Genomic DNA, 129,901 nt, shown 5'->3' with positions numbered 1-129,901 from the left:
GAGGAGCGCCTGATCGCGGCCGAGGCCCGCAAGAACGCGCCAGCTCGTGGTGCCCGCAAGGCCCGCAAGTGAGGAGGCGATTACACGCGTGCGTGTGTGCGTGTTTGTGACTCTGAAGCGACTTAGCGGGTGGACTGTGAGGGTTCGAGAAGAGGTGCTTGAGGTGTGTGAAGCGCTTCTCCCCTCTCGGCCCTCTCTGTGCTTTTGCTGTGCCTTTCCCCAAATCGCTTCACGTTATTTGCATGCATCCGCGTAGGCGCGTGCGTGTGTCTGTCTCTTGGCCGGTCTCCCTCTCCCTCCCTCTCTCTGTGAGTGGGTGTGCGTGTGTCGCACGGGACGGGCTCCGCTTTAGTGGTTCTCTCGTGTTCTACAGCTGTTTTCCTTTCTCAGTTTAGCTGTTTTCGTTCGTTATTTCCTCACGACCAACGCGCAAAAAGCGAAAGACGACATGAGTATATCGTCCACCCCCCCCCCTCACCGGCGAGGACAGCGGCGAAGGGATAATGACGATGAGGATGGACTCTTGCGTGCATGGGCCTGGCCCCCCTCCTCCTCTTCACGCCTCCACTGGCACAGTGCCCCGCTGCCTCCAGCATCAACTCCAGCACGCATCCCTGAACGCATGTGATGTTTGGTGTGCGTGTGCGTGTTTGAGCGTGGCGTTGGCTGTGACCAGGCAAACGAGAGGGAGGCGGCGGGCAGAGCGTAGGAGAATCGCGACACGGGCATTTTCCACTTAGACTCGTGGGCCGCGGTGTGGCTGGACCTGTGTGGAGAGGGGTCCACCTCCGCCTTCATCTTTCCTTTCTCGCCCGCGCCTCCTACACCGTCTCCATGTCTGTGTTTCACGCTGACCGAATTCTTTATCCCCCTCCCTCCCTCTCTCTCGTCTCTTGCTCGGGTGTTTTTGCGTGTATGGGTGTGCGAATTGGTGCAACCGCCGCGCTTATCCGCCGTCTCCGCCTCTTCCGCTGCGCACCACGCATTCCTCCCACCTCGAACCGCCCCACTCCCCACCCCTTCTTTCCACTCGGCGTACTCACCGCCGTCCTATTCAGTCATTTTCCTTCTTTTCTCGCCAGCTCACCGCGTTTTGTTCTCGCACAAGAAGTCCGCTTCCGTGTTCCCCCGCCTCTGCCCCCTCTCCGTCTTTCCCTCATTTCTGTAGCCCTCGCGTGTACCACGCGCCATCACGCCCCCTTCTCGTTTTGCGTCCCGAATCCCTCTTTCTCGTTGATAGCAGAAAGAGCGACGAAGAATTACGTGAGCGCACATACACACACACAGTCTCTTCGCATCTTCACTAAACCGCAGAGACGTGTGCATCAGCAGCCCTCCACACCCATCTCGCCCCTCCTCTCTCTCTCTTCCCGCAAAAGACGTGAAGGCTATATTGGAGATACCAGTGGGGAGAGCACGCATCGGAAAAGAGGTAGACGACGACCAAGCGATTCAAGCGCACATAATCCTAAGAGGCAATCCCCCCCCCCTCCCTCCCTCCCTCCCTCAAGGATACTACAGAAGTGGAAGTCCATCACGGACCAGTCTTGCTTTACGTCTTGTTGTTGTTGAAGCTCTACAAGAAAAACGGCTTTCCTCCTCGCCCTAGTACAGCAAGATGATCCTCAACTTCTCCTCCCTGGCGGAGCTGTACGTGTATGCCACGTGCGTGCTCCTCGGTGTTTCGATGCTCATGCCGCTGAATGCCCTCACATCGGCACCGGCGTACATGCTCGACTACTACAAGTACGCAACCCGAGACCCGAATGCGAAGCCGAACAGCCCCATTTTCTGGAATAACATTCTCACCTTCTACAACGTGGCGTCGGTGGTGACGCAGGCATTGGTCGGCCCAACGGTGCTGACCCCGTGGGCGCGCAAGCTCTCCCTCTCCTTTCGCTTCTTCATGGCCCTGACGCTCATGATGGTGGAGGTGTTCGTAATTCTGGTCATTCCCGCCGGGGGCGTGTCGCAGGTCGGCGCCATGGTCGCCTTCTTCATCGTGACCATCGCGGCTGGCGTGGGCAAGTCCTACCTGGAGGCGACGTGCTACGCGCTGGTGGGTACGATGCCGCCGAAGTTCATGTCCGCCATCATGTTCGGCTGCGGCTTCTCCGGTGTGATTTCCTCGACGCTGCAGTGCATCATCAAGGCGTCCATGGAGGACACGTACGACTCGGTGCTCCGCCAGGCGTACCTCTACTTCAGCCTCGCCCTCGGCTTCATGGGTGTTGCGCTCGCCATGGCGCTCTCGCTGCGCTTCAACTCCTATGCGCAGGAGCACGTCGGTGAGTTCCGTGCCATCAAGCGGGCCAATGACGCCGCAAAGGGCCTGGACGTCGAGGAGACCAACAAAGCCGCCCAGGAGGAGCTGAACGCCACCCTCAGCAGCAGCAACCAGCGTCAACCCTTTACCACCAATCCGGCGGCTAAGGGCAATGAGATCTACGGCGATCTCGTCGACGAGGAGGCTGATAAGGCGCGCCGCAAGGCCGAGGGGGCGGGTGGCTCTGACGAGCTGAGCGAGTGCGACGAGGTGCGGGTGGTGGGCCGCCAGGCTGGCGACACCTACAGCGACAGCAACGCTGACGACCGCAACCTGACCACCTCGGAGCAGCTGCAGCGCACGCGCGCGTGGCCTGTGGTGAAGTTCATTTGGCCTCTCATGGTTTCCTGCTTCTGCAACTTCTTTGTTTCGTTGCTCATCCTGCCGTCCCTCATGATCCCGGTCGACCGCGCGGACAGGTGGTTTGCAACCATCGCGATTCTGCTGTACAACTGCGGTGATGCGACCGGCCGCTGGCTATCCTCAGTGAAGTTCCTGTGGCCCTCGCACTTGGTGCTCTTCATTGGCGTCGGGTGCCGCTTCATCTTCATTCCGCTGACCTTCCTGTGCATCTTCAAGTACATCCCTGGCCACCCGGCCCCGTACGTGTTCTTTGCGCTGCTCGGCCTCACGAACGGCTTCTTCGGTGCGATTTCGATGGTGTTCGGCCCGATCGACGCACGCCTGCGCACGGAGGGCCAGCGCGTGATGGCCGGTCAGCTGATGGGTGTCGCGCTCCTCGCTGGTGCATCGCTGTCCGCCATGCTGGCGATGGCAATCGTGCCCTTCCTGCCCTAAGCACAATGCAAAATGAAACGCGGGCACGAGGCAGCGGCGGCAGCAGCAGCGGCAGGCTCGAGGTCAAGGGGGCGAGAGCATGTGTGTGTGTGTGTGTAAGCGACACAGGAAAAAAAAAGGTGACGACGACCACCGCACACACTGTCGTTCACTCTCTCAACCTCTCTGACTCCACCCGTCGGCTCCCACCGCGTCTTAGTTGCTTCGCCTTTTCTTCTTGCTGGTACACCTGCTCTGTATGTCTGTGTGTCTGTCTGTAGGTGTGTGTGTGCGTGTGTGTGTGTGTGTGTGTCTGTGTCTGTGTGTGCTCGTCGCCCTCGCAGAAGAAGTAATATGAGACGGAGAGTACAAGGAGCGAAGCCAAAACCAGAGGAAGCACCGAGGAGACGTGCAGACAAAGAAAGGATGCGTACGGTGCCACGCGCGAACACACGTACACACGAAAGAACACACACACATATATATATGTATATATATTCACTATTACATATATATCTGATATATATATATATAAACCCACAGCAACAGCGTTGATCGAATAACACACACACCCACACACACACACACACAGACACCTACAGACACGCACACACACACACACAAAAAGCCTCTTCCCTCTCTCTCCCCCCCCCCCCTCTCTCTTTTTTTTCTTCGTTGGTTCACGCTTTATATTGTCTTCCTCGTTAAGTTGACCTGTCTTCGTTGTTCGTTTCTCATGTGTTTGCCTGTGTGTTCTCGTTTCTTTCTCTCTTTTTTCGTTGTCTTTGTACTCCACCTCCCTCTACCCACCCTCCCCCTCCCTCCCTCTGCCCTTCGTTTTTTTTCTTTTGTGGGCCGTGTTCTCCTTTGTGCTACTTTATGCTTCTCCCCTCCCCCTCCCCCTCTTCCCGAGTGATGAACTCAGCAAGGCGCGTCTCTTTCTTCTTTTGTTGTTGTTTTTTGGTTGGGTTCTTCGTCGTGTTTGATCATGCACGCCATGGTTCTCTATTTGTTCCCGTGCTGCTTTTCGCCTGATCTGCTCCTCCTTCCCTCCCCACCCACATGCGCCCCCTCCCTCCTTGTTGTTTTCTTGTTGGCTTTTCAGGCTTCCATCATGTGGTCGCTTTTCTCCCTCGGACGTGTTTCGCTCCTCTCTGGACAACGAAACAAAACGAGGAGGAGACGTGCGTGTATGTGCTTGTGTGTGTGTGTTTGTTTGTTGTTTTGCGGAGGTGATGGGTGGCAGCGTCGCACGATACACACGACACACATACACACACAGAAACACGGAGCGACGGAGAACGACAGCCACACCAACAGCGAAGGGGCGCAAACCACACACACACACGCATATATATATATGTCTCCATCCACCCCCATCCGCTCATCCATCCATCCATCTCGACGCTGGTGGACAGTGACGGAACACGACGACTAAAGCGACAGAGCAAAACCAGAGCGGGCAAACAACAACAACAAAAAAAAGAAACGCAAGCCGTCAGCAAGGTGCGTGAGAGAAAAAAAAAGAGAGCGAGCTCGCTAACCCCTTACACACACTCGCCACCTCACCACATCTTACGAACCCCTCTCTTCCCCCCTCCTCCCTCCCACACACACACACACAACGACCTCTCCGCCTCGCAAGAAGGGGCCCGGTGATAGAGGAAGAAGAGGAAAAGTGAAGATCGAAGTGGATGCGGGTTGTGGTGGGGTCTAGAGAGAGAGAGAGACGTGGCGAAAATAAAAAATAAGAAAACAACTGGCAAAATAAAACGTGTGAAGCTCTTGCAAGTGGAAAAAGAGAATGCGTGAGGAGCTGTGTATGCCCTACTAATCCCCTCCCGAAAAGAAGACAATAATGTAAGAGGGGAAGATGAAGAGGTGGAAACAGCCGTCAGAGGACAGCTCCTCTCCCTCTCCGACTCACACACACACTTGCTGAAGACACGCGAAAGAACTCAGCGGAGATCATCCGTCTTCGAGTGTGTAGGGTTTGTCTCTTATTTTTGGAGTAAAAAAAGAAAGGAGTGGTAGTTTCTCCATATATAAAACAAAAAAAGCAACAGGAATGCAAACGAGTGAGGTCATCATCCTGCACCACATTGGGCGCGCGCACGTGCGTGCTTAGACTAATTTTTCACGGTTGAGCTCTTTTCGTTTTGCTTTCTGAACTTTCACACGCCTGCATTGGCTTTTCTTTTTGCGTGTCGATTGGTGTACTCGACTCATATTCGCCGATCGTCCTTCTTTTTTTTATGGGGGTGCGTGTGTGTGTGTGTTCGTATGCTTTCTCTTGCACTTCCCTTCTTTTCCCCAGTACCTTTCTCGTCTTCCACCACCACCACCACCCTCTTTCCTCCTCCTACCTACTGTCGACCCTCGATTTTCTTTTTTTCTGTCTTGATTTCGAGTTTGTGTGATACATGTTTCTTTTTTAAGTGTCCCCTGACTTTTAAGCACACCGTGTTGATTGTAATCGACTGTTTTTTATGCCTTGCTTTTTTTTTTCGCTGCCCTCATCTCCCCTCTATCATCACCTCTTCTCTCCCCCCACCCTTCCCTCCCAAGACAATCGAGGTTAACTTGTTCAAGGTAGCGTCAACGGAAGAGGAAGAGAGCAATAGCACACTCTTACACGATGCACGGTGACAGCAGCAGCAGCGCACGTACACACACGGACACAGCAAGAGTGGGATTAGCGGAATAAGGAAGGGAGACGAGAAGGCTCTGAGATGAAGAAAAACAACAGCAGACACTTTTTCTTCACCTCTTCTTGCTCACTCGCCCCTCCTCTCATCGCATCTCTCTCTCTGGTCTTACGGTTACTACTAATTGATCGTGCCTTCGTGAGTGCGTGTGCGCCTCAGTCTAACTGTGATCATCTCCCCTTCCCCCTCAGACACCCTGTTCTCCTTGGTTGCCGGTCTCTGAGTCTTTCTCTCCGTCTGCTCGCACACCTTAACATTCCCGGCCGCCATTAAGCGCTATTTTCACTTTTTGGTTTTCCCGCTTCACTCACTCGCTCACTCTTTTTACTTTCTTCACCGCTCGGCGTTTGCGTGTTGTTCTGATCTCCTGCTGTTCTTGTGCTTTTGCATCTCTCTCTCTCCGCCTTTCGTGTGTATATATACTTTCTTTTTTGAAGGTTTGTGTGTGTGTGTGTGGAAAATCCTCCCATCCATCACATACACACACACACACACACAAACCCCTCCCCCCCCTCTCCTACGCGCGTGTGTTTGTTTGTGTGTGCGTGCGTGCCCTTTTCGCTGACTTCCACCCAAGCATGCACGGTTGCACAAGCACACGACCTACACCCCGCGTACGTGTGGCCGGAGTGTCGCCCTTCTCCGGTCACCACCACCTCCTCCACCTGTCCTCTCTCCCTCTTTCTTTGCGTGCGTGTTTCTATTTTTTTTCCGCCTCTTTCGACTCCTCCTCCTCCCCCACGTTCTCCCTCCAACAACAAAGAAATTTACACCCATACACACACGCATGCACACACAAAAATCACACGCAAGCAGTCCCGCTCATTTTCTGCTTGTGCGTGTGCGCGTGTGCGTGTGCGTGTGTATCTTCTTTAGTTCTTCCGTGTGTTCTGTTTTGTGAGCTTCGACACATGGTGTGTATTTTTTTTAATTGTAATGTTTTGACTCTCATCTTGTTTCGTTGTATGTGTGCGTAGAAAGCGCTTCTTCGTGGTTTTTGTGGGCTGTGATTTCCTTTTTTTTTTCGTGTTTGCCGTTTTGTTCCCCGTTCGGTTGTCTCGCGCTCGCTCCTGCATAGAGACTCACACAGCCCACCCTCTTCCCTTCCCTGGTCCACTTGCGTCTCTCTTTCTCGCCTCTTCGTGATGTGTATGCATGCATCCATATCTGTGTATGTGTTTTGTTGTGGGCGTGTAGCTCTCTTATGTCCGGGCGATGAGAAAGAGGGGCAAGCGACGGCGATCTCTCCTCCTCTTTTTTCAGCCACCTCACGACTCACACCATGCTCACAACGCACGCGGAGACGACGGAGACGATGCTTGCATGAGGCTCGGAGACGAAACAACACAACAAAAAAACGACGAAAGTGGCCATGGTGTTTTTTTTTCGTTGCTGTTGTTGTGTGTGTAGAGGGGCGGCAGGCGAGGGTGGAGTGCCGGCAATGAACGAAACAAAAACAGAGAAAACAAAAAGGGCGGCAACGCCGACTTCCACACAACACACACACAGACACACGATATATATATATATATATGTGTGTGTGTTGTGTGGAAGTCTTAGCACAAGAAAACCACGCACGCCCATGATCAACAGAGGCTTGCTGGATAGACTGTAAAAAAAAAGAAAGCGCAAGGTTCGTGTGCGCGCGAGTTGAAAGTGTTGAAGTACTTGATATATATATATATATATGGATACATCTGTGATTCCTCCCATCATACTCAAGAAAAAGGCAACAAGGAGAACATGAGCAGCTATGGGATGTCAAACGCATCGCCAGAGCGGACGAAGGACCGTACAGAGGGGAGGAGTTGCAAGGGAAGTGCCGCATGATCTCCTCCTCGTATCACGCCTCTCCGCGCATGTCACCAGCAACGGCGTCATCGATGTGGTTTGTGGTGGCACGGCGCACCTGTCGCGCGCACACACACGCACGCTGCCCCCTTCCCCCTCTTCCTCTTCCTCTTCCTGTATCTCTGGGACCTCATCGCCTCAACGCTTTCTTTCTCGTCATCCTCCTGTGTTGTTGTCCTTTTCTTTTTTTTTTGCCGTTGCTGCTGTCGTCTGTGCGGCCATGCGCACGCGTGTGTCATGCGTCGTTGACGACGCAACGATACCAATACTCGATGCTTGGCAAGCATGAAAAGCAGAAAGGGCTCCGAGAGAAAGAGAAAGGCAGTCCTGCCTCGCTCTTGCGTCTGTCTCTCTCTTCCTTCGCACCGCCGACTTACCTGCGGCTCCTCCTCACCCCTTGTCGTGTTGATTCGCATCGCTGACGATGCTGCGCATAACCCCCAGCCGGTACGCCAGCAAGGTGACGGCCGGCAATGCCAAGAATCAGGCCGGGTCGCCGCGGCAGAAGGCGAAGATCTTCCACGTCATCCCTGGCACCCCCGTCACGCCGGTGGAGAAGCTGAAGGAGCAGCGCCGCCGCTTTGGCCAGGACCGGTACTCGCGGCAACCCGAGTACAGGCCAGGGCGCAACGTCCGCATGGACCCCAACACCTTCACTCTATATGCGACGACGAAGGGTGTCATGACCATCCGCACCTCGCGCATCAACCCTTCGTACAAGTGGCTCGACGTGGAGCCCGACATTCAGAAGGTGTACCGCAGTCGATGCATGCGCGCCGCCCTTCAGGCCCGCGGAAAGGCCTCCATGATGGTAGCGGGCAACGCGCACTACCGTGCTGAGCTGGATCATGTGACGGAGCCGCACTGGCGCGAGCGCGTGATGAGGGTGCCGAAGGCAACGGAGCGCTTCCAGGACCCCAACTGCTTTACTCGTGGACTGGTGCCCTTCCTGCGCCCGCTTAGCCGCTACTCGTACGAGTGAAGTGTCTCTGGCTCATTGACGCAGGGGCGCAGCATGTGCACGCGCACCGTCTGACGGTGACCAAGCCGATGGAGGCAAGGAAAGGCCATTGGCAAGATCCCCCAACTCAAAGGCTGCGCTGCTCACCCTCCTTCTCGGCTCTCTGCCGCCAACAACAAAAAAGGGGGCCCGCCTTCGCCTTCGCGCCTCCTTGGGTGTGTTTGCGTGAAGGGAGGAAGATGGTTGATGGCGAGATCACCGCCCCTCCTCGGCTACAATGAAGAGGAAGCAAAAACGTACGCGACATCAGACGTGCATATAAAAAAAAAGACGATGCAACAAAATAAAAGATGGCCAAGCCACCGAGCATCACCTCATCAGTCGTGCACACACAGGAACGTGAGCAACCCGTACGGTCCTCGTGCATTGGTAGCGGCAAGACGCTCTTTCTCTGGTGGTGGTGGTAGAGTGGGGAACCAGGCGAGGGAGGAAAGGAGGGGCGCCCGTTCCCGTGTCTCCACGGCTGCTTGGAAAATTGATGTGTGGACGCTCTTAACATGTGTATGTGCCGTGTGGGTGCGTGAGTGGATGTCGCTGCTTTCTCTTTTCCACTCCGTCCTCTCTTTCTCTCTCTGGCTGACTGCACTGCGGCGTGCACGACGGCGAAGGCACGAGCGACGCGCCATCGTCAGTCGCCTTCATAGCATGCATGCATGTGCAGCCACCTCCTCCCTGCTCTGCCTTTCCATCTGGTGCGGCGGACAATAAAATCATCAGCGCCTCCACGCACACACGCCTTCGCTTTTGTAACTTTCTGCAGACGATTGATTCCCCCATCCCTCTGATGGACGGGGAGACGCCTCCGTGTGCGGTGTTAGTGTCCAATGACCCCACTATCTCTGGGAAAGCCAGTCGGCCCCCTTGTCCATGCCCGTGCCGATCCACTTCTGGCAGTGACAGGGTCCAGTGCCTGCGACGCAAAGGAGGTCTGCACGATACATCGCTGCGCGTGGTGGCGGTGAGGCCCGTGGATGGCGTGGCGTCGGAGCAACCTGCGACCGTGAACACGTCTGTGCCATCCACATGATGGGCGAGATGTCATCACGACTCGAGCGTGTCCCATCCCCGGCCCTCATCGTGCCCACCGCTGGTGTGGGGAGGCCCGAGTGCCCCCCCCCCGATGGGGCGGGTGCATCGCGTGGCGGCCGGCACAATGGGAGCGGCTGTGAGGCGACCCGCTCAGGGGGCGGGTGGGCAGCGTTTGGGGCTGGGGCCGTGCTCCGATGACGGAGTCGGCGCACTGCTCTACCGGCGTGTGCTTCGGCTGCTGCTGCTGCTGCTGCTTCGCACCACGCAGTCGGGGGGTGGGGGGCTGTGACAGGGTCGGACGTAGAGGCCCGTGGAGTGTACTTTTATACGGCAGTGCAGTTTACGCGCGTCATACCTATACATATATATATATATATGCATACACGCACATGTGGCACATTCGGTTCGTGAAATGTACATTTTGTTGTTGTTTGGAACTTTCGCTGTGGAGCCGCAGCGGGCATTCATCATCTCGTAGAGCTCGCTTGTCCTCCCTCTCTCCGTCGCTCTCACCCCTTCGCTCGGAGCTGTCACTACAGAGCTGATCCTCTCAACATCCAGCCCCCAGGCATATCTCCCTTTCACCTCTGCCGTTGAAAAAGAGTACCGATTTCGTATCCACGGCGGCAGCGAGCTTATCTCGCACATCCCCCTCACCTCGCGGGATGACCTTCGATGTGGACGTTCCGCCCTCTTCAGCCTTATCTTCACGTCTCTCTCTCTTCGCTAAATACCTTCATGCCCGCAAACACGCCCAGCACTGCAGAGTTTAGGCTCGAAAAGCAGTCGGCAACGTCACTGCCACCACCACCACCACCACCACCACCACCCTACCCAAACACACGGCCACATCTGGAACAGCTCGCCAGAGCTTCTTCACTTCCTCATCCTTTCTTTCCCTCCTTTTTTTCTTACACTTACCCCTTTATACACCAGCTTCCCTACCTCCCTCTGGCACCTCCGCACCCTCCTTCCCGCGTCGCACCATTCCTTTCCCCTGTGTCTCGCCTTTCTCTCCAGCACCCGCACGTGCGTCGTTTGTTTCCCTCCTTGTCCCTCAAATCTTTTTTTCGTGCTTCGGAAAAGAAGCACCACCACCACCACCACCACCTCCCCCTTCCCTCTCTTTGAGCGGAGATGCCGGTTCGCCGCTACGGTGGGCGCTACAACAACTCCTCGCCCGGCGTGTCGAATGCACTGAGCCCGAGCACCACCGCCGGTCGGCCGCTATCGCCGTCGCCAGCAGCGGGCTCGAAGCTCGCGTCCACGCACCACGATCCTGTCCCACAGGAGGCCTACTACGTGAATGATGAAGCGGACGCTCGGCACCAGCAGCAGGCCCCCTTCCGGGAGCCAAGCGTCGAGGTTGAGGTGGAGATGATAGACGACGAGCCGCCGCATGGTTCGCAGAAGCCGTTGAGCGTGGCGCCCTACACCGCGAACGCCAGCAACAGCAGCGACAGGTCGAAACGCAACGCCATAACGGCGTCTGGATACACCTTTTACACCAATGAGCGCCAGAAAACTGTCTATGAGGCGTTGCGCTCGCTGCGGCCTTTGGCGGAGCTGCAAGAGCCGCGCCGCGTGAAAGAGTACGCGGAGACGTCGCTCAAGGACTCGCTCTACCGCATTATCGAGGCACACGACGTGATCATGGTGGCCGGCGCCTTTTTCGGCGACGAGGGCAAGGGCAAGACCGTGGATGCGGTGGCCCACCACCCGCTCTGCACGTGCATCGCGCGCGTAAACAGCGGCGAGAACGCCGGCCACACCGTCTACGACAAGGCCGGCCGCAAGTTCGTCTTCAACCTCGCACCGTCCGGTCTGCTGTTGCCTGGCAAGAGAAACTACATCGGACCCGAGTGCGTCATGGACCCCGTCAGCTTCATGGAGAAGGAGATTATTCAGCTGATCGACGCCGGTATCGACTACCGCGACCGCCTCTTCATCGGCAATGTATGCATTGTAACGCCGTACCACAAGCTTCTGGACCTGCTCGGCTCAGCGGCGAACTCGTCAACGCTGAAGGGCATGGCGCCCGTTCACGGCAGCAAAGTAATGAAGCGTGGCATCCGCCTGGACCACATCTTCAACGACGACGAGACGCTGCGCAAGCGGCTGGAGAAGGACATGGACACGTACCTTGGTCTGCTCAAGGTGAAGAACCTCTCGGACGCCGACGTAGTGCGCCTCTGCCGCGAAGAGAACAGCGACGGCGTTGTGCGCGTGCCTGACTACGTCATTGCGTTCGCGCAGGCGAAGGACAAGGTCGAGTTCCTCGTGAAGCTGTATCGCGACCGTGTGCGGCACAACCCGGACTTCCCCGCTCGCTGCGATGTCACCTACGAGCTGCATGCGGCGGTGCTGCGTGGCGAGAAAGTGTTACTCGAGGGCCCGCAGTCGTACTGGCTTAGCAACGCGCGCACAAAGTTCTGGGAGAGCACGACGTCGGCAGACACAACGGCGGCCGGGCTACTGGCGGCCTCCCAGCTGAACTTCCAGAAGTTCAAATCTGTCGTGCTGAACGTGCACAAGGCGCCGGGGTCCAGCCGGGTCGGCATTGGTGCCTGCCCCAGCAGCTTCGTCCCGCAGGACTACTTCAGTGCCCAGAACATCAAGACGCTGCGCGACTTGCCGTCGGAGACGTGTGCCAACTTCGAGGCTGTGCAGCGCACGCTCTTCCGCGACGGCTTCCCACACAGCAATGACAAGGCGAGGCACAACGGCATCATGGCCCCGGTAGAGTACTCGGACGAGACCGGCAAGTACAACATCGGCGTCGCCATGGCTATCGCTTCGGCACAGCACCACGGCGAATGCGGCGCCGTCACGAAGAAGCCGCGCGTGTGCGGCTTCTTCGACTGCGTCCTTCAGCACGAGGTGAACAGCATCCAAGGTCCGTACCTTACCATCTCCGCCCTCGACCGCGGAGACGAGTACGATAAGGTCGGCGTGACCATCGCCTACGTCTACTACAACCCAGAGGGCAAGCAGGTGGACGTGAATGGGCACGTGTACAAGAACGGCGACATCATCCGCGCCGGCGATCCGGTGCCGAGCGAGCCTGCTCTCTACCACTGCCATCCGATTGTAAAGTTGATCGACGGCTGGCGCGACAACCCGATCGCCGCGGCGAAGCGCCGCCGCAACGCACCGCTGCCGCGCGGCGTGTGCGAGCTTCTTTCCACCATCGAGTACTTCACCAACTGCAAGATCCTCTCGATCGGCAACGGGCCGAACGGAGACGACATCATCTACCTCCGGCAGTAACGCCGCTTGATTCTGTGTTGTTGCTCGGGCTCTGCAAAGGAGTTAGGGGCGTCGGCACGGATGGCGGAGACGTGGGAGCGTTCCCGGTAACAGCGGGGCGTAGCCAGCGGCAGCCTCGCAGAGGGGAGCGGCCACCCGGAAGCGAGAGAGACAGAGAGATTAGTACCCATCGAGGGCAGCCGCAAAAGACGACGGCCCCTGCGCTGGCACACCTCACGGCAGGTTCTCCAGCACAGACAGACACACACATGCCGACAAACAAGATGTTCAAGCTGTATACGTCCTTGTGCGTGAATGAGAAAGACTCCTCTGCAACGGGAGAAGCAGCAAAACTGCACTAGCGCCCACCATCCACCGCCACCACCATCGCTGCAGGTATCCCTCTTGCTGCGGTCCTCTCTACATGGCCCTCCTCCCCCTTCTTCCTCTCTCCTACGCACCTCTATTTCACGCGCACCTCTCTACCTGAATAAGGGAATGTGCGTGCGTGTGGGTGTGCGCGTGCTGCAGCAGCCTCTATCGTCTCCCTTGCCTCTTCCTCCCGTCTATGCGAAAGAGGCCGAGTCGTTGAGTACCGTTGTAGCCTCTACGCACGCACACTGGTCACTCCAGCTCTCATGTATATGTGTGTGTGTGTCTGGTGCGTCTGTGGGGGCTCGGAATGGGTAGAAGGGAGAAGAAGGGGGAGTGCTTGGAAGGCAGAGAAGGCCACCAGCAGAACAAAACCCTGAAGGGATGTGCGCCGACGGTTAAAGGTAACTGTGTGGGCTGAGAAACAAAAAAAAACGCAAGGATAGCGACGAGGTGGACGCTTCAGAAGCGTGGCAACGAGCAGGTTGGCGGGCGGGGGCTTGCTTATAAAAAGCAGCCGTAGCAGAAGGACAGGATAGCACTATCCCTCCCTCCCTCCCTCCCCCTTTCACTCTTTCCTCGCCTTTCAACACTACAGTGTCAGTGCGCGCTTCACTGCGAGCTGCAGCAGCCCGGGGAGGAGGGCGGTGGTGGTGGGCAGAGAATCAAGAGCGCGAGTAAGTGAGAGGAGGTGAGTGTAGAGGGAGGGGGGGAGGGGGCGGTGGCGGGTTGAGAATGCCACCGCCCCTTCGCAAAGTGAACTGGAAAACGAAAGGGGGTGGACGGCGAGAACAGATGTGTAGTGTGCGCCTTGGACGCGCTTGTGTGTGTGTGTTTGTGTATGTGTGTGTGTATGGGCCTGCAGCGTAGCAACCGCACTACCCCATTTCTTTTGGTGTTGTTCCTTCGTTGTTGTTTAGCTGCGGTGGATAACGTCGTTGTGCGCGAGCCGCTGCATGCTTCGTGTGTTCACTGTTACTTCTGGTGGTTTGTTCTCCATCTCTTGCGGTGCGTGTGTGTGCGTTTGTGTGTGTGTCTTCCTGCCCCCTCCCCCTCTCTTGGCCACCACGCGCCCTCTCTCCTGCTGCGAGCGCCGCAGCCACTCTTATATCGGCGCCTAGCGTCTCAAGTGAGATGTTCTCCAGTAGGATTGCCCGCTCGTGCTCCCAAGGCGGCGGAGTGTGAAGGCGAAGACAAGCGCACCCACGCAGAAAAAAAAACGTTAGGGGAGGAGGGAGTATGCCCGAGATAGCGGGGGAGAGAGAGGGAGGGAGCCTTAGCACTTCAATACGGCAGCCTTATGGTGTTTGCAAGTTTTGTAGCGGATGGGGGGAGGTCGCTGCTGCAGAAGGTGTGTGCTGGCCCCCGCTCCACTGTGGCAGCTCACTCCCTGCATACATGCATGCTTACACAAAAATGCCGCTCTGACTATCCCTCGCGTTGTTGTCTTGGGTCGGTGAGGATGCGCGATTGCTGCGTGGCGCCGCCCTTCTGCCGAGGCTGCTGAGGATGGAAGTTGCAGCGCTTCCGGTGATGCACGCACACACACACACACGCACACACACACAAACTTGCAGAGATGTTTGTGTGTGTGCGTGTAGGTTCGCGGCCTCCCTGCCCCTTAACCCCTTTCCTTACGTCCCCCGGGCATGTGCTCCGAAACGAAAAGAAGGGCGACGCACACAATTGAAAGAGATGAAATTGCCCACACGTGCACCAACGCGCGTGTGTGAGCACGTCTGCGTGTGGGCGCCCGCTCGCTCTCTGTTTCTCCTCGCTGTATGGAACGCCGCCGTCTCCCACGCACACGCCTTTTTTCTTTCTTAACTCCCTCGTCGTCGTCGTCCTCACTCAGCCGCCGCTGCCGCCGCCCCAGTGGCCCTGCCATGTACACTTAGCAAGCAAGCAGCGCACAAGATGCACAAAGGAAAGGAAGAGAAGAACGCATGATGCATGGAAAACAGAAACGCGCAGGCGTCCACACTGAAGTACTTGCAGAAAGCAGGGGGTGGAGCAGCGATTGAGATATGTCATCGGCTGCTCTTCCCTACACGCTCGCCCCCCCCCTCCCCTCCCTCTCCTACACGGGATGCGATGGCGTTGATGCTGTGCTGAGGAGGAGGGCGGCAGCGGCGACTTTATTGTACATCCGTGAATTCGGTGATGGGAAGAGGGCATGGCGGGAGCCGCCTTCGTCGCTTCCATATATCCAGCGCCTCTCTTCCTCTCTGAGCATGTCTGTAGCTGCGTGTGTGTGTGTGTCTATGGACGACGCCGACGTGTTAATGCCTGTCGGCGCACAAGTGAGTGCCCCGCCCCCAAATGGCTCGTGTAGCTTTTTCGTTGGTACACCCTCCTCCCATTCTTCGTCTCCACCTCGGCTACCCGCGTGCCCTCTGCGGCACCGCCGTAACACTAAGCAGAACCCCGTGGTGAAGCGCTCACCATCGTTATCATCCATCACCAAGCCCCGCCCCGCCCTCCTTGCTCTCAAGCCACCATGGCGGACTACGAGCCCGAGGACAACCTCGAACAGAACAGCACCTTGAGCAGTGAAAGCATCCAAGAGGATATAAGCAACTTGTTGCGCACAAAACTAGCGGGCGAACAGTGGAACCCCGCCAAGGTAGATGGCTGGGTAGAGGACATTGTGAACTCGATCCTGACGGAGCTCGCGGAGCTCAAGAAACCGTACAAGTACATTGTCACGTGCGTGTTCATGCAGCGCACCGGTGCCGCGCTTTCTGTCGGGTTCATTAGCCTCTGGGACAATACAAAGGACGGCATGGTGCACGTCCCCTTCGAGAACGACTCGTTTCACTGCTTGGTGACGGTGTACTTCTTGAAGAACGACTAGGCTGCGTCGGCGTCGGCGTTGCCGCCATGCAGCGGGGGGGAACACAGGAGAGGTGGCGGTAGTGCGGCAAAAGGTGTAAGGGTGAAGCAAGGTGGAATGAGTGAATAGAGGGAGGGAGGAGACTGGCAGGAGAGTGTTGGCGCACGGCGGGCGCGCATCCCGTGCGCGTTGAGCACGTATGCGACGCACTGTTCTCGTCGCTGCTTTTTTTCTTTTCCTACTCTCTTCCCCTCCAGCCGCCGCCACCGCCACCCTCGACCTCCTTACCGCTCCCTCTCCTCGCCGCTCGCTCGTGATGCCCTTCGTCCTTGGTGCCGCTGTCGGTGTACTTGTGCATATGCATGTGTGCGTGTGTTGTGCTGTGTCTGTATGCTGGCGTTGTCGTCGATGTAAACCAGAAGCTGCGAGAAAGGGAGGGGTGGGGTGTGGGAAGGCAGAGGGTCCCACATCAAAGAAGGAACGAAAACAACGCGCACCCCTTTCCCACTTCTCTCCTCCCCCTCTCCTCCGATGAGCTGTGCCATCCTTGTTTGGTACCCACGCAGCAAAAAGGGTGAGGGGGCGGTGTTTGGTGTGTTTAGGGGGAGAGGGGGTATTGATTGACTGCTCCTCGCGTGTCTTTGCGTGCCTGTGCGTCATGTATCTGAGAGTATCCCAGAAGTACGGGATGAGCCATAGAGCCAACACAATAAAGCGCCTCGCACGCCTTTTCGTCGCCTCACCTGCACCTTCTACAAGTTGAGCACCGCTTCATCCCATCCAACCTCCCCCCATCCCATTCTACGGTCTGTCACAATCCCTCCTCGCAAGTGCTGGCGAAGGTCTTTGCGGGTTCGTCTGTGGTGGTTTGAGCCGTGCTCAAGAGTCCGTCCGGTCCACGTCGGTATGGGTGTGCATGCACTGCTGCGCGGCGGCATCCTCTTGTCCATCGCGCTCCGCAGGCTGCGCCCGCTCGCTGTGTTAGGAAATCCTTCTCTTCCTTCCCCTCGCTCACGCGATCTGACCGCCCCCACTCCATCCCTCCCCTTTTTCGGGGGGATGGGCAGGCTTGCGTGCGCCCATTATACCGTTCCCCCGCCTTCCCCTCCCTCTCTCTCTCAAGCACACAGAGAGAGACACAGGAACAAGAGCCTGCGCTGCGTAGGCGCGTTGTGCCGGGAGCTCTTGCACAATTTTTGGGTTAGTCTCTTCGTGTGTGTGTGTGTGTGTGTGTGTGGTTTGGCTCACAGTTCCCACATGAATGCAGCGCACAGCAGTCGTGCAGTGCTGCTGTGGCGCTCATGTCGCTGAAGCTCGCCGTTCTCGCCTCCTTTGGTGCGCACAGCGGGCAGCGTTGGAGCACAGGCGTCGGCAGGCGGTGGAGTGGTCCTGTACGCCCTGCGCTAAAAATCTGTCTCGGTCAGTCCTGCCATGCCGACGGCATGGCACCAAGAATGTGACTAGCGGCGTATCGAATTGGGCCATGAACTTGAAGCTATCGATATCCGCGATCACCGCTTCGACTCGCCGCTATTCCTCTGGGCTGCACGATGGAGAGGGGTGGCGGCGTGGTAGCGGCGGCGGCAGTGGCCACGCTGACCGCATCCTCGGCGACGTGGCAGAGCGACTATCCGACAGGCAGGATGAGAGGGAAGCCGCAGAGGAAGACGACGCGGCGGCATGGGGCAGCGTAAAATTTCTTCCTTTCCAGGACGCGGGATGGGATGCGCCACCTTCGTCATCGAGCGCCTTCTCGGCCACGGCATCGCCTGACCCGCTGCCGCCGCAGTCGGACCCTACCGCAGTAAGCGAGCGCGCTGCTCTCGATCAGCGACGCCGGCTCTTCGCACAATGCACCGAACTGGCTGACGTCGTGCAAGAGGAGCTGCGCGCCGAGGTGGCGCGGGACATGAAGGACGGCGTGGCGGCCGTGCCACCGCTTGCGCCGAGTGGGTGGCGCGTTTTGCACACAACCGGCTCGAGCTACTTTACCATGTCGCGCCTGAAGAAGGGCTGCTACGTGGACAGCCGAGCCGTCGGCAGGAGGGCGAACGATAATGGCGACTCACCGCTGCCCGCGTCAGACATGGTACCGCGGTACCGCAGCGTACACGATCTCGTCACAGGCGGTGGACGTCCACCGCGCTCCGCCAAACGTGACGACGCCGCAGCGGAGAGGGAGATGTGGGTGTTGCGCCGGGGCCGCTACACGGCAGCGCAGGACGGACAAGCTGCGCCGCAGCGGAATAGCCCGGCGGGGGATGAGGGTGACTGTCGTCAGCACGGCGGCAGTCGCCGCAGAGATGCCGTGCGCTACGCCCGCTCCGACATGCACATCACCCTCTTCGCTCCGTTCCGCAGCCTCGATTTGACGCTGTACAACCCACGCGTCGGCATCTGCGAGTGGACGCGGTTCGACGTTTTGATCCGCAAAGAGCGACCGAAAGCCGCGGCGGCGGCGGCGGCGTCACGTTCGTCGCCGCTGCTGCCGACGACGCTGGAAGGACAGCAGGAGGTGTGGGACGAAGGACGCTGCATGTTTTTGCGCCTTGCGTATGTGAATGGCGAGCTGCGCGTGCGCTCATTGCAGTTTGTGTCGCACAAGCTGGCGCGTGCACTGGAGGAGCACGCCGTCTTCGGCAAAGGCGAGCCGCTCTATCTGGAGATGCTGCGCCGCCTGCCCATGGACGTTTCTTTCCACAAGCCATCGCAGCGGCGGGGCAGTAGCTCTTTGGAGAGGAAGGCCCAACCGTCCACGGTGAGTGCCGCCTCGCCAGTGAACGTCTTTGACGCCCCGGAGCCGACCCCGGCCACGCCAGCGGCCGCGGCTCCACGGACGGTGTCGTCCTTCAACTCAGCCCGCGTGCTGACCTCGCAGTTCGATCGCAGCGGCGAGTACGCACGGACGTTTGCCTACGCCGGCCCCTACATCACGGAGCTGTCCAAGGAACTGCGCGAGGCGCTGAGCGAGTACATCATGATGGACGTCGGCATCACCAACGAAGTGGCCGAGTACGTGTGTCAGATGCAGTTCTTTTTGGAGCAGGAGGAGTACGTTGGCTGGCTGGCGCAGTGGATGCAGCTTGCCGCAACGCTGAAGCAAACACTCTGACACGCGTGCAGCGCGATGAAAGAGAGCAAAGGACTCCGCGTGCCCCTGCCAGCAGCGTACAGCCACGATCGCCCATTTCTTATTCTGCGTATACGTCTCTGTGTGTGTGTGTGTGCGACGAAGCGTGCACACACACACACACACACACACGCTAAACCAGGTAACAAGACGAAGCGAAGAAACGGAGCAGAAAAAGACATGCCGCAGTTGCCGCTGACCAGGTGGGAGAGGGAGTGGAGGGGGCGAAACGACAAGAATGGCTGAGGAGAAGTGTTAACAAGCAGTGATCGAGTGTCTCCGATGGCGCTGGAAAGGGCACGAGAAAGCGAGTTCAGACCAGCGCCGGCGGAGGAGCTGCTGCGCCCATGCAACCGCCACCCCTTCCTTCCCTCTCCCTCTCCTCCCGCTGCTTCTCTTCGCTACACGCACGGGTGTCTGCGTGCGTGGATGCGCGTAGCATACACGATGCCTTAACGCTTTCCTCGCTTCTAGCTGTACTCCCCCTCCCCGTCGCCCACCACGCCCTGCCAACGCCACCGCCGCCACATGCACGCTCGACTAGATTTCCCCCTCTCTCGCTCGCTCTTCTTCAAGTGGACGCTTCTTCTCCCTCGACCGCAGAAGCAGACGTGCGCTTCTCTTCGTCATCCCGCTGGCCACGTCCCCCCCCCTCCATCCCACCCCCTCGCTCCCTCATCCCTCTTTCTTCCCTCCGCCCACACACGCGCACAGCGGCGCCACAATGCAGAAACTCTCCGAGACAGAGCAGAAGGAGCTGAAGGAGATTTTCGACCTCATCGACTCCGACCAATCCGGCGTCATCTCGCTCCAGGAGCTGCGCAAGCTCATGGCAGCTCTGCACCTGAAACCAACCGAACAGGAGCTAGAAGAGGTGTTTGAGGAAACTTGCAGCTTGCCATCCATCACGAAGGCGAGTGCCGGGTCCCCTTCGGCGTCGTCCTTGCCGCTCCCGCCCTCCTTCATCGCCGCTGCCGCACCCCATGACGGTAGCGTCGTGAACAACTCCCACAGCGACATCAATGCGTCCTCCGAAGCGACGGCCGCGGCAGCATCGGCGTGCATGGTGACTTTCCCGCAGTTTGCCACCATGATGGCACGCCGCGTGCAGTCCGAGTACACCGCCAAGCAGCTTCGCAACGCCTTCCAGCTCTTCGAGTCCCCTGACATGCCAGAAGGTTTCGTGTCAACTAGTGTCCTGGCCCACGCCCTGGCGACGTACGGGTCGAAGAAACTCGATAAGGAAGAGATCGATCGCCTCATGGCGGCCATCGACCCGAACAATACGGGCCGAGTGAACTACTACGAGTTCGTGGATACCGTGACGATGTGATGTTGACGGCCACGGTAGTGATGAAAACGATGTCAGCGGCATATGAGGTGCACGGGGAGGGGGGGCAGCCCTCCCCTCTACCTGTCCCCACTGTCCCTTTCTCTTTTCTTTGATTCCTCTCATGATGACTTCACTCTCCCGTCAGCCTTCACGTCTTCCTCGTGAGCTCGCTGACGTGCGCACGTGACGAAAGACGGCGGTGACGGCAGTTTTCCTTTTTCGCTCTTTGCCTCCCTATGGCGAGTGTCATGCGCGCAGGTGCACGGCACTTCGTCATGCGGTCACACGAGGATTGTCATACACAGGCGCTCACGGCGCCCTTACAGATGTACAGGTCGAGCTGCGCAGGGCCTTCCACGCGCGCGAGCGCGTCACCTCCTCCGCAGATGCTCTGGAACGCAATGAAGCGATCAAAAGGCAACACTTCTCAGCGACAAGGAAAGGAAAGACGACGCACATCGCCGGATGACGCTCCTATGTCTCTCTATCGCTCTTGGTCTGCAAGCGTACCGCGTGCGCACACACATGTGCGTGTGCCCAGTGTCCGTGAGCGCGGTTCGAGCCTGCGCTCTTGCTACACACCAACTCTGCCCCCCTCCCCCTCCCCCTCCCCTTCTCCTCCCCCCTCCACTGCCTTGTCCTAGGAGGGCTGTGCATCTGCGTCTGCGTTGCGAGGACACGGATCCGAGTGCGCGCACGTCAGGCAACATCCGCCGGGTCCTCCTCTCGAAGAGACAAAGAAAATGCCGCCTACCGATCCGCGGGAGTGGGCGAAGAAGGTGCGTGCCAAGACGCCGCAGCTGCTCGAGGTGGGCAAGCCGGTGCCAAAGGCCGTGCTTAGTTTTGGTGGCTGCGGCTTCCTCGTCACGTACGCACTCGGCGTCGCGCTGTACCTGCAGCAAGAGAAGAAGGAGCTCCTGGCCAACAGCTTCCTGCTGGGCGCGGGGTCAGGAGTGTTGCCGGCAGTGGCGCTGGCGTGCGGGCCGCGAGCCGTCAATCTCGAGCGTGTCCGTGACTTCATTGTGAACAACAGGTTCATTGTTACGGACGAGGAGAAGCGGATCGAGACTATGGCAGCCGGCATCAATCAGCTCCTTCCAAAGAACGCCGTCGACTTGGTGAAGGGCCGCCTCGCCTTGACGATCGGCTTTTCGAACAAGGACCCGGGATACATGGCACAGGCCAAGGAGAACGTCTATTTTGGTCACCACATTGCGGAGTGGACCGACTTCGATGACCTGGCACAGAACATCATCGCAGCGACCGCGCCAAACACGCAGAAGCCGTGTGTGTTTCGGGGCGCGGACAACGTACTGCGCGGCACAATGATGTCGCTCAGTAGCGAGCTCGACCAGTACTGCCGGCACGTTTACATCCACGGCTACGCTGGCTACCGCTACAACAAGAACCAAGCACGGCACAATATCATGTTTGGTCGCCACGGGTACGTTGGCAACACCCATTTTTCCTTTCCCAAGCAGGTGCTTATGGCCTTCGCTCCGCTGGTGGGCGGCGACGTGCGCAAGGATGAACTGCTCGAGGCGTACGACGTGGGCTACAACGATGCGCGTCGCTACGAGCGGTGGGAGGAGGACCCGTACTACTTCGCCAAGGCAGATCGGTCGCCAAGCGACGACTTTAACTTCCGCAATCTGCGCGCCAACCTCTTCGGAGGAAAGAGCGCGTCTGAGCGGTTTGAGCTGTGATGGGGCGGATGAGAAGCAATCAGCGGAGGGCATGCGATGGTGTTCGCGCAGGTAGGCAGCGGACGGCTGCAGACCTCTGCATGCGTGTGCGTGAAAAGGGGGCTAGCATGTGCTACTCCCCGCCTCTTTTCTCCTCTTTCTGGACTTCTGGGCATTGTTGGCTGATTATGGCTTCCTCTCTGTGTGTATGTGTGTGTGCCCGCCGTGCATGCTTTGCGGTACGTGCCACGTGGGAATAGCTTTTTTTTTCGGGGGTGTTTGCTTGCTTATCAGCCATCTTCAGGTTGGCTATCTGCGGAGAGACCCAAAGGAAAGAGGGAGGGCAAGAAAAGGCGCCACCTCGCTTACTTGCGTACTTAGCCCTGCGCCTCCGCGCACATGTCTGCGCTTCCCCGGCTTAGTCGCAGGCCCCTCCCCGTCTCTATCATTTCTCCCATCTTCGCTGCTGCCTTCATTCTCCTCCCCCTCTGGGTCTCTCTTTCTCTTTCCGTATCTGCATGCGCAAGCGTGCGCACATACCGCCAAGCAAGGACACCTCAGCCGCCCCGTGCTCTTTTCACCCTCCCCCCCCCCAATCCCCTCCTTCTGCTCGACAGGGAACTCATGTTGCGGTGCCTGTCCATTCCCGAGAGGTGCGCGACGGCAGCGACGACGCAGCCAGACTGCGGTGAAGGCTGGCCATGGGCAGTGAATGCAGACGTCCGCCGAGGGCCCTCTGCTCTGTTGTCTCATCTGCCTTGAACCCCACCACCTCCTCCCCTCCCCGTCTCCTTCCATTGGCTCGTCTATGCCATTGCGGTTCGCTCACGTTGCCACTCGAATTTCCTGCTTAGGCCTTCTCCGCACGGTTGTGGGTGTGTCGATGTCAATCCCACCTCATCCAAGCTCTGCCCGCGTCCCCGCCCAGGCAAGACAGGAAAGCTGTGGAAGGGTGGGTGTCCGGGCAGTCTCGTGCGCACCAAACCGAAAACGTATGCACACCGTACCGCCATACCACCACCTTGAGGCGTGCGGCTCAGTGTTCAGCGGCACGGTCGTGCACGCCTCTCCGTACTTTCGATCACCGGACCATGCGTGCGCGCCGCTGGTGGCACGGCCCTTCCTCGCTCCTCTACGCCTTAAGCCTCCTCTTGTCTCTCCCTCCCTCTCACGCTGGCGGAGGAAAGGAAGTGTTCACGACACACACACACACACACACACATCCCTGCATAATGCAACGGGGGGCCGACGTGCGCCCGATAAAACTGGCGAAGAAGGTGTTCAGCGCCAATACGGTGTGTTCAACAGCGGCGAGTCAGCTGTACGTGGCCCACGGTCTCCTTGGCAATTCGGGCAACTGGGCAACCGCCTCGCGCCACCTTGTCGAGCACTCTGCTCTCAAAGACAAGCTCCGGCGCGCGATCGCGGTGGACATGCGCAACCACGGCAGCAGTGCGCACAGTAGTGACCACACAAACGCGGCGCTTGCATCCGATCTCGAAGCGCTGGTGCTTCGCGAACAGCAGGAGCTGGGCCGCGCCTTTCGTGACCCAGCCTCGTGCACGACACGGAACGCGATCTTGATTGGGCACAGCATGGGCGGCTTGTCGGTGATGGGCGCGCTGTTGCGGCGCGCCAACGAAGATCGGCTGCTGACATCGTGGGCTGATCACTGCGACGACGCGGGCTCGGCGTCGTCATACGGGGCGTGGCCGGCGGAGTACCGTCGTCAGTGCATTGCTGGAATGCGTGCCGTGAACGAGGAGTTTGGCTTCGCTTCCTCGCAGCCCATCGCGGAAGTGCTCTTCAATAACCGTGGTGCGTCCTCCTCACCATCAACGGGCAACGGTAATGCTTCCCGCATCCCGCTGCTGGGCCGCGTTGCTGGTGCTGTCATTGTGGACGTGACGCCAACAATGCGGCTGGGTGAACAGCGCAGCTGCGCTGACAACGTCAAGGAGACGCTCGAGCGCATGACGCAGGTGCGGCTGGACGGGATTCACAGCTACAAGGACGCAACGGCGGAGCTGATCCGGGTCGGCATGGCTGACCAGGAAATGCGCGATTTTGTGGCAACGAACATCGTCCTTGATCCTAAAGACAAGTCGAAGTCGGCGCAGTGGAAGTGCAATCTGCCGGTCCTCGCCGGCGACTACGGCAGCTTCCAGCCATCCATCACTCGCTGGTTTACGTCGTCGGCAACGACGATGGGGCAAGCGCCCTCGGCTGCCGCGCCGCGGCTGTGCACGCTTCCTGTCATGTTCGTCTTTGGTGGTAAGTCGCCTTACAACGAGCCGGATCACCGCCAGCACATTTCGCGCTTCTTCTCCAACGCAACGCAGGTGGAGGTGCCCGGCGCCGGGCACTTTGTGCATTACGAGAAGCCGAAGGAGTTCACCGACGCCGTGGCGCCGTTCATCGCGTCCCTCATTTCACAGCCGTGAAGCGCAAGAGAGTCATCTTGGAGTTCTCGGGGTGGGGAGGTGAGAGCTGCCAAGACGGCGCTCGACACGTTCTGCCGCCCACCTCCGGCCCAACCTTTCTTCCCCCCCCCCTTCCGCTTCTCAAGATGCGCGCTTGAACGTGTGTGCGTGTGTGTGTGTGTATGCCAGTGCTCGTATTCGTGTTCGTGTCTTTACACGGCACTTCCCGTAGATGTCCGCCCTAGCAAGGTGCGGACACACACACACACACGTGTGAGCCTGTTGCACACGGAAAATGATACCGCACACGCAAATGTAGGTCAAAGGCCGAAGCGAAGAAACCCACAGCCGTGGTAACGGGATACACGTGGCACGCATGCAGAGGTACACACGCATACACAGACGATACGCACTCGTGCGGATGTGCCCGCATGTGTTTGCGTGCCCGTGTGTGCTCGCCGGTCTTACAGTGCCATCATTCCGAATCATCGGATTCTGCCTTATGTGGACTTGATGTCCTTTCATCTCGTCCCCCAGTCAGAGAGGGGTACAACGGAGGCTGTGCCGGTGTGTGCACCTTCTTCGTCGTTCGGCTGGTGCCCTGCCCTCTCCGTCTCCATCTCCCCTCCCCTCGTCCCTCACCCAACTTCCTCTGGGAACGCCCGCCTGCCCCGACCCCCTCCCTATCTTTATTGCATCCAATCACCTCATCGCTCCATCAATTATAGCAGCCATCCCCCGCCAACTTTCTCCCTCACACACACACACACACACACAGACACACAGACACAGGCACAGACACACACCGCGGGCAGCTCACACAGGGTCGAAGCACCCCAAGCACTCGCCTTGCAGTGCTTTAATGTTTTGCTAGCCGTTCTCGCAACCCCACCACCATCCTCTTCTTTCCGTTCTCTGCGGCTTTATCGATTCAGTGAGCGCGGCGGCCGTGACGCGAAGCGAGCCCCTCGCCCCTCGCCCCCCCCCCGCCCCACCCACCCACACCACTTCTCGCCCTGCTGCACCGGCGCATCTCTACAGCTCTGCCTCGCGCATATGCCTGCTGTGGCGCTTCCGGTGTTGCTTTGAACGCGTGTCGCACTCGCGCTGCAGATCTCGCGCTGCTCCCATACACACCCTCCACCACCTCCCTGCCCCCTCACACGCAGAGACACACGCCACTGTGACTACGCAATCATGGACAGCGAAACGGAGTCATCCAGCAAGCTGCAGAGACAGCTCGTGGAGCTCTTGCGCCCTTCGGGGCGTTGCACAACGCTGCGCGTCTCGCAAATCGCCTCTATCCTCGGCGTTGAGGGCGAGGAGCAGTATCAGCATCTTCTTGACCTGCTTGCGCGGAGTCGGTTTGCCCAGTACGACGCGGAGCAGCAGATCGTGCGGTCGCTGCTGGCGCCAAAGGACAACCTCGAAGACGATGATGAGGCAGCGCTGCTGGCGCTGAGTGACGTGGACGTAGTTGGCGGTGGCGTCCGCGGCGGTCGTGTTGGACCAACGCCACTTATTGCTGGGTACCGTCAGCATCGATCGAACAGCCGCCACAGCTACCGCGGCGGTGGTGGCAACGCCGTCGCGAGTGGCTATCGGTCGGACTCCGGCCTCGCTACCGCACACTGCAGCGTCGCTCTCTTGTCACGCCGCCGCGCGGGCGGAACGTGGACCAAGCCAGGCCAGCGCGGCCTGGAGGACGCGGCGAGCTACCCGGGTCCCGTCGGCCGTGTCGGCTACATCTGCGTCGCGGACGAGTTGCACCTGGGCAAGCTGGAGGCCTACTACCGTGCGCAGGGGTACTACACAAAGTTCGACTTCGATGTCCTGCACGTGCGCTTCGCGCAGCCATCCTTCGTGAACGTCGAGGCGAACGCAGGCGACAGAGCGAACGCGCCGGCCGGACAACGCGATCGCCAACGCTCGCGTCACGCACCGGCGGCGCAGCGCAGCGGCGATCTAGTCGTGCACGGCGAGGATACCGGCAGCATCCCGCCACCGCCCCCGCTTCTCGAACGGGGGGCCGTCGCAGCTGCCGCCCAGCGCTTCGGCGAGTCTACCTCCGCCTCCTCTCAGGGCTACGGTGCGTTGGGGAGCAACACGAGGAGTAAGGCAGCCGTAAACAGCACCCTCGCGCAGGTTGGTGAAGGAGGTGAAGCTGCCGCGGCGACGCCGAACTCGAGCAACAGCGTCATGCATTACTTTGACCTCTTCGTGTTCCCTTACGGCGCCGTTGTCTGGTGGGGCTTCGACCAGCGGTACTTCAAGATTGTGGAGAACGACTACATGCTGCCACACAGCGCGATCGGCCACTGCATGACCAACCGCTACACGACGCAGCTCGTGAACGAGAACTACCCGGTGTGGTGCACCTTCAACCTCGTCGCTCGCGACACGCTGGAGGTGGACGAAAACTTCAAAGCGCGCCTGCGTTTCGACCACTTCGTCATCCCGTACAGGCGCGGCGAGTTGGCGACGGGCAGCGTGCTGATGCTGTGCGCTTCGCACGCACTTGCGCAGTCTGCCAAGATCGACTACATCGAGCTGCAGGTACAGGAGCTGGCTGACAGCTGCTCACCGCTGCCGCGCGAGCTGCGGGAGAAGGGCGCCGTCAGCATCACGGAACGGCGTCTGCTGCAGCTGCGTGGTGAGGTTCTATCGTACCGACTCATGCTGAAGAGCGGCTCCGACTTGCTGGATGAGCCGGACTTCTTCTGGGAGAACTCGTATCTGAAGCCGGTCTTTCAAGCGACCAAAGAGGAGTACGAGATCAGCGAGCGGGTCGAGGCGCTGGACAACAAGCTGGATGCGGCGAACGAGATCTTGTCCATGCTGGCCGAGGACTTCTCGCAACGGCATGGCGCCCGACTGGAGTGGATTGTGATTTGGCTGGTCTTTGTGGAGGTTGTGATTGGCGTGCTGGAGCTGCTGGTCGACGTGCGGCCGTGGTTCCAGTCGCACGCGCGGTGAAGTACAGGCGAGGGGCGAGTGGTAGGGAAGGTCCTCGGCCGAGTTGGCGAGGCCGATATCGCAGTGGGTGTGCTTACCCACAACCGAGTCGACGGGTGTGGCTGCATGTGTGCAGATAGCCCACTAGGGCAACGTCTTATCAACGGCAGAAGCGAACGTGTTTTGTGCTAGCGCTTTCCTATTTTGTTCTTTCCTGCATTGTAGCTCTTTGTAGTGGTACCGTGGGGCGAGGGGCGCATGCCGGATTCCCGCTCCAACCGTATCGTGGGTTCTCACTGTTGGTTGATGGACGGAAGGGGCCCACTGTATCTGTCTGTGTGTTGCTGCTGCCGTTGCTGTATAGTATTCCTCGGTTCCGTTGTACAGCCGCCGCATCTGCACTGTCCTGCGTCCTGGCGGAGCTGTGTGACCGTGAGAGAGGCAGAGACGGGGGCAGAGATGGAAGGTATGAGGTGTGTGCTAGTGTGAGAGACCAGGGCGGCTGAGACGGGCAGCTCGTCTTCTAACTTCCTCGCGCTCCCTCCCCCTTTCCCACTCCTCCCTGCCTTGCTTTCGATCTCTCCCGCGTGCGTGTCTCCTAGTCAGCGTCGCCGGCTTCATCTGGGAAGTGGAGGAGCAGAAGCAATGCCAGTCGTCCTTGTCGGTGTGCTACAAAAAAAAAGCGAAAAGCCAGTCAAGCAGCACGCAGATGATTGGATGCTGCCGGTGGATGCGGGGTGAGCTGGTGCGGTGGATAAGCCGTGCAGACGCGCGTTCCACCGTGGTGAGGCGCGGCCGCGACGTGTGTGTTTGAGTGCCCTCCGCGAACAAGCACTGAAACACATCACACATCGCACCCCCCCCCCTCCCGTCGCGATCATGAGAAGCGTGATGAGGCAAAAGCACCTCATCTCTTCCCCATACCCATCCCTTGTTGTCTCTGTGGGTGCGGCTGCTGCCCTAAAGCCCTTGCATCGACACGAGGTACCGCTCTCAAGACGGTAGGAGTGAGTAACACGGCGTTGCGTACTTGCACACTCTCGCCCTTCCTCGACCTCATCCTTTTCTTTTGTTGTTGCTCTGCTCCTCACGCGCGTCTGCTCGTCGGCTTCGCGGCACCGGGCCTTCTACCTCCCAACGCCTTGTGCCCCCTCGTCCCCCTCCCAGTCCCTTTCCAACAATGATCATCCCCGTGCGCTGCTTCACGTGCGGCAATGTCATTGCCGACAAGTATCTTCTCTACCTTGACCTTGTCAGCCAAGGCGTCTCCGAGGAGGACGCGATGAACGTCTTCCACCTAGAGCGTTTCTGCTGCCGCCGCATGATGCTCACCCACGTGGACATGACGGACCTGCTCCTCAAATTCAATCCGGCCGACACGAACGTGCTGGGAACTGCCTCCGTAGCGGCGGCGGCCGGGGAGGACGACGGCGCTGTGGGCATGCCGTAGCAGAGACGACGCTCAGCCGCTCATCGCGTCCGTGGAGGAATGATCTGAATTCGTCCGTGGGCGGCCTGCGCGCTCACCATGATCTCAAGAATCGGCAAGTGTTCGTCAGTGTAGTGATCCTCTGTGCCTCTCCCTCTCTCGTGTTGTTGTGCCTACGTGTGTGTGTGTGTGTGTGCCGGTGTGTGTCGCTGCCGTGCGAAATCACGAAGTGAAAATGAATGGCGCCATCAAGCGATCGCAAGGACCGAAGACCAACGCTAAAAGAGGGGAGGGGTAGGGGGGCTGTGGTGCTCTTTAACTCCAGCGGCATGCATATACACCTATGCATGTGTATGTGTGTGTGTGTGTGTGTGTGCGTGTCACACAGAGAAGGAGACGGCCTCTGATGACCATTCGACGGTGGCCAGCTCGATGGACGCGCGAAAAAAAAAAGGAGCTCGAGGGTCGGTGTGGGCAGAGGAGGAGGGGTGATTGAGCACAAGCACACAGGCACAGAAACAGACAGGGCAAGGCGTGGGCAGTGACGGAGAAGTGAGCGGAGTCGATGCTTCTCCGACTAGCCAAAACCATCCCCCTCCCACACACACACGCACACCTGTGTCTGCTGTCGCCCCTCTCTTGTGCCGCCCCTTTCCTTTTCCCTCTCTCTCCCTCTGCTCTGTTTTGACCCCCCTCCCCCTCCCTCGCCGCCTCCCCGAGGGCACGCCATGAAGCATGAACTTGCAAGCATGCCCATCCACACACACACACACACACACACAGATCCCTTCCCTCTCTGCCTGCCCCTCTCTTGCTTGCATGCTCGGCTTAGTTGGGCACCCCTCCCCATTTCCCGCCTGATCATTGCTTGAGTATGCGCTCGTGGGTACACGGTCACACATACCGAAGTATCCGCGCAAAACGCTAAATTTTTCGTTTCTGGGAGAGGACTGTCCCTCCCTCTCCCTCTCTCTCGCTCTCGCTGCTCTGACGCTCCTCGGCCTTCTGTCATCGATCTGGGAAAAAAGGGTGTGCATCGCAGTGCACGTCTGAGTCGCCGAGTCGCCCCCCCCCCTTTTCCTTCCCAGACCACACCTGAGGAGTTGTGGCGAGACTCGCGACGACGGCCTTTCAAGTGTTGTCATTAAAAATGCCGAGGCCACCGGGCACGGTTGCTGCCGCGGCGGCGACGACGTCCATGTCCTCCACGCGCGCTCGCAAGGATCCGCTTCGCCGGATCGGCAATGGCAATGCTGTCGCCGGTGGTCTCGACATGACGCGCGTCGGCATCCTTAGCGACCGCGAACTTGCCTTTTTCCAACGTCTTGCCTACACCGGGTCGCAGGCGGCGGAACAGCAGCAGCGCGACACCCGGAAGCAGGAGGAAGACCGTCGCCGCGAGCTGTCCAAGACTCGCGCGGCCGGCTGGACCGACACGATCGAGGCACGCCATGATCAATTCGTCCAGGCACAGCAAGACGCCAAGGATGCCGCGGAGGCGCGTCAGAAGGTGCTCGACGAGCTCTACGCGAAGCAGCTCGAGGAGGAGCACAAAGCCGTCATTGCGCGCCAAGAGCTGGAACACCTCAAGGAAGACCCGCGCGGACGCCATCTGCGCTCGATGAACATGCTGCACGAAGCACTGAAGGCTCGCAAGGAGCAGGTGGCCTACAAGCAGATGCTCAAGCGCGAGGACGAGGCGCAGAACGCGAACGCTCAGCGCGAGTTGCAGCTGCAGCTGTGGGGCGACCAGGCCGAGGAGCTGCACAAGAAACTCAAAGCACGCCAGCGCAACGTCGAAGAGAAAAACGCCAACTTAGAAACTGTGCTCTACCAGATCGATCAACGAAGACAGGAGCGTGCGGTGCAGCAGCAGGACCGTAAGCACGTCGATCAAGAGGCCGCCGAGGAGCGTGCCGAGCAGCAGGAAGAAGAAGCGCAGCGTCGTGCTCGAGAGCTTGAGAACGGCGCCTACAATAAGGCGCACAGCCGTCCCGCGCTGACCAAGTCGGAGAAGCTGCAGACTCGTGTGGCCGAAAATGTCAAGGACGAGGCCGCGCTGCGGGCCGAGGAGGAGAAAGTCGACAGCATCAAGCGCTGGGTCATTGAACGCCAGCAGAAGAAGCTGGCGGCGTTCGAAGAGCGAAAGAAGGCAAGTCTGCAGCAGTACCTTGACCAGGCAAAGCAAGAGAACCTGCCGACGTATCGCACGCAGGATGTGTTTGAGAAGAGGGAGAGCTTCCTGCAGAAGCTCTACGACAGCGACGTGAAGCAGCAGGAGAAGCAGCACGAATATCGCCTCGAGATGGAGCAGCAGCGGCTAGAGATGGAGGAACAGAAGGCGGCGGAGGCGCGAGGTGATGTTGTCGGCAGCGGCGACGGCGCCGACGGGAGCAGCTCACGACGACACGCCGCTGCCACGACTGCCGCGGGCTTTCTCAACAAGGCCGAAGAGAAAGCGTACGCAGAGGAGATGCGTCGCTACCCGGAGCAGCTGAGGGCAAAGGAGGCCGAGGAGGCCGCCGCCCGTCGCGCCGAGGCGTTGCGAATTGAGCGCATTCAGAAACTGCAGGCCGCCGAGAAGCGCGAGAACGCGCGCCGCGCCGTCGAGGCTCGTCGTGAAGAGTTTCGGCAGCAGCAGGCCCAGCAGGAGGCGGACGACGCGCGGTATCGGGCCTACATCGACTCCGTGGTACCGGCAGACATGGACCCGATACTGTACCGCAAAGCCACTCAGCTGCATTGAAAGCTGTGCTTTAAGCGAGCGTGTATATGTGTGCGTGTCTCGATGCTCCTGACGGACTACGGCACGGAGGTGAACTGCGTGTCTGGCCTTTAGCGTCTTCAGCGTCCCTCCGTCTTCTCCACCCACACATGTGCGCGCGCTCTCGTTTTGCTTTCCCGTTTTTGTTGTTGTTCTTTGGAGGGGGTTAACGGAAGCTGCCGTCCATCACTCCTCCACCCCGTCAGATGCAGAGATGGAAGATGATGGTTTATGCATGTATGTGCATCAGGTGCATGCTTGCGTGTGTGTGTGTGTGTGTTGTGTGTCTCTCTTCCTTGGGGCCGTCCCACGTCTGTGACTCCGGCTGTGATAGAAGTAGCGCTCTGCTTTCGTTTCGTTGTCGGTTGTATTTCTGCTCCGCTGCCTTGAAGGCTCACATGTCGCGTACGAACTCACGTCGGTGCATGCGCTTCCCTCGTTGTATGCGCGCTGTCGTGTCTCTGACACGTGCACGTAGCAGCGCCCGTTGATGTAAACTAGAAGCACTTTTTTTTTCGTTTCTCCTTTCGCTCTCTTCGTCCTCTCTCTTCCTCAGTCCCTTGTTCTCTCCATCCACCCATCTATTCATTCACCCATCCTCCTCATACGCACACGGACGCCGCATGCTCGCCAAGCCTCAGCACCCAGGCACTCGCCTCCTCCGCATTCCCTCTGCTCATGCATGGACAGATGCCAAGGGTTTCGGGGCATTCGTTGTGCCCTTGCATGACTGTTGTGGACTGCTTTGGCACGGTGTGGAGGAGGCTACGCACGTGTAGCGCTGTGCACGCGTGTGTGTGTGTTTGTGTGTGTGTGCTGCTGCTGCTGCTGCTTGGCAGATGATTAGTGAGGAAAGGGGAGGGCGATGGAGTAGAGCGGTGTTTTAGTGGTGGTCAGGAGGAGGAGGGGGTGATGGTGCACACGCATGAGCAGACACACACACGCCGGCGGAGCAGGGTGCGGGGATTGGAGGTCGGCCTTCTCTCTCTATCGGTTTTTCTTCTTTCATGCAGCCTAGACAATCATCAACCGACACGCGTGCAAGCATTTCGTGGTAAAGAAAGCGCTGACAGCAGCGAAAAGGGGGGTCGTCGGCGATGCTGTGGGCGCTGGCCTCGTGTTCGTGTGCGTTGTGTTCCTGTGTGTCGGTCCTGCATACCGGAGGTCACCACCATGACCAGATGCACAACCAACTCACTGCATAGCATGGCCTTTTCAGCCCCCCCCCTTCCCTCCGTGTTGTAAAGCGCACTCGAGCACCGCCTCGCTGTCGTCGACGGTGTTTGCCGGTGTGCTCCTCCTCTACAGACCCCATCCGCCGTCGTCACCGCTCAATTCGCACCCCTTTGTCTCTACCCTTCTCCATCGCATGCGCCTTGGTTGCCTGCCTGCCCCAGTGCACGTGTTGTCTCCGTGCCTGCATATCTCACAGCCAGCCGATCTACCCACCCAACCACCCCTCCCCTTCCCCACCTCGCACCTCACCGTTTGCAGCAGGGCCTTCTCGTTCTCTCGCCGTCTCTCGCTCACACACACACACACGCACACGTGCGCACATCGTTGCCAGCGCTGAAGGCACAGCTGGAGAAGAACGCAGCCATGTCCACGGCACGTCGCGATGCGCTCGTGGCGATTGAGCAGGAGAAGCAAGCCTACTGGGCCGCGGAGAAGTTGCATGAGTTCGACGCCCCAGCGCCTGGGGAGGCGCGACCGGCGAAGTATCTGACCACGTTCCCCTTCCCGTACATGAACGGCAAGCTTCACCTCGGTCATGGCTTCTCGCTCACGAAGGCCGAGTTCGCCTCGCGCTTCCAGCGCATGATGGGCCGCCGTTCGCTCTGGCCCTTCGGCTTCCACGTCACCGGCACCCCGATCGCTGCGTGCGCGCAGAAAATCGCCAAGGAGATGCAGCAGTACGGCAACCCGCCGCAGTTCCCGGCGGAGCTGCTCGAGGACAAGCCCAAGGCGATGGTGGTCAAGGAGCCGACGGAGGCGCTAGGGCAGCACAAGAGCAAGCGAGGCAAGAGCGGGCCGGCGAAACCGCAGTGGCTCATCATGCAGAGCATGGGCATCCCCGACTCGGAGATCGCGAAGTTCGCCGACCCGCAGTACTGGCTGGACTACTTCCCGCCCATCGCGATGGAGGACTTGAAGAGTTTTGGCTGCCACATCGACTGGCGCCGCTCCTTCATGACGACGGAGCGTAGCCCATACTTTGACCGCTTCGTGCGGTGGCAGTTCAACATCCTGCGCCGCGAGAACCTGCTCAACTACGGCAAGCGTTACTGTGTGTACTCGCCGCGCGACGGCCAGCCGTGCGCCGATCACGATCGCGCCAGCGGTGAGGGTGTGCTGCCGCAGGAGTACGCATTGGTGAAGCTCATCGTCCAGAACCCACTCGCGCAGCCGTGCTTCGCCGAGCACAAGGACATTATCGGCGACCGCAACGTCGTGCTGCCCGGCGCCACACTCCGTCCTGAGACGGTCATCGGTCAGACGAACTGCTGGGTCAGCAACAAGCTCAACTACAAGGGGTACTACGTGCGCAACGCGAAGGGAGAAGACGAAGTCTACATCATGACGGCCCGCGCCGCGCGCAATATAGCGTACCAGAACTTCTACGTAAACGGCCAGGTCGGCACCGATCCGGAGCCGCTCTTCGAGGTGGAGGGAGCAAGCATGGTCGGCATACCGCTTTCGGCCCCGCTGGCGCCTTACACGACAATCTACACGCTGCCTATGGCCACCATCACGGAGGCGAAGGGTACCGGCGTCGTCATGTCTGTGCCGTCCGACTCGCCGGACGACTACATCAACTTTACCCAGCTGCTGAACAAGCCGGAATACCGCGTGAAGCTCGGCATCAAAGACGAGTGGGTAGTGCCGTTCGCGATGATTCCGATCATAGACATTCCCGAGCTGGGCACCGAGGGCGCCAAGTTCATGTGCGAGAAGCTCAAGATCAACGGCCCGAACGCGACGGAGCTGCTAGAGGAGGCGAAGAAAGTGTGCTACCAGCAGGGCTTCTACCACGGCACCATGATCAGTGGCCCCTACGCCGGCGTCAAGGTGAGCGAGGCCAAGGTGAAGACGCATCGTGACATGGAGGCGGCGGACCAGTGCATCCGCTACTACGAGCCGGTGCGCCAGGTGATCAGCCGCAGCGGTGACGAGTGCGTCGTCGCGCTGTGCGACCAGTGGTACCTCGAGTATGGCAAGGACGATTGGAAGAAGCTGGTGCAGGACCACATCAAGAAGATGGACATGTTCTTCCCCGGTGTGCGCAACGGCTTCGAGGAGACGCTGAACTGGCTGGCAGACTGGCCGTGCAGCCGCACCTTCGGTCTCGGCACCTACCTGCCGTGCGACGCGTCTCACACGATGATCATTGACAGCCTGTCGGACTCCACCATCTACATGGCCTACTACACGATCGACCGCTTCTTCAACGTCGGCGCCGACGGTTCGACCGACCTGTGCGGCAAGGCGGACAACCCGTACGGTCTGGCGCCAGAGATGTTCACGGACGAGGTGTTCGAGTACATCTACCACGGCGTCGGCGACGCGGCCACCGTCGCGGGTGCGGTGAGGATGCCGGTCGAGTCGCTGAAGCTGATGCGCAACGAGTTCGAGTACTGGTACCCTGTCGACCTGCGCTGCTCGGGCAAGGACCTCATCCAGAACCACCTGACGATGTTCCTCTACAACCACGCCGCCATCTGGCCGACGGACGAGAGCAAGTGGCCGCGGGCAATCTTCTGCAACGGCCACATCCAGGTCGATAACGAAAAGATGGCCAAATCGAGGGGGAACTTTATCTCCTTGCGTGAGGCGATGGACATGTACGGCGCTGACGCCACGCGTCTTACCTGCGCCGATGCCGGTGACAGCATGGACGACGCCAACTTCGTGCGCGAGACGGCGGCTGGGTTTGTGCTGAAGATGACGACGCTGCTGGAGCAGGCGAAGGAGACGGTTGAGCGCACCGACCTGCGCAGCGGCGGCTACAACGAGTTCGACAAGATCTTCAATAACACAATGAACACGATCATCACCCGCACCGAGGGCTTCTACCACCGCATGCAGTTCCGCATGGTGCTCAACACAGCCTTCCACGAGCTGTCCAACGAGTACAGTCAGTATAAGATGTACTGCGACGACCTCAACGTACACGCGCAGCTCGGCCGCCGCTACTACGAGGTGGTGGCGCTGATGATGATGCCACTGGCGCCACACACGATGGAGCATCTGTGGCAGAACATCCTCCAGCACGAGGGCTCTGTCGTCACGCAGCCGTTCCCGAAGCCGACGGCGAAGCTGGACTACTCGCTGATCGTCGCAAGCCGGGTCATGACGATCGCTCTCAAGGAGATTCGGTCGCAGGTGATCAAGAACGCGAAGAAGCGCGGTCCGGTCGAGGAGGTCATCGTATACACGCGTCGCGAGTACACGGACTGGCAGCGGCAGGCACTCGAGATACTGCACGAGCTCTACGAGGCGAACGGCAACACGTTCCCGGAGGATATGGCGAAGCAAGTTGTCGCCCGCGACACCAAGATCATGAGCAAGGCCCTGATGGCCTTCATGTCCTTCGTCAAAGGCAACGTAGAGAAGTACGGGGAGCAGGCCATGTCGACGCAGCCCGTCATCGACGATGCCGTGATGTTGTCGAACGTCACGCACAACCTCAGCCGCCTCGCCGGCGTACCGGTGGTGCGCATCCTATCCGCCGAAGACGAGACTTACAAGGAGCACGACGCGGCACGCCGCAAGTGCCTGCCTGGTGAGCCGTCCGTTGCCTTGCCGCCAGTAGTGAAGCGCGAGTAGAACGAAACCACGTTGGGGTGTCTACCCTCTTCCAAGCGCAACGCCAAGCAAACAAGGCGCGAGCGGAAGAGAGGCGGGACGAGGAGGGAGGGCACATGTGTGCAGAGCCAAGGTCTTATGCGCGTGTCTTGTGCGCGTTTTCTCTCTGAACAGAAACGGATGAAGTCCTCTCTCTCTCTCTTGGCTTTGTGACGTCGGCATTGCGCACGCGTCCACGCCGCGTTGTTCGTTTTTTTTTTTTCGTGTCTCTGTTGCCTGACGGATGGGTGGCTCTCCGTCATCTCTGTGTGTGGCTGTGTGTCTGTGTGTGTGTGCTTCTCTGTCTGTGGTGGTGGTCTCGTCACCCTCTCACGCAGCCAACCAACCAACGCCTCTGTTCTTCCTCCTTTGTGATATTCCACCCTAAGGCTTATGCTCTCCTCTCTTTCCTCTCTCTTGTTAAAAAGCGGTGAGCCTAATCATCAGCCGAGCTCTCTTTTGTGTGAACCGTACTCCGTACGCTCACGGCATCTCTTGTTTTCTTTGGGCTGGACGCCGTGTAAGGCTCCCGTTGCTCTTCCAGTGTGCCTGTTGTGCATATTCTTTCAATCGGGTGAGCGGTGCTCGGCTTTGGTCGCGGCCGATGATGCGCTTCGACCGTTATGGTCGAGTGGGCCCACGTCTTGCCGCCTCGTCATGGCTCCTCCTCCGCCTCCTCCTCCGTGAGGAGGGCAAGCGCAGAGACGACGAGCACGCAAGGTCACGCGGATGTGCACATGCGTTCGCACTCAAGCGGCACAGCGCCCCCACACAAGAAGCAACGAACTGCCTTTCGCTAACTTTCTTTTTACATGATCCCTCACCCCGTTCTCCTTGTTTCGCTCATGGCTGGCTCTCTCTCTGTATGCTTGTCCCGTTCGTGTCGTCGGCGTGAGTATTTTATGTGTGTGTATGTGGCTACGCGATATCCCTTTCTTTCTCCATTTCGGCAGCCCATACCCTCCTCCCTTTCGAGCGAACGTGAGTCTGAGCACCCTCTGTCTCGTTGTGTGGTATGGACTTGATTGCATGTGTGTGTGTGTGTGCGCTTGTGCGGGTGTGGGTGCGTAAATGTCGATCTCCGTGTGTAGGTGTGAGCACGTTGGTTGGGTCGTTGTTGTTGTCACCGTCGTCGTGTGAAGCACTTCTTTCTTCTGTGATGCTCTTCTCTCTCTCATGTGTACGCACGTGTGCGTGTGTGTGTGTTGTCCCCGCTCTCCCAAGCGTCCTGGGTGGGCGCCGGTGCGCGTCATGGGCGTGAAGGCAGTTTGCCGTTTCAGGTGGCACCAGAAGAAGGTGAGGGACAGCGGAAGGCTAGCGCGTAACGGTGCTCTTGCAGAGAAGCAAACACAGGAAGAAGAAGCATGTATGGCAAGCGTTCTGCGCTCGCGGAGGTGGTGGTGGCGGGGGGGAGAGATGGCACGTGTATGCGCGCGTGCGTGCGCTTTTCGTTATGGCGTGTCGCCGTATCGAGCAAGCACACGTGGAGATGAGCATAACATGTGACCGAAAGAGTCAAGCGACCTCTGTGCGGTGTGCACACGTACAGGGGTGGCGTGTGCGCAGCCTCAAACTCTCCCACCATTCGCACAAGGGAGCCGCTGGGAAATGACAGGGTGAATTAGCGACGGATCTTGACGCTTCGCTGCAGTCGCCACGGACGTATGCATATACTCCCTGTATCGAGCCGCGTTTCTGCTAGCGGCACTGCGAGCGCAACACCGGCCCCCTACCAACTCTCTCTGCCCCTCTTTTCATCTCTGGTTGTGTCCGCCCGCTACTGAGCAACCTACTCTCTCCTACCACGTCCGTCACCTCAGCGCAGACAAGCGTACACGCGTACGCCTACAGCAGTGCGCCTTAGGTTGCGCACTGTGGTCATAGTCTGCGGATGCTCTCTCCACATATCTCAGCCTCTACCCTCCCCCCCCCTCTCTCCCTCCTCTTTCTCTCCTTCTTTCTCATCGCTACGCCACATCTACATGCAGATACACAGAGGCGCCTAGACAGATACACACACGTATATATATATATTGGCGCTGCTCCCCTCTCCGTACCACACCCCATCCCCAGTGCGCGCACACCCACACGCCATCTCAGATCACGACGCGTTTCTGGCCAGAGAGGGAACCATGGGGCAGAACATGCCAAAGCCGCCTGGCGCCGGCAAACCAGAGAAGTGGGAACCTCCTGTGGCGCCGGAGATCGGCAAGCGCAAGAAGAAGCGTGGCCCCGACGCGGCCACGCGTATTCCGAAGGTCTACCCGAACCGCGCCTGCCTCCTCCGAAAGTACCGCCTTGAGCGCTGCAAGGACTACCTCCTCCTAGAGGAGGAGTTCCTGCGCACGATCAACGCCCAGCGCGACGCGCAGTCGAACCTGGAGGAGGGTGCGATGGGCCACTACGAGGCGGAGCTGAAGCGCGTCGAGGACATCCGTGGCACCCCACTGGAGGTGGCGACGCTCGAGGAGGCAGTGGACGACTCGCACGCGATCGTCTCCATCTCTGGTACCGAGTACTACGTGCCCCTCATGTCGTTCGTAGATAAGGAGCAGTTAGAGCTGGGATGCAGCGTGCTGCTGCATGACCGGCAGCACAGCATCGTTGGCGTGCTCAAGGACGACGTCGACCCGCTGGTGAGTGTCATGAAGGTGGACAAGGCGCCGGAGGACACGTACGCGGACATTGGTGGCCTGGAGCAGCAGATCCAGGAGATCAAGGAGGCGGTCGAGTTTCCACTCTCCCACCCAGAGCTGTACGACGAGATAGGCATCAAGCCACCTAAGGGTGTCATTCTCTACGGTGTCCCCGGCACCGGCAAGACGCTGCTGGCCAAAGCCGTCGCGAACCGCACGAGCGCCACGTTCCTGCGGGTGGTGGGGTCGGAGCTGATTCAGAAGTACTCCGGCGAGGGCCCCAAGCTCGTGCGTGAGCTCTTCCGGGTTGCGGAAGAGCACTCGCCAGCGATCGTTTTCATTGACGAAATCGACGCCATCGGCACGAAGCGCTACGACACGGACAGCAGCGGCACCAAAGAGGTGCAGCGTACGATGCTGGAGCTGCTCACGCAATTGGACGGCTTCGATAGCAGCAACGACGTGAAGGTGATCATGGCAACGAACCGCATCGACACCCTCGACCCGGCCCTCATCCGCCCTGGCCGTATCGATCGCAAGATTGAGTTCCCCTTCCCAGACGAGAAGACGAAGCGCCGCATCTTCGAAATCCATACAAGCCGCATGTCACTCGCCGAAGACGTCGACATCTCCGAGTTTATCCACGCGAAGGATGAGATGAGCGGCGCGGATGTGAAGGCAATCTGCACAGAGGCCGGGCTGCTGGCCCTGCGTGAGCGCCGCATGAAGGTGTGCCAAGCCGACTTTATCAAGGGCAAGGAAAATGTGCAGTACCGCAAGGACAAGTCGACGTTTTCGCGCTTTTACTTGTAAAGGCCCCATCACAGGAGGGGGGCGCGCACGAAGTAAGGGTGGAGTGGGAGGATGGAAGTACGAGACACCACTGGGCGGCGCTGCTGGCTGTTTGTTCTCGTGTGCATCTTCTCTGTGCCTACCTTCTTCGTCCTCCTCGTACACGCACACACACACACACACACACCTTCCCTCGGTCTCTTCCACCGATCCTCGAGCGGGCGCACTGGAGATGCGCATGTCTGTGCTTAGGCGCGAGAATCAGTGCGACAGTGTGTGCGTGTGACAACGTTTCGCCCTCGCTTCTTTTTTTTTCTATTGTTGTTTCGAACCTGTGCTGCCTCTGATGTGTCCGTGAAGGCGTGCTCGGCATGTCCCCTCTCTCTCTCGCTCGCTCTGTGCACTCCGTTGTATGTGCCTTCGCCTTCTTCGTTTTATGGATGTATGCGCGTGTGTTTTGTGGGTCTGCCGCTGTTGGTGCCTCGTGGCTTGCTCGTGTGCGGTTCCGTCTTTGCGCGCGATGATTGATTTGATCGGTGGCCTGGCCAGCAAAACCATCATCGCCGTGGGTCATTACGGTGCGGGTGCCACGAAGCGTGTGCCCGCTGTCCGGAAAGTCGCACGCCCATACGCACCCCCGTGCTCTCGCGACGGTGATGTGGAACAGCCGAGAGAGGGCGCGCACAAGTGGCCAATGCGAGCACGAGTGAGAGAAGGAACGAGAAGGGTGAAAAGATGAAAAGAAAAAAAAACGAAAATGGCGGCGATGCGCAGGTGTGCGCCCGTGCTCGCGGGAGAGGTGGCGGTCGGCGGAGTGGCCGCGCATGGCGCACTCCACAGAGGTCACAAACACGTTCGCAGCCGACGCCGTGCGGCACCCACCCACCCACCCCACCCCCTCTTCCTCCGACACCGATACGCGGACGGTGCTCATTGTCTCTCACCAATGACGAAAGAAGGGCCGGGCGCGCGCAAGAAAGGAGAGTGGCGAGACGGTTGTGGAACCGAACGCTCGAAATGTGCGTACACGCACGCATGCGCACTGAAGCTGTAAGCGCTCCCCGGGGCGAGACACCCATCGTAATGCGTTACACGAGCGCCATCCTGCTCCTCCTCCTTCTAATTCTGCTCTCCTCCTCTCCCGATGGGCGCACATGCTTTTTTTTTCACGCATGCGCACGCGCATCAGTCATGCATAAAGCGAAAAGCGCTCATTCTACTTTTCCGCACTCGCTTGTGCTCTTGGTGCCGTGTGTAACGTCTTCCTTACACGCTCTCTTTTCCTTGTTCCCGTATCTGCGCGTACCGGACCAGAGCAGAAAGGCGCTTGCCGCTTGCCCCTTTGCCGCTCCTGTTCTCGCGCATCCTTGCGTTCTGTCGCATCTCTCCATCACAGAAACGGCAAGGGGCGTGCTGGTGTGCGAGCGTCGCCATATACAGAGAGAAGACCGAAGTCGCTGCCCCCACGCAGCAGCAGAGCGCGGAGCTACGGAGGGAGGTGCACGCAAAAACAGCAACGAGCACTTACTTGTACAAGGGCAGCAAAATCAAAATAGATTCGCATCGCGATCGCGCCAGCCTGGGCGTATCTGTGTGGGTCTCTCTCTCTCTCTGCTTTCCCGACTCTCGCACGCGATAGTGTCGCACACTCACCGAGGCGGAGAGAGTGGGGTTCGGGGGAGACAACACAGAACGACCTCTCCCCCTACTGTTGACGCGCTAGTTTTCCATTCCGACTGCGTGGTAAGCTAAAGGCGAGCCCACGACAACAGCCTCCTCGATCCTCCACCTCCTTTTCAGCTTTTCGTGCCCGTCATCTTCCTTTGTTGCTGTGGTTGTGGTTGTTGTGCAACCACATCACTGCTTCAGCGCCTCTTCGCCATCATCGTCACTGAGGGCAGCGCACGCTTTCTCCCCGCACCCTTTCAAGAGGAGTAGTACTCTGCCCCCACCGCCACCGCCGCCACGAGCCCTCTTCTTGTGCCTATCCCTGTGCCTCTCTGCATCGGAACCTGCAACCTTCTTTATCCTGCTAATCTATCATTCACGTTCACGTTCTCTCTCCCCCTCTTCTTTCATACTTATTTTGTACCGGATCTCTTCGTTTTTTGTTGCTGTGGCTGCTGTTCCCGTCATCTTCGTCTCGCTCGCACTCTCTCTATTCCTTCCCTCCCTCCTCCCCCTCCAGCATCTCTTGTGGTTTCGTCGGCCTTTTCCTTTTCTGAGCAGTGAGAGACGGCGCGTGTGCGCCTATTCACGTTTTTTTTTCACGCACACGCACATACATAGCATTTTGTCTTTTTCCTGTACCTAAACAAGTGTGCGTGTGTGCGTGTGCGCCACCCCCTTGCTCCCCTGTTGCTCTTTTGCCTTGGGCCTCCCTCCCCTCACCGACGACTCTCCTCTCTTGTGTTGTCTTCTTTTTCGTGTTCGACTTGGCGTGGCTGTCGTACCTTTTACACGTCTACCTTCTCGCTCGCTGGTGAATTAGCATGCTGCTGTTGCGTGGGTCGTGCGGTGCTCCTCGTCAACTCGCTGTTTCGTCCCCCCCCCTGCCGCCGCCGTCGCCGCCCCCACCACCCTCCACACTCCGGTTGTTGCGTTTTTCGTTCTTCGACGGTTTTCTGCGTTGTGTCTTCGTCTCCGTGTGTCGTGCGTCTGTGCGTGGGTGAGTGACGCCTTACCTTGCCGTGCCTGTGGCGGGCTCGTCCTTTGCGCCATCGGCCGAGAGCCGCCCCAGAAAGACGGCGAAGGCGTAAGTCGACAAGGGCGAGGAGCGTACACGTTAAAGAAAGAGGAGGTGTGAAGGACGGAGTTCTCGAAGCGCGACGCACAAGGGAGAGCGGCGGGACAACGGTCATTGTGTTTGGCGGCATTTCGCGGCTGGCCGGTGTGGACCTCTTCGCCTTTTCTTCGCTCTTGCCGGCAAGAGCGAAGAGGGAGAGAGGGTGAGGTGGGGCGACCCGCACGCAACAGACGAAGGAAATTGAGTCGATGCCCCTCCCCTCCCCCCCCCCTGCAACACCCTCCTGCTAGCCGACCTGTTTTCTGCACACGTGTCTCTGTCTGTCTGTGTGTGTGTCTTCACGTCTCTGCTGTGCATCTCTCCCTCCTCCATCACCTCGGCCCGTGCTCGTACTCGCTTTTCGTTTTGCGGCTGCGCAGGCAGACGGTGGCATCGCGTGCCGCCTCAGGTGAGCCTCACCTACCTCTGTTTTGTTGTTGCTTTTTGGGGAGGTGCATGGGTTATTGCTCCCTCCTCCTCATCCTCCTCTTCGTCGGGTATTCCAGCCGGTGTCGTACCCCACCCCTCCCTCTCTCCCGTCCGCTGCTCTGTCTCCGTCGCTGAGCTTCTCAGCCGAAAAGCGGAACAAACCTGCGTTGCAGCCAACAGGCGACGAGCCCCCCCCCCCACAACAGCCCGAAGGAACCTCACGCAGAGCCGTGCTCACACACGCGCACACATCTTTTTATACATACGCACACCTACACCTAGACGTGGACATTGTACCGACTCCTTACTCGCATATTCTCGTCGCTCGTGTGTGTGTGTATCTTGTCCACCTGCACCCTCCAACGTTGTCTGTTTCTCCTCCTTCATTTCTGTCTCTTCGTGTGGTGGTGACGAGTGGCTGCCGTTGTATGACGCACTTGTCTCCACTCTGCTGCCCCGCCCATCTTTTTCTACCGTCACCTCTTCCGTCTCCGTCCGCGTGTGTGCTGCGTGGCCTTTTCGGGGGGGGGGGAATATATATCTGTGTGTGTGTGTGTGTATCCCTGCGAGGGGCGCCTTTCACGAGTTCGGCGGCCTCGTGTCGTTGTTGAGCTCTTGGTCGCGGCTGTCATTGCTGCCACGCGCGGAACGAAGCCGACGAAGACGAAGAGGAGGAGGAAGGGAGGGGAGGGGGAGAAGTGAAGCGAAATGGGCAATGCACAGGCACGCGGCGTAGGCGGTGGTGGTCTACGCAACAGCAAGGAGCCGATCTTACCCGCATCAACTTCAGTGAACCCGCTGTGCTACCCCTCAAACCTCGTCAATCGCACGAGTGCCCTGCCACTGCCGTCTAGCCGGCAGCCACGGGCGCCGGAAACCTCTTCCATGCTATCACTGAGCACCTTCGGAGCACCTGAACGAGTAGAGAGGCCGCAACAGCAACCCTCCTCGCTATTTGTGGACGGTAAAGCCCGAGGAGGCCGCGGACGCGATGAGGACAAGTCAAGCCGCAGGGTGTTGGTCGCCGTGGAGGAGGCAAGCAACGCCCCTCGCCGGCTCTCCATTTCTCCAAGCCCCAACGCGTTGGCGCCGTCGCAGTCGGTCAGTGGCACCATCGCCTCGCAAAGCCCATCTGCGGCCGTGAAGCCGCGGCGAATGACCAGCAAGGCACGTGACATTCTTCGCGGCATCTTCTTCCCTCGCCAAGGGGAGCTGGAGTGTGTGCTCTCCGGCTTCCTCACCCGAGAGGATTACGCCCTTATGCGGCGCTTCTGGGCACCTTTTCTGACGACGGAGCTGAGGGATAAGTGGTACATCGACGCGGTGATGCTCTCCGTGCTCGGCAGGGATCGTTGGCGGTCGTGGGGTCAGCCAAAGGAGGCCGCTCGTGTCTCCTTCAGCCGGGAAGAGGTGCTGCAGTTGAACCAGAAGCGACGGGAGTGCTACGATCGGCTGCGCGAGCGCCTCACGGAGCTGAGCGGCGCCTTGATGGCGAAGGGCGACCACCGTGGAAGGAAGAGAAATCGGGAGACGCTGATGGAGGGCAACCATTGCCACGAAGTCGCCGTGGCTGGAGTCTCTGCAGTCGAGTCGGATGGCATCTCTTGCAGCGGCAAGGACGGCAACCACAGAAGCGCCGACGCCCATTTGCTTGGCCGCGCCAGCACTTCTCAGCCTGATCGGCTTTGCGTCCCCGACGCGACAACGACGGTGCAGCGCCAGGAGCCGCTGAGCGTGTTGCTCATGCGCCTGCAGACAACCGTGTCCACCAGCTTCGACTGCTTCGACCTCATCGCCGCGCGAGTCCCTGCCGCCATCGTCTCCTCGCTGCCGAGTCAGTATTTCTCGAGCTCCACTCCAGTCGTGTACGAGCAGGTGGCGTACCAGGAGAAGAAGATAGGCGACCTCGACGCGCTCTCCTTCTTCTTTACCATCGAGTCGCGGCGACAGCTTCTCAATGGGCGCGTGCCGGCCGACATGAACCGCAACGCAACATCAAACATGAACGGTCACAACAACGTTGACCCTGGCGACCTCGTCCTCTTTACTCGCGAGGACAAGGAGGGCCCGATCCAGACCACACAACAGCTCTACTCAGCCGTCCGCCACGCCGGGCTGGTCGTTACGACAGCGTGCTCGTCAATGGTGCTGACAGTACTTTTCCACATCGCCGATGTGCTGTGCAAGCGGCAGGCGTTCCGTGACAACAAGGCAAAGGCGGCGCAGCTCGGTATCACACTCGAGCGGCTGATTGGCCGCAAGGCTGCCCCTGTGCACACGTACGCGGATAAGGCAGTGGAGAAGCTTGAGGCGCTCAAGCGCGACGTCGTCACGGGCGAGATGTCGCTGACGGTGCTGGCGAACGAGTTGGTATCGCGCTTCCGTAGCGAGAACCGTGCCAAGATGGAAAAGCTGCGGGACTGCTACCCCGATCTCTTCGCTTACCTGGAGATGGCCGCGACGCCGGAGGAGCGAGATGACTTTGATGTGACGCGGTTGCTGAGCGGGATAGCGCTGAAGCTGATGTTCCTGACCGGCGGTGGCCAGCGCAGCATCGTCGCAGATGACCGCCGTGTGCCGGCTGGAGGAAACCGGATCACAGACGACGTGGCGCTCAGCACCATGCTCGAGGTGCCGATTCTCAACCTCATCTGCTGGATTGGGTGCATGATGGGCATGCCGATCATGTCGAGCCACGGCCTCCTCGCCCCGCAGCACCAAAGCAAGCCGCCGCTCACCCTCATGGAGATGGACGAGTGCTGCGGGGCGATGCGCGTGCTGTTCCAGGCCGTCGGCGCCCTGCCTTGCGGTAACGCTTGCCCGCAGAATATCAAGGAGTGGTTTCCGCTCTTCCCCTTCTACGCGGTGAACTCGGAGGGCAAGCGCGTCCTCCTCTACCTTTACACCGCCCAGGTCACCGCCATCCAACGAGTGCCGCTGACGCTGCAGAAAGACATGATGCTCCTCTCCTTCGCGACGGCGTTTACGAGAGTCATGGGCCGAGGCATGGCGGACATCTCCAACTACTTTTTCGAGCCGAACTTCACTGTTGGCCACTCCCCCTGCAACGCAGACAGCAACAACGGCATGGCCAGCGCGGATGCGACGCAGCGGTCGGCGAGCCCAAGTGAACCGATGTTGCCGTCGATGAGCGGCAGTGGTGCCTCGTGGTCAAAGAGCACGGCCTTTGAGCGTAGGACGTCCCCCAGTGTCTCCCCATCACTGACCACAGCAGACGGCAAGGCTCGCAGAGATGAGTGCCGCAGCTCCTCGGCCTCCTCCGACGCGTCCTCCGCGTGTAGCACGTTGATGGAGGAGAACCTCAACATCGACGTGTACACTTGCATGAATCCGCAGATGCAGCTGTACGTGCGCTGCAGCAACGAGGCCACGACGCGCCGACACGGCGTGACGGAGCTGACGCCTTTCGTGAGCACCACCTTCTACTGTTCGACTCGCGACATTGAGGCTGACCGGCTCGATATCGCGCCGGCGCTCTGCCACGCTGTGCCGAAGCTGCTGCCTAGTGAGGGCTTCTTGACGCTTCGCTGGACATCTGGCGAGCCGTTGGTAACCTTCTGCGCCGGCGACCTCGTCTCCGTCATGGCAGAGCGCGTGGCCACGTCGGCGGCGGACGGCGGTGATGCGACAAGAGTGTCTAGCTCGTCGCAGCAGCAGTCGCGCACCTCCAGTGCACCCGACTTCACCGGCGCCACCCCCCGCGTGCCCGACGGCAATGATGCGTTGGACGCGCTGATGAGTGGAAAGGAAGGTGCGATTGGGACCGCGGACGACAACAGCGGCAACGCGGCAGCTGCGAGGGCGCGGACGCACCTGGCCACCATTGATGAGCCCGAGAAGCACAGCAGTGACACGGTCTCATCTCTCCACAGCCACGCGGGCTCCTACAGCACCGCCTTGGAGGACGACTCCATGGCCATGTCCAGCAGCGGCTGCCCCGTGCTGGAGACGGCGCACGTGTACCAAGGCGTCATGCACGACGTCCTCGACCTGCATGAAAAGGTTAGCCGCCGCATTGGTGTGCAGTGGAAAGTGCTCGAGGTGCTGCCGTGCAGCCCACTCGCTAGGCGATCGTGTCGCATGAGCGGGAGCAACTCGCTGAGCGCGGTGGCGGCGGCCGGGAATCAGGACGAGAGTGACAGGCACAACGCGTACTACAGAGAGGTGGTCCTGCATGTCACGGCGCTGGACATGCCGTTCGCAGTTCCGCTGCGCATCTTGACCATCGGCCACGAACGCGCCTCCATGAGCGCCTTCACCTTCGTCGACCCGAGCGATGATACGGTGTGCTGGTCGAATCCGAACCTGATCGCCTCCATCTTGAATAGCGACCGGAGCCAGGACGGCGGCAAGAGCAGCCGCCCTGCACTCGCAGACGTCATGGCGGCGGCGGCGAATGAGCTCACGCTTCCGGCAGCAGCGGCAGCGGCAGTCAGGGGCAGCCATCCTGTTCCGAGTGGGCTGCTCTGCGACACGGAGGAGGCGCTGCACAGTATTTACTACTCGATCGGCGTTCTCCTCGGTAACGCCATCACGAACGGCGTGCACTTCACGGCTCCGATCGCGCCGTTGGCATTCCTACTGATGAAGAAGGCGATAATGAGCGGTGACTACTCCTTCAAGAACTTCATGTGGCTGGAGCCGGCGGATGGCAACCTTCTAAGCCCGACGCTGCTGCTGAACTCCGCCTACGAAATTCTGAACATGACGGATCACCAGTACGTGGCCTTCCTACACATGCGCGGCCTGGGCAACCCTGACTCGCACATCTTCCCGGTCGTTCACAGTCTTGCCGACGAAATTAGTGAGGGCAAGGCATCGCTGCTGCAGCAGCAGTCGAACTCTCAGGCATCGTCGTCGAAGCAGCAGCACCGTCGGCAAGGCTCGCAATATGTCAAGCTCCGTTTGCATCAGCGATCGTGCGACGCAACGAACGCCTCGATTCCGCTGGACCGCTCGCTGAACACACCCAGAACGCCGGTGAGCGTACTCGGGTACTTGGAGTCGATCCAAGCCTACAACCGCACGGGAAGCGCATTCCACCGCAGCAGCTGCGACATGAGCAACGATAGCGGTGGCGGTGGCAGCTTTATGCCCTCCTTCTTGCTTGGCGCGCACGTGCCTGTTCAGGACGCAATACAAGAGTATCGTGAGCAGCAGCAGAGACAGCAGACAACGGCGATAAAGAGCAGTGCCCCTCCGCTGGTGCTGAATAGCCGAAGCGACGACCAGCTGCACGCGCGTCTGCCCTCGCGCCGCGAGTACATCGCGCTTTACCTCGCGAACGACCTTGCCTGGAGCTCCGTGCGCCGTGACGGCCACAGGGCGAAGAACAAGGAGTTGTGGGTGAGCATGGCTCGCGGATTCATGACCTCCTCCCTGGCGAAGAGTCCGCTCATGACGCACTGCTGCTCACGTGTGATACGCGAGGTGTTGTGCGTGCCACGCAAAGCAAGTTAGCGTCTTCCCTCTTTTCTGCCACCGCCACCCTCCAGCACCGCTGAGTACTCTGCGTGCACACAGACGCGCGCGCGCACACACACACACACACAGGCGCTCTGGCGCACGCAGGCACGCCACCTTCTTCGTTTCTTTTTTGTTGTTGTTCATTGACATCGCTCTATTCGCCTTGATGACGTTGAGGAGTGAGGGGAGGGCACGCCCCTCCTTGCGGTCGTATCACAGGGCCCACTGCTGGTGTGGGGAGGCCTGAGTGCCACCCAGAAGAGGGGCGTGCGCCGCGTGGCGGCCGGCAAAATGGGTGCGGCTGTGAGGTCACCTGCTCTACCGGCGTGTGTGTCTGCTGCTGCTTCGCACCACGCGGATGGAGGGAGTGGGCTCGACTTGACGCCCAGGTAGTGCTGTATGACGTAGAAATGGACATGGTCGGTATCCAACATCTTCGCTCTTCCTCCCTCCCCCCCTCCTACCTCCCTCGCTCTCTTTCCGTGCAAGCGCAACGCAGCGCTCACTCCTGCATTCTCTTTCGTTGGTGCTTCACTCAGTATTCCGCTGCACAGCACACGAACATGGGCCAAGGGCAGGTGCACCGAGTGTCGGCTATCCAGCCGGACGCGCGTCGCGAATGCCCGATATCGACGGCGAAGACCATGACCGCAGCAGCCGCAGCGCCAGCAACGGCCGTCACACCGACCAAACCGCTGCAGTCCAGTGCTACGGCCGACGCGCCCGCCGCAGCGCCTCTATCGCGTCCGTATAGTCTAGCGTCCAAAGCTGGCAACCCGCAAGATGAAAACGGCTACGCCATAGACGGAGTGTGCACAGCGACGAAGCCATTGCCCTCGGCACTCAGAACACCGCACAAGCCGGATGCCGACCGCTACACTGGCGGATCGACAGGGACCCCCCAGAGAGACAGCGTGCATCATCACGGCAGCGGCAGCGCCAGTGTCGCCATCAGTTACCCAGATCACATGGATAGTAGCCGCTTGCTCGTCCCCCTCGCCCTCAATCCCTCTGATATCGACAAGGTCTCTGGCGCCGACTCCACGGGCGCGCGACACGTCTATGGCTCCACCACTGCCGTATCCACCGCTCAGGCGAACAAGCGCCGCGAGTCGGAGTTCTGCGAAGCCGCCAGCGTCGCGGGAGCGGAAGAGGTCTTGAATGCGCCAGTTGGCGAGCTGGAATGCATGGCATCGGGCTTTCTCTCCATAAGTGACTACATATTTGTCGCTGAGTCGCTCAAGACGGTGTCGGCGAGGATGTTGGAGGAGGTGGGCGTCAACAACAGGGGCGCCATGAGCGGCGGTGCCAACGCTCCTCTGCGCCAGATTGTGGTCGACCACCACCCCGATGCAGCGACGGCGTTGACCGCGTCATGGGTGGCGATGCGCGACGCACTGGTGGCTCGCAAACGCGGCAGCGTCCTCGACCACACAAGCGTTGTGAAGAGCCGCGATGGCGGTGCCACCATCGTCAGAGGCGCCACGGGCATCAGCGGCTTTGCGTCCTCGACAACAACAGCGGCGCCTCAACGAGATGACCACGGCGATGCGGAGCGCGCCGCGAACTACTCGAAGATGAAGAGCTTGGATGACGCAGAGACGACAGATGCCTGCGACGAGACCGCGCCGCACCTGTTCAATACCGAAAAGGCGGACTGGAGCGGCGACGACGACAGCAGAGGCAGTGTGAAGACGCGGATGGGCGTCGTCTCCGTTTCCGGGGCGTCGTTGGCGACACACACAGCGGCAGGGCGCGACGACGGCCTCGGTAGCGAGAGCGAAGAGACGACGGAGATGAACAAAACAGTGGCGGAGACGGCCAAGGGCGCTGCGGCGCCGACGACGCCGCTCACATCGCGGCCAATGGACACCGTAGCTCCAATGGCAAACCTGAACGGCGTGTTCAGCGTCACGGGGCACGTGCCAGACCGTGTCCCCTTCCCGCACCTCCCGTCGCAGCCGCTGGCGGAGCTTACCAGGGTACCAGCGCCACCGCCGCGGCCACTCTCCATGTCGGATCTCACCGCCATCGCCGAGCAGGACGACGTGGTGGACTTTTACCTGCAGTCTTTGGCGAAGCGTGTGCGGGGAATTGAGAGCAAGCTGCGGGTGATGAATCCGTCCTCGGTGTTGCGGTTCTTCTTGACCTCTGCGCTTTCCGATGCAGACTCCTCTGGCATGTCGGCTCTGTTGCCCGCCACGACGTCAGTGCCGGTGCGTCTACCTGGCTGCGTAGACGACAGCTCTGCCGCGGACCCGCAAAGCAGTGGTACGTGGATTTCGAAGAAGGAGATCGTGTTGCCAGCCATGAACAAGGAGGAAGCGCAGGCGGCGCAGACCCGTGAAGACGCGCTGGCTGCCATGGGCGGTGACCTTGTCAGGCTGTTCAGCGACACGAAGGACATCACACTTCGCTACATGCTCATCTTCGCCGAGAGCATGCCGCTCGGCATCAACTCGCGACTGAATCACGACTACCTCTTACCCACTGCCGCCATCCCGGAGAACTACGTTGGATGCGGCGTTCACGCGCGCCGCAAGAAGGACTTCTTTGTCTCTATGACGGAGCGCGTCGCGCTGCTGAGTGGGCACCACAGCTTTAGAACGCCCGAGACACTGTTGCTGGGGATCAGCCAGCTGTCCAACCTCGCGTCGCAGATGATGTCGTCGTTTGCGCTTGGTGCCGTTCTTGGCTGTGTATCGCGCTGGCGTGAGCTGCATAAGTCAGGCCATACCGCCTCGGACGAGGTGGTGGAGACGATGGAGCGGTTCGCGACGGCGTACTGCACCGGCTACAAAATCCTCATGAACGACGCGTTCCCCACTATGCGGAAGCAGTACCCAAACCTGTTCATTGTCAGCTCCTTCGCCGTGAAGGAGGAGACCAGTGGAGGGGCGCCACCGATGCTGACGGTCGCGATGTCGATACTCATGAAGCTTCTCTTCCTCTTCGCTGGCGGACGCGAGAGCATCCGCGCCGATGACCGACGCATGATGGCGGATGCCCTACGGGAAGAACAGCAGCGGCGGGCGGAGCGGCGCACGCCGACAGCTGCACCACACCCCTCGCCTGTCTCGAGTATCAGCGTCGCTGCAGTGCCGCCGGTAGCGGCTGCTACCGCCCGTCTCTCGGAGTCGGCAGCCACTACGAATGCGTGGCGCGAGCGAGCCGGCAGTGCGCCACGCAACGCAGCGTCCCTGCCCGTTCCCGTCGCAGTAGATGCGACGGGCGACTTTAGCCTCGTGTGCAGCGAGGGCAAGGCAGGAGACGCATGCAAGCTCGGCGATGATGTGGCCCTTGCCGTTGCTCTGCAGGTGCCTTCTGCCACCCTCATCGTGGACATGGGTGCGCTGCTAATGAGCGGCCCGCTGGCGGCGCACAGGTCGACAGCGGCCTTGGTGCGCACAGCGCGGGCGGTGAGTTGCACGTGGCGGGTTCTGTTTCAGGCCGCAGGCCTTCTGCCCTTTGGCCGTGCCTGTCCAGTGGAGATGGCGAAGTGGCTGCCGCTTTTTCCTCTATACACCCTCAGCACAGGTGCGAAGCACGTGATGCTTTCGGTGCATGCCAGGGCGGCCGGACAGACGCCGCTCAATTTCGGGCCGGTGCTGCGAGAGGACGCCCTGCAGTCTGCGGTTGACTTCATCCAAGATTCGGCGCGTGCGCAGGACGAGAAGAAGCTGTCCGTGTTGGTGCTGGGCACGACGACCAGCGAATGGAGCTTGCACCTGTCACCAACGGCGATCGAGTCGTCGCCGGCGAGCCGCAAAGGTGGTATGAGCTGGCCAAGCACACTTACGCTAGGCAGCCCCGTCGTGCCAGTGATTGCCGCCGCAGAGAAGCCCGTCGCACCGATGTCAGCGCAGCGCTCCTACCATCTCCATCCCTCCTTCACGGCGGCGCCGGCACACTCTTGGAGCAGCACTTTAAATGAAGACTCTTTCCACGCGAAGCCGACAGTGCGAGCCACGCCAGGCATAGCCACGGAGCAGCGGCAGGACTTCTACGAGCTGTGCGCACGCCAGTCCGCGGCGCCGTTCTTGCCAGGTGTAAACATCACGAATCAGGTGCACGCCTTCCCGCTGCCCGGCGGCGTGGCGATGCTGCGGGTGGAGAAGCTTGCAGACCGCTCCCCGGCCACGGTGCAGCGTTTGAAGACGTACCATGACCGGCTAGCGCTGATCATGTCATGGCGGCGTGTGTCGCTGAGCCACTCGCACAGCTGCACGCCAGCGACAGATGAGGTGGCGGCAGCGACGGCAACGGGGCAGACAGGCGATGCCTGCATCACCACCACAGTGGTAGAAGCGCCGGTGCACGAGGGCGATGAGCTCACGATTCGCTGGGGCAACCCGCCAAAGGGCCGAGCAGCCGCGACGGCGATGAGTGTGCAGGCCAGCTTCTGCAACCCGAGCGGCTTCATGAACCGGCGATCGTCCACGGCGGTGCAGAGTATCGCAGTGAGCGAGGCAGCGCAGACAGCATCAGCGGCAGCCGTGCTCAGCGCGCAGGAATCAGTGGACTCAAACGAGTCCCACGCACGCGCGCACAGCGGCCACTACCCCACGCTGGCAGCCGCGATACGGCATAAAAGGAAGTCTCTGCTTTTCTTTGCGACTGCGTTTTCGAGCGCGGCCCCTCCGCCCCCTCCACGCTCCCAGAAGACTTCTCGCGCCGTGTCTCTGGAGACGGTTGTCGCCGCCGCTCCTGCTGTCGAACCGACGGAGGAGAGCTTGCCTGACGTGCACGTCCCTGCGATGCAGCGCCGCCGCATTTGCCTAATCCTGGCAACAGCGAACCCCAGGGAGTTTCTCGTCGTGTTGGACACGCCAAACAGCATTGCGCCCTGTGAGGCTGCGTCGCTCCGCACGCCGAGTGTCGTGGGTGTCCTCCACCACCGCCGGCACTGCGCGCCGTTCACGCGCGAGGTGAGCCGTGAGTGCGTATGGACGAACCCGGAGTTCGCTCAGAGCGCTAGCGCCGGCGTTCCCGCCCCCGGCGCGCCGCCGCTTTCTTGGGCGCCCGCCGGGCTGTCCGTGATCACGCCAGCCATGGCGCTGCAGGTGCCCGTGTTGCTGGGCTGGCTGCTCGGGCAGTCCGCTGGAAATGAGGCAATATTCACCCTTCCTCTGCCGCCATTGGCCTTCCGCATCTTGGGCCTTGCGGTGCAGCTGGAGCTGCCCATCGACGCCGTGCAACTCACCACTGCTGATATGTCCCTGCTGTACCCCGACTGGACGAACACGACGCTGCGCGAGCAGCTGCTGCAAGGGCTGCGAGAGCTACACTCCCGCCAAGAAACTCAGCGGGAGGAGCAGGCGGCTGCCACCTTGGCTAGCGGCGCGGAGGACAAGCGAACCGTCGGACGCGGTATCCTCGATGACCTGTGCATCTCCGGCAGCCCCGCCGTTGCGCTGCGCCAGCACCAGCGCAAGAAGGAGCTGATCGATGTCAGCCTCTCCATAATGTGGAATATCCAACGTGACGGCACGGTGGCCGGGCACGCTTTCTGGGCCGCCGTGCTGCAAGGCATGCGTCAGACACCGCTGCTCGACACCCCGCTCTTCGCCCAGTGTAGCTCTCGCACCGTGCGCGAGGTGCTGTGCGGCTCTTACGACCACCTGGACGAAGACTTCACCTTCAGGAGGTCCTTTATGCTGCTCGTGGAGGACGACGCAACGGGTGAGGGCAGCAGCGCCGCTGGAGGGGCGGCAACGCAGCTCCGCGGCGACCGTCATTTTGCGCGCAAGTCGGTTCTGCGCGTCCTTGACGAACTCCCCCTCAAGGAGAAGCGTTTACTTCTGCGCTTCATTACGGGCCACAGCCTGCGCACGCGTCGCTCGCAGATGGACACGCTGCGTCTGGTCTTGCAGTCTGGATTCGCCAGGGCACCACCGCGATGCGGTAAGGCGAAACCGCCTGTGTGTATGCCGTCTGGGTCGGGCGGGACCCAGCCAGAAGGCGTGGCGATGGTGGGCGGCGGCGTTGTCAGCGCAGAGACGGCGTCGCTCGCGGGTGCTGATGAAGACCACTCACACACCACGGCCTCGTCGTACCTCACAGCATCTGCGGAGGCGGTCGCACGCGCATGTGTCGACGCGACGTTGCAGCTGCTGCCGGTGGCCCACCCGAGCGAGAAGACACTGGTCTTCCCAAACTACTTCGAAGCACTAATTATGGGGTCCTATCGCAAGCGAGTCCTCGGCGCTGACCTGCCCGCCTTCAATCACGCCTCCGGCACCGCCACGACGTCGGAGCTGCAGTTCCCCATGAGGGCTAGCTGGGGCGCCGCAGCAGCAGCGGCGGGAGGGCACACCGTCTCATGTGGAGCAAACTCTGCCGAGAGCTGCGTGAGTGTGCCGGCGTCCGTGAATGGGAGCGTCGCCGCCCCATTCTTCGATAGCGCGGACGTGCAGCTCGCCTGGACACAACTAACGGTGACGCAGCAAGAGACGCTGCGCCGGCGCTACCGGGAGCTGCTGCGGCACCGCTTGCGTGCCGCCCTCTACGTCTACTTGCTCTCTAACGCCGATACGGTGGAAGAGGCGTGGGAGCTAGGTCTCCAGATGGGTTTCACCTCTCGTGCAGTGCGTAGCGGCGTGGCATCAACGACGGCGGCTGAGCCCGGCGGGTGTGCAAGTCGAGAATACAATGACGACGTCGGCGGTGGCATCGCGCTCGCCGGTGGCACCTTCATGCGCTGCGATGACGGGACAGTCGTGTTTGTCGAGCGCGAGACGGACGAGAACGACGACGGCGTCGCCGGCGACGTCCACGGCTTTGGTGTTGAGGACGACCTCGATGACGATCTGTTGGAGGCCGATGGCATGGTGCTAGCGGCCGCGAGCAAGGAAATGACTCTCGACGCGGCGGCGCATGCCGCCTCGGAGGAGCGGGGTGGTGGCGGTACCGACACGGCGACGCCGGGTAACACAGACCACGCCGGGCAGCAGAAGCGGCCGTTACTCCCCTCGGACCAGCTCACGAGCAGCGTCGGCACATTGCATGGCGATCTGTGTGGCGACTCGACGAGGGGGGACAGCCTGAATGGCTACTGCATTGCCGCCACCTTCCGCTTTCCTGAGGACTCTGAAGAAGATGCTGGCGAGATGCAGACAGCCGCCGCTGGTGTGGAAGTTGTCTCTGGCTGCGAAGACGGTAGCATAAACCCCGAAGCGACATCATCGTCGGCGACAGTGACGCTGCACAACCACGACGCGAGGGCAGACGTGGCGAGAGAGTTGGCCAGAGACGGCACGCAAGCCTCCCATCCTGCGCCGCCCGCATCGTCGGGTGCATCAGCCGAGGCCGCCAAGTGCCCCATGAGTGACGACCAAAGTTTAGTACCCATGGCAGTGGCGCCGCCGCGCCACCCCTCGCTGTTGAAAGTCAGCATGATCACCCCTCTATGGAAGGCGCAGATGACCGCCGCGGTGGCGTCAGCGCGCAGCTCATCGACGGCGTTCACAGGCGCAGCCGTGAAGGCGGCAGGGGCGAAGACTGCGGTGCAGGCAGCGACAAACGGAGGCTCACGCGATGCCTCCATGAAGGCTACATCCACCCCTGATGTTGCTGTCACCGCGCATGGCGTTGCTGGGCTGAGCAGGGAGTCGAAGGACGCGCATCTGCGCTCCGAGATCGACTCATGCATCCGCGAGCTCTTCTCCGATGACGCGCCATAGCTGTAAAAGCGCCTTGCCAAGGCTGAGACGGCTGCATCGTACGTAATTCCGCCTTCGCCCCCCCCCCCTTACTCTCCCTTCCCCTGGTGTGTCATTGTGGCTTCTGTCTTTTTCGGATGGAGCTGCAGTTTTCCGCGGTACGCACACGTGCAATCCACTAGCTTAGGCTCGCGGCGTCTTGCGTTTGCGTGCGTCGCCCGATCCACCAGCTGTCGCCCTTTCGTTCTGGCATATCTTGCTTGTCCGTCTTTGTCGATGCTGTACGACGCACACATATACGTGTGTGCTGCTGTAATGGCGTCTGTGTCTCTATGTATGCGTCGGAATAATGCATGCACACCCGCGTGTAGGTACATATAGAGTGGGAGATGCAGTTGCTCGCATGTATATCTTATGTATATGTGTATGTATATATATGTATAAACATATATGTATATGGAATGACGCCTGTCAGCCTATGTCTATTTATATGCATATATGTCTAATTTGTTGCTGTTGCTATGTACATATATATATATATATATATGGGGGGGGGGGGCGTTTGCGAAGAGGCGCCGCTCGTGCTGCGGCTCCTGTTTGTGTGCTGAAAAGGTCATTTTCTTCTCTCTTCTGTTGTTCTTCTTTCTTATTCATTCATGTCTTCTTCGCCGAGCCTCTTCTTGTCGTTTCTCCCTTCCCCTTCCCCTCTCATACACACAGGTGAAAGCGACGAAAAAATACACACACTGCCGGTCTGCCCATCTGTCTGTGTGTTTCTGTGTGTACCTCCCATCTCTTGCACGCGCAAAAACGTGTCTTGATTGTCTTCTTTTTGGTGTGGGCCTCTGTTCTCTTGGGCTCTCTTCTCCTTGCCAACTCCCTCCTTTTCCCTGCCCCTCTCCTTCCTCACGAAACACGCACGCACACGTATACGCGAATCTCTCACGGGGATCAGAAGAAAGCCATCACTAAAACGTATGCGCATCTCTTGTACGATACATTCCTTTTCGGTTGGTGCCGTGTTCCTATACGTTGTGTAACGTTTGTCATCGGTCAAACTAAAAGAAAAAGGAAGGAGTGGGGCGCAGGCGCAGACGGAAGACCACGTTGGACGTGGCCTCCTACTCTTTCCGCCCTCCTCCTGATTCTCTCTCCCTTTGATAGACCCCACACGGGCACATGCCCGCCTTGTCTCGTGCTTCGGTATCCCCCCCCCCCTCTCCCTCCCTCGCTCCCCCTCCCCAGCCATCTCGTCTCTGTTTCGCTCGTTGTTATCGCGTATCATGCATCTACCTCTTCCCTCCCCTCTGTGAATCCGCCACGTGTAGGGCGGGTGGGCGCGAAGAAAAAAGAAGGGAAACCAAAATACGCATCCGCGGACAGGCTGCTTCTCCGCCCAAGGTCGTGCCGTCTATAATAAATTCGTGTTCATCTTAAGCTGCACTGGCGCGCGTTGTCGTTGCTCGTGCGCTCTCCTCTCCTTCCCCCTCATCCCTTTTAGAAGGGAGCGTCTCGCTCTGCGGAGTCCTTCGCCCCTTCTCTGCCCAGCTGCTTTCTAAGCGTAGTTGATCAAATCCTTCGGAAAACTCCATAAAAGGTAGCGCGGGCAGTCATGTGCCTCCTTTCCTCCCCCTCCCTCTCCCTTCCTACTCCGGGGTCGTTGTTTGACCGCATTGATGAAGAGAGAGGGAGTAAGGGACCTGTTGAAGAGAAGGGGGAAGCTGAGGCGTTGGGGGAGGGCTGGAAGGCTGCACATCGGCGAGGGAGTGTTGAAACTCCTGGATAATGGCTTCAATCCCCCTTGGGGGGTGGCGTCGTCTGCGTTTTCCTATATAGTTATATATATATATATATATGTTCTCCCACATGCATGTGTCGGGTGCGTATGTCGCATCATGCCTGCCTCCTCCCTTTTACCGATGTGTGTGTGTGTGCATGTAATGTGTGCACCTGGCCATGTATCTTCTTTACGCGTGCCTGGAACTGTAACAGGAGGGGCGCCGTGCGCCCTTATCCTTCTCGTCTTTCCTTTCGTCATCGTTGATCGCTCTGTCTTCCTCACCCTACTACCTCGCACGATCCTCCTCCTTAGGGCACAGAGAGGTTGTCGCTCTCCGCGCTCGCTCTTCTGCTGCGCATCTTCTCTGCTCCGCCTCCCCTGTGCCGGTAGTGAAAGGCACCTTTGATTCGCGGATGTTTGGTGTGCTGGGGGGGGGGGGGTGTTTCTCTGCGTTTGTTGTGGATGGCACACCTCCCGCGCCTTCCGGGACTTCACACTCGACGGTAGCGGCCACTGACTTGGCCAGTAACATGTAAACCAAGAAAAGGAAGAAACGGACGGTGCTCTGCCATGTATGGACCGCAACCGACGACGGCCACGAGAGATAGAGATTCTCGTGGCTTCTGGCGAACTGAGAGTGCGTATGCATGTGCGTGTGTGTGTGTGTGTGTGTCATCACCAAACATGAATCATACACACGCACTGCAACTCTTGATGCGCATCACCGTGCCGCCGCGTTGTTCCCACCACCACACACCCCCCACAAACACCCGCTTCTCTCCCCGCCTACCCTTTTAGAAAACGCTATTTTTTTTTCTTCAGATTCCTTCTCATCAAGTCCATCGCCCCTCACACCACACACCACCACCACCGCCACCACCTCTCCATCGGCGCACTCATCGTTAGTATTATCGTCGCGGCCACCAAAGCCGGCTCTTTGTTTGTCCGTTTTCTCTTCCTTAGTGAATTCTTTTGGATCGCCTGTGCGTTCTCGCCCACTTTTATGTTCTCTCTGACTCTCTGTGGCGCTCTCCCACACCGCCACGGAGTCCTCCCCCTCCCCCCTCCTCTCTCTGCCATATTACTTTAAAGAGAAAATGGTCGGCGTTCTCGTCATCATCGCCTTCAGCATGGCGGCCTTCTTTGCGTTCATGTTTACGCGCACGACGAAGGTGGCCATGGACCCGACGATGTTCAAGCATTTTAAGCTGATCAAGCGCACAGAGGTGACCCATGACACCTTCATCTTCCGCTTCGCCCTCGAGAACGAGACGCAGACGCTCGGCCTGCCGATTGGGCAGCACATTGTGCTCCGCGCCGACTGCACGACGGCTGGCAAGACGGAGACAGTCACGCACTCCTACACTCCCATCTCCAGTGACGACGAGAAGGGCTACGTGGACTTCATGATCAAGGTGTACTTCGCCGGCGTGCACCCCAGCTTCCCGCATGGCGGCCGGCTGTCGCAGTACATGTATCACATGAAGCTCGGCGAAAAGATAGAAATGCGTGGGCCGCAGGGCAAGTTCATCTACCTGGGCAACGGCACCTCGCGCATCCACAAACCGGGCAAGGGCATCGTCACGGAGAAAGTGGACGCCTATGCGGCCATCGCCGGCGGCACTGGCATCACCCCGATTCTGCAGATCATCCACGCCATTAAGAAGAACAAGGAGGACCCTACAAAGGTGTTCCTTGTGTATGGCAACCAGACGGAGCGTGACATCCTGCTGCGCAAGGAGCTGGACGAGGCGGCCGCCAACGACAGCCGCTTTCACGTATGGTACACCATCGACCGCGAGGCCACGCCAGAGTGGAAATACGATATTGGCTACGTCCGCGAGGAGATGTTCCGCAAGCACCTGCCCGTGCCCGACATGCTCGGCAGCGACAGCGTGCCGCAGAACGCCGGGATCAAGAAGGTCATGGCGCTCATGTGCGGCCCACCACCGATGGTCCAGATGGCGATCAAGCCGAACCTGGAGCGCATCGGCTACACCGCCGATAACATCTTCAACTTCTAACGGCTCATGGTACCAACAGGAAGAAGGGCGCTTCAGCTGCCAGCAGCGTCGCTGCTCCCCCCTTTCTTCGTGTTGGCGGGTACGAGGGCGCACAAGCACGTGCGAATGCGAATGCGAATGGAAGCAGGCAACTGGTGACTCACGGCATACGCGTGTGAGCGACACGCACACAAGCACACACACACACACTGCAGCCCTGCCCATGCCGATCCACTTCTGGCAGTGACAGGGTCCAGTGCCTGCGACGCAAAGGAGGTCTGCACGATACATCGCTGCGCGTGGTGGCGGTGAGGCCCGTGGATGGCGTGGCGTCGGAGCAACCTGCGACCGTGAACACGTCTGTGCCATCCACATGATGGGCGAGATGTCATCACGACTCGAGCGTGTCCCACCCCCGGCCCTCATCGTGCCCACCGCTGGTGTGGGGAGGCCCGAGTGCCCCCCCCCCCGATGGGGCGGGTGCACCGCGTGGCGGCCGGCACAATGGGAACGGCTGTGAGGCGACCCGCTCAGGGGGCGGGTGGGCAGCGTTTGGGGCTGGGGCCGTGCTCCGATGACGGAGTCGGCGCACTGCTCTACCGGCGTGTGCTTCGGCTGCTGCTGCTGCTGCTGCTTCGCACCACGCAGTCGGGGGGTGGGGGGCTTTTATGAGGGCAGAGCGGAGGGTAAGGGGTGTGGTGTATCCGGAGAACCGGACGCGCTGTGAAGGAAAGGGCCCGGCGGTTTTAGACTTCTGGTTCGTGCATGTGGTCTTAAGTGTGCCTTGTCGTGTTGCACGCATCTCCCTGATCACGCTTGCGGATCTCCCGGTCTATCCTTGGGCGCCCCCCCCTTCATTCCGTCTGTCCGGCTCGTCGTCGTCGCCTGGTCAGCTGTGCGTGACTCCTCTCCCGTCTCCGTCGCTCTCTGTCGCTCGCTCGCCCTCTTGCTATTAGTTGGAGCGGGGCCCTTTTTTTTTCTCTGCCCCGCTGTCTTTGAAGCACCTCTGTAGGCGTGGTGGTGGATGCGGGTGTGTGTCGTGTGGTGGCGGTGGCGGTGGCGGTGATGACGTCGAAACGCCTTGCCGCCTCCAAGTGCTGCCCGATTTCATGTCGCAGATGAACCCTCGCGCACCGGGAACTTTCTTTTCGTGTTGTTGCATGTGTGTGTGTGTGTGTGCGTCTTCAGTGACGATGCAGATGAGGAGAATGTTTGGCGTTCACCGCGCCACCGCGTTTGCACGTGACGGTGTCAGCATGCTCGTGGCTGTTGGCCCCGTGAGAGTACGAGGCGAGAAAAGGAGGCGGCAGGAGCGGGCCCCTGATGCATATCTGACTTTCATCCACGCACGCTCCGCCCTCGCGGCCTGCCCCTTCCATGGAGACAGGGGGCTCGGAGGCAGATGAGGAAGACGGGAGGCACACACAAATGTGAAGGAGAAATCGATAAAGCTCATAAAAAACAACGAACACGTGCGAGAGCGCCACATTACCGACAGAGGAGAGAGAGAGGGGGGCAGCGTGCATCCAGAGCAGTGGTGATCATCTGGGAGCCTCAAGCCCAATGGCCAGCAACACTCCGCCTCCCCCCTTCCCCTCCCTCTACCTACACACAACTCGCACTCGCTCTCCCGCGAATTGCATGACGAAGCGCGCATGCACGATGGAAGGAGGAAAGGGCGGCTGTGAAGACAGTGCGGTTGGTGCTCGCTCCGCGGAACCACGCCCCCCCCTTGCTTCCACTCTCCCCCCCCCCCGCTCCACCCGCTTCTCCCGGCAAACCCTTGGCTGACCGCGCCTTTGACGCGCTTAACCGAAATCCAGTCTCCCTTCGTTTTCCGCGAGTTTCTCGGTCTCCGTCTCAGACCCATAGGAGTCGTCTTCTCTCTCTTTGGGCCAACGGCATCGTACACACACACACACACGCTACCGCCACCATCACCACCACCTCTTCCTCTCGAAAGGCCTTAGCGAATGGCGTCTGCAGTGGACAGCAAAACCGCCAGCTCTTACCCGCTCGGCGGCACGGTAAGTAAGGCACTGCTGATCGTCACGCCCGCCTTCGCTCGCAGGCAAGACTTTGTGCAGTACCTCAGGTATAAGCTCTACGATGCCGGCTTCATCGTTGTGCGTGAAGAGCTGCGCCTGTTGAACTGCGAAATGGCAGAGAAGATGGCGATTGAGCTGGACCGGTCGCTTGTGCCACCGGCTGTGGTGCCTCCTGCACAGGCGGTGGCTGATGGTGCGCCGACGTCAACCGGCTTTCCCACGTCACTGCTGCCGGCGGCGCATGACCTGGTAGGCACGGCATATGTTTTTGTCCTGGCTCGCACAAAGTGCCATGAGCTGCTGCAGTCCTTCATCGAGACACAGCTGTTCGGCGAGGACGCCGATGCGCTGGACGCGTTCCTGGGGGAGCATCATGTGCAGGGTCGCAAGCTGCCCCTCTGGACGTCGCTGACGGCGAACGGAGCAAAGAAGTCCGTTGCACTGCTGTTCCCTCGCATGCTGGCCGAGGATGTGCCGACGTCGGCCGTGTCGCGGGAGTACGTGCAGGCAAATCTGAAGCAGGCGCTGGTGCCCACCTTGGCGGCTCTGGCCAAGCAGAAGCCGGAGAACCCGCTGCGGTGGCTGGCGATGCAGCTGCTCACGAACAACACGCAGGCCCCGCCGATGATTTTGAACCCTTCCTAGCCTGCGAGGTGTGTCTCTAGGTGCGATGCAGGCCCATGTCTTGTCCTCCGACTCTGTCTATCAGCCGCAGTGGCAGCGGGGCCCCACATACGTGACGCCCTCCCTGCGTCTTGCTCACGTTCCCTTTCTTTATGTAAATCAGAAGCGCCCATCACACGCGCACCGAACACACAAACGCCCCGCAGCTCCGCGAACGCAACAGAAGGACACTGACGCCTTCCCCGCATGGAATCACACGTGTAGCTTGGCCCAGCTACACCGCCAGCGTTGCTTGCCCCCCCCCAACGACAGCGAAACGAAGAAGCGCCGGGATCCATGCCAACGCGCCACCGCTGGCCGATAACGCTGCCTCCCACTCGTGGGCACGGGGGGAGATGGCGTGTTTGTTCATGTTCTCCCTTTTTCGGCGCTTGCGCGCAGCAATGCGCGTCGGCATTCGGCGAGTGCTGTGGACAACACGCATCTCCACGCAGCTCTGCGCCTCCCACACACCCGCTCACCGCACTTGCGCTTGAGTGAGAGGGCTGCACATGGATGCCCTCGCTCTCTCTCTCTATATATATATATCGTGTACTGTCTCTCTCCCTCTCCTGCTTCCATCTTCTCGTCCTTTCCGATCTAGACTCACTGCTGCACCCGCTGGTGTCTTTCAATGCAGCAGCCGCTCGCTCGTTGTTTCTTGCTCTTCGCCAGCTGTCTTGCTGCTCTTCATCTCTTGCGCGTTTCTTTCCACCGTCGACGGTGCTGCGCACTGCCATGATGACGTCGCCTCCCAGCGCACGGCCGTGCAACTTCGAAGACATTGACATCTGTCTCTTCAAGCTACTCTACAGCCCACCGCTGTCCCTCGCGGCCCTCGTGCGCGCCGGACTGTTCACCGAAGACGATGACTTGCGCAGCAGCAAGCGGTCGGTCACCATGCCCCTGCTCCTTGTCGCCTCTCCCCCGGCCTCAGGCGCTGCAGGCGGTGCCGCGCTGGTGTCGCCGGCCGCCGTGATATCTGCCTTAGCTCGTTGCAACGGTGCCTCTTGGAACAAGGAGAACGATGGTGCGAGAGTTGCGCAACCACAGCGGCCACCAGCCCGCCCCCTGTCCGCGAACGCCTCCCCCGCACTCGTGACGCCGTCACCTGCGCCAGCGGCTTTCCCAAACGTTGCAGCCTCCCCGATCACGACGGCTGCAACGACCGCTGTTCCATGCATGTCCTCCGAGGCACTGCGGCAGCGCCGGTGCTGGATTTGCCACCGCCTCCTCGTCGTCGCACTCTGTCGCCCCAGCTGACCCGGAGCTCGATAAGTGGGCCTGCAGCCTGTATTCGCTCTTGGGTTGTTATCGTCAGCATGAGCGGCACTGCCCGCATCCATCTCTCGATGGCTACCGACGCCACCACCATCTCCGTCACCACCGCTGCGAGACCGACAGCGTCATCGAAGAGTCTTCGTCATCTCCACGAAAATCATCGGCCGCCTCCTCATAGGACCGTCGTGGCTGGCCAAACCACCGTGTGCTGGCGTGTGGCAAGGACTCTGTCGAGCTACACTTCGTACAGCAGCTGCACAGCGGCCGGCCTCTACCACGACATGCTCCTCATGCGCAGACAGCGCAGCCGCAGCAACAAGAAGGCGGGGAGGTGCGGAGCATGAGTGGCAGGGGCGAGGCAACCAAGCGCACACCGCTGACTGTGGAACAGAAGGCGGCGCCACACTCCGGTTAATTCTCCCAGACTCTAGCTACGAGCCGAGCCTCACAGGCGGGCATTGTGCGCACCGGCCCGCCGATGTCCCTGCGAAAACCACCTCGCTTGATTGCAGGAGCGAACTTCCAAGTGAGACCAAAGAGACCGCACAGGTGGCGGCCATGACGGCGACGGCGACCGCAGGCCGCGCAGCAGCAGAATGTTTTGAGCATCCTGCTGCCACTGCCCCACACGCCGCCACCACTGCAGCAAGAACAGCTACCCTGTAACACCCGTCACGACGCGGCTCGCGCGTTGCAGTGCAACCGTCCTCGCTGCCTCTCCCTCTCGGTGCCGATCCTGTCCATAGCGTGTCGTACACCTCCGCCTTACTTCTCTCTCGCGTGCACTCACGTCTGTCTCTGCTTCCGTTGCTCCTCGTGTTGGTGTGTGCTCTCGCCCCCGAACGCATGGATGTGAGCCTTGCGCACTGGGCGCGCCCACACAGCCCCGCAGGCGCGCAAACCCGTGTGCGGTTCACAGGCACACCTTCGAGCCTTCTCAGTCTCCATTCCTCCCTCCCTCCCCCCGGCTCTCTCATCTGACCTCCTTCTTTTTCCATCCGCCAGCGGAAGAAGGCGCGGCCTGTGGCGTTTACTCGTGGCCATAGCATCGGCCTGCTCAGCACAGCCCTCCACGCACGAGCGCGCGCACGGAGGCGCGCGGGCCTAAACGCGACTACGCTGCGTAGCCACTGCACCGCCACTCCCTCACCCTCACCCTCTCCCAGCGACCAAGGTGGTGGTGTGTTAACACTGGCTGGCAGAGAGGGCGCGGGTGTGAGGTCACAAGCACGCTCCGATTGAGGTAGTGGTGATGGAGGCGGTGGTTGCCCTGCGGCTGCTCACCATCCATATTCTCGCCGCACTCTTACTGGTGCTGCCGTCGTTCCCTCTCGCGGAAGGGCCGTGGCCGCTGAGTGTGCAGGCTGCACACCGTTCCACAGATGCGCACGCCGAAGGGCCGAGCATACATCCCCGCAAGTACTACCTTGGTAAGTATGGCGCACACTGCATCAGAAACTTGACGGAGTTCGTCGCGTCCGAGGACGCTGCAGAGCGCCTCGCCTGCTTCTCTGGACGTGGCGTTCGCGTGGCGTTACTCGAGACCGGTTTGTGTGCCGGCATCGCTGAGCGCAGCCGTAACTCCGTTACCTGTACGAGTGTCGTGCCTGGCGTGGCGTGCGAAGATGCCGGCTGCGCTCACGGGACGCGCAGTGTGAGCGTGCTGGCAGGACAGCTCTCTGTGTCGGCACCGCTGCCTAGAGAACCACTGGAGGAGACTGCGTGGCGCAACAGAGAAACACACCTCGCCTTGGCTGATCAGTACATCGGGCTCGCCCCTGACTCCACGGTGCGCGTGTTGCGTATCTTCGACAGACAAGGGCGCACAAACCGACGCCACCTCGCCCGCGCCCTCGACCTGCTGCTGCGTGAGGCGGAGGACGGCGAGGCAGGTCGCCTGCACAGTGCGTGGAACACATCCAGTGCGCACATCCGCCGCCGCGACGAGACCGTGGATGTGATTAGCCTGTCCTATGGCAGCAAAGACTACCACAGTAGCCCGCAGGTGCAGGACAGGTTGTACCGGCTGATGCATGAGCACGGCGTCATCGTCGTAGCGGCCGCCGGCAACGACGGGGCGCGCTTCGGCAGCGTGCGAAGCCCAGCGGACATGCCCGGCGTGTTGGCCGTCGGTGCCCTGAGGATGGAATGGCACGGCAGGTCGGCACAGACAACGCAGGCGTCACGCACTCTCGGCGACTTGGCGAGCTCCCTTGCCGCCGGTGGCGGTCACAAGTCTGTTGCGCATTTCTCTGGGCGTGGCCCTACCACATGGGAGCTGCCCTTCGGTGCAGGACGTGCAAAACCGGATCTCGTCGCTCTCGGCCAACACGTGTGGGCTGTCCAAGGTGTTTCGGCGGCGGCGTTCTCCGCTGCGGCTCCACGGGCACGTAGTGCTTCACCTGCGCTGCAGCTGCGCTCCGCGTCTGGGACGAGTATTGCCGCCCCTATCGTGGCCGGAGTGGTGGCGCTCTGTCTCGAGGCGGCATGGTCATCTACGTCCGCTGTAGCATTAGCACAGAACATGACCGGAGGTGGTTCTTTCCTTGACGTGCGTCAGAATCGACTTGCCCGTGTTTCCGATTCGCTGCGGGTGCGTGAGGTGATCTTGCGGACGGCCGTTCCTCTGGGAGAAGCCGCCGCATCACTGCCGCCATGGCCTCACTCCGCACCCACCACGCCTTTACACAGCGACTCCTCCTCGACGGCGTCAGAGGCGCATCCTCGCCGAGTGCTGGCTGGTGTGCCACTGCTAAAGCTTTATGCCGGCTACCTTCGCCTGTCGCGAGTCAGCATTCTCTCGCAAGGAGCGGGCGAGGTGCAGCCGCTCCGCGCGCTGCACGCCATCGTCGCGAAGGCAGCTGCGTCCTCGGCCATCGATGCACCGGAGGCGTTGCGCAACTGCGCCTCTTTCGCCATACCAACATGCGTGCGCATCGGCTATAGGATTCCACGTTGCAGCAACAGCAGCAGCAGCAGCAGCAGCAGCAGCGGGGACATGAGCACCCCGCAGAGCTGTCAGCCTCCTCATGATCCTGACGGGAAGGCACACGGCGACTCGCCGTTGCCGGGTAGATCCGGCATGTCCCTGGACGCACCGCCCGCCGCGTACTGGTGGCCCTTCTCCGACCAAGCAGTCTACCCCGGCGCCACACCCGTGCTGCTGAACATTTCTCTCCACCTCTGCCCCCCTTCTTCGCCCGCTGCCGCAGATCAGGGCACGCGTGACGCTGCCGCTGCAGCAAGTGGCAAAGGTGCACGTCGAGGGTCAACGACGCATATCCACGTCACGCATGTAATCACCAAGGTAAGCGGGCACGTGCGTGCGCGTGAAGGTCATCCATCACGGAACAGCAGTCACCAGTGTGACGCCTGTCCTCTCCTCTTTGAGGGTGCGAAGAGCCGCCACCGTGCGGGCTCGACAAGCCCGACGCGGCTTCTGAACTTGACGGCACGGAGCGCCTCTCCGCGCGCATCATGCAGTGACGGAGAGGTGGCTGGGGAGGGGGCCACGGTAATGGGGCCGCGACACACACAAACAGCCGTGTGTTCATCTGTGAAGCGGTGGAGCACGCAGCAACGGTGGATACACCACCTTCTACGCGTGGCGACCGAGCTCACGGTGGTGGCGAGCAGATCGCAGACGCGCGCTAACGTGGTAGAGCAGCTGTCGCCGCCACCGACATCTTTCAGCCTCTCCGTCGCCGTCTCCTCCCCCGCGTCCGCGCACACGCATCTTTGCTACGACGTCGCGCGCGAGACAGTGGCGGTGTGGCGGAAGAAGGGCAAGAGCTCGCCGGCCAGCGAGAAGGACGCCGCGGCTGGTCGGCGCTCGGCCGACGGTGACGATGGCCACGACAAGCAGCATTCAAGGGACGGTGCGCAGGTGCCAGCAGACCACGACCGCTGCGTTCCGCTTTTTCATCTGTTTCGCGCGCTGAGCGTGGAAGGCGCGCTGCATATCTTCACTGGCAGCTCCTCCTCGCAGCCCGCGCTGACAGTGCCGTTCGCTGTTCGCGTCGTGGAGCCGCCGCCCCGGGTGCAGCGGGTGCTGATCGACACAAGTCTCGATTGTTTCAACCCTACGACGGCCACCTCGAATTTGTTCATCGCCGGCGACGACCCACACGAGTCGGACGCTGGCGGCGCAGGCGCGGCACTGCGGCGCGGACGGCAGCGTCAGCGTCACGAGCGCGCCTACGCCGAGGCGAGTGGTGGCGATCACCCATTCACAAACCTCGCTCTGCTATACCTCTACCTGCGCCACACACTTGGAATGGCAGTGGAGACGTTCCCGCTACTGCACATGAGCACGATAGCCACCTCGATCGCAGCTAGCCATAGCCCACCGCTCTGGCCCCCTGCAGAGCGCACCTCCAACGTCTCCCGCACTGCGCAGAGGGCACCCGCAGGCACTCTGGCACACATCGGCACGCTGATCATCGTCGACCCGGAGCGGCCGCTGACACGCGGTATGCGGCGTCTCCTAACGCGTGCGGTGCTCGGCGGCGGCGCGGATCGCTCAGCGGACGGCCTCAACGTTCTTCTGGTGACGGACTGGTACAGCGCCGATCTGGCGGCGCAGCTGCACTGGGCGCGCGACGAAAGCCTATACGATGCAGAGCGCTTCTCCCACATCAACGGCACCGACGCGACGGACGAGGTGGCCGGTGCCGATGGCGACAGGGATGCTGTGCGCGACTTGCGGGCGCTTAGGCAATCGGAAAATGGCTCTACCCGCGGCCTCGCCGGCTCCAGTCACGTGCCGTCGTGGAACCGTTGGCTGTCAGAGGTGACGGTCGCGTCGGGCAGTGCGGCCAACAGCAGCGACTGCGATGGCGCAGCCCCTCTGGGCAGCGAGGGGCTTCTAGACGGAACATCTGAGTTGCCATTTGAGCTGAGCGAGAGCATCGTGATAGACGGCGCTGTGTTGGTCGACGCTGCCGCCCCGAGGAGGAGGAGCGAGCCTGAGGGCAACGCATTCGCCTCGCACGGCGGCACCGTCACCTCGGCAAAGGTGGTCGCTCTCCGCTCTCTTGGGCAGCTGTGCGCCGCCGGCGTGCTGCGATGGCGTCTCCCCGCGCAGGCAGCAGTGCAGCGACAGGCAGGGAGAGCTACCGCGGTCGGAGCTTCTAAAGGGGTACGTGAGCCCAACGTTTACCCAAGTGGTAACGGCACCTGCAGCACCGGCGACGCATCGAACACCTCAGCTATGCCTTCAACGCAAGAGGGTGAGGCTGTCATATGCAATGTCATGCCAAGCTGGGCGCAGCAGCAGCGGCGCCTCGTAAAGCGCACCGTCGTCAGCACAAGAGACGGCTCGGCGCCGGCGGCTGTGGTTGAAGACGGCTGGGAAGATGTGCCTGTCGCAAACGGGGACGGACGTCTCGTCCGCATCGGCGGACTGGAGGCGGCCGAGGTCAGCACAATGGCACCAGCAGCAACGGGCGCAAGCGACGCCACGCAGAGTCTCACGCACGGTGTGCTGGGCTTTCTCACGCTTCCCCCATCCTCCACACTCGTTTCCACCGTGTCCGCCAACCGCTTCCGGCCTGGGCGCATAGCGATCTTCACGGACTCGGACTGCCTGTCGGCCTCGGACCACCACGCACAAGCCGCCCTGGATGAGTTGGAAGCTCTTCTCTACCCACCTTCCGCTTCGCCATCGTTACCCGTGACGACCTGCGCGACGTGGGACTGCTTTTCACGCACTCCCGACGGGCAACGGCTGCTCCAAGCAGAGTCGGCGCAGAGCTCCGTGTGCGTCGAAGTGGTGAAGGAGCTGCTGCTGTGGCTGCACACGGGAAACCTGCACCGCTGGCGGGACTCTGCCCAGCTCCAGTGTGAGGCGCGTACGTGGGCACGAGCACGGCATCGGAGCACGGCGGACACCACCCCTGGTGCAGGCAGCGTGCTCGAGCCCAAAGCAGGGGAGGATAGCGTTGAAGGTGATCGCGAAACAGCGAACTTCGACGAGCTGCTCGGAACGGCGCCAGAGCGTGCGCACGTCGGCGAGGTGGTGTGGCGGTTATGGGCTTCTTTGGTGGAAAGCACAGAGCGCGATGCAGCGTCGTTCCTTGTCGATGGTCCGAAAGAAGGGACCCGCTTTCAAGGCGACTACGCAGCACATCAGGAGAGCGCCGCGGCTAACGTGATGCGCGCCTTGATGGTGAAGTACCATGGAGACTGGCGTGCACATCTGCTGGACCATAATGTGTCACCGCCAAGCACCGGCGCCGCCGGCGACTCATACTCACAATCTCTACGCCCCGCGCGTGGCCGGCGGAGCGGCATTGCGACCGTGCAGCAGCCAGAGCAGCATATCTCCTTGATAGAGAGCCTGCTGCCGTTGTGCGGCATGCTCAACGCCCTGCGGTGGCTGCAGCATCCGATGGTGCTTGGTCAGCTCATGGTTAGTGCAGCTGTCGTGATGAGCGTGTGGTTGTGCCGTGCAGGGGGTGGTCGTTGGAGAGGCCAACGCGCGTGACTGCCCTCTGTCGAGTTCGTCAACTGTGGCGTGTTCGCTCTTGAAGATGCTTGTTGAGAGGATGCACACATGCGGCAGGAAGAAGTGGGAAAAAGGCGATGAGCTGATCAAGGGCGTCGGCGTCGGAGCGTCACGGTGGTGCGGCGCCTCCTCCCTTCCTTTGTGCGTTTTCTCGATCTCGCCACCTCTGACCGGATGCAAGCGAGGGGAAGAGCCGGCGCGTGTGTGCTGTCGTGAGCGCGACTGGAGTATGTCTGCGACTGGGTCTCGTGTGGGCTGCGCTTCGGGCCATGGCCATCGGCCCCAGTGCTCTCGCGCCCCCGCCACCAGGTCAGCGGCTCGAACAGCAAAGCAGAAGAAAAGGATCGTCCGGCAGTAGTCATGGCACGCACCCACGCACAGGCCCACGCGGTTGCAGAAGGAAGTTGCCCCACGCTTACGCGTGCCACCACACGCATCACCCCCACCACGTGCGCGTGTGCGTACGTGCGCATGGTTCGTGGAGCAAGGCCCGTGGCCGCATGATCTGCGTCTGCTCCTGTTGCTGTTGCGGTGGTTTTTCTCCGATGTGTAGTCGGGGTGTGGCCCGCCACGGCAACACCGCCCTGCCCCCCCCCCTCCTCTTCTCCGTCACCTCTTGCCTATACGTGCAGAGGAGGGCTCTCACTGTCTCATGCTCTGTCCCTCTCTCGCTCTCTGCTTCCGCCCTTACAACCCAACCACCAAACACCCCTCACCACCCCTCCTGCTGCATCGGGGGGCGGACGGGCACCTCTTCCTGCTCGCACTCGAGAGCAACGATTGAGTGTTTTCTACCCGCGCTCAAACCTGCCCGCGCCCCCCCCCCATCCTCACACTCTTACCGACGGCTGTCAGCTCTCCACCCTCGAGCGGGGCACCGATGAAGTCGACTCGCACTACCGCAAAGGTGCGTTCTGCGTGTCTTCCGTATAGTACCACGATTCGCAGCAGCCGCCAGACAAGCTCGCTGCTGTCACGAGTCGCCCACAGCGTTGGTGCAGTGGTGGCGAAGGTGAATCGTCTGCGACAGCCGCCGTCGCGCGAGGCGCACAGTCCATCAGGACTTGCTGAGGGTCTACTGTCATCCTCCTCCTCAGCCAAGCCGCCGGTGCTTGCGTCGGGCGCCATCCTGCGCGACCTCGCCTTCTTCACGCAGGCGTCGGAGGTGAGCTTCTTTTGTACCGGCCCCTTGCTTTGTGCGCAGGTGTTCGGTGTGGCCCCGGGGGACGTCTTCGAGGTGGGCGGCGGCCGTGCCGTCACGTCTAGCAGCGACGTTGACGCAGAGGCCGGCAGCCGCATTGCGGGGGAGGCGATCGTTGTGGTGGGCACGCGCAGCGGCAGGTTGTGGGTGTGGGCGTACGGCGATGAGGCGGCGCGAGTACTGCGTGTCCCTTCGAGCACCACCCCTGCCATATTATCGAGTGCGGCAGAGGTGCGAGCCGCCCTTGTGGAGCACTACCAGCTGCGCCAACTCGCCCACCCGTCGCATCGGCAATGCAGCGCTGGCGGCGGGAAGGCAAGGGAACAGGATGCCGAAGCGGAGCTCGTTCGGACCGTGCGCGAGGCCTTTCAGAGTCTCTGCACCCGCGCACACGAGGAGGTGCAGCGGTTGTACACGCCAGATCAGCTGGCATTCTTGCAGCGCGCTCCCGACTTGTACGCGGCCGTCACGAAGCGTGTTGATTGGGTGGCCAGCTCCTCGGATGCCGTATCACTCGCGGTAGGAGTAAACTCAGAGCCGCAGCGTCAGCAGCCGGATCACCCTCCAGAGATGTCATCTTCGGTTCTCCCGCGTTCAATCTACTCAGACATCGCCCGCCACGCACAGCACGCCACCGCGGTGGTTCTGCTTGCACCGCGCGTATCGCTGGTGACTGGGGCTGTCGGTTGGGTTGGCGAAGGGGACGTGGTGCTGGCCGAATCGCTCGGCGGCCAAGGGGGTTGTTCTGAGGCGTCTCTGTCCGTCTCGGTGGTGATCTGAGCTTTCAAAGGGCACAAGCAGCGGTGCACTTCTGTTTGAGAAGGTGACGCACGTCGGCGGCAAGTGGAGGTGAGCGAAGCAACACAACGTGCAGCTGCAGCACAGCGAGTAGTTGATGGAGCTGCTCAGCGCCAGGACACGACGCGCGAGAGGGGCCTCCGACCCCTCTCGCTCGCTGCGCGTATGTGTGTGTGTCTGCTCTCACATCTGTGTCCCCCCCCCTGCACGCGTGTGCAGAGGTGAAGAGAGCATCAGCGAGAAGCGTTTTTGCAAGACCTGTGCTGCCGAAGAGGGGAGGCATGCCCTTCACAGGCGTCAGCACCATTGCAGCGACGGCAGACAGACATCGGCGGGAGCCGTCGTCAGCGCACACAGGCACAGGAACTTAAGGAAAGGCGGATAATAAGAACGCCACCGCAGCTTCCATCGTGACGCTGAAGCGAGGGGCCTATCTATGGGCGACGCACGACTGCCTTGGGATGTGTTGCCTAGCGCACAGCTTGGCACGAACGTCTTGCATTTCCGATGTACGTAGGTGGTGCGCTCGTCTTTGCTCGAGGGGCCCCTACCCCCATCCACCCTCGCACTCAAGTGTGTGTGTGTGTGTGTGCCTACTCACGCAGAGGCACACGATGTTCAGCCTTTCCGCACTCACCTCTCTCTCTTGCCTCCCCCCCCTCCTTTCTTCTCCTCGCCCTCCTCTCTCGTGTAAAGTCGTTGCGGTACGCAGTACGCGCACGGCCGCACATAATCTGTCACAGCAGCCGAAAACAAAGACAAGTGTTCTCGCTGCAGCTCCCTTGCGGTAATTCGTCATCCTTACTGAAGTGTCTGCGTGGTAAGCGCCCAGGCAGCTCTCTGAGCGTGCCTACTCGTCGAGTCGCACGCATTCGCCTGTTTTTTTTTTCGTTGGTTCGAATTCGTTTTTTTGTGGCTCCTCCGCTGGTTACCTTCGCCTCCCCCTCTCCCCTCACCCTCCTCTGTTAGCCATGTATTATGACAGCCGGCTGCGCCATGCCGCCCTGCTCGTCCTCTTCGGGCTGCTGCTAATCATCGCCGCCCTGTACGACAACGTCTTCGATGACTTCGAGAACTCGCACGCCGCTGAGCTGCAGGAGATGCGTGCGGAGGCGCACGGCGTCGGGACGCTCCTGTTTGCGTCTCGTGCGCCGCACTGGCGAGCCGCGCCGCTAGCACTCAACCGGCTCGAAATCCCGTACGTGGCGGACATTTTCGTCTCCGAGTACATCAACCGCACCGTATCACCACGCCTCAGTGACGTGCGTGATGTCCGTACCCTGACGTCGAAGGACTTGTTTGAGCAGGTGCAGCTGTGGCGCAGACCGGGCAGACGCGCCGAGCAAATCTCGAAATTCGTCGACTCGTTGACGGAGAACGAGAGGGTGGCTGCGCGTGCGGAGGCGGTGCGCCAACGTCAGCACAAGTCGAAGACGCGGCGCTCTGCCGAGTCGCTGCTCAGCCTCTTGGCCGGTGGTGGTAGAGGGCATAGCCACGACGACGACGACGCCGCGGATTCTGGAGCGGCCGATGACGTGGTGAAGGTGCGCTACCCAAGCAGCCTTGTTCTTCATTATCACGGCTCGTCAGACTTGTTCTCTCTCACCTCCAACAACGTCCAGCTGGTGCCGTACCCGTTGGTCCCTCCGCCAGTCACGACGCGGCTCAGTGAGGCGGCGCCGCCGCCGCACGCAGACGTGATTGGCAAGAAGGAGTTCACTGGCGAGGATGCCGACGAGAGGACAGCAGCGGCAGCAGCCAACGACACGGACACTGATTCCACCATCACAATCACTATTCCAAAAGGCAAGGTGCGCTACGCAGTGCCCCGTCGTACGGCCCCGCACACGCCGACACACGGCTGGGATCACTTCTACATTGCCCTGAACCTGTGGAAGAACGAGGAGGTGCTGCCTGACCTTACGGAGGCACTGATCGCCTTTCTGGAGGAAGAGGTGAAGCCCTTCTTTGATCTCGCCACCTCTGTCGTGGTCTCCATCTACTCGAACATATCGCCCGATAGGACGGCCGAGCTCATCACGACACTGCTGATCCCGCGGCTGCACGCTGCCGGTGTGCGGACCGTCTACGCAACAACGGAAGGCGCGTGTCTCGGCTACGTGGAGCGTCAGTCCTTCCACGAGCGTATCGAGTGGATGGCGTGCATCCGGAACAAGGCGCTCGAGCCGCTCTATGAGAAGGGCATGAGCCTGTTCGAAAGTTCGCAGCAGCAGCAGCAGCAGGCCCAGGACAGCGCCGACGGTCTTGTCGTGCTCTTTTTCAATGATGTCATCTTCCGTCCGCAGGACATCACGGCGCTGCTGGAGAGTCGTGCTGAGGCACAGATCGCGGCGAGCACGCGACCACACGGCTGGGTGTCCTCCGTCACAAAGACAAACCATGAGCCTGCAGATGCTGGCGTCAAGGACGACGACGGTGATTCGCGGAAGCATCCAGTGGGCACAGCGTCGACGCCTCCGTCTGGTTCCACGTCAGCAGCGACCGGCACAACCTTCGACATGGCATGTGGTATGGACTTTTACGCAACCTTCTATGACACATGGGTCACGCGCGATCGTCTTGGCAAGCCCTTCGGGGCGCAGATGCCCTATTCCGACGACCACTCCACCCAAGAGGCATTCTACCGCATCTTCAAGCACGAGCGCACCGGTGACCATGCACCGGAGGCGTCAGCCATCCCGGTCAAGTGCTGCTGGAACGGCGTCGCTGCCATCCGCGGCCGCTTCTTCCTCGCCCCGACCCCACCGCATCGCCTCGGCTTTCCCGTGCGGGACGCAGCGGAGACGACAGCGCGGACCCCGTCGGCGGCATCGTCTGCTCCGGCCGCCACCGGAGGCGCACGCAGCGAGGCTGCTGCGCACCACCCTGATGTGCTGCAGCGTCCCTCGGGTGCGGTCTACGACCGCATCGGCGACGTGCACGACCTGCTCAACACAACAACGCTGGTGCACTACTACACACGGGTCCTCGCCCGCCGTCTGCAATCGGTGTGTGTGTCGTGGAGCTTGATGCGCCGCGAGATAGCTAGGCTGGCAGACATTCCGTTCTACAAGCCAGAGACGTGCGACAGCAGCAGTAGCTTCGAGAGTCTCCTGCATACCGTGGACTACGAGATGCGCCGATCCTCGGCAGTCGGCGCGGACTGGGTGCAGCTGCGGCTACGGCTTGAGAGCCGCACGCTCCTCCTCAGCACCGCGCCGGACCTGATGCGCCTCGAGGAATCAGTCGTCAAGGCAGAGAACGAAGGCGAGGTGGAGCCTGCCGTGCCGGTGGCGCTGCGCGTGGAGGAAGACAGTGTCTACTACCGTGTGCGGCACCCGTCAGTGCGGTTTCGCCATGCTTTCACACCCTCCTACGGCGCCACCGTCGCTGGCCACGCGCTGGTGCGTGATGAAGTCTGTCTCGCTTCGGAGTGTCTCCTGATCTGCCAAGACGTAATGCACGCTGCCCTCCTGCAGGACAGGCGAGCGCCGATCATCCTGCTCAACCCCCACGTGCGCGTTGCGTACAACCTCGAGGACTTCAACCGCGTCACGAAGCAGACGTGGTTCTTCGAGCACCCGCACGTATACTGGGTTTGGACGCTGGCGCGGCGAATGCAGCTGTGGTGGCCGCCCTCGCCGTCGTCCAGTGTACAGGACAAGGGTGCCGGTGCAGGCGGGTCGCGCGAGCTCGGCAACGCCACGTCGGCGATGGACGACTGGCTGAGCACCGCCTCAGTTGCTGCCGGGTCAGGGACGGTCATGCGCGGTACTCAGAAGCTCAGCGTGCAGGACGGGGCTGGCCGTGTCATAGCCACTGGCCTCATCGACATCCCCACGCTGACCCGAATGGACTGCCAGGGGTCCGCGGAGGGCTCTATTCGGGTAGCGATGGGCGCCTTCTTCCCTGTTGTGCGACTGGGCCAGTTCCTGCTCGCTGCGCTGCTGCTGCGGTGGTTGTGCTGGCAAGTGCATGTGGATGTGCTGCTTGCGGCGCTGTCAGACGGAGGCGGCGCGGCATGGACCTACTCGGTGGAGGCGCAGTGGTGGCGCGCTCTCTACTGCGCCGTGTGGTACTCATCGCTTGCGCAGCGGCTGAGGTGGCTCTCAGGTGGCGTTGCTGAAGGTGAGCGCGACGCCGGCGACGTTGTCTCTGGCGAATGGGAAGGGGAGAGAACCGTAAGTGGCTGCGGCTATGGTCGCGCAAGGCATCCGGTCACTTCCTCGTCATCGGCCCTTCTACAGCAGCTGCATCGACTGCAGTCACACCGCTTCGTGAAGAACTCCCACGCGCGCTCGTGCGTCGGCGCCGCGTGGCGAGCCGCGTTCTTTGTCGCGCAGACGCTGGTGTGGCTGCTCAGCTCGCTGTGTTGCGTCCGGTTCTGGTTTGGCTGGTGCCGAGCACCGCCGGCCCTTACCATCCCGACTGGGTGTTCGGGCTCCAAGGCGCGTCAACTGTGGCCGCACAGAAGCAGCGCTTCGCCCGCCAAGTCCCACTATCCACGGGAGCCGTCGCGTGCAGTGGTGTCCGCAGATGCCCTCCGGGTCGGTCCTGCTGTCGCAGGAGAGATGGCTGGCTGCACGGCCACCCGTCGCAGTGAGGGAACGGCACGCCCCACCTCCTGCACGTTGTTCATCCCGCGCAGCTGGACAGCGAGCGGCGGCGGTGGTAATGACACGGAGGTGCAGCGGCAACACCACGGCGTGTCACAGGCGGCCACGAACGTCGCGAGCGCTACCCCGGCAGGCGCCATAGAAAGCCCCATGAACTCGGTGCATCGGCAGTACGAACTCACGCATGGAAGCGCCACCGCCTCGAACCACCAGATGCGGTCGCGCAACTCCAACTATGGTGGTCGGTCGTGGCTGCAGTTCGGCGTCATTCCTTGAGCGCATCCTTGCCGCACTTGCCGCGCACCCCAATCGGCCTGTCGACCATACCGACGGCAGTGCAACCGCGATGGCGACTATGTCATGAGTCACAAGTTTATAGTGTATTCCGCTGAGGCAGTTCCTCGGCGACGATGATAATGAGGGGAGAGCACAGTAGAAGTTCTGCCGCGTGGCTGAAGAGGGAGAGTGAGGTATGGAGGGGGGAGGCGTAGTACGCTGCCATCCACACCACGACGGCGCCTCCCCTCGCTCTCCCTGCGCAGACATGCACACTTCTCTTCGCTGCTGGCCTCTGTTATTTCTTCGCTTCATCTCTGCCTTTCCTGCTAAGGGGAGAAGTGTGTGCGCGGTCGCTCAACACGGTAGACGTGTCGCAAGCAGGCGCACGCACGAGACGGAAAGGTACACAAACACATTACCCATGCAAACAAGATGCACGCGCACACAGTTGCGTTATGGCCACCGTGATAGTGCGAAGGTAGTTGTGCGCCTGATAGGGAAAGAGGGGAAGGGGCTTCCCCTGACCTTATGATAGCGCCTCCTTGGTGGTTGCCTGCAGGGAGCCACCGCCCTCACATTGAAAATGTGTGGGTGTGTCATGTAAGCAATACTGGGGGGGGGGGACTATTCGCGACTCTCAGTCGTCGCACGCAAGCTCGCAAGCGCACGTGCGCGCTACCGCCTCACCGCTAGCAACTCTCTCTCCCGCGCTGTCCTCTTACCTTCAGCTGCTTCTCTCTCTGCACAAGCTCGAGTCTCTCTTCACTAACGTTCTGCACGCCGTGTCGCCTTCCTTGCCCTCGAAGGGGGCACACCGTGTCTTTGGCCCTCCTCCCCATCTGCTCACTGGCTGGAAAAGCACGTGCTACCCGCTCCTGCTTCCATCGAAGAAGCGCCGGGGCACACACCTGCGTGCGTGTCTTTCGCTTAGCGAGAGGGAGGAGGCGTGCGTGCGCACGCGCACCGTGACACGCACGGACGCGCATACGGCGCGCATCACGAGTGCTGGTGCGTAGCGCAACAGAAATCGCCGAGAAGAGAAGGGGAGGGAGGGGGCGCTGTCGCGACTTTCTTCGCGCCATCCCCTCCGCCATTTCTCTGAGAGCCATGCGCTACCGGCAATGCCAGCACCACTTCACCGACAGGGATCAGCAGGCCAAGGCGCTCATCAACTGCAATGACGTGCTGAGCACGAGTGAGCAGGAGGAGGTCATCGCCTACTTTGCCCGCTCCCTGCGGGGCAGTGCGCAGCTATTAAAGGTTGTTGTCTGCCTCCAGGCGATGCTGGCGTTGGTGTACACGCTCCTCCTGCTGAGCGGCTCCTTGCTGATCGACGTGTCCGTCGATATGGCAGCGGCCGCGAGTCTCGTACAGCTAGCCCAGCAACACAAGCAAGGCTCACCGGAGCCAGCGACAGCTGCGCTGGAGTTGACAGCACCGTCACAAACTCTTGTCGAAGCGCTGGCGGCGCTGGACGCGGAGCAGCGTGCCGCACAGCGCAAGTACGTGCATGAGTACATGAACCGCCGCACGGCCGCCGGGGTCAACGTGCGATCCGGCGGAGCGGTGACACTCCTCTCCGCCTTGGTGGTGCTCTACAGCATTGCGCTGCTGTTGTGGGCGGGGTACAGCTGCTACGTGGCGTGTCGCCGACTTACTGTAAACGTCGAGGACCTCACACGGACGGAGCCCCGGGACCTGCATAGGCGCCGCCCCGAGGAGGGCCCTTCAGCCGAAGCGCCGGCCGCGAAGCCGCGGGGCGCCCTCCGCCACCTGCGCCGGCGTGTCAAGACGGATCCGGCGGTTGCCCTGTACGCCGCAGCAGCCTTTGCCAGCCTTGGCTCGCTGTTCTGGGTGGCCGCCTTGGTGCATCGCCAGCGCACCACACAGAGAGCCTACGCGGATCTTGGGCTGCAGCCGCCGTCGGTGCTATCGCTGCAGAGCATCACCAACGCGGCGCTCGAGTACGTGCTGGCCGTGTGGCAGCCACTCTTCCACCTTGGTATTGGGCTGCTGGTGCGCTCGATGCTCGACACCCGAGACAACTTGGTGGCCCTGTCGAAGCTCAAGTACCGTTTCGAAAAGGTATGAGACGGCGCTGCAATGTGGAGGAGATGGAAGCAGGGGGAGAGTGTAAAGAGAATGGGAAGTAGGGAAGGCGAGGGAGGAGGGGGGCGACTACGGCGGGGCGGCAAGAGGAAGCGATGGAAGCTGTGACATGGAGGATGCGCGACAACGTGTACGTGCGTCGAATGTTTGTCCCTCACACGCCGCAGTCCCAGGCTGCTACTCTGTACCACCCCCACATTCCCACGCCCTCTCACGCTCTGCTGACCGTTCTCCCTGCGTGTGCGCGTGCGTCTGTCCGTCTGTACGCGCGTGCGCAGGCTCCTCTCCATCACCTCTCTGGTCGGCTGTCTGTCTGCCTGCCTGCCCCGCTCGTTATCGTTGCTGCTGCTCCTGACGCATCTGCGCTCACCATCGGGTGCCAGAACACCTCTGCGCGTGTCTGCACCTGGGGCTGGGTCTCTGTGTGTCTGCGTAGGCTGCGGTTTACGGGGATATACACGTACATACATATTTATCGTCTTTGCTGTTGTCGTCGTCACATGCCCGACCCGCGCATCCTGCTCCTCCTCCCGCTGCTGCCAGAAGCCCACCCACACATGCCCCGCACCCGATCGTCGCCGCCCTCCGCGTGCATGTTGCTTGGACTCTTCTGCACTCCCCGCTCTCTATCCCTTCCTCCTGCGTTGCCGTGTGGTGCCCCCACCGGAAATCCCACACGCGCAACCTCACACATGCACGCACGCGCACGCACACCAGCACGTCTTAGTGCACACATCAAGCAGATTTGTAGGAGCTAATCGTCTCCTTCCTTTGCCCCCTTACCTCCGCTCATCTGTCGCCAACGCCGTCCCTCCTCCCTCGTCTTGCACGCCCACGTCTGCAATGAAAAGCAGCGCCTCAACGAAGCCGGGCGGCACGCCTTCGACGTCTCGCACCGCACATCCTGCAAGGGCCAACACCAGCGGCAACGCGGGCACTAGCGGGAAGCGGCCCCAGGGGCCCCGCACACCCGTGCACGCGAAGGGCAAGACCGAAAGAAGAGGCGCGGCGGCCCAGGCCAAGGAGTCCGAAAAGGTCACGCACACGGTCATTATCACAAACGTTGAGAACGATTTTGGCAAGTTGCACAGAGCCTGCCTGCCCTACTACTGCAGCCTGCGCAGCGACTACGAGGAAACGCTGGATGTGGAGCGGCTTGTTCACGAGGGCGGGCCGCAGTCGCGGCGCCTGATCGGCGCGGTGCGTGGCTGCAGCTACGCTGTCCGCTGCCGCACCGAGACCCGCTCCGCGGAGATCAGCCTCTACGGGCCGGCCAACGCCGACTTCGCACCCATGAAGCTAACCAAAACCTCTCGGCGGCCGTCAACGCCGGCGGCAGACTCCAAGTCAACGGCGGCGCCGACGGCCTCCTCGTCAGCGAAGCTGGCAGAAAAAGACACGACTGCGCCAGCCGAGGACGTCTCGGAGGCGACGGCGTTGGCCAACGTTGGCGCAGTCGAGCAGCTGGCCCTGCGGCTGCGCCGGCAGCACTACTTCGAGGAGCACCTGCCCGTGAGCGTGCACTTGCCTGGGCGACAAGCAGACGAAGTGCTGCTGCGCATCGATAAAGGTTCTGCGCCTGGCGGCGCGGGCGGCACCGATGTCACTGGTGTTAAGAGCGAGGAGGCTAATGGGGTCGCAGAAGACGCCGACGCGGACAGGCGAGGCAGCGCCGCCACTCCAGCGACGGCGCCTGCTTCCCGTAAGAAGCGGCAGCGCGTCGACGAAGAGGACCGCAACGCCGGCGCCCCGTCTCTGCAGCGAGTCAAGACGGAGGCGCCAGATGGCGACGAGGAGGGCATGGAAGAGGATGGCGCCACGGCACACGAGCGTGGTAAGACGACGGAGGACGGCGTTGATCAAGAAGCCGACAACGGTGGCAGGCGTTCCAGGCGGCTGACAAAGTCGAAGTCGGCCACGATCATCAAGCAGTTCCCGCGCCGCCAGAAGGACTTTGTGACGGCGGTGGCGGCGCTCTCGTCCCGGGTACCGCTGCAGCGCGTGCGCGGTCGTCTGCGCGACCTTCCCGGCTTCCTGTCCTGCTGGTCTCTCTATGAGCGGCACCTCCGCGTTGTTTTCCTCGACGCCGAGTCGCTCTTCAAGGCGAAGCAACTGCTGGACCAGTTCGAGTTGGAGCCTGGTCTGCGTGTGTCGCTCATCTTCTCCGACCCGCTCTCCCGCACTAACGCCGAGTATGTGCGCACGCAGGAGAACGAGAGCGTGAACGAGTAACATACGAGTCAGCAGCGTTGCCTCCTCATCGACTCGCATGTGGTTTGGTGCACCCTGAGCGTGCGTACGTGTGAGGGTGGGAAGGTCTGCCTTCTGGTATGTTGATGTGTGTACGGCATGGATGATTCGACCCGGTTAACTCAATAACGGCGTATGGGTCGAGTGTGCGTGCGTGCGTGTGCTGCATTCTCGCATCCTCTTTCTGTTCATGGCACGTTGCGTGCCGGAGTGGTGTCGACCACTGTGTACTTCGCAGTAGTAGCAGCCGTTGCGCGCTGCGGAAGACGTGCGCACATCCTCGATCGGTACCCACATAAGACCCAACGCTGCAGCGAAAACGAAACGAAAAAAAAAAGAAACGCTGTATAAGCAGCGCACTTGCACGCACATCTGCACTTTTGGGGTGATGGTGGTGGCGGTTAGCGGTGATGCGTGTGTGTGTGTGTGCAAGAGAGGCCTCGTTGTGCAACAAGTAACGGCGTCAGCGCCTTCCAGGACACACACACGCAAGCAGATGCCTTTTCACAGAATCCTCGCTGCTGCTGCTGCTGCTGCCCTTGAGATCTTTCTCTTCGCAACCCCCCCCCCTTTCGTGACGGCACCCCGTCACTGTTTGGCCGACCGTATCCGCCCAACCTCACCTCTGCTCACATGGCCCGCGATCTTCGCTTCCAAGTATTACCATCACACCTGAGGCACAGCGTGCGCGCACGCGCACACACACGCATATATATATATATACATACGTGTACATCTCTCATTGCCTTGCGCCCTCTGCGCCTTTCTCGGTGTTTGTGAGGGGGGCGCGCGTTCCTCCGCATCATGGCCCGTCGTGATCGCGTGCCGCGCCACAAGTCGCACACGCACAAGCGCAACAAGAACGCCAAGCTGTCGCCGTTCCAGCGAGAGCAGAAGCGGGCGAAGATGGCAAATCAGGTGCCGACGGCGCAGACGATGGGCAGCCTCGACAGTATTCCGCACAGTCAGCGCCACATCTTCGAATATCTGCAGGAGAAGCGCTCCCGGCAACAGGCAAGGCGCGCCGCGCTGGAGAAGGAGCGGCAGACGCACAACGCGGAAGTGCGCCCCAGCGCCGCAAGCAGCGGCAGCGGGGGAAAGTCGAAGGAGACACACGCGGCGGCAGAGGATGGAACAGCAAGGACTGCTGCGGCGACGGCCGTCACGACACCCGCCGCATCGATGCCAAGGAAGCCAAAGAAGCAAGCGGAGTTCGCCTCTCTGAATGAGGAGCTCAGCGCCTCCGTCGGCGCAGTCCTGCAGCCACCGAGCAGTCGCCATGGTCGATCGACCGCCGCCACGGGCAAGGACAGCGTCAGCGATGGACCGCGCTCTGTCGAAGAGATCATCGCCCGGAAGAAGGAGCGGAAGCACAAGCGTAAGCAGGAGGCGCGCCGGGCCCGCGTCGCGGCGCAGCTGCAGGCAATCGAAGAGGAGCTAGACAAGTACGCCAAGACCGCCAACGGCGTCGGTAAACGGGGCCGCAAGAAGGGCAAAGGTGGTGACGGTGAGGAAGCGGAGACTGCCGATGATGTACGCGAGCGCGTGAACCTCGCCTTCGAGCGCAAGCTGCGGAGCATGAAGAGGGAAGAGGAAGAGAACGCGTCTCAACGCAAGGCGGCGGAGGTCGCCACTGCCGAGACACGCCGCTACAATGGCAATGGTGAGGCACGCAAGCGTCGCCGTGAAACATCATCTGGCGCAGGCGGGCACGCGAACGGCCACGCTGACCGCGGCGATGGCGAAGGCTCCGAAGAGACGGCGCCGCAGCGGCAGCGCAAGCGCATCTCTTTCAACCCCAACGTCGAGGACCGGGCAGCAGAGGCGGACCCGAGCCGCGTCGAAAAACGCGGCGCGGAGCGGAGGCCGCAGGACTTTTACGAGCTGGTCGATGTTGTGCGCTACGGTGAGCGGGTGGAGGCCCCACCTGTGTTCGACGTTGTGCCGAACCGCAACGCTGCCGTGTCGCGACTCGCAAGTGCGCTGGAGCGTGAGGAAGACCGTCGCGTCCACGGCGGTGTTGACGCCGCCGAGCGGCACCGCCTCCTCGCTGGTGGAGGCCGGCTGGCGCAGCAGAAACGCCTTGCTCGGCTTGGACTTGCGCCTGCCATCACGCACACGACACATGCGGACGGCACGGCGGCGCGCATGAGCAAGGAAAAGGAGTTCGAAGCACTGCGTGACCGCGTGATGGCGACGTACCAGCGCAATCGGCGAAAGGAAGTAGCGGAGCGCAAAGGCGTCGACATGAAGCACGAGTTTCCGCTCTTCGCTTAGCCCTGTCAGATGCGCCTCGCCACCTCTCTCTCTCTCGTGTGTATGTGTGCGCAGCGCACGGACGGCGCTGAAGGCCGTGATAGGAGGGCACGATGGTGCCCTCGTTGCCTTGTACACTACGATTAACCGTCTTTAAGGTTGAGTTCTAAGCAGTGGCTGCTTGTGCGCGCTTGTGTGTGTTCGTAAGTGTCGAGTTGCACTTGTATGGTGGGGTCGTGCTGCTCGACTAAAATCCTCTCGTTCTCTACAGACGCGCACTCACATGCGACTTTTGCGCAGCGCCAGTGCCCATTCGCGCCGCTGTCGGTGTTGTCCCCGAGGACGAACCTCCCTCGTGTCATCGACAGCAGTGACCAGCCATGCAGGACAGACAGAGGTGGCCAGCAGGATGCCGTGCAACCCTTGGATCCTTCAGCAGCTGAAGGGGTGGGCTGCTGTCGCATTTCCCCGCCCCTCGCGATCTCTGGTGCTCTCTTGCGCGCCCCGCGAAAGCGAAGTCCCAACCCCTGGCGAGAGATGCCACGCCGTTGGCGGCGCGCTGAAGTTCCCTGGGTGCGGTGCGTGTACCTCTGTGCGCACGAATGTGAGGCTGCTGCGGCTGCGGTTGTCCGCAAAACGCGTCCACGAGTTTGTGCGTCTCGCCGCCTTCACAGGCGCGAATCCAAGTGCCCGAACCCACGCGTGCGCATCGGCCGCGGAGCGACGTCTATATCAGGTCAGCCTGCCTTTCCTTTGATTTTGTTGCTTTTCCTTCTCTGTCTTTCCTCAGCGCCGCTCTCGCGAGGGCATCTCCATCGCGGCACACCGACCACAAGGCACGCAGCCCCCCCCCTCCCATCGCTCGCTCTGCGCCACGCCACGCCACCACCACCCTCATCCACCTTTGGGGGCGTCCTTCAAATATGCAGCAGCAGTGGCACGACATCCTCCTCCACAATGACGTCGGCGATGCAGCCTTTCACAAGGGGGCGCCACTATTGCTGGAGGCGCTGCAGATCATCGGCGACGTGCAGTCCGTCTCCGCGGCGGCACGGCTGGGGCTGCACTTGCGCGACGCAGAACACAGCAGCGCGGTGGGTCAGCTCGTCTCCACCTTCACTGACAAGCACATGTACCGAGAGCACGTCGCGCATGCGACGGCAGCAGCGCCGCTCTTGAAAGCGCTGGTAGACTTCTTCCAGGGCTGCACCCCCGCCTCCGAAGCAGCAGCAGCTGTGGCGCCATCTTTAGTCGCCGTTGCAGAGCTGGACGGCTTGCTCGTCCCTTCGGCTGTCTGGAGCGCCCTATCCCGGGCGGTGGCCGCGCCGCCGCAACTGCAGCCGCTCTCCTCCCCGCCAGCCGAGGCCGCTACCTCTCCGTCCCCGGGCGACGCCGCCATCCCGCTAGCGAGGGAGCTTCGCTCGCATCCGCTGTTCAGCTACAAAGCCTTCCTCGGCCGCCTCGACCGTCTCAGTGGCCTCATCAGCAGCGGTGAAGTCTTCAGCGCATGCGAGCCGCGAATTAAGGTGCTGCAGAGCCGCTTCAGCCTCTACCGCGCCTACAACGGCGGTCGCGAGGATGAGTACCACCCCACCTTTGGCGGCGGCGACATCAAGCGCGCGCCCAAGTGCGACCTGCGCCGCGTCGAGACATGTGTGAGCGCCGCATCGGTGGTTAAGTTCATCGAAGAGCTGCGCCGGGATCGGCCAAGCTACCCGCTGTACACCGAGGACACCATCGGCGAGGCGCACGCGAAAGGGACGACACCTGGCGACAGTGACAGCAGCAGTGCGTCGGACACAGTGTCGCGCATCTCCGTCGAGGAGGCGGTGCGGCGCTTCTTTGGCAGTGGCGTGGCCGTGTCGGAGCGAGTGCTGACAGAGGAGGGACTCTGCCTGCGCCCGAGCTACGCCGCTGACTCAGAGGACCGATGGCTTAGCCTGCAGCAGCTCGCAGACTCGGGTGATAATCCCCGTGCTGCTCATGCCAGTCGGCTTCTCCGGCCCCTGCTGAGCACTTCTGGCGGCGCCGATGGAGAGGGCGAGCTGCTGGCGCTTCTCCTGCGGCCAATCCTCACGCGCGTCCTCACCTCCGGCACCTGTTACGACCGACTGGAGCTGGAGCTGACCGTGTCCGGCAAGGATGTGGAGGAGCTACCACGGCTGGCACGGTGGTGCGCGATGAGTGGGCTGCTGGAGTCGTGCCCGGGCCTGTTCTTCCGATTTCATGTGGTGCAAGATGCCTACAGCGCCGGCACGGAGGGAGCGCTGCAGCAACGGCGGCACCATCAGCAGCATTCCACGGTAGCAGAGGGCCACAGTCCTTCATCCGCATCCTCCTCTCGCGCGTCGCGGTCGCTCTTCTTTGGGGATGTCCTGCACAACATCTTCAGCCCCATCTGGGAGGCCTACCTCGCCGCTGCTGGTGCTGCTGCTGGAACAGTAGGCAGCGGCGCAGACGCTCCTCCACCCTCTACGGAGCGCCGCGTGGCAGAGATGCAGTCACTGTTGCGCCGGACAACGGGCTTCTCGGTAAGTCTCACCAACGCCGCCGCGGTGCAGGAGATGCCGCCGACTAGCAGGCCAAGCTGTCAGTTCCCGCTGCCGGGCAGCAACAGCAGCGGCTCAGAGCACGCCGCGGCTGCCACATCGCTAGCCCCGCCGGACGCTTTCTTTGTGTATCACGTCTGGCGCAATGTGCAGCTCGTGAACGCCTTTTTGTTCGCCTCCGGTGAGCAGGAAAAGCCGACAACCGCCGCCGCCGCCGCCCCGCGCGGGGCGGCGGCGAGGCCGGCTTGGAACACCCGACCCGCCTTCACGTTCACTCTCCACGGCGGCGCCAGCAGCCGCACACTCTTTGGCGAGAGTGTTCTCGGTCTCCTGCTCGCCGACGCGGTTGTGAACCCGTCCACGGCGTTCGAGTGGAGCCCTCTCACATACCTGTTCATGCTCTCCCAGCGTCACATCATTCTCACCCCATCACGCAACCGCTGCAGCAGCGCCGCGGTCAGGCACACGCTCAACACAACGGCCGTTCCGCTTGCGGTGCAGGCCGGCTTGCACGTCAGCGTCGCCACGCTCGACCCCCTCTTCTACGACACAACGAACGACGCGCTGGGCGAGGAGCTGAAGGAGCTGGCAAAGCAGCGCGGGTTGGCAAACGCCGATGTAACGGAGATGTGCCTGCGCTCCCTCGAGGCGAGCAGCGGGTGCTTTACGCGGGTAGAGCAGCGGCATCTCTTCGGGTACGCCTGGCCGCACGCACAGGCGCGGTACAGCCAGTTCTCTGCCACCCAAGTGAGCCCCCTGCGACTGCACCACCGCGCCTGTGCGCTGGAGCACGAGCTCGACGTGCTCTTTGCCGCGGTGCGTGAGGGCGGCAGCAACAGCGGCGGCGGCGCGACGACGACAGCACGGCTGCGGGCGGTGTGTAGCAGGAGTGATGAAGCGCATCTCCGTGCCGTTCTATTTCTGCCGTCTGCCGCCGACGATGGCAGCGACCCTTCCGTCACCGTGTACCGCCGCGCCGCCAGCGCCAGCACCCGTGCGCTGGAGCTCGAGCACGACCCGGCTCTCCTTGTGCGCCTGCCCGGCTACCAGGCGCATGAGGCCTTCATGCAGTACCCACGCATCCTTATCTCTGGACCTGACCGGGTGGGGCCCAGCGCAGCAGCGAAGCGCTTGATGATGGCCATGGCAACGCGAGAGGCCTACCAACAGTTCGTCATCCGCCCTGAGTATGTGCAACGCGTGCAGGCGGCAAGCTCCTACGGCCCCGACAAGAAGAAGGACAGCCAGAGCAACTCACCGGAGGCGTTGGTGCTGAAGTGGCGCGACGGTGTGCTGAACGTCGAAGAGAGGCAGCCAAAGCAGCACAACAGCCACGTCGGCAGTGTGTCTGCGTCGTCTCCGTCAGCGTTGCCGACGTGGGCGCAGTTCCAGAAGGACACACGCATGTTGCGCCGCCTCGCCAGTGCCGACCCCACCGTCGCCAAGTACGCCAGTAAACGCCTTGACATGCTCGAGTCCAAGTACAGGCTGCACGCGGCGCTGACGAACGATGACGAGGAAGACTACACGATCACAACGGCGGCAGCAACCGCGGCTGAGAACGCGGAGGGGGACAGCGCCGAGGCACGCGCGCGGGCTGCCGCCACGTCACGCCGTTGTGTGGTGCAGCCGGCGTGCGGTGACGCGCACAACTGCGTCAAGGTGGACGTGCACTGCCACATGGCGAGCGGCATGACGGCGAAGTCGCTGCTGCAGTTTATGCAGCGCAAAATCCGCGACCACCCGGACGACGTCGTCGGCGTGGATTCCAAGACTGGTGCCCCGATCACTCTCGTGGAGTTCTTCGATGAGGTTCTGGGGGAGCAGCTGAAGCCGAAACCGTCGGCAGTCGTTCAGGGGGACAACAACACCGCCGTGTGCCGCGTCGCACAGGGCTTTGCCGCGGAAGGTGACGAGGTTGTGGCGGCGGCCAGCGCGAAGGCGGCGCGGGTGGCGCACCTGCTTGCCGAAATGCCCGTTGCCGCGCTGCAGGTGCACGCCGGCAAGGCCACGTTCCATCGCTTCGACCGCTTCAATCACCGCTTCAGTCCGATGGGCATGACCTCCCTGCGCTCCCTGTTTCTCAAAACGGAGAACTTCATGCAAGGGCGCTACTTCGCCGAGCTCATTCGTGGCGCCTTCAAGCAGAACGAGCTGGAAGGCGGCACCTTCACCGAGAACCGGCTGTCCATCTACGGCCGGCACAAGGGCGAGTGGGACCTGCTGTCGCGCTGGTTCGTGCTTCACGGCATGTCGCATCGCACGAACAGCTGGATGATTCAGGTACCGCGTCTGTTCCACCTGTACCAGCGCAGTGGCCAGCTCCGCAGCTTCCAGGAGATGCTCACCAACATATTCGAGCCGCTGTGGCACGCGTCGCTGCACCCTGACAAGTACCCGTACCTGCACTTCTTCCTCACTCACGTCTCCGGCTTTGACAGCGTCGATAACGAGAGCGATCGGGAGCCGGACCAGACGATCGACATCCCTCCGGAGCAGTGGACGAGCGCCGAGAACCCGCCCTTCGCGTACTACATGTTTTACATGTGGATCAACATCACGACATTGAATCTCTACCGCGCCGCGCGCGGGTTCAACACGTTCCAGTTCCGCCCCCACGCTGGCGAGAGCGGCGACCCGGACCACATGGCGGACGTGTTCCTGCTGGCGGACGGCATCGGTCACGGCATCAACCTCGACAAGCGGCCAGTGATGCAATACCTCTACTACCTGACGCAGATCCCGCTCGCCATCACGCCCATGTCGAACAACACGCTTTTCTGCCGGTACAAGGACCACCCGCTGCCCAACTTCCTGTATCGCGGCCTGAATGTGGCCATCGGCACCGACTGCCCCCTCATCTTTCACCGCACGGAGCAGCCGCTGCTCGAGGAGTACGGCACCGCGGAGGCGCTGTGGAACCTGTCGGCTGCAGACATTTGCGAGCTCGCCGCGAACAGCGTGCGCACCTCGGGCTTCCCGGCCTCGCGCAAGAGGGAGTGGCTTGGGCCACTCTACTACCTGCGCAGCGTGGCGGGCAACGACGTGGCGCGGTCGCACGTGCCGCAGACGCGGTGCGCCTTCCGCTACGAGGCGTATATGGAGGAGGTGACCTATCTGCAGAACCGCGCCGCGCGCGAGATGTCGTGCCGCGCGATGCGCACACCACTGGAGGAGGAGGTGGACATCATGGACGCCGTCGGCATCTCCCGCGGCGAGCTGCTGGAGCGGCGCTGCAATGGGGCCAAGATTGAGGAGAAGCAACGCTGTCGACCGTTGCTGCCTGCAAGCGTGGATGAACGTCCAGCACGCGTCGCTAAGACTCATGACGCCTCCCACTTATAAGTCGGCCTATTCAATTCCTGTTGGGCGGGTGCAGAGTGGCACTCTGCCTCTTGCGTATGTGCTTGGCCGTTCTCAGTGCTTGCTCGTGGCGGATAGGCGCAATGGTGTGCCTCTGTGAGTCCGCAACTGTCGTTGCTTGCCCCACCAGCGCACGCAGGCACGCCACCTTCTTCGTTTCTTTTTTGTTGTTGTTCATTGACATCGCTCTATTCGCCTTGATGACGTTGAGGAGTGAGGGGAGGGCACGCCCCTCCTTGCGGTCGTATCACAGGGCCCACTGCTGGTGTGGGGAGGCCTGAGTGCCACCCAGAAGAGGGGCGTGCGCCGCGTGGCGGCCGGCAAAATGGGTGCGGCTGTGAGGTCACCTGCTCTACCGGCGTGTGTGTCTGCTGCTGCTTCGCACCACGCGGATGGAGGGAGTGGGCTCGACTTGACGCCCAGGTAGTGCTGTATGACGTAGAAATGGACATGGCCGGTATCCAACATCTTCGCTCTTCCTCCCTCCCTCCCTCGCTATCTTTCCGGCACGTTGTGCGAAGGTGTGTTTCGCATGTGTGTCTCACATACGTCGACGCGCACGCCAACTCCTGAATCGAAGGCAGCAAGCAGCCGCAACAACAACAGCGAGCGAACGAGCCCCCCTTCCCCCTCCAAATACGTATATAACGAGAGGGCGAGCCACCGCGTCTGCACCGGCGCCGTTGTTTGCTGCCCCCCCCCCCCCCCCCACCCCTCTCGTCTGCGCGTATTACTCGCGAGTCTGCCTCAGCGACAATCATCAACCACATCGCCCCCCCTCCCCACCGCTTCCTCCCCAAGACGCCGGCATACACATCGAGACACAGGCACAGCAGAGGGCGCGGGGCTAGAGAGCATACCGCGTAGTCGCGTTTCGTTCTCCTCCTCCTTCGTTTCGTAACATGCTCCGGCGTCTCACTTGCATGGCGGCGTCCATGGGACGTGCGGCGGCCTCTCTCTCGGTGTCCCCTGTCGTGGCGCAGATGCCAAGCGCGATGTGGGCGCCCAGCAAAGCCTCGACCTCCGCGGTTGCCTCGCTCCTGCCTCCATGCTGTCAGCCGATGTATCAGCAGCGTCGCTGCTACGCGTCCCGTAGTGGGGAGGAAAAGGGCAGTGCTGGCAAGGGCAAGCAAGCTGCGGCGGCAGCAGTGTCCACGACACCCCGCACGGCGACCGCCAAGGCGGTACGATATTTCGCAGCCAACGAAAATAATGCCGGCGCCGCCACCCGTGCGCAAGGCAGCGTGGAGCAGCAAGAGCAGCTCTCCGCGGCAGCGGCGAACGGCGGCGGTGCTGCCACCTCTGGCATCCGCACCATTGGTATCAAGCTCACCGAGGACGACGAGCTGGTGCGCGCCTTCAACAATTTCTCCAAGAGCGTCAACGGCTGCACCCAGGAGGAGTTTCTCATCGGTGCGAAGCAGGCCTACTACAGCCTCGCCGTCGTCATCAGCTCCTTTCTCGAGCACGTGCAGCCGCTGGCAGGGAGGACCGAGTCGACCAAGATGATTGCCGCCGCGCATGAGGCGGCGAAGCTGCTAGACAAGGAGTTTAAGCCCGAGAGTCGCTGCGACGCGGCGGCGGCATTGCTGGCGTCGAAAGCGGAGGCGGACGGCAAGGACGACTCCTCTTCCTCTACCAAGACGAAGCTGCAGGACTCGCTCGTTCGTAGCGTTGTCTCTACGATCGTCTCCCTCATCCCTGTCTCGCGGCACTTGGCGGAGTCCATCTTCAAGATTTGGCTTCTGCATAAAGACAAGCAGGTGAACCTGAGCAGCATCGCCTCGCCGGCGGACTACGTGCTGGACTCGAAGCTGGTCATCTTCGCCCGCTTGGGCAAGGCACGCATGTACTTTAACTCCGACAATATCGGCGCCGAGGTGGACGTGACCTTCAACAATGACTACCTGCGAAAGCTGGACCCTGCAAACGTGGCCGGCAGTGGTGCTGCAGGGAGTGCGCAGAAGGCGGACGCGGCCGGCAAGGTGGACGAGGATGACTTTGACACCGGCATGATTCAGGTGCACACCGACACGGACGCCAACGCGCACCGCACCACGGCAGAGGAGCACACATTCGTCGTGAACAAAGCCACGCGCACGCTTACGCCGACCGGCTCCACGGCTGCCAGCACCGCAGCCGCGGCAGCGGCAGCGTCTGCGAACCAGGCAAGGCACAGTGGAGGGAATTCGGCCTCTGCTGGTGCCGGCGGGGCATCAACTGCGGATAGCGCGAAGTCGCCCGGCACCGCGTCACGCATTCAAGTCACTTGCGTGAAGCCCAAAGGCTTTTCGAAGAGTGCAAGCACGGCAACGGTCGCTGAGACAGCGGTGCCTGACGAGGTCACCGCGAAGACGGCAGCGCCCAAAGAAAGCTCGGAGGAGGAGGAGGAGGCGCACTCTGTGTACATCAAGGTGAACGGCAATATGCTGCCGCCGATTCCTGCCTCGGCCCATGCCTGCGCACTGCTCACCGTGGACGTTGTCGTGCCACCGGAGCGGTTCGCCTACAACTTTGAGTGGTTCTACAAGCGCATCGTCGGCTACGAGAACGAGTACGAGCGCATCGCGGCGGCGCGCGTGTTCGCGTCGAACAGCCCGAAGCCGCTGGCGAGCTTTCTCGACTTCTTTATGCGCATGGTGACAGGGAAGCCGGTGGAGTTCATGTTTTCCAAGGCGATTGGGCGTATGATCGGCATCCCGGATGACGTCTCGCAGACCCCGCCGGCGACGCGCAAGCTCATGTGCATGTACATGGACCAATCGCACAAGTGGGTGCTGGCCGATCTCGTCACGCTTGCCCCGGTTATGGAGACGAAGCTGCCCAAGGCGTAAGCGCAGTGTACCACCCCCCTCCCCGCCGCCGCCTTCCGCTGGAAGGAGCGGGTGGGTTGCGAATGCCGGCGGCGATGGATGAAGATAAAAGCTAGTGTGTGTACGGGGGCGGGCGGAGGGGAAGGGAAGGGATGACGGGCGGATGACGTTGCAGCGTACGATGCTCCTGCATATCCCCTCCCCGGTGTTTCTGCCTGTATGTCTGGCTTGTCCAGAAGCCTTCGTCTGCTCCCGTTGGCAGCACTGTGTATGGGCTGTGGCGATGTAGCGGCGGTAAGGCTGGCTGTCCTTGGACATCTTGTGAGCGACTCTGTCTTGTGATTATGGGGTGGATCTGACTCTTTGGCGAGACGGTTTCCTCTTACGGAGGTGGCGGGCGGCCCCCTCCCCCTCATTCTGTTTCCTCCGCGTCGTGAGGATTTACATCAATACGGCAGTGTGCGTGTGTGCGCGCGCTTGATTTTGTTGTGCTCCAGCAACGTGCCGCTGCGCTTTCCTCTCGCTCGCTCGCTTTCGTGTGGTTGTCTGCGTAATGCATGTCATGCGTCTCTCGGGTATGTGTGTGTGTGTGTGTGTCTGTGTGTGTCTGTGGTTGTGGGCAGATGCACAACTGCATCGCGTTGCAGAATGGGGCCGCCGCCACCACCCAACACACTCTCTCCTCCTTCAAGCTTATAAGGAAGCCCGCACGGTAAAAAGAATGCACAGCAAACTACATATATACGAAAGCTTCGCGAGGCCACATACACACACAGGCACCGTGTGTGTATGTGTGTGTGTGGCTGTGGCTTGTGCATGTGGTCATGATAACTGTTGACGCTTCCACGTCGGTTGCCGAAGTATTCATGTGGGCGCGGCGGCGGGGGCGGTGGAGGGGGGGGTTAAGGGAGGACAGCCGGAGGCAGATGCAAGGGCGCCGGTCACTCAGCGCTCTCTTGCCCTCTTCCTTTGCGTGGCCTTGAGCAGCTCGGATGGCAGACACACGCGTGATACGAGAAGCAGGATGGCAAGCGCTGGTCCTGATGAAGCAACGTCTGTGAAAGCTGTCCTCTTGAGAGCCTCCCCACCCCCTCTTCCTCTGGCGCCTCCGGGCGCCCTCAACAGTGGTAAGTATGTGCACCTCTTAACCTCGTCACCACGGCCACGGTCCACCTCACCCTCCACAAGCACCCGCACACATCTACACCTACACAGCAGGCGCAAGATCGTCTGCCTTCCATAGCGGAGGGAGCAACGCGCCGAGACCCACGGCGCTGTAGAGTCGAGGGCGTAAAAGCAGGGGTAGGGTGGAGGGGGTGCAGCGGCACACGCACGCGCACACGATGCGTCACTTGCAACCACTCTCGAGCACGGCAGCGCCGGCGCCGGGCTCGAGTTTAGCGCACATGAAGGCGCAGCAGCTCGCCCGCGAGGAGGAAGAGAAGCTGCGCGCTCGACGAGTCAAGGGCGTCATCGTGCTCGTCGAGCAGTTCCTGCTGGAGCAGGGGTACCAACAAACTCTGCAGGCGCTCCAGCAGGAAAGCCGCATCTCCCTCACTCAGTTCAGCGCCGCTGACAACATCGACTTGCTGTCTGTTGTCCAGGATTACGAGGAGTACTACGCCTTCAAATGCCAGCGCGCGCCGAAGCTGTACCGCGTCCGCGGCGGCAGCAGCGATGACGCCGACGGCGTTGGCGGCGTCGGCTCTGAAAGCGGAGAGCGGATGCTCTCACGGACGCGCAAAGGCGCGCCTGCTCCTCGTGCCGCGACCTCGTCGTCATCGCCAGCCTCGTTGTCCTCTGTAGGAAAGCCGCCGCCGCACCTGCGGCCAACGAACCTCGCGCGCGCGCTCAGCCATGTGCAGGCGAACGGCGACAGCGGCTCAGCGAACGGCGACAAGCTCGCCGCGGCGCCCAACGGGGGCACCAGCGCGCTTGGGTTGTCTCTCCAGGGCGAGTCCGCTGCCGCCCACAACTCCGGGCGCGAAGGCGAGAAGGGTCGAAGAGGCATTGGCAGGGATGCTGAGGGCTCCGATGATGCTGCAGAGGACCCCCTCGGGCCCTTGATGAGCCGCCGCATACTGAAGCCGCTGCCGCCGTTTCCGACGAACGAGTTGAACGAGCTGGCCGCCACGATCCTGCGCGAGATTCTCGACGTCAACCCATCCGTGCGTTGGCGCGACATTGCCGACTTGGAAAGCGCCAAGCACCTCCTGCAAGAGGCCGTGGTGATGCCGGTCAAGTACCCGGAGCTGTTCCAGGGCATCCTGCGCCCGTGGAAAGGGATTCTTCTCTTTGGCCCGCCCGGCACCGGCAAGACGCTCCTCGCCAAGGCCGTCGCGACGGAGTGCCGCACGACCTTCTTCAACATAGCCGCCTCCTCCGTCGTGTCCAAGTGGCGCGGTGACTCGGAGAAGCTCGTCCGCATGCTCTTCGACCTCGCCGTCCACTACGCGCCAAGCACTATCTTTATCGATGAGATCGACTCCTTGATGTCCGCAAGGTCGAGCGACGGCGAGCACGAGGGGTCACGCCGCATGAAGACGGAGCTGCTGACACAGATGGATGGCCTCTCCAAGCGGCGTGGCGGCGAGGTGGTGTTTGTGCTAGCGGCGAGCAACGTGCCATGGGACCTCGACACGGCGATGCTGCGCCGGCTGGAGAAGCGCATCCTCGTTTCGCTTCCGACGCGCGACGCTCGCGTTCTCATGTTCCGCCGCCTGCTGCCCAACTCCTTCGCATCCGACGCGGACTATGAGGCGTGCGCCGCGCTAACGGAGGGCATGTCCGGTGCTGACATCGACGTCGTCTGCCGTGAGGCCATGATGCGGCCGGTGCGGAAGCTCATTTCTCAGCTTGAGGCTGCAGGCAACGACCGCAACGCGCACGTGCGGCTTCCGAGCGAGCCGCTGAAGCCGCCAGCCGCGACGCTCGAGGATGTGCAAGCGAGTGTTGCGTGCACCCGCAGCAGTGTCCGGGCAGCAGACCTCGACAAGTACGATGTGTGGACGCGCGAGCACGGCTCCGGGCTATCCACTTAAGGCCACGAGGCGAATATATATATATATATATGTTCGAAAAGGAAGTAAGGATTTTGTAGAGAGACGGTATCGAAGCTGCCTCGTCGGACGCGCACAGCCGCGCAGATCTGCATGCACCTCCCGCCCGCCCCTCCCGCCAAGGTCGACCTCCTCCCGTCTCTCTCTCCCGCCTCTGTCCTTCGTCCTTGCCAGCACCGCGTACGATAATGTATAGTTGCTGGAAGTGCTGCGGCTGCATACCAGCACGGCATGTGTGTGCGTGTGCGTGTTCCACCTTGTGCCGATGATCGCATCGGTTGGTGCGCCGCTTGGTGATGTACTTCGATCCCCTCCCCCCTCCACACACACGCACACCAAGGGTCGTCAATGACGCCGGCATGACCGCTATCAGCGTTCCTCTCTCTCACGCCCACCATCCGCGTCACCGGTATCGAAGCGCATACACACATGTACATGTAGACATACGTCACAGCCAGGCAAGCTCGCGTGCGTCGCTCTCTCTCGCCATCTCTCATTGAAACAGCATCGCCGGCCTTCCTGTTGCTGTAGATAAGACACACGCGCGCCTCGGCCGGTGTAACGACGACGATGCGTATGACATGCAACTGTCTCTCTCTCCGTATCCTCACCATCATCTCCTCGCACCTCCTCTCTGTCTTTCTCTGTCACATACGCGCGCGCACACACACACATCAGAGCGATCACGGCTCCCCCGGAATCGCTCCCGCGACGTCAACGCTCAGCGCTACAGCTGTGGTGCGTCCCGAACGCCTCAACTACCCTTCCTTCGGCACAGGCACAAGTGGTGCGCAGCGCCTTTTCTACCTCTTCCATGGACTATAACGTGTCAACTGCGGCGGTCGTGCTCGACTGCGGCTCCTTCCATTCCCGCGCCGGCTTTGGCGGCGAGAAGGGGCCGCGTCTTGACGTACCGACGCTCGTCGGCTACCCACGCCACCGCAGTATCGCCATGGCAGCTGGAATGAATGAACAGGAGGTGGGCGAGGAGGCGCTGCTGAAGCAGGGTATCCTGGATGTGCATCACCCGATCCGCAACGGCTTCATCAACGATTGGAGCGATGTGGAGAAGCTGTGGAGTCATCTATTCTTCAACGAGCTGCGCGTGTCGCCGGAGACGCACTGCTTCCTGCTGACGCAGCCCGTCAACGCCCCTGCCGCTCAGCGTGAGCGAACGCTGGAGATCATGATGGAGACCTTCCACGCGCACTCGCTCTACCTCGGCACCTCCCAGGTGCTGAGTCTGTACAGCTACGGGCTCACTACGGGACTCGTGGTGGACAGTGGCAAGGACGTCACACACGCCGTCCCCATCCACGAAGGCTATGCGCTAGTGCGGCACGTCACGCAGAGCCCCGTCGCCGGTGCGGCACTCACCCGGTACCTGGGCGGACTGCTTCGCGAGCAGGGCTACGCTCTCGGCACGGCGACCGAGCAGGAGCTGCTGAACAGCGCCAAGGAGGATTTGTGCTACGTGCAGCCCAGCGCGCACGCGCAGCGCGGGGCGGTCGGCGACATCTACACCCCCGCATCCGGGACCTCGGCAAGGGTATCTCCGGCTGCCGCGAGCGCGACCAGCCGCAGAAGCACGCAACTCACCGGAGGAATCAAGGGCAGCGCCGACAGCGCGAGCTCAGCCACCGCAACCACGGCCGTGACAGCAAAGGAGTCTTTCATCGGATCCGCTGCAGAGAAACACCTCGACGTGGACCGCGGGCTCACATCCACGGCCGCGATGGGTGCCACCGAAGACTTCTTGCTCCCCGACGGGCAGCGCATCCCGCTCACGGCGGAGCGCTACGACACGGCCGAGGTGCTCTTCAACTACTCCCTGCTTGCCCTGATGGACAGCAACGGCGAGGATAGCAGCACCTACGAGCCCCGCTGCAAGGTGCGCACCGACATGGGCGACCTGTTCCGCCCATCTTTTGAGAAGGGGATCAGCTGGCTGCCGTTCGCGGCCGTCAACAACTGCGAGGCGGCGCTGCGGCCGCAGCTCTACGCCAACATGGTGCTGGCCGGCGGCTCCACCTCCTTCCCTGGGCTCAAGGCCCGCCTCGAATCCGAGGTGCGGCAGCTCTACCGGGAAAGCCACCCCAGCGAGGCGGTGGTGCCGATCCAGGTGCGCGACATGCCGTGTCGCACCTATAGCACGTGGCTGGGTGGGTCCATGCTCGCGCAGACGGCCGTCTTTCAGCACCTGGTCGTCTCCCGAAAGGAGTACGAGGAGGAGGGGGCGCGTGTCATCCACTACAAGTCGCTCTGAGCTGTTGGCGCGGCAGTCAAGGATTGGGAAGGGACAATGAGGGGTTTGGGGGGATGGGGGCGGAAGAGTCTGGCCCCTTAACTCGCTCTCCTCAACTATTCCTGCAGGTTCTAATCAGCATCCATGGTGGTCATATATATATATATATGTGGCCTGCGTGTGCGGATGTCTGCCTGGACGGGTGACTGCATGTACAAGCTGGCGCGCCACGCACGACATCTGTGCCCGTGAGCATGTGTGTGTGTGTGTGTGTGTGCGGTTTGCGCTGATGGGGATGGTGACGGTGGTGGCGTTGTTTCTGCTCTGTGGCTCGTATGTTGCCCATCCCTGTTGTGGGCCCGTTGCATGGCTCTACGATGTAGTATACGCATGTTTGCTTATCATTCCAAGTACTTGTGGCTCTTCCCCTTTCGTTAGTGCTGCTTCTGCTGTGTGTACCCATGGCTGCGCGCGCACGCACACAGAGAGAGAGAGATAGCACACGTCCTGCACGTGGCTTCGTTACATCCATGATGGCTCACGGCAAGCGAAGCGTGTGGCTTCTCTTGCCTTGTTGCGTATGTGTGCTACTCGTAGCGTCGCCAGTCGCGCCTCCGCCCTCGCCCCTCCTCACTCGTCCTCTCTTGCGCACGCACACACCCACACGCACGCGCGTGGAACGCCGCCAAACCAGTAGAGCCAGCAAGGAAGGGGGTCCGTGTCGCCACTTTGTACGGACGACATCAAGCGGTGCCCTTACACCCACGGAGGCGTCCACCCCTCAACGTCCCGCACTTCGACCGTCGCGGCGCGTGCGTGAGCTGCGCCACCATTCGCACACAGATGTCGGTGAAGTCCGGTCAGTTCAACTACGACGCCGTCGTGCGCGAATCCCCGGCCGGCTTTACGAAGATCACGGAGGGGACGACAGCAGTGCTGGAGCCGCCGACGAAGAAGGCATGTACGTCTTCGGCTGAGCCTGCGCCGGCTTCGAATCTCAGCAGCGAGGAGGCCGACAACCAGCTGGTGGGCCAGGCCGTCTTCTACAACCCGGCGCAAGTGGTAAACCGGGACTTAAGCATCAGCGTTATCGAGGTCTTCTCGCGACTGCGGCTGACAGAGCCGCGGCGCCGCGGTGGCACGAGGGAGGGGATCACTATCCTCGAGGCCCTCAGCGCCACGGGGCTGCGGGCGATTCGCTACTACAAGGAGATCACCAACGTGCGCTACATCATTGCCAACGATATGGACGCGGACGCGGTGGACTGCATCGTGCGCAACTGCGCGTACAACGGGGTCCCGGTTCAGTACCCAACCTTGATGGAGAACATGCCGGCCGCCGCGATTGAACTTTACCCAGGCGAGGCAGAGCCGGGGAAGGGTGAGTCGGCGACTGGTGCGTCGCCCAGAGTTGGGGTGCGCGCCGGCGGCGCCATCTTGCCGAACCTTGACGACGCCAACGACCTCATGTTCCGGCTGGCGATGAACAGCAGCGCGCACCCAGGAAAGCGCGTCTGCCTCGTCGACGCACCCGCGGAGACATCGGCGACGCCGTCGCTGCGTCCGCTGCTGCAGCAGGAGCTGATGGATGTCGTCGATCTTGATCCATACGGCTCCGCGTCGCCCTTCCTCGACGGCGCCTTTCGCTGTATCAAAGAGGGTGGGCTGATGCTGGTGACGAGCACAGATAGTGCCATCCTGTGCGGCAACTTCGCTGACACCGCCCATGCCAAGTACAGTTCGATGCCCTACAAGGCCGCCCACTGTCACGAGGCCGCGGTGCGCACGCTGCTCGCCTGCGTCGAGCGGGTGGCCAACCGGCACCAGAAATTCATTGTGCCGCTGCTGTCACTCCACATCGACTTCTATGTGCGCTGCTTCTTTCGCGTCTACAAGCAGCCGGCCGAGACGAAGCTCAGCGCCTGCAAGCTCGGGTACCAGCTGCAGTGCTCGAGCTGCTCAGCATTCTGGGTGCGGCCGATGGCGACGGCGCGGCAGCCCCGGCCGTCGCGGCAGGAGCGCCGCCGGCAGCAGCGCGAGGCAAGCGAACAGCAGCGGCGCGCTCGCGCAGGACGCGCCAACAGCGACGCAGATGAGGAGAAGCCAAGCAAGACAGTCGAAGGCGCGGCGGAGGCCTCGCGTGCGCATACTCGTCTGCGTCGACTCTCGAAGCGCGAGCGGGACGGCAACGACGATGACGAGGCGGTGGCACACAACGTTGACGGTGTTCGCACGGAGGTGTACCCCGCCTCGCCGAGTCGTCATAGCCATCCCAAGATCACACCGCTCACACTACGGCAGATGCCGAGCGCCGCCTCCGCGACGTCGACAACAGCCGCAACGGCGTGTCCGGTGTGCGGCAGCAGCATCGTTCTCTCTGGGCCCCTCTATGCAGCCCCCACGCAGAATTGTGAGTTTCTCGAGCAGCTGCTCGCGCTGCTCCAGGAGCGCGCCAGCGAGGGGCGACTGAACGCGGAGGCTCGCATCACCGGCCTGGTCCGCATCGCCCTCGAAGAGCTGCCAGACTGCCCTCTCTTCTACTTGCTGCCCGACGTCGCGTCCTACGTGAGGGTGTGCTGCCCGCCAACGCCGTGCATTGTCGGTGCACTGGCGCGGCTTGGGTACCGCTGCAGCCAGGTGCACTGTGCCGCCGCAGGACTCAAGACGGACTGCCCGCCGGAGGTACTGTTCCGAGTGATGCTGCAGTGGAAGATGGTGCAAGACACGCTGGATCCAGTCAGCAAAGCAGCGATCGAGGACGGCGCTGACAAGAGCAAGGAGAAGAAGGCCCCGGCAGCGTCCACCGCACCTCGGTCGCTGTTGGTGACGCCACTGGCGGAGGCGGACTTCACGTACGACAAGGCACACGACTTTCGCGGTCGCGTCATTGGTGTGGCCAAGTTCGTGCCGAACGCGCCGGGTTGGGGGCCGCGCCGGCGTCACCAAGGGGCAGCAGTGGTGCCCGAAGCGGTGGAATGCGGCAACGGTGAAGACAACGACGGAGGCAGCGGAGAGGCGTGAAGGCGCCGATCTCAAATTGTTGTTTTATAGAGGGGCAACATGAGGGCCCTTATCATGGACCCTTCACCTCGCACGAGCGAACCGGGGAGGGGGCGTTGTGCGCACGCGATGACAGCGACCAGGACGTTCGGTGGAGGTAGGGCCAGGCTTGCGGTGGCGCGACGAGACTGCCCTGCTCCCTCCGCCGGTCTCGCGAAGGCGCAGACCGCACGTGGGCCGCGCCCACACGCCCGCGCTCACAGAGGACGGCGTGACCACGGTTAATATATATATATATATCGGTATAGTTATATATGAGGCAGCAGCCGTGAGCTGAAATGCGCATTAAACACTTTAGCGGGGAGACTACAAGGCAACTCATAAGAACGCATCACGCACCCGCCCTCTGACGTATGGAACGGCACACCAGGAGCTGTCGCACGCACACTCGCCCATCAGCACAGATCATCTCTGATGCCTCTCCTCCACTCTCGCGCACGTTCTGCACATATAGAGAGAGAGCGAGGAGATGGGGAAGCATAGCGGTGATGTGGCGCGTGGCGGCAGTGCTTCTTCCTCCCTCTCCTGGCCGGAGGCTTTGGAAACTCTTGTTTTTCTCGTGGTCCGCTTCCCTTCACGCTTGCCCCGGCGCGCGCAAGCGCCTTCTCAGTCGCGCGCTCGGCGACACACACATACACACACGTGCACAGCCGTCCTCAGCGTGCGTGCCTCCGGTAGTCTTGTCTTTACTCTCCTTTGTCTTGCTTCTCGCCTTCGTGGCGCTCAGTGTAATGCTGCGCGCGTGCCGGCGTCGGCACACGATCTTCGACGCCTGTTACGTCCTGAACCTCGACAGGCGACCTGATCGCTGGGCACATGTGCAGCAGCAGGTAAAGCGGGCGAAGCTGCACAAGTTTCTAAAGCCCGGCGTGGAGGTGACGCGCGTCAGCGGCATCGATGGGCACGAGCTCGATGTTGCAAGCTTGCACAGGGACGGGGTGCTCACCGACCGAGGCTATCAGCGCTACCAACTCCCCACGGAGCAGAAGCTTTACGGCATGGACCTGACGAAGGGCGCCATTGGCTGCGCGCTTTCTCATCGTGCGGTCTGGCAGCGGGTGGTAGCGGAGCATCGTGAGTGCGTCCTCATCCTCGAGGACGACCTTGAGTTCCATCACCAGTTTTCCCGCCAGTTCGCGGAGCGCTGGTCACGGGTGCCGGCTGACTGGGGGATCGTGCACATGGGCGGCCTCGATCTACTCGCGAGTGGCAAGGCGCCGCGGCCGTACATAGCGGACGGCATCCGCCTAGCGTACGAAGGGCACCGCGAGCTCACCGCGTATGTGGCGCATGCCGCCTCCGCTCAGCGCTGCCTCGATCTGTCGCTGCCCATGACGTGGCAAGTGGACACCCACATCAGCAGCTGCCTTGCCGACGACGCTGCGGCGCAAGATAAGTACATCGCCGACCCCAAGATGTACGTGTTCCAGCCATCGTTGGTGATTCAGCTCATGTCCTTCACGACAGACGTCCAGAAGAAGCCCACCGACAACCCCGCTCTCGCAGATGCCGCGCGCCGTTTGCGGGAGTTCGTCGGTGGTGGCACGTCTGTTCGTTAAGCACGAGGAACAACGCTGCTGTGTGCGGTGAGAGTTGGTGCTGTTTGACGTCCTCACTACGCACATGCTGGAAATGGCGTGTGCGTGCCTGGGTGGGGCGCGTGTTGGGTGGGCAATGTGATAGCTGTGGGCTTTCCCTATTGGGGGTTCGACCGCTGGTGGCGGTAGTGCAGCGGGCCGTATTCTTCACATGACGCCCCACCCCACGGAGGCACCGAAGGAAAGAGAGAAATAGACGAAGGGAGAGCAGATGGGCAGAGCGGTGACTCGCGCAGTGTTCGACGGTGATGGGTTGCACATGCTTCCCTGCAGACACACACACAGACCCATAGACAGACACAGATGCACAGGTGTCAAGGAGTGGGGCCTGTGCCCGGCCATCAGCCCTCCATCTCTCGCTCCACCCCCCCCTCCTCACATCCTTTCTGCCTGATCCCTCACCCCCTCCTCCTCCTCCTCCATGGGCGCACACTCACAAACGCACTGACATACAACTCCAAGCAGAGCAAGCACAAAACGGTCAAGGCGCAGGCGTGGTGCAGAAGACGGCGCTCACCGACGCGCACGCACACGCATAGGCCTTTTTCGGGCGCTCGCCCGTCCTCCGTCGAGGCCGGAAGTCGCGTGCCTGTCACTTCTCTTGTATCCGAGCCCACACACTGGGGGCAACACGCACGCACTGCCCTCCCCGCTCCCCCTCGCGCCCGATCCGAGCGCGTGCTTCCGTCGATGCCGCAGCAGCTGCCCACCCTTCTGCAGGAGCAGCAGGCACAGTCGCCGCCGCTGCACGTGGCGTCCGTAATGTCCTCCATGGCTGTCAGGGACAGCACCGTATCGTTCAGGAAAGAAAGCCGCGCAAGCGTCTCTGCCGCGTCTATTGCGTCGGCACGGCGTGCTCTCCTTCCACCACGCGCGGGGATTTCCGCCGTGGTGCCCTCGCCAAAGCAGCGGCCGCAGCATGGAGGCAACGGCGCGGCCGCAGGGCCGAGTAAGGAGGCGGCCCCGGTAAGCAGGGTATTGGTGCCGGTTGTCAAGGCCGTCGCCGCTGCGACGGCCATCTCATCCATCCCACTCAGTACACCGCTCACTCGCAACAGCGTCCCTGCGACAGCGTCAGCGCCATCGTCGCATCTCGAGTACGTCGGCCTTGGCCCCTCACTGGCCAGAGACTCGTACCTGCCTCATGTGCAGGGCTCCCATGCACACGACAGCGCAAGTACCGGGGCCGACGTGCTGGCCCTGCAAGCCGCTACCACCGGTCTCTTTGCGCGGCACATCCGCCTCAACAGCCTGCCTGATGCAGCGCAGGACGACGCCGATGGCGATGATGCCGGCACCGCCGTGCCGCGCGGTGGTGACAACAGCGACGCAGCCTCCCCCATCGCCTCCCCAACGCTGGTGGGCACGGCCCCTGTCAAATCCGCCGCGCTGCTCGAAACGGGCGTCGATGACCGCATCAATCCATTCCTGCTCAATCAGCTCATCCAGCGAAGCCACCGTCGAGCACGCTCCACGGCCGCCGCCGCCGGAAAGCGCGGTGCCCATCGGATAGGACAGCTTCAGGACTGGATCAGGAAGCCCACATTCCTCAAAACCATGGTTGCTAGTCCGCGGCTGGGCGGTGACGCGACTGGCATCGCGGTGGACAGTGCCGCCGCTGAGCTGCGCTATCATGAGCTGCCCGCGATACAGGAGGCCTCCGAGGCGTGCTACACCGCGGCCCCCGGCAACGGCGGTACCGGCGGTGGCACCACTTCGACAGCGGCGACGCAGCCCGACACGGGCGCACTGGCAGCCGCAGGGACGAAGCAGGTGTTCAACCTCATTGCCGAGTACAACGACGACCTCGACGCGGAGGAAACGCCGCAAGCTGTCGCCCCTGGGATGTCCTCCACCGAGCACGTCCACATTGCTGCTGCAGTGAGCGCCAACGACGGTGCCCTTGTGCGGCAACTTGTGGGGTACTACTGCGCACGCGCTGAGGCCGTCTCCCCGACGCGCACGTCAACGCGCGCAGCAGTTGTGGAAGCCCCAACGCGAGCGAGTATGCGGAGTTACACAACGCTCAAGGGCAAGAACGCGAAAACCGCTTCCGGCACGACCGGTGGCGGCGCAGACGAGGGCGGTGCGGCGTCATCCCCTTTCCCGTTCACGTCCGCCGCACCGAACTTCTCGCTGCTCGACGCGGTGATGTGCGTAAGTCGCGAGTTTGTGGCGCAGCGCTCGGCGGCCGGGGTGCCCGGCCAAAGTACCAGCGCGCTCAGCGAGCGACGCCGGTGCCTCCTGGAACGCTTGACAAGCCTGGACCAGACGCGCATCCCAGAGACATGGTGGGTCACGAGCCTGCAGTACCTCGGCCGCCTCGCCACCACGACAGGGACTGGATCCAGCACAGCCACATCGGCTGTCACGGCGGCGGAGAAGACCCAACGCGCGTCATCGGCGACGGCGTCGATGTTTGCGACGCCGGTGACGGAAAATCGCCCCAGCGCACCACCGATGAGCCGCTCGAATCGTACGGGGCGCAGCGGCGGGATAGCGTCGCCGCCGCCGGTGGAAGGTGACGCGCTCGCGCGGCCGGACGAGTCCGGCAGCGAGGCGGGCACAGGTCTTAGGAATGGGCTGAAAAAGGCCGCTGTGATGCAGGCTGGTCCGGTGAGCAGCGGAACCCTCTGCGGCAGCGAAGGTCAGCTCGTGTTGGGCGCCGTCTCGTCCCACAACACCATCTTCCCTGCTCCCCGTCCGGTGGAACGGTCACAGGTGTACCTCCTGGCGGAGGTGCTGGACCGCATGCTGCGCGACCCGTCCCACCCGCAGTGGCTGGAGCTGCTTGCCGATCCGCAGGTGGCGCGCTACGTACTCGGCGACGGCGACGATATAGAAGGCGACGACGGTCAACGACGCGGCAGCGGCCACGACACCCTTGACGCCGATCTCTGGGGCACGCCTGGAGAGCAACGGCTCTTTGCCTACACGGACGCGGCCACACATGTACTGGAAATTCTTGACACCGGTCTTGCTGAGCTGGTGCGGCAAGTGGCGAGCTACTGTTTGGAGCGCGGCGCCTTGCTCGATCTGCTCCGCCAGTCCACCATGGACATCGCCAGCGCACATGTGCACATCCTCCGTCAGGTGAAGCAGCAGGCACACGCAGACGCGCTGGAGGCGCAGACACTGCGAAAGGAGAAGGCGCAGCTTCAGCAAGAACTCGAGGCGGTGCAGAAGGCGCTCGTGGAGCTGCAGAACACCCACGCCGAGCTCTGCACCCGCGTCGAGCCGCTCCAGCGCAAGAGCGACCGACTCGACGAACTCATGGCGCGCGTTGCTGCCAAGGCGCGCCGTTTCGAAACCTTCCGCCACGATGAAAACGCCGCGCTGCTGCAGGTGCTGAAGGAGTCCATAACGCAGTCCGCCGGTGCCGCGCTAGACAATTTCTTCAAGGAAATGCACGACTTGCAGGCACGTCACAGCGGCCTTGAGGAAGCGGCCACGACGCAGTTGAACGGCGTCACCGGTGACGCGGCGGGGCACAGCAACGGTGACGGTGCGGCGTCGCCCAAGGCTGCCGCGGCCGTCGAGATGCCGTCCGTCGCGGCCGCGCGTAGCCAAGCCCTTGAGCAGCAGCAGATGATGGAGCAGCTCTACACGGAGTCGCACCGGCTGCTGTGCGGACTGCAGGACATGGTGAACGCGACAAACACGCTGTGCGGGCGACTCTATGACAAGATGATCCTGGCGGACGTGTCACCCGCGGCCAAGGTCGCCACGTCTCGCTGGGCCTCCGTCGCGCGGGCCGTCGGCGCCTTCGAGAGGGATAAGCGCCACCGCCAGCGTGTGTGCGAGGTGTTTATGGAGTACTGCACCTCGTACCGTCATAAGCGCAGTGCCCACGCGGACCTTGAGACGGGGCGAGAGGGCAGCGCGGCGTCACGCAGCGTGAGCCGCGGTGGCCGGCACACCCACAGCTACGGCGAGGCGTTTCTCGTGAACGACAATAAAGAAACGCGATGCTCCGACAGCGTCGAAGGCAGCGAAGATCCACTGCTGGCGCACAGCAGGCCCTCTGCGCTCCTGTCGTTCACAGAGGAGGCGACTCCAGACGAGGGGCCGCGGCGGCGCAACAACAGCACCACGGAGGGCAAGGAAGGCGTCGACATCGACCATGCCGTCTTCGCCGCCGGCGGCGTGCGGGAGAAGCTGCAGCATGAGGTGGTCATGACAGGTGCCATCATCACCCGCGAAGATTTAGAAGCGATGAAGGCGACAGATTGCACGGTGGACGAAGTAAACGCCCTCTTTCGCAAGGACTTCGACATGCACAAGTATCTGCGCGGATCATGGCAGCAGTACGTGCTGGAGCGTCAGCAACAGGAGCAGCAGAGCGTCGTGGCGGTGGCCACTACGACAAGCGGCCCTGGCGGGAAGCAGACCACCGTGGAGAGCACGTACATGCTGCGCTTGCCGGACGTGCTACAGATGCTAAGTGACGTGCAAGCGACGCTGGCCGAGGTGACAGTGCGCATGAACGCCACGGCGAAGAGCGCCGTGTTGGAGGCTGGTCTGCAGCCGCCTCTTGAGCCCCCGTCGCACCCAGAGCAGCCCTGTCCGCTGTGCAGCCGCCGCGATAGGTGTGAGCTGGAGCGGCATCGGCGGCGTGAGGCAATGTCCCGAATTGCTCGTGACTTGCAACGGAAAATGGAGGCAGTGGAAGCGAAAAGCCGTGCAGCGTTTACAGAGCGTGACGAGGCGCTGGGAGAGGTACGGCGGCTCAAAATGGAGCTGCAACACTCAGCCACGGTCACGCCTGCTCGTGGGCCGGCTGTGATCGGAGTACAACAGCAGCAAGAGATGCAGCCTGAATCTCTTCAAAGACACCGTCAGCAGCGGCACACGTCTTCGCAATGGCAAGCAGCGGCGGACAGCACCGTCACGGTTCCGTCCATCCACCATGTACCTGCGTGGAGCCTCGGCAACGAGACCAGCAGCCTTAGTAGCAGCAGCAGCAGCGCTATGACCGGGGTCACGGGACGCTCAGAGAACTCGGCAGACATGTCGACGGTGATCCTCAGTCAGGCTGACAAGTGCACGGTCCCGCCCATCGTTAGTGGTGCGGGCGTGGGGGCGTCGGGGTCTGCGCGGCAGAGTCACATTAGCTTCTTCGGAGACGCGCGTGTCGGCGACAGCTTCACCACCGTGAGCTACGAAGAGAGCGACCAAGTCGGCCACCCCTCCATCCCTTCAAAACGCCGCTCCACTGCCGAGATGCCCAAAAATACCACCGGTGACACACCGCAGTAGAGAGTCCCGGCGATTCGAAATCGAACGGGAAAGAAGCTCAGAGAGGAAAGGAAGGGAGGGCAACGTCGCTGTCATGTCGGTGTGCATGTGTGTGTGTGTGCGCGCGTCGATCTGCAAACTACACGCGTGTTCGATTGTCCTTCGTAGGCTACGCGCACCCCCACCCCCTCCACGCGCACGCCATGATCATCTATTATGACGGCTCTGTATTCTCTCGCGCGTCACCGGCGCCTCCGGCTGTCTTCCTCTCCTTTTATGTGTTGACCTGTTTTAGTTCTTGTGCGCGCGTGCGTGCGTGTCCCTCTGTTCTCTTCTTCTTGTGTATCTTCTCCGGTCTCTTGATGGCCCCCTTCCCTCCCTCCCTTGGAACTCCTCCTGTGCCACCACGACCATCACCGCCACCCCTGCCTCTACCTCTCTGTTGCTTTACGCTTGCACCGCATATGTTGCATGTCTTGCTCACGCTCCCTCATCTTGTTGAATGTACAGGTCGGCTCAGCCACTCTGCCGCCGCTTTTCGAGTACTTTTTCTCACTTGCTGTTCTTTTCTGTCCCCATGTGCTCGTCGTGCGGCTGGCGGTATACCTCCTCTCACCTCCACCCCTCCCCCTCCACCCTCCCGCAAACCATGAGCCGCAACAGCGGGTCGTAGCGGGTAGTGCTGGCGCTCGCCGACAGCAACGCAGGAAACCATCCACGACTGCTGCGGGGTCGGCATCATTCTTGGCACGTGTGCACAGGATGGTGCAGGGAGGACGGTGGGCGGTGAGTCACGCGCTGCATGGCGGTTGATGTACGAAACGAACGAAAATGTTTCAGTAACGCCCGAGCCACCGTCGCGCGACTCCGTGGCGGCGTCGCTGATGGCGGTGGGGCGGTGTTCTGCCCGCGTGGCTGCGGGTGGGTCACCGAGCGCACGTTCCTCCTTGCGCTTTCTTGCGCGCTTCGTGCGCAGAGGAACTTGGTGACGCTGTGTCTCCCACAGCATGAACACACACGTGCACATACACATGCACACCTCAAATCTCGCAAGCGCCTCTATGATACAGTCGGGGCCCGTGATCCTCCGTTTAGTTCCATGTCAGCTTTCGCGCACCTTCTCCCTCTGCCTTTCTCTCTGACCTCGCCACAACACCGCCGCTGCGGCGCCCCCTCCCTCTCATCCCCCAACACCCACGCAACGTACTTGCCTTTCCGCCGACGGGCGCGTCCTTCTCCTCCGCAAGCAGAGAGAGCGTGCGGTTATGTGGGTTTTTTTGCGTGTGTGTGTGCAGCCGCGGTAATACACGCGCTTCCGCTTCCTCTTCGTCGCCCTTCTTTACCTGCTTTGTTGTTAGCTGTTTTTCGGTGTTCTCTGCAGATCGCGCGCGCGCGCTCTTGCTCGCTCTGGCTCTCGTGACGGACGACCTTCACGCGCCCTGGTGCACGCGGGTCGTCTGTGCTGTGCGCAGTGGAGCTTGGATGAGAACAGAAGGCAAAGGAGGAGGAGGACGGGCGGGCAAGTATCTCGCTTCATAGACGTTCAACAGACTGCGCCGCATCTTGGGCGGAAGGAGGTGGGCAGGAGACGGAGTATCCCTTTCATGCGCAGGCAGGGAAAAGGCAGAGCACCATCACCGACGGAGGCACGCAGGCCTACTCGGTCGACCCCTTTGCTGTCCACATCGGCAGAGCCACCAGAGCACCTTGAATAGTCACAGCCCCCTCCCCCTAATTGTTGCCCTCCCCCTGCCCCAACTTGGGAGAAGCCCGATCAGCGAGGCTAGCGAGGATGTCCATGTACGAGGAAGATGAGCCATTCGACTTCGAGGGACGTAGCGGCGGTGTCGGGCACACCGGCGTGGCAAGCCTCGACACGATCATGCAGTCACTCAACAAGCGCTACGAAGTATACCAGCGTAGGCGTACTGCCATGACGCCGTTCGGCTCGCCAGGTGACCCCTCTATCCTCGTACCACCCGCCTCGCACTCCATCCTGGGCGACAGCGCGATCGTCAGCGGCATCTCAGTCAACGGCGGCGCTGCAGCGTCGCAGCCGCACGAATCTCCGAAGGAATCCATTGTCTTCCCTCGCGCGCGACCGGCCCCGTACTGGGAAGAGCGAGAGCTCTACATCGTCGCCGAGGGCCTATGCTGCTGTCTCAATGGCGGCATCAACTACCGGCTTCTGTGCGAGCAGTATCAGCGGGCACTAGAGGTCCTACTGACGCTAGTGCGCGAAGATCTGCGTCTGTGCGTGTCGAGCGATATGGAGCTGGTGCCAGGCGGCATGGCGAAGTCGTTTCTTGCGAAGCTCAAGGCGCTCTTGCAGGAATCCAAGCGCATGCTGGGCGAAGCAGGAGTGAACGTATCACCCCGGTTGGAGGCCATGATTGAGCAGCTGACCAGCGGCAGCAACATCAGCAGTAGTAGCGGCGGTGCTAGTCATGCCTCCCTGCACGCTGGCCACAACACCGCAGCCGCTGCTTCGTCAAGCCGCGGAGCGACCACACCGCCCGCAACGTCGATGGCATTCTACGCCGGACGTACCCCAAACTCGCCCACGATGTCGAACAGGCGACCCACGGGCACGAGCGGTGGCGGAGAGTCTGTATTCGCGACGCCCCCCACCGCCGCGAACCACAGCGACAACCTCCCCAGTCTGTACGCGCAGTCGTATTACGCTGTGCCACCACACAGGCGCCCACCTTCGGCAGGCATGCGCAGTGTCAACACCCGCGAAGGCGAGGTGGACGGCGGTATCGCGGCGGCTGCCAGACGACGGCCACCAATGGCTCCGCCAAGCCGCCCGCATCTAGCGTCCCCCGACAACGGATACCTGCAGCTCGGTCACCCTTGCGGTGGCAACGGAGATGGGTTGCCACGGCAGCAGCAGCAGCCGGCGGCGTCGTCGTCGTCCTTCGGGCACTTCCCCTCCGCGGGTGTTTGTAGCAGCACGCCGAACTTGGCGAACATCGTGGACAACCCGGTTGAGGGCCGCGGCAGAGCAGGCGGGGAAGGTGTCGGTGATGCAGATGTACGCAGCTCGCATGAAGATGGCGGCAGCATCAAGCGAAGCGGTGTTGGTTACCTGAATTCTTGGTTCTCGGGGGCCGCTCTGACACCGAAAATCAGTGGCAAGGCGTCCCCCATCACCCCAGCCGGACGTCCCCTTCAGCGCCAAGCACCGCCGCAGCTAGCGCCGGCAACCGTGAAGCAGCGTACCGTTACCGAGAGCACGTCGCCCATTCCCGCCACGCCCCCGTCGGATGGCGGCGTGCCAGGCGTTCATGGATACTCCCACGCAGCTATAGGGGACAGAGTTGTTGGCAGCAGCTCAGCCGTGAAGATGCAAGCCGATCTGCTGGCCGCAGAGGTACTTGGCGAAGACGCGAACGAAACGTTTGCCGCCCCAGCTCGGGTGCATGGTCGCCTTCGGCAGCTGGAGGCGCTCTACGGGGAGTTTTACGCGATGGACGGCATGACCCTGCTCATCGATGCTCTCGGCGTCGTCTTCACCCGCGAGTACGACCAAGGAACGGCGCAGCAACCCAAAAGCGCCTTCGCCGCCTTCCAGCAGGATGTGAACGGGAAGGTCATGCCAGTCCTGCAGTCGTGCGAGAGTCTGCAGCTCTACATCACCGACCTACAACCGCTGCGGAGCTCCTACCTCGCGAGCTGTCTGGCGCACCACGTGCGGCCCAACAGCACGGTCCTCGACGACCTCAAGAGCATTGATAAAGACCGCTCTGTGGAGACGATGCACTTGGAAGGGCTGCACCTGGGCGACCGCGGTGTGGTGGCGTTCGCCGAGAGCGTCTTGCCTCGGCTGTACCGGCTGCGTTGGCTGGACCTCAGCAACAATGATGTGAATGATAGCACGCTTGAGCCGCTCCTCCGCTCCATTCGCTACCACCCTTCGCTGGAGCGCCTGAACCTCTCACGCAACCCGCTGACCGACAGCGCTCTGCCGCTCCTGCTGCGCATCGCCCAGACGTTGCCGCGGCTATCAGTGCTGCTGCTGCAGAGCTGCTCCATGAAGCCGGCAACGCGGCAGATGGTGGAAGCAGAAGTGGCAGTCTCCGGCACGTGCGCGATGCCAGTGGCCGCGCACCGGTGCAGTTCAAAGCCCCCCACTCGCTCCAGCAGTGTCAGCATCGCGCTGAAGAGAGTAACCGCAGCCTCAGAACCGCTACCGGGACCGCCTTCGGGTCTGCCACGCCTGGCACCCCCACGAAGCGAGCGGCGACCCCGGTGACTCAAGTCCGCGGTGTGCGCTGAAGCGGTATCGAGCTCGCGCAGCAAGACCATCAAAGCAAGACTGCGCTCAGGGCAACGTTCCCGAGCAGCATGAGGAGTGGGGGCCTCCACGGTGCCCATCCGGTCTGGTCCGAGGGCGCTCTCATGCACGCCCTTTTCGGCCCGCTCGCCGCCCGGCCGTGTGATGCCTGGGGCCGGAGCAAACAGAGAGGGATGGGGAAGGGAGGCGTCGACTGGAGAGGGCTGCTGTTCCACTGGGTGCCGTCAAGGCGAAGATGCCCCGTTGTTGAGGAGGCGCACAGGGAGCGGGGGAAGGGGAGGGGGCTCAGCTTCTCTGCTTCGCACCTCTCTACTCGCCCGCGCCTGTCTCACCCACACACTCTCTTTATCTCACTTCGCTCCTCCTCGAGGGCCCTCGGCGGTATGTGTGGGGTGTGTGGCGTGTCTAGGGGAGGCGGGGTGGCGGTCTCCCCTGGAAGGTGAGGTGTAATGCGTCTGTATGGACGTCGCCAATATAAAATATTTCTTTTTCGTCTGCGTGTGTTGATGTGGTTCGCATTTGCCGAGCATCGTTGTCTTCCTCCTCCCTCACACTTTCTCAGTAGCAGGCCCTCTTCCCCACCCCGTCCTCAGCATCCCTCGATGCAATACATGTGTAGATGTATATATCATATATATATATGTGTGTGTGCGCGTGTGATGTCACGGCCTGCTCCTTGTTGAAGGGAGGCCCATCCGTATATACGGATCTTGCGTACATGCGCAGAGCATGTGCAGGGTGCCCGAGTGCGATCTATTCGCACGGAATGTGCCCACCAAAGGTAGAGAGCTCAAGCGAGAGTGTGTAGAAGGACTGAAGTACAACAACGGACATGTCTTCGTGGGTGAGGGGTAGGTGGCAGAGGCGGATGTGCTGCTCTTCAGCGCCGCTGCCGCCCTCCCCCCGCCATCCTCCTCCGCTTGTGCGTCACCATCACAGCTGAATCCACGTGCCCTCCGGCCCTTTAAACGCGCTCATGCACACTCCTCTTCCTCACCATCACCACCACCCCCTCCGCCGCGCCACCAAAATCCTTTCAGTTTTCCTGGGTGCCCTCTCTCTCTCTGGTCTCTTCTCTGTGCCGACTTTGCCTGTCCCTACACACACGACCCCCCACCGCGGATCCCTTGTGGGTGGTCCCTCTGGGTGGGGCGGTTGCTGCTGCAACGGCCCGCTTCAACGGGCTGGCGAACCACGCCGCTGGCCATGGACGAATAATCGTCGATGCGTCATATATATTACGTAACACGCATTTCATTGTCGACGGCGTTGACTGTCACGTACACAAACACACATACTGGTGTTAAAGAGCTCTGTGCTCGACGTATGCCACGCAGCCGCAGCAGCAGCAGCGGTGATGACGGCGGTGGCGGCAAACGCCGCGGCCGCTACGCCGCCGTGGTGGAGAAGGGCGAGAATGCGTGGAAGCGGGAGTGGAGCAGCTTCATGTCCGGCGTGAACCTCAAGCGACTGCGGGATGGCACTAGCGGCGTGGCGCTTAAGGCCTCCGCCGACATTGAGCGCCAGCTGGTAGCGCGTGAGGCGGCGTCATCGTCCTCGCCGGCTGCTGGTGCGCATGGCAGCGGGAACGGCGTGGAAGTGAACGATGACGGCATCCCTTTGGGGGCGATCGCCAGCCATGCCAGCTTCTCGTACCTGTTCTCCTCCCCAGCTGAGCGCCGCGCTGAGCGAGACGCGCGCGAGCGGGCGGAGTCGGAGCGCCGCCAGGCCCACAAGCGCGAACTCATGGCCAAGAAAGACCCCTTGAGCGTGTTGAGCAAGCATCAGCGCGCTATGCACGACGCCGAGCAACGCGGGCTGCAGCTCGACGGCATGACGCGGAAGGAGCGGCGTAGCTTTCTTCAACTGACTGTGACGGAGGCGCAGAGGAAGGCAGAGGAGCAGTCGCGCGAGTTCAAGCTGCATGACCTGATGGATGAGAAGCTGGCTTGGTACCAGCAAGGGCCTCACCCAATCGACCTCATCGCCGAGAAGCTGGTTCGCCGCAAGGCGGAGAAAAAGGCAAAGCAGCTGCGGCTCAAGTACAACTACCTGGCCCCGCACCCGTCCTGGCTCGCGAAGCGTGCGCAGCGCCGTCGCGAGAGCCTGCTCGTCGGTCTCGGCAAGCGTCTCATCTTTTCGGAGAGCGTGACAGGCGAGGACAAGGACGACGATACAACTGTCCCGACGAGCGAAGTTATGGTGACGGACCCGCTGCACCATCTAACAGTGCCATTGAGCGAAATGGGGCGGCTGCTCGGGCAGCAAGGTTCCGCGTCGCTATCTGCAGCTGCCGCCGCGGATGCGGATGCATTGGTGACAGTAGCAGCTGGTAGCAGCAGCGGCGATGACATTGAAGACGTGAAGGGAGCGGACGAGGAGGGGGCGCAGCACTTGGGTGGTGAAGTCGGCCGCGGGCACCGAGGTGACGTCACGGCCACTCGGAAGAAGGCTGTGTCTGCTTCATCTGCTGCCTCCAGCGCTGGAGGATGTAGTAGCGCCTCTCCAGGGAAGTGCGCTAGTGGTGAGGCAGGCAATGACGGCGTCGACAATGACGCGGCACAAGTGCGACTGCCGGACGTCGTGGTGCTGCAAGATCCGTCCCGCATCGCCACATCGTTTGTGCGCACCGTGGCACGGGATCGCACGACGGCGTTGGCGATCCAGCAAATAAACCGCACGACGAACTTCCTGAGCTCGGGATTGGTGAAAGGCCCCAGTCTACGCCCGGAGGATGCGCTACCGGGCAACTGTCTTCCCTCGCGAGGGCTCGGCACACCTCCGGCAGCGGCGGCGTTGACGCCCTCGCCGAAGAACACTGCCGCCGCATTGAAGCAGGATTCCGCCGCAGGCGGCGCCAAGCATGCTGCGGCCACCTCGAGGCGCTCCTCTGCCGCCAGCAGAGGCCGCGAGCGTGTGCGTGTGGCGGATGGTGAGGAAGAGGGCGGCGAGCGTCGTCGGCACCGTCGCGGCGCGGACGCGAGTCCCGCGGAGTCGCAAACGAAAAAGTCAAAGCATACCACATCGCCGTCTCCACGCCCACGCGGCGCGCGCGCCCCCACTAGCCCCGTGAAGTCACCAGCCGCGGTGGCCCTTCGAAAAGCCAAAAAGGTCAAGTGAACTCAAGAAGCTCGAGTAAGATGAAGAGACAGCGAGCGAGCAGCAGATAGGATTGAGGTGATGCTGATGATCGCGTTGCCGCTGCCGAAGCATCACCGCCTCTTGCCTTTCCCCTCACCGCGAGTCCTCTTTCTCTCTCCCTCTTCACAGTCCACCGTGGCAACACAGCGCGCGTCCGCACATGCGTGGATGCGCGTATACGTGTTGTATGCGGCGCTCTCGAGCCATTCTTTTGTTGCTGTTGCTGGGTCGCCTCGCGTTGTGGCGATTAACTACACATCACCACCACCACCACCCTCTCATCCTCCCCCTCGACTGCAAAGTCGACGCAGGATGATGGCAAGAGACGCGCGCGCGTGTGCGTCCAGCTGTGCGTCCACCCTGGCTGATGCCATGTGGAAGAGATGTCATGAAGTGCCTCTCCTAAGGCGGCCCCCTGTGCGTCCATCCGCACATATGCTCGTTCTCCCCTTCCTCCCTCTGCTGCTCTGCCGCGCACCCTCATGTACATGCATACACGTATGTATACGTGTATAGCTCGCGACACGTCAAGCACCTCGTACAGAACCATCATCGCTCCTCCTGCTGCTGACGGGCACGAACACAGCTGCGCGGGGTGCATGCATGCAGCGCATAAAGGGCAACCTAAAGCACTGGCACTGCACATAGAGAAGGCGAGACGCCGTACACGCGCTCGCGTCTGGGGCATTGCTAGAGGGTCCGAGTGCCGATCAAGAGAGGCCCGATGTTTAAACAGCGGGATAATGAGTACCACCCGCCCATGACGGTTGACCCATCCGGCGGCGGGGTCACCACATCCGCCGGTCTCTTTAGCGAGGTCGGAATGGGCAGCGTCGCCAGCCCGTTTCTCGGCGGTCCGGCTGTCGCCGCAGGGTCGCGCAAGCGCGGGCGCGATATTCGCGGCCTGGACCGCTTTCGCACCGTTGTGTACGGCGAAGACGGCTTCCGTCGCCTGCACGCCATGGTTGCGCGCAATCCCGTCCTCATGTACCCTCCAGACGGCATCGAGGCGGCCCGCGCGCGTGTGATGGTGCGTAAGGCGGAGCTGCAAAGCCAGTTGCGGAGCGCGCTCGGCCACCGCGAGCATAATCACGGCCCGGCCGACGATGGCGACGAAGATGTGTTTGCCCTGTTTGAAGCCCGAAGGCGCGCCGAGAGCGATGCGCGTCCTGCCACAGAGGACGAGGAGGTGCCACGGCAACCTGCCAGCGAGCACGCGCCACCGCCCTCGAGCCTCGCCTCGATCCGTCAAGACGAAGAACTAGCCATCTATCACCACAAGCAGCTGGACAGCTACCTGCGCCTCCTGTACGAGTTCAACCATGCCACGTTTGTGAAACTGCCGCTGGAAGACACTCTTCAGCTGCTGTCGCGGTGCGGCAAGGAAGCTGTCGCCCACGTCGTCGAATACGAAACGCAGGTGCGGCTGCGTCGGCAGTCGCGCATCAGGGATCTGAACGAGCTGCGGCAGGAGCAGGCGGCGCTGGAGGAGCGACGCCTCGCTATTGAGGACGCCGAGCAAGCCCGACTTGTGCAGTCCGCCGAGCTGCGCCAAGCACAGCTCGACCTGGAGCTGGACAAGGGTGTCGTCAAGGCGGAGCCGCCCGATGATGGCAGCGCGGACGAAGATGTAAAGGTTATTCTCGAAACGGCCGCGCCATCCGTGGACTTTGCCTCCCTCCCCGCCGGCGACAGCCCGGAGGAGTACATTGACGGGATAGTAATGGCGGTGGAGGATGAGGGCATCCACTACACGTGAGCGACCACGCCCCTCCCCCCCCCCTCTTACTCCTCCTCCCCCTCTCCATCTGAATTGCCGCCGGCGCCTTCTCCGCTGGGCGGCTTGTCTGCATGCTTCTGTCTCATAGCCGCTGTTGAGGAAGCACGCCTTGGGCAGGTGAGGATTGTGACAAGGCGGAGCGATGCGTGGCGCGTGTGCGTGTATGGCACCGCCAGGCTTGGCGATATTTCTTTTCTTTGTTGGTGCCCGTATCTGCTGCTGTTCACCTCTGCCAAGTGTGGGGCGTGTACATGTGCAGTTTGCCTTCCCGCCCTCTGGGGTCTCTTCGACACACCTGTCCACATGCGACGCTGTCCCCTACCACAGTGCTGCACCTTTGACGGGGCAAGGAAGACGTCTGTCATGTGCTTTTCGTGAGTGCGCGCTGCAGGCACGCCCACGCACACGCACAGCACTCTCCCTCCAACACACATACACACCGTCTCGCACACCACCACCACGACCCACCTTTCATCGCGTATTTGCGTCGGCATGCGTGTGCTTGTATGTGCGTGGCTGCACGTGGAAGACTTGCCATCTTGGCTCTCTTCTCTCTTCTCTCCCCTGCACCCCTGCTGCTTTCCCCCCAACCCCTCCCTCCACCGCTCTCTCCCTGTCACTCCTTGATCACGGGCGCTTGCACCCCCTTCCCTCCTCTCCCCCTCTGTGCACGGATGTGTGATGGGCACGTTGCGTTGTGTTCGGCTGTGTGTGTGTGTGTGTGTGTGTGTGTGCATGACTGCGGCTCGCTCGTAGTTGTCTCCAACGCCGTCTCCCGCACGCTCTTCTTACGCGATTTCCTTTGTTGTTTTCCGCCCTCCTGTCACCTCTGTCGCTCACCGCCGCCCCTTCGCGCGACTCCATGTCAGGCCAGATATTTCTCTATATCTCAAACGGGCGCACCCTGTGGGTGCCGCGTCACACGGCCTCGCCCACCGAAACGAAGCCGGTGTGCATGCTGAACTACGTGACACCGATGGAGCTGTCTCGGTCCTTTTACCTCTTCGACTACGCGGTGCAGGTGGTGGAGAACGCACAGATGGCAGCCATGAACCCGAACGCGAAAACACCGAACGAGGTGCTGGCGGCGGTGAACGACTTCCGCCGTGTGTGCGCCGAAGATCAAAACTTCCTTCTCCAGCGCTGCTACAACTCGCCTGCCCAGCAGCAGCAGCAGCAGCAGCAGCCTCAGCAACAGCAACCTCAGCAGCAGCAGCCTCAGCAAGTGAACGCCTACCCGACTCCTTACTCATCCAGTCCCTCCCAGCAGCAGCAGCTGATGATGTCGTCCGCGACCACGTCAGGCTACGGCGGTGGCAGCAACAACGCAGGCGCCGCCGGAGGTATGGACTCGGCAGCCCTGCTCACGCAGTTGCTGCAGCAGCAGCGCCAGCAGTCCCGTATGATCAGCGGCGGCAACACGAGCAACCAGGGCTACCAGGACAACGGCGCCGGCGGCGCCTACGGCTACAACAATGATGGCCGCAACTACTACGGCGGCGACCGCGGCCGTGGTGATCGCCGCATGCACGGTAACGCTTACGGCAACAGCATGGGCTACTCGCAGAACATGATGATGATGCAGGGCGGGATGCCTCGGCCGCAGCAGCCGATGATGATGGGCTACAACAGCATGAACCCCTACGGCATGGACCAGATGATGATGTATGGTGGCGGCCCCGGCCAGATGTACCCGAACGCGCGTGGTGGCAGCGGGCGCCGCAGCAACAACTACGGCGACCCCATGATGATGATGGCGCAGCAGCCCGGCATGTACGGCAGCCGCCGCGGCATGGGTAGCCATTCGCAATCGCAACAGCAGTCGCGGATGGGCGCGACGGTGCGCAACGAACCGGAGCCGATCAACCTCGACGGCGTCACAGTGCCGGAGGAGATCAAGACGGTGTACATGAACCCCGCGCAGCAGCTCGTGATCGCGACGATGCCGGGCCCGCACATGACGGTGTGGCTGCGCGAGCACCCCTTCCCGACGGACCTGCAGGACAAGAAGTTTGTCTTTGGGAAGAAGGGCATCTGCCTGATGCTGAAGGCATCCTTCGAGGAGGTGAAGGGCAGCAAGCCTGTGGAGCTGTTCCCGAAGCAAATCTGCACGCACTTCTTCATCTACGGCTACTGCTCGCGTCCCAACTGCTTCCACGAGCACCACAACGAGGATCAGCTGCGGGAGCTGATCGCGGCGCGGCATGTGCAGCTGAAGGCCATGACAAAGGCTCAGCGCCACCAGCTTATCGACGAAATCGAGAAGAAGGAGAAGGAGGGCCTCGCGGCGGCGGCGGCTCACCGCGAGGAGCGAGAAAAGAAGCGCGCTGAGGCAGCTGCCGAGCGGGAGGCGCGTCGTCAGCAGCGGCAGCAGCAGCTATCGCAGCAGGGTCAGATGTACACCTCCTCCTCTGCACCCAACACACAGCCGAATCCGTCGCAGGACATCGGAAGCGACAACGAGGACGACGACGCCATGACGCAGGGTGGGGCCGGCAGCAGCCAGCAACGGCCTAGCGCGAACCCGTCAGTGGTGGACATGATGGCGAGCAGCCCCTCCCAGGACCACCAAGCCGTGTCGGCGGGGGCCGGTGAGGCGACAGCAGAGGCCTCCAAGACGCCTTCGAAAAGTGACGTCGCTGCGAAGCTTGGCATCACCGATAGTGATGACGGAGACGACAACGATGGCTCCTCCTCGTCCGCCAGCGGCAGCAGCTCCACGAGCAACACAAAGGCTAAGGCAGACGTGGTGGAGGCGTCGGCGGCGGATGAGGACGAGGGGGACGCCGAAGAGGAACACGACGATGCCGAGGATGAGGAGCAGCAGGAGGAAGAGGAGGAAGAGGATGCCAAAGCCAAGAAGTCCAAGGCGAAGAAGCCGGCACCGAAGAAGCGTGGCCGCGCGGCCGCGCCGAAGAAGGCAACGAAGCGCACTAAGAAGCAGTAGCACTGGCGCGCCCGTATGGCGGAAAGGCGGTTGTCAAACGCTTTTTGGACGCTTTCCCTGTGCACGCTGCCGTCTGCCTCCCTTCCTCACCCTACGATCGGCCCAACAACCAAACACACACACGCTCGGCATCAACATGAACCTCACGTCTCCGCGCGCGCGTGTGTGTGTATGTGTGTGTGTGTGTGTGTGTGTCTTTGTGCGTTCCTCAGCTCCCTATTTTCTTTTGCTACACCTCGGTGAGACTCTTCCACTCCCCACCCCGCCACGTGCTGTCGCCACCGCCCTCTCACAGCCACCACCCCTCTTCTTTGGTGCCGGCTTTGTATTCCCCCTCGATTCCGTCGTGCACCCGCTGTCATCGTCTCCCCGTTCTCATGAAGGGCGAGAGTGAACCGGATGCGGCAACAGTCGAGGCGGGCGCAGGAGCAGCGCCTGGACAGGGAGAGGGAAGGAGAGGGTGCGTGGGCGTGGGCGTGGGCGGACATGTGAGCAGAGGGGGAGTCGGCTGGCCGATGCGTCAGCGTTTTCGAATAGATATGCTTTCTTGGCTTGTTTCCTTTACTTCTTGTTGGGCGTGTGTGTGTGTGTGTGTGTGTTTGTGGCGATGCTCACGTCGTTGTGCGTTACTTGGCTCTTCCCTTCCCTGTTGCTAGTTTTCTCATTCCTTGCTTCATTGTCTTCTGCAGCCCTCCCCCCCCCCTCCTCCTCCCTCTCCTCGCGGTGATTGTGTGAGAGGGCGCGGGAGGGAACGACGATGTGGTGCATGTGTGCATTCACTCTTGGTTGCACCTGTGATGGCGGCTGTGGTCGTTATGCTTTCTAGTAGCCCAACCTAATGTGGAAGTATGTACTTTGGGCGAAGGGGCAACGCCGTCGTCGCTGATGGGCACGTGCGCGCGCGTCGTTGGCTCGCCTGTCTGTATCTCTGTCGTAGAGTAACTCGCCGTGAAAGCGAAGGTCTCCCTCTGTCTGTTGCTGTGTGTGTTTGGGTGTCCGGCTCGCATGCGCCCAACGCGCGTGCAAGGGTGGGGAACGCAGCATCGGGCGTGCGTGCGCGCGCCTTGCAGTGTGTGTCTGTATCTGTGTGTAGCCTGATCGCTCCGTTTTATTTATTGGTCTTGTTGGGCGGGTTTCTGTCGGCGTCGGGCTCGCGCACGCGAGCGCTCTCTCTCTCGTCTTTATAATGTTGTGGTTCGCCGTGGTGAAGCTCTTCTTAACGTAATGCTGTTGTGCTTTCCATTTCTCGTGTGTGGGTGGGAGGGTGCGTGGGTTCATGTGTACTCCAGTGGAGGAGGAGGAGGTGGTGGTGCTGGGGAGGGGAAGGGAGGGGAGGAAGGCTGCAGGATGGTGTTTGAAAGAGTTCGAGCGCGTTGGTGAGCCTCATCCGCATCCCTCCTTTTCTCTCTCTACAGATCCATCTCTCCTGCAATTGGATTTCGACTGTACAGTGACCCGCTCACGCGCACAAGCACACACGTATGATGCCGTGGATGCAGCCGATGGTGTGCTCGTGGCTGACGCCTTTTCGGCATCGTGCCGACGCCTGCCGCACACACACTCGCACCGGGCATGCGTACGTTTCTTTCTCCACGGGCACTCATCATAACTGCAATGACGCACACACACACACACACTCACTCACAGGTGCACGCCTACGTACACATAGCACACACAGGCACACGTGCAGGTGCATTACCTGTCGGTGACACACAGGCGGGAGGAGGGGGTAGTGCCGGCGCAAGCCCGCACGTGCAGTGGCGCGAACACCATCACGCTCACATCCACTCGCCCCACTACCATTGAGGGCGTTAACGTATACGTTAGAGGTGCGGAGGCATGCTTTCACAGCGCTACACTGGGGGTGTCGACATCACAACGCCTGCGCGCAGGGATTGAGGGAGGTGGCGGAGTGGTGTGGAGGAAACAGGGAACGAAGTGTGTTGCGTGCGCGCCTGTGGGTGCGGTGTGCTTCGCACCTGCATATTCTATCCATCACTGAGTGAGCAGATCAACATAAGGACGCACCTGCGCACACACACAGGTGGCACGCCCAAACCAGCACAGTGTTCCCCCTTTAGCTAGCCCCCTCCACTCACCAGCCACCACCACTCAGCCCTCCCTTGCCATCAAGACATCGGACGTCTCCATCTCTCCCTCTCACTCTCGTCTAGCAGGAACGCATGCGCCCGCACACGCGCACGTGCAGAAGCACCTCGCTGCACTCGCAAGATGCTGGAGGACGAGCCAGAAGAGGAGAGAGGGGGACGTGTTTCTTTCCTTTTCTCTTGCTGGTGAGCGTATGCGGTGACTGGGCGAGCACGCCTCACCTCCTAGCAGCCCTCCACGCGCGCGCACGCGCGCCCCACCTACCCACCGAGAACCATATCTTCACGCACCATCCCCTCTACATACATACGTCTACATACCGTCTCTGCTGCCCACACACTCACCCCACCCACCCCACCCCAACTACCGCCTCTCTCTCCCCCCTCCTCCCCCACCGCCGCCGCCGCGCGCTCTTCGAGGGACCACCTCTTCTCTTGCTTTCTTCGGCCTCGGCGCTATCACTCTTGTCGTTTTTTTCTCGCTTGTGCGGCCACTAACGCACGCGTGCTTCGTCACCTGCGAGAGCGGTGCCAAACTGCTTTCCCTCCCTCCCTCCTCCCTACACGCACGCACACATCGGCGCACACACACACTCGAATCTTCAGTCCGCGCTTGGACGAAGACCTTGAACCGACCTTTAAACAGAGAGCCTCCTCACACACACACACACACGCACACATCCCCCCCCCCAACCTCCTCTCGCTCTCATCACAGCGTCGTTCTTCCCTCGTATTCTCGCAACAACCAAGGCGAGTGCGCACATCCGCGAACTCCTCGGCAGCATAGAGGAAAGGAGAACGGTGAGAGGATGGTGGCACTCACGGGCAAATGACAGGTATAGAGGAGAGGGGCCACGACCCCACCACCACCATCACCGCAGCAGCAGCACGAGAGGGGCACACGCATGCACGGCGACTCACATACCCGGCACACACGCACACAGGTGAAGGGCAAGTGCCCTGTAGCGGAGGCTGTCGGCGAACAATCCCACATTCATCGTCTCCTACGCCCCCCCCCCTCTTCTGTCGTTTCCCTTGCAGCGGCTCGGTGGGGGCCTTTCTTACAACCGAAGCCCTACAGTCCCACGCCACCGCTGCCCGCCCACACCCACCCTTCGTGCTCGGTACTGGTGATCTCAACTCCTGCTGCTGCTGTCGCTGCCGCTGCTATCAAGCTAACCGCTTCATTTGTTTCTTGCTTCCGCCTCGTTCACACAAGCACAGAGGCATACTCACATCAGCAGCAGCGCCTACCCTGCTTGCTGGGGGGAGGCCCCAGACACATACGCCCTCGCGCGTGCGTGCGCCTCCTTCGGTGCTGTTGCTGTTTTCGAAGAGAGGTATGCAGATGTCTGTGTGTGTGTGCGTGTGTCTCTACGTGTGTGCGTACGCGGGGAAAGGGGCAGCGGCGCACAATATGAACCCACCCCATGAAGATGGACGCCAACCACCGAAACATACAGCAAGCAGAAGGCAAGAAAGGAAGAGGCACGTACACCGCGCACGTCTTTCGAAGGTTCACCTCTCTGTCTCCCGTTCCTGCCCCCCCCCCCATGATTGAGCTAGGCGGCACACCTGCGTCGGTGGCTGTGCCCTCCGCCCCCTCCTCTTACTGTCCTCCTCCTCTTGGCGATGCCTTCGACTCTTCTCCTCCCTCTTCCTCTCCTTCACTTCCTCTTGGTTGGCGCACGTCCCCGCACCCCACCCCGCTCATCCACCCACACGCACACGCATGCGCGCGTGCACGTGTATGTACGTATAGTAGGCGCGAAAAGAGTCGGCTTTCTTTAGCAAAGCAGGAGAGAAACAGCAGCAGCGGTACTCCTCCCTCGCGTATCTCCAAGTTTCCGCCTGTGATTGTGAGCTGCCGTACGTGTTTCGCGCGCGCGCGTGTGTGTGTGTGTGCCTCCCTTCATTCATACCATAAGTGGAACCCACCCCCGCTCATGTTCCGCCGTGTAGTCGCTCCGGCGCCGGTGGCGGCCACCGCAGCCTGCGCTGGGCAGGCTCGCAGCATCTACGAGTACAAGTTCGGTCAGACCCCCCTCACCCAACCGTTTGGCGGAACCTCTCGCCTGCCGCCTGGCCCCTCGTCGAAGCCTGCCCCGGTTGCTGCCGGGAAGGTGGAGATCACGAAGCTGCACAACGGCGCGCGCGTCATCACGCACAACCTCGGTGGACCGTCGGTGTCCGTTGGTGCCTACATACTCGCCGGCCCCGCCTACGACCCACCGAGCGCGCCGGGCACGGGAGCCATGATGCACCTTGCCCTGACGACGAGCAACTACAATAATTCGCTGTTCCAGCTTGACCGCAACATTCGCAGTGTCGGCGCCGCCCAGTCGCACTTCGAGAAGCACAAGCACTACATCGGCATTCGCATCGACGCCCGCGCCGACAAGTGGAAGAGCGCCGCGCCGACGTCATCGCTTTCACAGCGGCGGCAGCTGCAGAACCAGAAGCAAGCGGAGCAGCAGTTCTCGTTGAATCTGGTGCAGGACAACATCTTTACCTGCATCGCCGCGCCCCGCTTCCACGAGCCGGATGTGGAGCGCTTCCGTGACACCATTGACAACCAGGTCGAGGAGCTCCGCTGGCAATGCCCAGCCGAGTACGCGAAGCAGATGCTGGAGACGGTCGCCTTCTACCGTGAGCCGCTCGGCAACCCTCGCTTCGTGCCGGCGATGAGCAACGGCATCATTTCGAGCAGCGTACTGCTGGAGCAGTACAGCCGCTACGTCGTGCCGTCGCGCGTCGTCGTCTCCGGCGTCAACGTCGATCACGCCGCGCTGATTGCCGAGTACGAGAACACCCCGTTCCCACACTCCGCCTCCGCACCGCACCACGCCCGCGCGCAGCCGTGCGCGGTGAACTGGAAGGATGAGGCCGCTCAGTACACCGGGGGCGAGCGCCACGACCACGAGGACCGCCCCAAGGTAATGGGAACGAAGCCGGACATGGACCCGGAGTCCATCATCGCCGTCGGCTGGCTCGCGTACGGCAAAGACAGGAAGATGACGAAGGACCACGCCGCCTCGATGGTCGTGGGGGCGCTGATGGACATCGGGTTCAGCGGCCGCATGCGCTGCGGCGCCCCGGATGAAATGCACGAGCACACGGGCCTGCGCGCCTTCTACAGCCCCTACCAAACGGCTGGCCTGATCGGCTTCACGGCGAAGGCAGAGCCGCAGGCAGCGGTGCGCATGGTGACGGACGCTGTGAGGATGGTGCAAGCAAACAAGGCCTCTGTCGCGGACTCGATGCTGTCCGTGGCGAAAAAAATGGCGAGAACGCAGTTCATGGTGCAGAATGTCGACACCATTCGCGACTACTGCGACTACCTTGGCACCTGCCTCGCCGTGGATAGCGATTCGACCCTAGCCACATCGGTCGAAGAGGTTGTCGACGCCATCAACTCTGTCAACGCGGTGGATGTGAAGCGGGTGTACGAGACGATGTTCTCGAACAAGACCAGCCTGTACGGCCACGGCGAGATGCTCGGCTTCCCTTCCATGCGCCAGATGGGTCTGTAGGCACACCGAAAAGCGAAACGAACGAGCGTATGGGAAGCTTAGAGTACGCGCGTCAGGCGCCTCCGGGTGAAGGAGTGCAGGATCGATCCTGTGTTGCCGTGTGTATGTTTGGGTGTGTCGGTGTGTCGAGGTTGTGGTTGGCGGTGGTAGTGGTGGCATCCGATGCTCTGCCCACACCCTCCCTCTCTCCCTCGGTCGGGGATGAAAACGCGCGCTGCCGCGGCCTCGTTCTAAGTGTGTTAGTCTCGTATATACATATATGTGTGTGCCTTTCTCTTACGACTTAGGTGATAGTACTTCATTAACCTCCCTCCCTCCCACCTCGCCCCACCCCCACCCACCCCTCAGCGCTACATATGGGGAGGGGGGCTCCCCTCGTGTGCCGCGGCGATTGGCTGTGCTGTAGCAGCGTACTCCGCTTGCCACTCCGACGAAGAAACAAAAACAACAACGAGAGAAACGAATAAGGATGAGGCTCTTGAAAGGGAAGACAGCGCGGTATAGGGGTGGGTGGTAGTGGGTAGGTGGTTGGTGGGGGAGCATGGTGACGTGGGAGGGGCTCATGATCAACAAAACAGGTTTCGCTCTTAGTGAAGTCCTTGCGTCACGCCTCTCCCCGGCCTCCCTTCACGTGCGCGGGGGAGTGCTGAGGTATGTGTGGAGGGGGCGGTTCACAGATGGCGAAGGAAAATTAGGCTGGCTAAGCGCGTGGCCCATAGTGCAAGGAAACATGAACAATGTAGCAAAAGCGTAACGAGCAAGTGCAGCAACGCAAGTCAGAACAAAAGCGAAACGCAGCAGTCGCTTCTTAGCGGAAAAACATCGAGGAGAGAGTGCCAGGGGGAGGGGTGGGGGGCTGCGTGCGCACACGCGCGCACGTACTGTGTGTGTGTGTGTGTGTGTGTGTGTTTGGGTAAGTTGGAGTTCGCTTGACACGCTGAAGCGTGTGGCAAGCAAATATTGGCGCGTCTCTCTGTCTTTCGCGCCCGCGTTCGTGGTGGTGAACAAGGAAGGACGATATCGGCACGCCTATACATGGGCATGCTCATACGCCGTCCACGTTATGTTTTTTTTTTTAGACTGGCGCACGCGCCCGTTGCGCTGTCCCCATCGCCTCCCTGTCGCTCTTTGTGGTGCGGCGGTTTCGCGCGTGACTCCCCTCATTGCCTTCCTCAATATTACCCGCTCTCCCTTCCTCTCGCATGACTGCAACGCGGCACACATGCAGGCACGCCCTGGCACGCGCGTGCGCATACACGTCAACGAGTACGAACTAAAAGAGACGCAGCCGCACCCCGCCCACAAGCACCTTAGCGCACTGTGCGCTCCTCACTCAACGCTCGTGCACTGTGCAACCATGGCACAGCCGTCCGGTGAAGAGGCGATCACTAGCAAGAGCTTCTCGGGCACGGCCAAGGGAGCCACGCCACACGAGACCATCTCCATCGCGTTTACGCACTCGCAGTACGCCACGCCGTGCCATGATCACACGGTCCCCGGTAGCACGCCAGGTCACCGTCTGCGTCGACTGGGGCGGCGGCATCAGCCAGCCGACATCCTGCACAACCACCTGAGCCACGCGCTGGTGGCGCACAGCGGCGTCGTCACGACGGCAAAGAGTGGCGGCGGCTACTATCACCACCACTGCAGTGATCCCTGGGAGGGCACCGCCGATCACCCGGCCCCGCCAGGCGGCAACTGTGTGCTGCACACAAAGAACGGTGGCAAGCGGCACTTTGACGAGCCCACGGGCCTCTTCAGCGAGCCGGTGTGGCATCCGTCGAGGCGCGTGATTCTGCCGCCGCAGGTGCACGCGCGGCCGCCAGCGACGCAGCGGCGCGGGCGCGGTGTGTACAACACCACCGACGGCTGGATCCACCCAGACGCCGAGGCGGCGCAGGTTCGGCGCGAGGAGGAGGCAGTGCGGCAGCACTCACGCGGTGGCAAGGCGCAGGTGGCAAGGCCACCTGATCACACGCTGGAGGAGCTGAGCATGTGGGTCAGGACGGGAAAAGGTAGTGGCGTCGGTGCTGCCGGGCCGTCTTCCGAAGCGCAAGAGGCAGCTCCCGCAGCGGCCACGGCGGCAGCTAACGGCCGCGAAAGGAAGCGGCACCTGCTGCCCCACCACAAGACGAACACGTCCATGGTTTCAGCGGTAGCACCGCTCACAGGGCCGCCCCCGCCGAAAGTCCTCGCCGACTACAATGACAGCCAGGTGCTGCCCGCCATCGGTCAGGGGGTGGCGATGCAACGCTGCACGGCGGCGGAGGCAGACGCCTTAGCACAGCGCCAACGCGAGAAGCGCGTGCAGCACTTGCTGCAGACCATGAGGGCGGCGGCTGCCGAGTCAGAGACGCGAGCAGCAGACATTCAAGCGGTGCGAGAGTTGCCGAGCTGGTAGCACAGAGCCAAAGGGCAAGAAGCCGCGAGTGTGGGGGCACCCCTCTCAGCTGCTCACAAGGAGCTGCATTTTCGGCAATGAGCAAGAACGCCGGCGTTTGTTCACACCGCATCCCGCCGTCAACCGCGCTCCCCGGCTTTGCCCCCCCCCCCCGCTGCCCTGCTGCGTGGTTGCCTACCGATGTCGGTCTTTTTAGCGGCCGCGCCGCTTCAGCTCACCTCCTCGTCTCACGAGCCCGCACGTGAACTCTCTTGGTTTGTGTGTTTCGTCATTCTTTCTTGGCCACCCTTCGTGGCTGGTGGTCTCTTTCCCTCCCACCCTCCCTCTCTTACGGGTCTGTGCGGTGTGTGGGAGGGGATGCTTGTCCTCGTACCGTTGTGCTCCCCCCTGACTCGCAGAGGCACGCATGCACAACCGCGCGTGCGCACTGGCAGAGAACCAGAGACGCTCGAACATTCCCGCGCGCTTGCCTTTTCATTGTCGCCGTTTTCGTTTCGTGTCCCCGTCGATCACGCGATGCATGTACACTTGGTCGGCGCTGATGTACCGCCCGCAGCCCAAAGTGCGGTGCCGCAGAAGACGCGAACGAAAGAGGAAAGGGCCACGCACACGCACCCTCACGGCGTTAGACACCGTGGGGTAGTGGGGTGGGAGGAGGGAGGGCTGAGGGGGCAGGGCAGAAGTATCCACGATACAGTGCCTCATGCTGTCATCGCTTTCCATCGCCCCCCCTCCCTCATCCTCTGCATCAGTCCATCCACGCGCACGCACGCACCCTTCCTCTGCGAAGCGGCCACTGCAAATCGCAGAAACCTGTACGAGCCACACAAGGGAAAAGAGCGAGGCCCTGTTGCGTGTGAGTGTGCCTGTGTGCTTGCTAACACGTAATACCGTGTCGCGGGCATTGATTGCGCATCGCCTCCACCGTCCATCGTCCGGTCGCTCTTCACCTCCTCCCGCCTGTTGTCTCTCTTTTTTTCTGTGCGTCGGCACCGCCTACCCCACCCACCCGCCCGCGAACCCTCGAACAGAAACACACCATCGCAGTAAAGCGCCGCGGACACCCACCGTGGGACGTATTGAGAAGCTAGCGAGCGTGACAGCGGGCAAGAAAGCGACGGCCGCCATTCGACCCCTCCGCTCCACGGTCATCACGATTACCAGGAACTGGCGCAACGGTCCCTTCTCTATTACTCCGTATTCTCACCCTAAAGGATAGACGCAGGCAGCTGTTCTTGCGCTAGCAATATCAAGTACTAGAAACGCCGTCAGTGCTTCAGTGCAACAGCGACGATGAGCTCTGATGACGGTCTCCGCGAAACCGAGGAAGTAGCGGTGCCGCCCGATGTAGATAATGGCGTCGATGTCGATGCCGCGCCAGCTGAGGAGACGCAGGCCGCGGAAGAGCAGGAGCCTGCTGGCGCCGATACCTACGCCGCGCCAGCTGGGGA

General features: G+C 61.4%; 37 protein-coding genes across 38 annotated transcripts; all 37 read left to right on the top strand.

Annotated features, from left to right (window-relative positions):
- Window positions 1–1,618: 1,618 nt before the first annotated feature.
- On the top strand, window positions 1,619–3,124 carry LDBPK_131110 (nucleobase transporter; the record flags this gene model as incomplete). The annotated part of the gene is made up of 1 exon (XM_003859274.1): window positions 1,619–3,124. One exon carries the CDS (start codon window positions 1,619–1,621, stop codon window positions 3,122–3,124), a length of 1,506 nt encoding a protein of 501 aa, XP_003859322.1.
- Window positions 3,125–8,086: 4,962 nt separating this feature from the next.
- LDBPK_131100 (hypothetical protein, conserved) lies at window positions 8,087–8,644 on the top strand (the record flags this gene model as incomplete). Its single annotated transcript, XM_003859273.1, has 1 exon — window positions 8,087–8,644. One exon carries the CDS (start codon window positions 8,087–8,089, stop codon window positions 8,642–8,644), a length of 558 nt encoding a protein of 185 aa, XP_003859321.1.
- Window positions 8,645–10,849: 2,205 nt separating this feature from the next.
- On the top strand, window positions 10,850–12,982 carry LDBPK_131090 (adenylosuccinate synthetase, putative; the record flags this gene model as incomplete). The annotated part of the gene is made up of 1 exon (XM_003859272.1): window positions 10,850–12,982. The coding sequence occupies one exon, from the start codon at window positions 10,850–10,852 to the stop codon at window positions 12,980–12,982; it is 2,133 nt and encodes a 710-aa protein (XP_003859320.1).
- A 2,851-nt stretch (window positions 12,983–15,833) lies between these two features.
- Window positions 15,834–16,190, top strand: LDBPK_131080 (outer arm dynein-like protein; the record flags this gene model as incomplete). The annotated part of the gene is made up of 1 exon (XM_003859271.1): window positions 15,834–16,190. One exon carries the CDS (start codon window positions 15,834–15,836, stop codon window positions 16,188–16,190), a length of 357 nt encoding a protein of 118 aa, XP_003859319.1.
- Window positions 16,191–17,652: 1,462 nt separating this feature from the next.
- Window positions 17,653–19,281, top strand: LDBPK_131070 (hypothetical protein, conserved; the record flags this gene model as incomplete). The annotated part of the gene is made up of 1 exon (XM_003859270.1): window positions 17,653–19,281. One exon carries the CDS (start codon window positions 17,653–17,655, stop codon window positions 19,279–19,281), a length of 1,629 nt encoding a protein of 542 aa, XP_003859318.1.
- Window positions 19,282–20,023: 742 nt separating this feature from the next.
- On the top strand, window positions 20,024–20,632 carry LDBPK_131060 (calmodulin, putative; the record flags this gene model as incomplete). Its single annotated transcript, XM_003859269.1, has 1 exon — window positions 20,024–20,632. One exon carries the CDS (start codon window positions 20,024–20,026, stop codon window positions 20,630–20,632), a length of 609 nt encoding a protein of 202 aa, XP_003859317.1.
- A 743-nt stretch (window positions 20,633–21,375) lies between these two features.
- Window positions 21,376–22,338, top strand: LDBPK_131050 (hypothetical protein, conserved; the record flags this gene model as incomplete). Its single annotated transcript, XM_003859268.1, has 1 exon — window positions 21,376–22,338. One exon carries the CDS (start codon window positions 21,376–21,378, stop codon window positions 22,336–22,338), a length of 963 nt encoding a protein of 320 aa, XP_003859316.1.
- A 1,211-nt stretch (window positions 22,339–23,549) lies between these two features.
- On the top strand, window positions 23,550–24,761 carry LDBPK_131040 (hypothetical protein, conserved; the record flags this gene model as incomplete). The annotated part of the gene is made up of 1 exon (XM_003859267.1): window positions 23,550–24,761. The coding sequence occupies one exon, from the start codon at window positions 23,550–23,552 to the stop codon at window positions 24,759–24,761; it is 1,212 nt and encodes a 403-aa protein (XP_003859315.1).
- A 1,176-nt stretch (window positions 24,762–25,937) lies between these two features.
- LDBPK_131030 (hypothetical protein, conserved) lies at window positions 25,938–27,716 on the top strand (the record flags this gene model as incomplete). The annotated part of the gene is made up of 1 exon (XM_003859266.1): window positions 25,938–27,716. One exon carries the CDS (start codon window positions 25,938–25,940, stop codon window positions 27,714–27,716), a length of 1,779 nt encoding a protein of 592 aa, XP_003859314.1.
- Window positions 27,717–28,875: 1,159 nt separating this feature from the next.
- Window positions 28,876–29,145, top strand: LDBPK_131020 (DNA-directed RNA polymerase ii 8.2 Kd polypeptide, putative; the record flags this gene model as incomplete). Its single annotated transcript, XM_003859265.1, has 1 exon — window positions 28,876–29,145. The coding sequence occupies one exon, from the start codon at window positions 28,876–28,878 to the stop codon at window positions 29,143–29,145; it is 270 nt and encodes an 89-aa protein (XP_003859313.1).
- Window positions 29,146–30,322: 1,177 nt separating this feature from the next.
- Window positions 30,323–31,870, top strand: LDBPK_131010 (hypothetical protein, conserved; the record flags this gene model as incomplete). Its single annotated transcript, XM_003859264.1, has 1 exon — window positions 30,323–31,870. The coding sequence occupies one exon, from the start codon at window positions 30,323–30,325 to the stop codon at window positions 31,868–31,870; it is 1,548 nt and encodes a 515-aa protein (XP_003859312.1).
- A 1,617-nt stretch (window positions 31,871–33,487) lies between these two features.
- On the top strand, window positions 33,488–36,715 carry LDBPK_131000 (leucyl-tRNA synthetase, putative; the record flags this gene model as incomplete). The annotated part of the gene is made up of 1 exon (XM_003859263.1): window positions 33,488–36,715. One exon carries the CDS (start codon window positions 33,488–33,490, stop codon window positions 36,713–36,715), a length of 3,228 nt encoding a protein of 1,075 aa, XP_003859311.1.
- A 2,150-nt stretch (window positions 36,716–38,865) lies between these two features.
- Window positions 38,866–40,182, top strand: LDBPK_130990 (proteasome regulatory ATPase subunit 2, putative; the record flags this gene model as incomplete). Its single annotated transcript, XM_003859262.1, has 1 exon — window positions 38,866–40,182. One exon carries the CDS (start codon window positions 38,866–38,868, stop codon window positions 40,180–40,182), a length of 1,317 nt encoding a protein of 438 aa, XP_003859310.1.
- A 4,348-nt stretch (window positions 40,183–44,530) lies between these two features.
- On the top strand, window positions 44,531–48,856 carry LDBPK_130980 (hypothetical protein, unknown function; the record flags this gene model as incomplete). Its single annotated transcript, XM_003859261.1, has 1 exon — window positions 44,531–48,856. The coding sequence occupies one exon, from the start codon at window positions 44,531–44,533 to the stop codon at window positions 48,854–48,856; it is 4,326 nt and encodes a 1,441-aa protein (XP_003859309.1).
- Window positions 48,857–49,830: 974 nt separating this feature from the next.
- On the top strand, window positions 49,831–56,544 carry LDBPK_130970 (hypothetical protein, unknown function; the record flags this gene model as incomplete). Its single annotated transcript, XM_003859260.1, has 1 exon — window positions 49,831–56,544. The coding sequence occupies one exon, from the start codon at window positions 49,831–49,833 to the stop codon at window positions 56,542–56,544; it is 6,714 nt and encodes a 2,237-aa protein (XP_003859308.1).
- Window positions 56,545–59,400: 2,856 nt separating this feature from the next.
- Window positions 59,401–60,327, top strand: LDBPK_130960 (NADH-cytochrome b5 reductase, putative; the record flags this gene model as incomplete). Its single annotated transcript, XM_003859259.1, has 1 exon — window positions 59,401–60,327. One exon carries the CDS (start codon window positions 59,401–59,403, stop codon window positions 60,325–60,327), a length of 927 nt encoding a protein of 308 aa, XP_003859307.1.
- Window positions 60,328–62,279: 1,952 nt separating this feature from the next.
- LDBPK_130950 (hypothetical protein, conserved) lies at window positions 62,280–62,999 on the top strand (the record flags this gene model as incomplete). The annotated part of the gene is made up of 1 exon (XM_003859258.1): window positions 62,280–62,999. The coding sequence occupies one exon, from the start codon at window positions 62,280–62,282 to the stop codon at window positions 62,997–62,999; it is 720 nt and encodes a 239-aa protein (XP_003859306.1).
- A 2,551-nt stretch (window positions 63,000–65,550) lies between these two features.
- Window positions 65,551–70,785, top strand: LDBPK_130930 (subtilisin-like serine peptidase; the record flags this gene model as incomplete). 2 transcript variants are annotated; one of them, XM_024473453.1, is made up of 1 exon in its annotated part: window positions 65,551–70,785. In XM_024473453.1, the coding sequence occupies one exon, from the start codon at window positions 65,551–65,553 to the stop codon at window positions 70,783–70,785; it is 5,235 nt and encodes a 1,744-aa protein (XP_024329225.1). Both variants share the same exon structure in this region, with proteins under 2 accessions (XP_024329225.1, XP_003859304.1).
- A 901-nt stretch (window positions 70,786–71,686) lies between these two features.
- Window positions 71,687–72,787, top strand: LDBPK_130920 (hypothetical protein, conserved; the record flags this gene model as incomplete). Its single annotated transcript, XM_003859255.1, has 1 exon — window positions 71,687–72,787. One exon carries the CDS (start codon window positions 71,687–71,689, stop codon window positions 72,785–72,787), a length of 1,101 nt encoding a protein of 366 aa, XP_003859303.1.
- A 989-nt stretch (window positions 72,788–73,776) lies between these two features.
- On the top strand, window positions 73,777–77,697 carry LDBPK_130910 (hypothetical protein, unknown function; the record flags this gene model as incomplete). Its single annotated transcript, XM_003859254.1, has 1 exon — window positions 73,777–77,697. One exon carries the CDS (start codon window positions 73,777–73,779, stop codon window positions 77,695–77,697), a length of 3,921 nt encoding a protein of 1,306 aa, XP_003859302.1.
- A 1,110-nt stretch (window positions 77,698–78,807) lies between these two features.
- LDBPK_130900 (hypothetical protein, conserved) lies at window positions 78,808–79,791 on the top strand (the record flags this gene model as incomplete). Its single annotated transcript, XM_003859253.1, has 1 exon — window positions 78,808–79,791. One exon carries the CDS (start codon window positions 78,808–78,810, stop codon window positions 79,789–79,791), a length of 984 nt encoding a protein of 327 aa, XP_003859301.1.
- Window positions 79,792–80,652: 861 nt separating this feature from the next.
- LDBPK_130890 (hypothetical protein, conserved) lies at window positions 80,653–82,041 on the top strand (the record flags this gene model as incomplete). Its single annotated transcript, XM_003859252.1, has 1 exon — window positions 80,653–82,041. One exon carries the CDS (start codon window positions 80,653–80,655, stop codon window positions 82,039–82,041), a length of 1,389 nt encoding a protein of 462 aa, XP_003859300.1.
- An 822-nt stretch (window positions 82,042–82,863) lies between these two features.
- LDBPK_130880 (hypothetical protein, conserved) lies at window positions 82,864–84,336 on the top strand (the record flags this gene model as incomplete). The annotated part of the gene is made up of 1 exon (XM_003859251.1): window positions 82,864–84,336. The coding sequence occupies one exon, from the start codon at window positions 82,864–82,866 to the stop codon at window positions 84,334–84,336; it is 1,473 nt and encodes a 490-aa protein (XP_003859299.1).
- Window positions 84,337–85,238: 902 nt separating this feature from the next.
- LDBPK_130870 (AMP deaminase, putative) lies at window positions 85,239–90,209 on the top strand (the record flags this gene model as incomplete). The annotated part of the gene is made up of 1 exon (XM_003859250.1): window positions 85,239–90,209. One exon carries the CDS (start codon window positions 85,239–85,241, stop codon window positions 90,207–90,209), a length of 4,971 nt encoding a protein of 1,656 aa, XP_003859298.1.
- A 920-nt stretch (window positions 90,210–91,129) lies between these two features.
- Window positions 91,130–93,061, top strand: LDBPK_130860 (hypothetical protein, conserved; the record flags this gene model as incomplete). The annotated part of the gene is made up of 1 exon (XM_003859249.1): window positions 91,130–93,061. The coding sequence occupies one exon, from the start codon at window positions 91,130–91,132 to the stop codon at window positions 93,059–93,061; it is 1,932 nt and encodes a 643-aa protein (XP_003859297.1).
- Window positions 93,062–94,383: 1,322 nt separating this feature from the next.
- Window positions 94,384–96,081, top strand: LDBPK_130850 (katanin-like protein; the record flags this gene model as incomplete). The annotated part of the gene is made up of 1 exon (XM_003859248.1): window positions 94,384–96,081. The coding sequence occupies one exon, from the start codon at window positions 94,384–94,386 to the stop codon at window positions 96,079–96,081; it is 1,698 nt and encodes a 565-aa protein (XP_003859296.1).
- An 832-nt stretch (window positions 96,082–96,913) lies between these two features.
- Window positions 96,914–98,365, top strand: LDBPK_130840 (actin-like protein, putative; the record flags this gene model as incomplete). Its single annotated transcript, XM_003859247.1, has 1 exon — window positions 96,914–98,365. The coding sequence occupies one exon, from the start codon at window positions 96,914–96,916 to the stop codon at window positions 98,363–98,365; it is 1,452 nt and encodes a 483-aa protein (XP_003859295.1).
- Window positions 98,366–99,187: 822 nt separating this feature from the next.
- On the top strand, window positions 99,188–101,365 carry LDBPK_130830 (N(2), N(2)-dimethylguanosine tRNA methyltransferase, putative; the record flags this gene model as incomplete). Its single annotated transcript, XM_003859246.1, has 1 exon — window positions 99,188–101,365. The coding sequence occupies one exon, from the start codon at window positions 99,188–99,190 to the stop codon at window positions 101,363–101,365; it is 2,178 nt and encodes a 725-aa protein (XP_003859294.1).
- A 770-nt stretch (window positions 101,366–102,135) lies between these two features.
- LDBPK_130820 (glycosyltransferase family-like protein) lies at window positions 102,136–102,963 on the top strand (the record flags this gene model as incomplete). The annotated part of the gene is made up of 1 exon (XM_003859245.1): window positions 102,136–102,963. One exon carries the CDS (start codon window positions 102,136–102,138, stop codon window positions 102,961–102,963), a length of 828 nt encoding a protein of 275 aa, XP_003859293.1.
- Window positions 102,964–103,692: 729 nt separating this feature from the next.
- Window positions 103,693–108,261, top strand: LDBPK_130810 (hypothetical protein, conserved; the record flags this gene model as incomplete). Its single annotated transcript, XM_003859244.1, has 1 exon — window positions 103,693–108,261. The coding sequence occupies one exon, from the start codon at window positions 103,693–103,695 to the stop codon at window positions 108,259–108,261; it is 4,569 nt and encodes a 1,522-aa protein (XP_003859292.1).
- Window positions 108,262–110,032: 1,771 nt separating this feature from the next.
- LDBPK_130800 (hypothetical protein, conserved) lies at window positions 110,033–112,498 on the top strand (the record flags this gene model as incomplete). The annotated part of the gene is made up of 1 exon (XM_003859243.1): window positions 110,033–112,498. One exon carries the CDS (start codon window positions 110,033–110,035, stop codon window positions 112,496–112,498), a length of 2,466 nt encoding a protein of 821 aa, XP_003859291.1.
- Window positions 112,499–113,764: 1,266 nt separating this feature from the next.
- LDBPK_130790 (hypothetical protein, conserved) lies at window positions 113,765–115,660 on the top strand (the record flags this gene model as incomplete). Its single annotated transcript, XM_003859242.1, has 1 exon — window positions 113,765–115,660. One exon carries the CDS (start codon window positions 113,765–113,767, stop codon window positions 115,658–115,660), a length of 1,896 nt encoding a protein of 631 aa, XP_003859290.1.
- A 745-nt stretch (window positions 115,661–116,405) lies between these two features.
- LDBPK_130780 (hypothetical protein, conserved) lies at window positions 116,406–117,440 on the top strand (the record flags this gene model as incomplete). The annotated part of the gene is made up of 1 exon (XM_003859241.1): window positions 116,406–117,440. The coding sequence occupies one exon, from the start codon at window positions 116,406–116,408 to the stop codon at window positions 117,438–117,440; it is 1,035 nt and encodes a 344-aa protein (XP_003859289.1).
- An 883-nt stretch (window positions 117,441–118,323) lies between these two features.
- LDBPK_130770 (hypothetical protein, conserved) lies at window positions 118,324–120,408 on the top strand (the record flags this gene model as incomplete). The annotated part of the gene is made up of 1 exon (XM_003859240.1): window positions 118,324–120,408. The coding sequence occupies one exon, from the start codon at window positions 118,324–118,326 to the stop codon at window positions 120,406–120,408; it is 2,085 nt and encodes a 694-aa protein (XP_003859288.1).
- A 4,054-nt stretch (window positions 120,409–124,462) lies between these two features.
- On the top strand, window positions 124,463–126,049 carry LDBPK_130760 (mitochondrial processing peptidase alpha subunit, putative; the record flags this gene model as incomplete). Its single annotated transcript, XM_003859239.1, has 1 exon — window positions 124,463–126,049. The coding sequence occupies one exon, from the start codon at window positions 124,463–124,465 to the stop codon at window positions 126,047–126,049; it is 1,587 nt and encodes a 528-aa protein (XP_003859287.1).
- Window positions 126,050–127,271: 1,222 nt separating this feature from the next.
- On the top strand, window positions 127,272–128,450 carry LDBPK_130750 (hypothetical protein, conserved; the record flags this gene model as incomplete). The annotated part of the gene is made up of 1 exon (XM_003859238.1): window positions 127,272–128,450. The coding sequence occupies one exon, from the start codon at window positions 127,272–127,274 to the stop codon at window positions 128,448–128,450; it is 1,179 nt and encodes a 392-aa protein (XP_003859286.1).
- Window positions 128,451–129,743: 1,293 nt separating this feature from the next.
- Window positions 129,744–129,899, top strand: LDBPK_130740 (hypothetical protein, conserved; the record flags this gene model as incomplete). The annotated part of the gene is made up of 1 exon (XM_003859237.1): window positions 129,744–129,899. A coding segment is annotated over one exon (156 nt), but the record flags the coding sequence as incomplete, so codon positions are not given.
- Window positions 129,900–129,901: the final 2 nt, after the last annotated feature.

The sequence above is a fragment of the Leishmania donovani genome, chromosome 13 (genome assembly GCF_000227135.1).
Source record: "Leishmania donovani BPK282A1 complete genome, chromosome 13".
Lineage (NCBI taxonomy): Eukaryota > Euglenozoa > Kinetoplastea > Trypanosomatida > Trypanosomatidae > Leishmania > Leishmania donovani.
Note: the sequence above shows the minus strand (reverse complement) of the source record. Positions and strands in the feature narration are given on the sequence as shown.